At 40.5% G+C, this 144,179-nt stretch overlaps 2 protein-coding genes across 11 annotated transcripts; one reads left to right on the top strand and one right to left on the bottom strand.

The window, feature by feature from the left end:
* Positions 1-57,664: 57,664 nt before the first annotated feature.
* ANAPC13 (anaphase promoting complex subunit 13) lies at positions 57,665-64,194 on the bottom strand. Of its 3 annotated transcripts, none has more exons than XM_029214198.1 (3): positions 64,109-64,194; positions 62,663-62,788; positions 57,665-58,680 (listed from the first exon to the last, which is right to left on the bottom strand). In XM_029214198.1, the coding sequence occupies exons 2-3, from the start codon at positions 62,759-62,761 to the stop codon at positions 58,555-58,557; spliced, it is 225 nt and encodes a 74-aa protein (XP_029070031.1). In that variant the 5' UTR covers positions 62,762-62,788; positions 64,109-64,194; the 3' UTR covers positions 57,665-58,554. The 3 variants fall into 3 exon arrangements, with proteins under 3 accessions (XP_029070031.1, XP_029070032.1, XP_029070033.1); XM_029214199.1 differs by lacking the exon at positions 64,109-64,194 and adding an exon at positions 63,289-63,412; XM_029214200.1 differs by lacking the exon at positions 64,109-64,194 and adding an exon at positions 62,997-63,016.
* On the top strand, positions 64,146-140,264 carry CEP63 (centrosomal protein 63). 8 transcript variants are annotated; one of them, XM_029214190.1, is made up of 15 exons: positions 64,146-64,201; positions 72,552-72,620; positions 73,557-73,734; positions 90,413-90,508; positions 91,356-91,478; positions 96,852-96,965; positions 125,628-125,861; positions 126,139-126,278; positions 127,073-127,210; positions 129,825-129,939; positions 130,816-131,013; positions 132,717-132,803; positions 136,711-136,916; positions 137,695-137,974; positions 139,761-140,154. In XM_029214190.1, the coding sequence occupies exons 2-15, from the start codon at positions 72,577-72,579 to the stop codon at positions 139,917-139,919; spliced, it is 2,112 nt and encodes a 703-aa protein (XP_029070023.1). In that variant the 5' UTR covers positions 64,146-64,201; positions 72,552-72,576; the 3' UTR covers positions 139,920-140,154. The 8 variants fall into 8 exon arrangements, with proteins under 8 accessions (XP_029070023.1, XP_029070030.1, XP_029070025.1 ...); XM_029214192.1 differs by lacking the exon at positions 64,146-64,201 and adding an exon at positions 64,275-64,346; XM_029214194.1 differs by lacking the exon at positions 64,146-64,201 and adding an exon at positions 64,461-64,789.
* The last annotated feature ends 3,915 nt before the right edge of the window (positions 140,265-144,179 follow it).

Below are 144,179 nucleotides of genomic sequence, written 5' to 3'. Positions count from 1 at the left end.
CTATGGACTTTGGTGACAATGATGTGTCAATGTAGGTGCATCAGTTGTAGCAATAGTAGCAAAGGCAGCACTCTGGTACCAGTTGTTGATAGTAGGGAGGCTGTGTGTAGGGGCCCTGGGGGAATATGGAAACTCTCTGTACTTTCCACTCAGATTTGCTGTGAACCTAAAACTGCTCTAAAAAATAACTATCCATCTATCTTGGCTTAAAAAGATCAAAGTTATATAACAAACTGTCTAAAAAGCAATGGAAAACTGAAAAATAAAGAAACTGGGTATTCATCTTACAAATGAGAAAAGCAAATAAACCAGAAAAAGTCAGATACTAGATTATAGTTTAAAAAATAAAAGAAAGGAATCAAGAAAAGGGAATCTAAAAAAGATAAAAACTGAAATTAATGATATAGAAACAACCACAAATATGTCAAAGGAAAAATAAACCTCAGAATAGTTTTTTTGAAAAGATGAATGAAATAGATAAACTCTCCACCCACTTGATCTTAATCCTTAGTCCAAAGGGAGAGAAAGGGCAAAAAAAAACATGATTAAGAATGAGAAAGGAGACATAATTACAGATGAGATTAAAAATAATTATAAAGAATACTACATGCAAGTCTTTTAACAACAAATTTGAAAACTTACAGAAAATGGCTGTTTCTCTGGAAACATAAATTTCCCAAATTGGCCCTATAGAAGAAGTAGAAAATATGAAAAGGCCAATTACCATACATGATGGGAAATGTGATAAAAGACTTACTACTGAAAAGCACTCTAGTAGCAGATAGGTTGATGGCTGAAGTTTTTCTTACCTTTAGGGAAAACCAGGCCATAGAAAAAGTTGGAATGTTTCTAATTCATTTAATAAAGTAAGTTGTATTAGTCAGGTTCTGCTGCAATAATGCTGCATAACAATTTTTTAAAAATCTCAGTGGCTTCCAACACAGGCTAAAGTCTGTGGGTCAGCTATGGGTTGGCTGGGCTTGGTTAGGCTTGGCTTCAGGCTACAGTCTGGGTTTAGTTCTGGTCCATATGTTTTCTGATTCTGGGATGAATGATTCCCAGGGAAACGTTTTTCTCAAGGAGGAGGATAGCATGGGAAGGAGGCAAGTCAAAGCAGGGATGAATGTGGCATATGCTGTGTTTGCTCACATTTCACTTGTCAAAGCCACTCACATGGGTAACGGCAATGGGGTGACCATGACTACTCCATCCTCACTGAAGCCTTGGCAAAGGTGGTGGGGGAGGTGGAAGGGGAGAACTGTGTACAAATAGTACTATTTACTTGCCAGTATAAGTTGAATACCAAACTTTACTATTTCATTTTATTTTATTTTGGCCATGCAGCGTGGCATGTGGTTCCAAGACGAGGGATCTAACCCACGGTCCCTGCAGTGGAAGCGCGGTGTCTTAACCACTAGACCTCCAGGGAAGTCCCCCAAGCTTTACTTTTTAATATAAATGCAAAAGCTCTAATAAAATATTAGCAAATAATAGAAATATCTCTACCTTGACCTGAGTGGTGGGTATGTAATTATTTGAGCTATTCACTTAGGATTTGTGCTCTTTTTTTTTTTTTTTTTTTTTTTTTGCAGTACGCGGACCTCTCACTGCTGTGGCCTCTCCCGTTGCGGAGCACAGGGTCCGGACACGCAGGCCCAGCGGCCATGGCCCACAGGCCCAGCCGCTCCGCGGCATGTGGGATCTTCCCGGACCGGGACACGAACCCGTGTCCCCTGCATCGGCAGGCGGACTCTCAACCACTGTGCCACCAGGGAAGCCCTGTGCTCTTTTTTGTAAGTGTGATATTCTTCAATAAAAAACCTGAGTGTGTACTAGAAAATTAAACAGAAGACCAGGCAACCGACAGACCTATGAGCAAAGAATAAATGGTTTGTTATTGAAGGTCACTGAATTTTTTAAACAGCTTCCTAAAAGGTAAAGCTTCATGAGGTCAGAGATTTTGTGTTTTGTTTGTTGCCGTGGATCTAAAAAATGCCCTTGACATGGTAAGCTATCCATAAGTATTTGCTACGGATAATGAAATAAAGTAACAAATAGATTCCACCAAAATATCAAAAGAAGAATGTATTTTGACCAAGTAGATTTTTTTTCTAGGAATAAATATCAGGAATTCCATTCAACATAATTTATTATATCAGCAGGTTAAAGGGGAAAAATTGTAGGCTCATATTAATAGATTAAAGGTCTGGTAAAATTCAACAACCGTTCTAAAAAATTTTCATAATAAACTTGAAATAGAAAGAAACTGCTTACATATTTTAACAGACTATTCACCAAAATCCAATAGGAAATGCTATTCTAAGTAGTGAAACACTGAGATAGTTTCAATTAAAATGAGAAACTTGGCAGGGGTGCCTACTATCATCATTGCTATCCAACATTGCTTTGGAGATTCTAACAAATGCAATAATACAAGAATATGAAATAATTGCTATAAACAATTAGAAAAGGAGAATTAAAACTATCTTTTTTTCTTTCTGTTTATGTTATAGTTCACCCAGAAAATCCAAAGACTAGGAAAAAACCTGCTGGAATTAATAGGATAATTTGGAAAGTGTTTTAGTAGGTGATATATATGTAAGAATAGCCTTTCTTTATTTTGGCAATAAACACATAGATATAGAAGTAGAAAAAAAATTTCAGTACAAGGGTGGCAAAAGATATATGGTGCCTAGAATAAATTTAGCATGACAAGCACAAGGTCTATTTATAGGAAAATCTGAAATCTTATTTAAAGACATTCTTAGTTGAGAAGGCAATATTATAAACTATCAATTCTTCCAAAATTAATATATAAATTAAAAACTTTAAATTTCCATAGTAATTTTTGAATTGGATAAAATTATTGTAATGATTATGAAGAATAGTATAATGCCTGAGAATTGGCCAAAAGGTTAATATCTATAATATTATAACAGCTCTTACAAATTGATAAGTAAAAGATGACCTAATTGTTTTAAACAAGGGCAAAGGTTATGAAAAGGAAGTTTAGAATGTCCAAGAAGCAAAAAGAACATACTCAAAATACCAGCCATCAAGGGACTGCAAATTAAACTAAAAATGAAATAATACTTTTCGTTTATTTGACAAGAAAAATTTTAAAGGTACAGCATTGAGATTGCTGGAGGAGATTCAGGAAAGAGGTACTATCATACAGCCCTGGTGGAAATGTGAGTTTTGGGGAATACAACATCTACTAAAATAAAAATATAGCTCCTCTTTGACCCGCAACCTCACTCCTGAGGGTCTTCTCCTTAGTTATTAAACCATGGATGTATAAAGACACATATACAAGGATGTTTATAGCAGCGTTGTTTACGAAGGGCAAGAATCAGAATCAGTGTGAATGTTCATCAGTGCGCGAATGGTTGAAAGAATTGGGACACATCCATGCCATAGAATATACATGGTACATACAGCTTCTAAAAGAATGGATTAGGGCTATAGCAGTGGACTTGGAGGAATTTCCAAGAGGTAGTGTTCTTTGTTTTTATTTTTGCGGTACGCGGGCCTCTCACTGTTGTGGCCTCTCGCGTTGCAGAGCACAGGCTCAGGACGCGCAGGCTCAGCGGCCATGGTTCACGGGCCCAGCAGCTCCGTGGCATGTGGGGTCTTCCCGGACCGGGGCACGAACCCGTGTCCCCTGCATCGGCAGGCGGACTCTCAACCACTGCGCCACCAGGGAAGCCCCTAAGAGGTAGTTTTAAATAAGTAAAGCAAAATGCAGGACAGCATATACAACATGATTACATTTTTGTGGAGCAAACAGTGCCAAAGTCCTTTTATGAATGAAATAAATAAAGAAAGAAAGAAAACTAGCATGATTTTTCAAATAAAAAAGTAAAACGGGAAAGAAAGAAAAAGGCTTTTGTCCCTGCTAATAGTCAGATGTGTTTATCTACACCTAGTTTATTTCTGCTGAGTATCTGGATAGATAACAAAGCAGTGTAAGTCAGAGTTGTCATTTGCAGGGTATATGCTTGAATTGATCATCATTAATTCAGTTTGCTAATGCCTTAGATTTTCCTTGGTCGATTCTAATATTTAGAAAGGTTAATCCCAACAGGTTTACTTAAAGCACACTCCCTAGCCCAACCCCTGCTTTCCTCCTTACAACGTAAAATGCAAAGCCCTTTTAAATGGAAAAAAAAAAAAAACTGAAAAGGAATCTATATTTTCACCATAAGTAGAAAACTAGATACAGTTAAAATAAATAGAAGGTAGCATAAAAAATTAAAATAGTAAAATCAAAATGAAGTTATATAACTCCAGCTGCTAATGCCAGCAGATGGCTTGGACCCAAGGCTCAAGCTCAACCTGTAATAAAGGAAGATTAAAGTCATTAGAGAGGTGTTAAAGGCCCACCAGCACCAAACTGAGACTTTCTATATTCTGGTATTAAAGAACCGAAAGATAACTGCAAAGAATTCTTTCAGTGCCTGCTTAAGTCTCATCTGATGCTCTGCTCTTGTGCCACCTAAATTCCCTCGTGTCACAGCTCCAGCACTTGGGCAAATGCTGATTTAGTCTAATCTTCATTTCTCCAACTGAAAAATCAACCCCAGGAAAGATGGGTGTCTCATGCAAGGTCAAACACCTGGACGGTAGCATGTCCTTCTGCCTACCAGGCTGGCTCTTCCTGAAGAAGCAAAAAAAGAGATGGCATTCAGTTCTATTCTTTGCTGGTTGTGGAAAATAACTCCTTACTCCTTTCCTTTCAGTCACTTAGAAAAATAATCTTATTGCCAATGAAAATGAAAACAGACGTTCAAAGGATAGCATGGAATATGTAAAGGTTCTCAGAGGAGAAAAGTGTTCATCAAGAAACCATTTAAAGTGCTTTGTCTTGTTTCTCAGGGCGGAGGAGGAATTTAAGAATAGAACTCAGGGAAGCAAGGGTTCCAAACGGAAGAGAGCAGGCAGGGTAATTACAATGTGATAGGTAATTACCAGCGGCTGGGTAATTACAATGTGATAGGTAATTACGGCTTTCCAGGAAGTGCCTAAATTACAGGGCAAGTGTCAGGTCCATGCTGCTTCCTCCTGAGAAGAATAATACAGGCCAGAAAAATCAGGTCTGGCTGGTAGGCATTTGAAACCTGGGCACATCTGGTTCAAGGCAAGACAGTTTTGTGTCGGGGGCTCACTACTGCCCCCTCCCTTCCTTCCACCCCTTGTCGGGGGGGTTGAAGGGGCGCTGTCACTGACACCCTGCTCCCTTCCCTGACCAATCTCCATAGTAGGGTGGTGCCCTTCACCAGTCTCCTCCCGGCCTTCTCCTTAGCTCCAAGAGAGATGAAATGGTGAGAGAGCCAACACTGATGAGGTCATGGAGAACAGGCGGCCATGGAATAGCAGATTCTCGTTTCCCTCTCCTCTGTACAATGGCAACCTTTCATTCCCTTGGAAAAGTCCACCACGGGCCCTGGTGAAGAAATGGTCTTCCCCAGGACTTCTGCTTACCCAGCTCTTGCCTGGGAGGCCAGGCCTGGCTGACACAAATGCCATCCTTTTAAGCCATACTGACCTTAAATTGGCAGGGTGGAAAAATGAGAGTTTGTGTGAGGGGATCCCACAGGGAAGGTCCATGGAATTTTCCTGCAGCCATTTTGACTGCAACTGCAGCAGCTGTTAAACACACAGCTGTTTTGATGCGGGGCTGTTTTGACTCAGCCTAAAACCCAACCATTAATCTTTAGGCTTAAAAAAAATAGGCCAAGTACACAGACGTCCCTATCCAGCTCTTGAGCCTCACCCCTTGGGTGGGGTGAGTCAGGAATGGAGTAAGAGTTATAAGAGTCTGTTTTACACATTGATTAATGATTTTAAGAAAGTGTTTTACACTTGTACATAACCTATCAAAGTGTCAAGAAAGTAGCATCAGAATGGCCACATCAAAACATCTTGCTTCTCATCCAGCCTCACTCTTGCCCTTCCACAGGGCACCCCCTTTCTCATAGAGCCTCCTCTGTTGGTTTGTGTCCCCGCCCCAGCATAAGCTCCTCAGGGGCAGGCACTGTTTCTCCTGAACAGCAAACAGTAACAGCTGCTCAGTGCACGCTCATCTGACTAACAGAATAAAATATACTTACATTCAGCTAGGACTTTACCCACGTCTCCAGAAGAAAAGATAATAAGTGAAGATCTCTAGACCAGCGGTTTGTTCAAACTCTTTGATCACTATCTAAAACAAAAAAAATTTAAGCATTCTATACTATAACCCAGTGTAGTATAACCTCTCTCTCTCACACACACACTCACACTTGATACAAAAGTTTGGTAAAATAAAACTTACATTTACTATGTGCAGTGCACTTTGCTATTTTCTATTCTATGCTATTTTGTTCTCCTTGATTTCATTTTCAAAAATGCTTGAACATTCTGCGTTCAGTTGATTTACCCGATGGATGTTGACCCACGATATGAAAACACCACTCTTGACTTTTGCTGGACCCATTCCTGACCGTGCTCAGCAGGGCATCCGCCTTGTGGGTCATTGCTCAGGGCTCACTCACCTCCCTGAAGGTACATAAGCAGGAGCTGCACTGTGTGCTTCTGAGCTTGGGCCCATGATGGGTCCCATCCTCACTGGCCAGGTAGCTGGCACTCAGTTGACTTTATGGGATAGGTGGATAGGCTGAGTGTTTTGTATCAATGTAGAGCTCAGGCCTGGTATGCCAGTATGCCTGGTATGCCAGTCAGGGTGCAGTTGGGAAAAGGGAAACCACACTGGTATTTCAACAGAGGGGAATTAATATAGGGAATTGCTAACACAGCTGTTGAAGGGCTGACAAAGAAAAAGGCATCATGAGGTAACTCAGAGGTAAAGTCAAGCAGTTAAGTGGTTCCTAATCTCGCTGATTTGCTGCACATCCATAGATTTGCCTGGTAAAGGGACAATGAGATTTAGACAAGTGGATTTAGACAGTTTATTTCTCACAGCACAACAGGTCTCATGAGCTTCCTGTTTGCATCCATTTCCCTTGTCCTGTATTCCACATTCTGTCCAGTGCAGTGGAGCGATAAAGAGAGAGTGACAGAAAAAGAGGAAGGGGAGAGCTCCCTGCAGGGACATAGAGAGGGCCTGAGAGAGGGCAGGAGGCCACGCTTGGCCACCCAGGGCCCCGTCTGTGGCCTCTTCCTTCCTGCTACAATCCCTACCTGCCCTCACCTCAGGGCTCATCCTTGCCCTCTCTGTGCTCCCACTTCTCAGTCCCTGATTTATTTTTAAACCACTCTATTGAGGTATGATTGACATGGAAAAGGCTGTACATATTTCATGTATATACCTCAATGAGTGGTAAGTATACACCCATGAAACCATCACCACCATCAGGCAATAGACATATCCATCACCTCCCAAAATTTCCTCCTGACACCTTTATTATTATTGCTATTGTTATTATTATTGTTACTGTTATGTGTGTGGTGAGAACACTTAGCATATACTGCATTGTATACTTACAAAATTCTAAGTATACAATGCAGTATTGTTAGCTATGGGCACTGTGCTGTCTAGTAGATCTCCAGAACTTATTTATCTTGCATACTTGAAACTTTATACCCTTTGACCATCACCTCCCCATTACTCCCTCCCCCACAACCCCTGGCAACTACCATTTTACTCTCTGCTTCTCTAAATTTGACTATTTAGATCCTACCTATAAGTGAGATCATATAGTATTTATCTTTCTGTATTCAGCTTATTTCACTTAATTTGATGACTTCAAGGTCCATTGTATTAGTCAGGGTTCTCCAGAGAAACAGAACCAACAGGAAATATATAGATACATATAAGAGGACATTTATTATGGGAATTGGCTCATGTAGTTATGGAGGCTGAGAAGTCCCACAATCTGCCATCTGCAAGGTAGAGAACTAGGAAAGCCGGTGGCGTAATTCAGTCTAAGTCTGAAAGGCTGAGAACCCAGGGCCCACTGGTGTAAGTTCTAGAGTCCAAAGGCCCAAGAACCAGGAGCTCTGATGTGCGAGGGCAGGAAAAGCTGAATGATGTCTCAGCTCAAGAAGAGAGCATATTAGCCCTTCCTTCACCTTTTTGTTCCAATTGGACCTTCAAGGATTGGATGCCCACATTGCTGAGGGTGGATCTCTTTACTCAGTCTACTCAATCAAGTGCTGATTCCTTCTGGAAACACCCTCACAGATACATCCAGAAATAATGTTTTACTAGATATCTGGACATCCCTTAGCCTAGTCAAGTTGACATATAAAATTAACCATCACATCCACCTACGTTGTTGTGAGTGGCAGGGTTTCCTTCATTTTTAAGGCTAAATAATATTCCATTGTATGGATATACCACATTTTCTCTATCCATTCATCTGTCAGTTGATATTTAGGTTGTTTCCATATCTTGCCTATGGGGAATCTCAGCCTACCCACCATGATGTTCCCAGGACCTGGACTTTGGCCACTACCTGTGGACAACGGAGGAAGAGAGAATTTGGTACCCAAGACTCTGGATAAGGTCCAAGGGTCACAAAGGAGACATTGTTTAGCACCTCAGAGCTAGAAACGATTTTAATCACCACCTAATTGAAGCCTTCATTTCACAGAGAAGAAGGCTGGGCTCAGGGGCTCAGGGACACCCACAGGTCTTCAGGTTCCTCTGGCATGGTCTTGCCCACCATTGCAGAGCTCTCCCACCCAATCTGGGCTGGCCAGGCCTCTAGTACCAGGCCCTGTCTAGAGCAATTTTACCACTGGATGTCATCTGTCCTTGCTTCTTTCAGTGTGTCCTTGTACTATGTTCTCTCTCCTTGAGGAAAAGGATGGGAACAAGTCCTGGGTTCAAATCTGGACTCTGACAGTTACTTGCTGAGCACCTTTGCACATCATTTCACTTCTCTGAGACCAAGCCTCCTCTCTCTGAGAATGAGGATCTATTTTTTTAAAGGTATGGTACAGACTAGATGAAATAATGTTTACGCATAAGGCAGCTATGGCATCATGGAAAGAAATCAGAAGAATTAGGTTCAGTTTCCTGACTTGCTAGTTGTCTGAACTTGGGCAAAGTTGTAGCTTCCCTGACCTCAGCATACTGATCTGAAAAATGGGGATAATAATCCCTCTCAAAAACGGTTGTTATGATGATGATTTTATTCATCCATTCATTGAACAAATATTTATTAAACCATAAACTACTATGTGTCAGGCTCCATTCTAGATGTTAGGAAAGCAGCAGTGAATAAGACCTACAGAATCTGTCATCATGGAATTTATATTCTATTGGGAGAGACAATTAATAAGCAAATGAATAGATGCACATACAATCTAATATTCTGAAGTGAAAAGGACTATGAAAAATGAGAGAGAGAGAGAGAGGCAGAGAGAGAGGGAAAAGAGAGAGAAAGAGAGAGGGAGAGAGAGAGAGAAAGAAGAGAGATTGATTGTAGGAAGGCACTTGGTAAATTACAGAGCACTAAATAATTGCCTGGCATTTAGTAGGTGCTCAACAAATGCTAATTTCCTTCTTGTCTACATTTCTTATTTCCACTTTCCTCAGGCAATTCCATGCCCACTGTTATTCTCAGGATGCCCATAACACGACTTTGAGCATCCTCACCATTTCCATCCACCATCCACCCAGTCATGATGTGTTCCTTCCCACACCCCATCTCTTGCAGCCCCTGGGCCAGGCACTGGGCGTTCAGCGATAGCAGGGCATCAACGACAGTAGGAAGTTTTGTGCAAAGCAGTGGAAAGGCAAGGAAACAGAGGCACATAATATAGCCGGGAGCATTCCCCTTGGTGCTGTGCAGGTGCTTATGCACTGGGGCCTTGCCCTTTTAGGACTGGGGGCTCATCCTGGCCAGAACTTTCAATTTAGTAATGAAGAGATTTTTCTGAAAATATCACACTGATTATCAAGGATCAAGCCTCTCTCTCCCAAACTTATTCGTATTAATGAAGTTTAACATCATTGATTTATCTTATTCACCAAAGAGTATAAAAAGCAATTCCAAAATATAGGGCAAAAACAAGGAAAAAAATTTTTAATGAGAAAAGGCAAGGAAAGGAAATTTAAGAAGTCCATCATACTTTTTTTCCATTTGTAAATACATACCTTGTTCCCTTGTACTCTCTCCCTTAGTTATGAATGACTCCAGGTGTGAGGTGCTTGTCTATTCCGCTGAGAGTTCAAGGTCAGGAGTACCCTTGATTAGTTCTGTTTGGGGGTGTCAGAGGGACAGCTTACCTCTTTTGGGAGAGAAAGAGTCTAAAACAACCTTCCTTCCATTGCAAAGCCTCCTTTTCGCTCTTTTCTTTCTTCTAGGGCCCCCATCTCATGCTCCCTCTCTGGAGCAGGCACCTACAATTCATCTCTGAGCGAGGCTGGATGCTGGTCCTGGGGGGCATGCAAGGGTGAGGACACAGAGGCCCCCTTTCAGGGAGAAGTTACTTTCAGTTCCAACTCAAGCTTTCACCATCCAGGACTGTTTCCCCACGTGTAAAACGAGCGGGCAGGCATAGATCAGTTATCCACGTACAGCAGTCCCATGAGATGCTCTGGGGAAAGCGACACTTTGGACAGTAAGCTGTGAGCCACTCCCTCCTCCAGGAGCACCTGGGAAGGCCTGCAGGTGAAAGGTCAGCTGCTGCATTGCACCCACCCCAGCCGCCCACCCTGGTGGGACACACAGCCCTTTCCTGCCAGATGCCTGCAGGCAGGTTTCTGGGAAGAGCCCGCTGTGGGTTTCTGGAGGCCTTTCCTAGTCAGAGCACAGGGCTGTGAGGCTCTGGGCACCCTCTATGACGTATGGCCTGTGGTCACATCCCGCCTCCGTGGAGCTGCCCCAGCTGCAGTGGGGCCTGATGCCCTTCAGGCTGGTGGTTAAGGGGGCAGGACCCAGCCAGATGCACAGCAGCAGCCGTGAGCAAGCGGGGCTTCGCTGCCTGCAGCCCCAGACAGCCTGCCTCATCCTGTCCCTCCTCACACTCTCCCCCAACCCCCTCCATCTTTTCAGAGATTCCCTGGGGCAAGAGAGACTGAAGCTGAAGCTCAGAATATACTGTGGAGGGGCAGGTCGGCCTTGCCTGGCGGGGACCCCTGTCAGAGTCACCAGCAGGGACATTGCCCAGCTTCTAGAAGTGGAAGAGGGGCAGTACCATCAGAGCAGCCGAGTTAGTCTGATTCCAGAAAGAGGTGACAAATGAACCACCCTTGGTGAAGGGAAGGAAGGACGGTGCACAAAGCCCCCGGTTACTGAGACCGTGGTGACAAAGGTCAGTGAGAGGGAGATGGTGACCTCAGCCTCTGTGAGGTCGGCCAGGAGCCCACCTGGCACAGCTGCAGGAGCCAGCAGGAGGTCTGGCTTGAGTGTAGACTGAGGCATCCCGGGACGGCGGAGTCCAGGGTAGTCACCCCTGTGAGTGATGAGCGCCTTGAGGGAGGTCAACGTCACGGACATGTCTGGAAGGTGAGTCAGGGACCGACAGAACAGAGGTCTCAGCAATCCTGGGAACGGCTTCCTCTACTGCTTTTTTCTCATGTGTTTTCTCCCCTGAGTGACCTCAAAGGAATGAGAGCCTCACAAATGACATTTCTACAGCAAAATGAGCCAGTGTGCATCAGCGCTCCAAAGGTTGGAAACTGTGGGGATTCGGAGGCTGATAACTCTTCTCTTCTTCCCTCCCTCCCTCCCTCCCTCCTTACTTCCATCATGTCTATATGCATCTTTCAAATATTTACTAAACAACTACTGAGTGCAGGCAGTGTGGCTGGGGACAGAGAGATGAGCGAGACACGGATGGTCCCTGCTCCCACCCGCCCTGTGGTCTACTGCAGGAGAAGGACACTAAACAACCACAAATAATCAAGTGCAATTTGAACCTAGTCCTGGGGGCTCTGAATGCCTCTAAGTGGACTTGGCAGGACCTGGAGGGCCAGGGAGGACTTCCTCAAGGGCAGTACACTTAGGATGAGACAGGCAGGGCGGAAAGTTCACAGGGAAGAGTGTTCCAAGCAGAGGAGACAGAGGAAGTGGAGGCTTTGAGAAACAGTGTGGTCAGTGTGGCCTGAGAGAGGGGAGTGACGGGGAGGGACAGGAGTCAGGCCAGGCAGGGCCTTGTGGGGGCTGTGCTGAGGATGCTGGGATTTATCTTAAGAGCAATTCTCAGGCAGGGGAGGGTGGAGGACAGGGTCTCCGGTGGTGCTGCAGTTGTGAATCCTGCTGGTGAAGTTCTGATCCCCCATCATCAGTCACACCTGTGTAAGGGTGCAAGCCCACGCCAGGGAGAGAGGGGCTCCGGACCAGATGTTCTGCCCCAGGAGGCTGGCTTCCAGGTGTCGTGCTGCCCAGACCCACAGTGGCTGACTGGGCAGATGCTTCAGTCCCCCTTACTGTAAAATGAGTTGAGTAAGACTTGGATCAGCATGTCGAATTTCTAAGGGGAAACGATTGCAGTGGCTGGAGGGGAGCCCTGTGCTCTTCTAATGGACAGTCTAGGCCTAGATAGAGGCTGCTGATTGCCCCGCTCCAAGCCAGCAAACCCTGGGGTCATGGACCATAGCAGTCTCTTCATCGTGAGGTGGTACCTTACTCTAGGAATTGGGGAAATCCCAAGGAAGAACCAAGTAGTTCACAGATACTTTGATATAGTAGAAGGAGTCCAGGCTTTGGAGCCAGAAAGACTTGGACTTGCATTCTGTATCTGCCACTAGCTGTGTGGCCTTGAGCAGTTCACTTAACCTCTCTGAGCCGCATGTCCTCATCTGTGACTCAGGAGCAGTTGCAACAAACTACCCTTATCCAGTTGTTTCAAGGATTACAGATGGTGTTTGTGAGTAGTGGAGGCAGGGAAATGTTCACACCATCTGAGAGAGGTGGCTTTTCACCTGTGTTCTGAGAAAGGAGAAACTTCCTCTGCCATTAGGGCCCTGTGACAGTCCTTTATCCGTCAACCATCACTGCCAGGAAGTCCTGCCCTACGTCTCTCTGCGCGGCAGCTGGAGCCCATCTTCCTTGATCTGTCCCAAGTCGAGACTGGCAGCGTCTGGGCACCATCACCAGTGAGAGGTGCCTGGACCCCTGGCCACTTACAGGACTCCTCCCCTAGTTCCCACCTCAGAGCTTACAGATGCAGGGAACACTGGTCCCCCTGAAATAGCAGGAAGGCTGCCTGGATTAAACCCTGTCAACACAGGCACAGACACCCCCTCCCCATCACTGTCTTTGAGCCACATACCAACACCTATCACCGCAGCACTAAACCTTCCCAGGACCAAAGCAGGAGAGGCCCACCCTGAAGTGAGCAGGGGGCCAGGATGAGGATACAGGGTTCTGGGGCTGCAAACACACACATACATACACAGAAAAGGACACACATGGGAACACATAATTATGTAACACACACAGGGAGAGACGTGTCAGGGGACCCAAAACCTAGAGACCCCCGGACACTTCAGTCCATTAAAATGTTATTTAACTTTTCCAGACCTCAGGTCTCCTGTCTGTGAACAGGGAGGATAATAAGAGGGTAATGTGGTTAAGGTTACACAGAAGGTACGTGCAACACTGCAGAGCCCAGAGTGGACGCTCAGTTTTCATTAGCTGTGATTCATTACAGTTGGAAACGTCATAGGACACAGGCAGACATGGGAACACCAGTACACCAGGCCCTCAGGATCAGATCACAGGCACACGTACCCCAGGTCTGGCCACAGATGCAGGCGCAGGGGCCCGTCTGAGAGAAGCCTGCTGGTGGCCAGTGTGGTAGGGCCCACATGGTTTGGCCTTGGCCCAATTAGGCCTGGTCTGTTTCAGCCAGACTGCAGAAAAAAAAAAGAATGAAAAAAGAAATTGCCTGGCAAATTCTGATGAGCAGAATTTTGAGGAGTGTGGAGGGAGACCAGGGAGAGAAGGAGGGTGTGAGGAGAGTAGGGGGGCTAGGCCTGAGAGTCAGAGCTTCTCTCCAGAGTTCAGATAGTCTGTTTTTAGCTGTCTAATGGCTGGGCCTGTAGAGTTGCCCCCTCCCCAGCCCCTGCCTCTTCAGTGGAAGGTGTATTGCTAGCAGCACCTGACATAACAGGTGTTTGGAGATGACACAAGAAAGGGGGTTGTGTCCCCATCTGAGTTACTGCAGCACTGGCCACACTTAGAGGCAATGCCTAAGAGATGATGGATTCAGTGGGAGCAGGAAATTAGAGTCTGCTGACCAGGACAAAGGGAAGGGGCCTGAGACCACTCGAAGACAGGGATTGGAGCCATTTCTATGGCTGGACGGCCATCTGGGTAGCCAACTTCTGAATTATAAACAGAGCTGAAATATGAGCACATCTGTCCAGCTCTCGCTAAAACAATATCCCCACCTGCTAAGGGAGGCTGGAGGGAGGGTGTGGGAATTGTGTGGGTTTCGTAAGAGGAAGCTCTGTGGAAGGTGAGCGTGGAACCGAGGAGACGCTACATTGCGGTTGACCTGAAAGCAGTGCGCGTTAGATGGTGAGGGGCTCCTCCAGGAACTTTCTCTCCATTCACTAAGAGATTTCCCCTGCTCCCACACTGCGTAGATTTAAGATGAGTCTGTGAGTGGTCCTCGGATAATTAGTCCCTATCATCTTTCTTTCAAGGATGAAGCCCCCCCCCCCCCCCCACCCCCACCAAATCTGTGATTAACACACACCGGCTCTGGATGTCACCGGGGATTAAAGGAGGGGGTGAGGCGCTTTTGAAGAAAAGGTGGCCATCTGGAAGGTGCAGGTGCAAGGGCTGGGCTGGAAGGTGGCAGATGGTTTGGTTTTCTGAAGACAAATTAGGGAACACGGAAGATGACAGACAGGCAGGTGTTGTGAAAGGGTTTTGCCCAGGTGAAACAAAGATTTTCTTCTATTTAAATTTGGGATGAGCACAAAGATTTCAGCACTATTTATTAACTGCCTTTCAAACTTTGCCCACAAACACAGCAGGAATCTCTTTATGGCAAATTAATTTGGGAAATAACTCAAGCAACATAAAGAAGAGAAAGGAGAAGACAGGCAGTCCTAGCATCCCTTACCCACAATTCCAACAGGTCAAGACAGCTCTGAAAACTGCAAGTTGTAAAAAAACTCATTTGGCAGCACGACCTGACCTGAATTGACCTGCAGCTCTTTGCCATCTTTATCCCACATAGTGCAGACGTTTGGCTCAGAAATACTGATGCATTTGACTATTGAGTCCTGCCCCAGGCCCCACTGGGGTTTTACATAATCCAAGTAATATGCACTATAGTAACTTTCCAAAATCCCAAAAGTTCTGGATTCTGAAACACATTTGGCCCCTGGGGTTTGTGGACGGGCCCCGCCCACCTTCAGGGACAGCTGAGTATGAATGCTGGGTGGGCTGCCTGGTGGTGGGTCTCAGTGTGGGATGCTCAGGTGAAAGAGAGTGGAAGAGGCTCCAAGGAAAGGCTGCAGCTCTTTGTATGGGTACATTTGGGGAGGGGGTGGGGTACACTTGGGAAGGGGATGCAGGTACCCTTGGGGAGAGGGGATCAGGGGTACACTTGGGTTAGGAGGACCAGGGATATGGTACATGCCCAGGCTGGTTCTACTGACTCCAGGTTGTGAAATAAAGAAAAAGAAGAAGCCCTTAGGAAGCCATCCTCCTGGATGAAATGATAATTCACTTTGACATAGTGCTAACGATTAAAATATTTTTGATGGTAGTTTTCTTTTTAACAGACTCGTTTGGTTAAGTCCACCTGCCAAGCCACTCCCACTCCTTTTACAACACACTTCAGAAGTCTGGGGTGTGATTTTGCTGTCCCCTGACTTGCCTTTTTGTCTCCATCAGGTGGGTCCCTGTTCTTGGCCCCTCAGTGTCCCTTCCTTGGCAGTGAGGAGGAAGGCGGAGGTGGGAGGGATCGGGGCCAGCGGATCATAGATTTCACCTTCCCCGCGCTTCTCACTGAGGCCTCCTGAGCTTCCCCAAACAGCTGCAGCACCTGCAGCCGTGGCCACAGGAGTGTTGGTATCACCCAGGACACAGCATCAGGTAAGAGGGGTCCTGCTGGCTGGGAGCTCCAGAGCATCTGATGAGAAAGGCTTAACAAGTAAACAAACAAACACCCAGAGAGCTCTCATAATAAAGCAGGAAACTTACCCATTTCGTGGACAATTTTTAAAACCTAGAGCGTAATTCAAGAAGAAATATCCTGTGTGGTGTTTCTGCAGAGAACCTTGAGTGACCTGCCTCTGTAAGAGCGGTTTTGCCATTGACACAAATGTAAATTTTTAATGATTTTTTTGTTGATGTGACCAACGATGGAAGACTTCAAAAGAGGCTCCAGACCAGTGATTCTTTGGGGGCCACCTCGAGCATTCAGCACAAGCACTCCTGTTACAAAGGATGTGGTGCAGGCTGTGCTAGGTCCCCTGCACAGGGTGCAGGAAGAGATGCTCTCGGGCAGAGCTTATTAGGCAGGAGAGGCTAAGGCTCTTGGTGGGAAACCAGAGTCCTCTTCACAAATTAAAGGACTTACAAAAGAAGGAGAAATCAGGGAACCAAGACCAAGCGGAGGAGTCTCTATAGTCACCTTCTGTCTGACTCCATCGAAAGAATGCTTCCCAAATGACGGAATGGGCTGTAGGGGGAAGCAAGGAGCTTCTCATCACTGGAGGTGTTGAAGCAGAGGCTGGCAACTCATTGACAGATGGGTTGCAGAGGGGATTCATGTATCAGGTGGGAGATTAAAATAGACAAGTTATTCTAGCAGGAAAGACATTGGAGAGAGGGTTTCTGAATCCATGGGTGGAGGGGGTTAGAGTTTACAGTTGTCTTTGGAGCCACTGATCTGCTGCTCCCCAAATCTCACATCATGTAGTGCTGAAGCCGGTGGGCAGGTATCGCGTCCTTTAAGCTGTTGGGGAGGAGAAGTTGAGGACCTCTGGACTGATGCTCTCGCCTGAGGTGCTTGGAGAAAGAAATACCTGGGTAGCTAATGGACAACACTGAGTAAGAGTTCCTAGGAGTATTTCAGCCCAGGAAGGGAAGCTGAGCTCACGTTTGACAAAAAGCAGACTTCCCAGGGGTTGACTTCTTCCCCAGGTAAGCAGGACCCCGAAACCCCACTGCATTCCCTGGCCTGGCTAGGGGCTGCTTCTGGTCTGTAAGCGATTGAACATAAAAGACTGTGGTGTTGGCAAGTATTTAAAACCAGGAGAAATGTGGATCTATCTAATTTATGTCTCTCCCCCACTGCCTATGCCCAGGCCAAGCGCTATCCAGTAGAATTCTCCGCGATGTGAAAATATCCTCTGAGCCAGTATGACAGCCACTAGCCACAGGTGGCTTCTGAGCACTTGCAATGTGGCTAGTGACAACGAGGAACTGAAATTTTTAGTTTCATTTAATTTTCATTGATGCAATTTAAATAGCCACATGCTGCTTAAGTCTACTATATCAGATGGCACAGGACTAGACTATTTTGTTCGTGGGTTCTGCATCCATGGATTCAACTAAGCTCAGATCGAAAATATTCAGAAAAAAAAATTCCAGAAAGTTTCAAAAAGCAAAACTTGAATTTACAGCTATTTACATAGCGTTTACATTGTATTAGGCATTAAGATGATTTAAAATATACGGGAGGATGCGCATAGGTTACAAGCAAATAGTATGCCATTTTATATAAGGGACTTGAGCATCCTTGGATTTTGGTATCCCAGGGGGTCCTGGAAAAAATGCCCCATGGATACTGAGGGACAACTGTATTTATTCTTTGAGAGCAGACATTGTCTTTTAAAAAATCTTTGTAGGACTTTCCTGGTGGTCCAGTGGTTAAGACTCCGGGCTTCTACTGCAGGGGCTGTGGGTTTGATCCCTGGTCGGGGAACTAAGATCCCGCATGCTGTGCAGCGTGGCCAAAAATAAAAAAATCCTTTTTGTCTCCAACTCCTTGGATAATGCCAGTAAGTAGATATGCGATAAACAGATAATAAATGAAAATGAGGACTTTCTGGGAGGTTCCTGGAGAGAGCATGGCTGAAATCTGAAGGCTAAAAGATTGCTTTTAATAGATTAATGTAGAAAGCAAGTCACTGGAGATTGTTGGCTGGTTTGTCTGCAGTTTTGCTCCCAGTGGTTTTGGTAATTTCTGCCATTTGCATTTTGACAAATGTACACAAACATGTCACCACCACCAAAATCAAATATAGAGCATTTCACCCCTACTAAAAGTCCCCTTGTACCCAGGGTCAGTTTCATGGGTGTGCGACCTGTGCCCTCACACGGGGTCGGGGAGTCAGGCTCAGAAGGGCCCCTCGCTTGGTTTAATGCTCTGCTGTCCCTGCCTTGAAATTCTTAACTTCTGAACAGGGTGCCCCGCATTCTCATTTTACACTGGGCCCCACAGATTATGTAGCCAGTACCGTTAGTACCTCTTCACAGCTTATCCCCTCCGACAACCCCAGTCTCGAGCAACCACTGATCTGCTTCTGTCAATATAGGTCAAATTTGTCTTTTTTTGGAATTTTGCTACTGAACCAAACTTGGGTTCGCTCGCCTGGTTTGCAGCAAAGGCAATGTACTGACACCAGGTTGCGGTGAAGGAAAATACAGGGTTTATTGTAGGGCCAGGTAAGGAGAATGGGCAGCTCATGCTCAAAAGACCAGAACTCCCCAATGGCTTTTAAGGAAGGGTTTTTAAAGACAGTGTGAGGGAGAGTGTCACAGGGTGCACAATCAGCTTGTGTGTAATTTTCTGATTGGTGGGTGGTGAGGTAACAGGGAAGGTCACAGGGGTCAGCATTATCAGTCCTCAGGCTCCAGCCCGTCTGGGGGCTCATGGTCACCATGCAGTTAACTTCTTCCACCTGGTGGGGGTTTTAGTATCTGCAGAACAGCTCAAGGATATGGCTCAGGATATTATCTAGCCCTTGAGGAAGAACTAAATGTCCTTGATTTTGTTTTATGGCTAAACTATTTTTATTTTGTCTCACTTGACTCTTTTTCTGTGTCTCTGCATTTTCTCACTTCTCTAATTAAATTTGCTCTTTGGAACTCAGGGAAGACCTAGGAGGCTAAAGCTTTTACATAAACAAGAGGCATGGGACATGCAGGTGTGTACCTGGGAAGACCCCAGGGTCCCACTCAGTTTCAGTTTCATATAAATGGTCTCATAAATATGCACTTCTTTGTGTCTGGTTACTTTTACTCAAAACAATGCTTTTGAGATTCATCCTGTCTATGTGATTAGCAGTAGTTTGTTCCCTTTTTATTGTTGACTAGTGTCCATTGTGTGGATATGCCACAATGAGTCTATCCATTCATTTGTTGATGAACATTTAGGTTGTTTACAGTATTTGTATATTATGAATAAAGCCTTTGTGTGGACATAGGTTTTCATTTCTCCTGGGCAAAAACCTGGGGATGAGATTGCTGACTTGTAGCTTAAGTGTATGGCTAACTTTTCAGAAACTGCTAAACTGTCAAATCGCCAAAGTGTTTGTAGCATTTAGTATGCTCACCAGCAATGTGTGAGAGTTCCAGTTGCTCCACATTTTCGCCAGTTCTCTGTATGTCCATCTTTTAAATTTAGCCATTCTCCATCATCGAAAAATCTAGAAACAATAAATGCTGGAGAGGGTGTGGAGAAAAGGGGACACTCTTGCACTGCTGGTGGGAATGTGAATTGGTACAGCCACTATGGAGAACAGTATGGAGGTTCCTTAAAAAACTACAAATAGAACTACCATATGACCCAGCAATCCCACTACTGGGCATATACCCTGAGAAAACCATAAGTCAAAAAGAGTCATGTACCAAACTGTTCATTGCAGCTCTATTTACAATAGCCCGGAGATGGAAACAACCTAAGTGCCCATCATCGGATGAATGGATAAAGAAGACGTGACACATATATACAATGGAATATTACTCAGCCATAAAAAGAAATGAAATTGAGCTATTTGTAATGAGGTGGATAGACCTAGAGTCTGTCATACAGAGTGAAGTAAGTCAGAAAGAGAAAGACAAATACCGTATGCTAACACATATATATGGAATTTAAGAAAAAAAATGTCATGAAGAACCTAGGGGTAAGACAGGAATAAAGACACAGACGTACTGGAGAACGGACTTGAGGATATGGGGAGGGGGAAGGGTGAGTTGTGACAAAGCGAGAGAGAGGCATGGAAATATATACACTAACAAATGTAAAATAGCTAGCTAGTGGGAAGCAGCCGCATAGCACAGGGATATCAGCTCAGTGCTTTGTGACCGCCTGGAGGGGTGGGATAGGGAGGGTGGGAGGGAGGAAGATGCAAGAGGGAAGAGATAAGGGAACATATGTATATGTATAACTGATTCACTTTGTTATAAAGCAGAAACTAACACACCATTGTAAAGCAATTATACTCCAATAAAGATGTTAAAAAAACATTTTAGCCATTCTAATGGATGGGTCATATCTCTTATTGTGATTTTACTTTGTATCTGCTTGGTAATTAATGATGTTGAGCATCATTTCACATGCTTTTAATTATTTGTGTATCTCCTTTTGTGGTTCCTTTCCAAATCTTCTGCCCATATTTGTTTGTTTGTTTTCTGATTATTGAGCTCTTTATATATTTTAGATATACATTCTTTGTCAGATGTGTGTGTATTTATCAGATATATTTTCTGCCATTTTGTGGATTGCCTTGTCATTTTCTTAGTAGTGTCTTTTAAAAGTAGAAGTATTTAGGACTTGCCTGGTGGTCCAGTGGTTGACTCTGCACTTCCACTTCAGGGGACACAGTTTCAATCCCTGGTCAGGGAATCCCCATGCCCTGTGGTGCAGCCAAAAGAGAAAAGGAGTAGTTTTAACTTTGAGGAAGTCCTTTCTATTTAATAATCTTATCTTTTATGGTTTGTGCTTTTTGGTATCCTAAGAAATTTTGCCTACCCTAAGATTACAAAAATCTGCTCTTAAGTTTTCTTTTAGAAGTTTTATAGTTTATTCTTATCTTTAGGTCTATGATGCCTTTTGAGTACATTTTTATGTATGGTATGAGATAAGAGAAAAGATTCTTGTCCTTTTTTCTTTTTAAACATACTACATCCAGTTGTTCCGGCACCACTTTTCCAAAAACTTCTCTCCGACATTAAATTACCTTTGCACTTGTGTCAAAAAACAATGGCCACATATGTGTGGGTCCATTTCTGGATTCTCTGTTTTGTCGCATTGATTGATATGTGTATCCTTATGCTAATGCCACATTATCTTCTTTTTTTTAGCATCTTTATTGGAGTATAATTGCTTTACAATGGTGTGTTAGTTTCTGCTTTATAACAAAGTGAATCAGCTATATATATACATATATCCCCATATCTCCTCTCTTTTGCGTCTCCCTCCCACCCTCCCTATTCCACCCCTCTAGGTGGTCACAAAGCACCGAGCCGCTCTCCCTGTGCTATGCTGTTGCTTCCCACTAGCTCTCTACCTTACATTTGGTAGTATATATAAGTCCATACCACTCACTTCGTCCCAGCTTACCCTTCCCCCTCCCTGTGTCCTCAAGTCCATTCTCTACGTCTGCGTCTTTATTCCTGTCCTGCCCCTAGGTTCAGAACCATTTTTTTTTTTTAGATTCCATATATATATGTGTTAGCATACGGTGTTTGTTTTTCTCTTTCTGACTTATTTCACTCTGTATGACAGACTCTAGGTCCATCCACCTCACTACAAATAACTCAATTTCGTTTCTTTTTATGGCTGAGTAATATTCCATTGTATGTATGTGCCACATCTTCTTTATCCATTCATCTGTCGATGGACCTTTAGGTTGCTTCCATCTCCTGGCTATTGTAAATAGAGCTGCAATGAACATTTTGCTACATGACTCTTTTTGAATTATGGTTTTCTCAGGGTATATGCCCAGTAGTGGGATTGCTGTGTTGTATGGTAGTTCTATTTTTAGTTTTTTAAGGAACCTCCATACTGTTCACCATAGTAGCTGTATCAATTTACATTCCCACCAACAGTACAAGAGGGTTCCCTTTTCTCCACACCCTCTCCAGCATTTACTGTTTCTAGATGTCTTGATGATGGCCATTCTGACTGGTGTGAGGTGATACCTCACTGTAGTTTTGATTTGCATTTCTCTAATGATTAGTGATGTTGAGCATCCTTTCATGTGTTTGTTGGCAATCTGTATATCTTCTTTGGAGAAATGTCTACTTAAGTCTTCTGCCCATTTTTGGATTGGGTTGTTTGTTTATTTGATATTGAGCTGCATGAGCTGCTTGTAACTTTTGGAGATTAATCTTTTGTCAGTTGCTTCATTTGCAAATATTTTCTCCCATTCTGAGGGTTGTCTATTCGTCTTGTTTATGAATTCCTTTGCTGTGCAAAAGCTTTTAAGTTTCATTAGGTTCCATTTTTTAATTTTTGTTTCTATTTCCATTTCTCTAGGAGGTGGGTCAAAAAGGATCTTGCTGTGATTTATGTCATAAAGTGTTCTGCCTATGCTTTCCTCTAAGAGTTTTATAGTGTCTGGCCTTACATTTAGGTCTTTAATCCATTTTGAGTTTATTTTTGTGTATGGTGCTAGGTTGTGTTCTAATTTCATTCTTTTACAGGTAGCTGTCCAGTTTTCCCAGCACCACTTATTGAAGAGGTTGTCTTTTCTCCATTGTATATTCTTTTATTTTTTAAATAAATTTATTTATTTATTTATTTTTGGCTGTGTTGGATCTTTGTTGCTGTGCGAGGGCTCTCTCTAGTTGCGGCAAGAAGGGGCCATTCTTTAGTCATGGTGTGCAGGCTTCTCATTGGGTGGCTTCTCCTGTTGCAGAGCTCAGGCTTAGGCATGAGGGCCTCAGCAGTTGCAGCTCGTGGGCTCCAGAGCACAAGCTCAGCAGCTGTGGCACACAGGATTAGCTGCTCGCAGCGTGTGGGTTCCTCCCAGACCAGGGCTCGAACCCATGTCTCCTGCATTGGCAGGCAGATTCCCAACCACTGTGCCACCAGGGAAGCCCTCCATTGTATATTCTTGACTCCTTTATCAAAAACAAGGTGACCATATGTGCGTGGGTTTATCTCTGGGCTTTCTATCCTCTTCCATTGATCTATATTTCTGTTTTTGTGCCAGTACCATACTGCCTTGATTACTGTAGCTTTGTAGTATAGTCTGAAGCCAGGGAACCTGATTCCTCCAGCTCCATTTTTCTTTCTCAAGATTGCTTTGGCTATTCAGCGTCTTTTGTGTTTCCATACAACTTGTGAAATTTTTTGTTCTAGTTCTGTGAAAAATACCATTGGTAGTTTGATAGGGATTGGATTGAATCTGTAGATTGCTTTGGGTAGTAGAGTCATTTTCACAATGTTGATTCTTCCAATGCAAGAACATGGTATATCTTTCCATCTGTTTGTATCATCTTTAGTTTCTTTCATCAGTGTCTTATAGTTTTCTGCATACAGGTCTTTTGTCTCCTTAGGTAGGTTTATTCCTAGGTATTTTATTCTTTTTGTTGCAGTGGTAAATGGGAGTGTTTCCTTAATTTCTCTTTCAGATTGTTCATCATTAGTGTATAGGAATGCAAGAGATTTCTGTGCATTAATTTTGTGTCCTGCTACTTTACCGAGTTCATTGATTAGCTCTAGTAGTTTTCTGGTAGCATCTTTAGGATTCTCTATGTATGTAGTATCATGTCATCTGCAAACCGTGACAGCTTTACTTCTTCTTTTCCGACTAGGATTCCTTTTATTTCTTTTTCTTCTCTGATTGCTGTGGCTAAAACTTCCAAAACTGTGTTGACTAATAGTGTTGAGAGTGGGCAACCTTGTCTTGTTCCTGATCTTAGTGGAAATGGTTTCAGTTTTCACCACTGAGAACGATGTTGGCTGGGGGTTTGTCATATATGGTCTTTATTATGTTGAGGTAAGTTCCCTCTATGCCTACTTTCTGGAGGGTGTTTTTCATAAATGGGTGTTGAATTTTGTCAAAAGCTTTCTCTGAATCTATTGAGATGATCATATGGTTTTTCTCCTTCAATTTGTTAATATGGTTTATCACATTGATTGATTTGCATATATTGAAGAATGCTTGCATTCCTGGGATAAACTCCACCTGATCACGGTGTATGATCCTTTTAATGTGCTGCTGGATTCTGTTTGCTAGTATTTTGTTGAGGATTTTTGCATCTATGTTCGTCAGTGATATTGGCCTGTAGTCTTCTTTCTTTGTGACATCTTTGGTCTGGTTTTGGTATCAGGGTGATGGTGGCCTCTTAAAATGCATTTGGGAGTGTTCCTCCCTCTGCTATATTTTGGAAGAGTTTGAGAAGGATAGGTGTTAGCTCTTCTCTAAATGTTTGATAGAATTCGCCTGTAAGGCCAGCTGGTCCTGGCCTTTTGCTTGTTGGAAGATTTTTAATCACAGTTTCAATTTCAGTGCTTGTGATTGGTCTGTTTATATTTTCTATTTCTTCCTGATTCAGTCTCAGAAGGTTGTGCTTTTCTAAGAATTTGTCCATTTCTTCTAGGTTGTCCATTTGATTGGCATATTTTTGCTTGTAGTAATCTCTCATGATCCTTTGTATTTCTGCAGTGTCAGTTGTTACATCTCCTTTTTCATTTCTAATTCTATTGATTTGAGTCTTCTCCCTTGTTTTCTTGATGAGTCTGGTTAATGTTTTATCAATTTTGTTTATCTTCTCAAATCACCAGCTTTTAGTTTTATTGATCTTTGCTATTGTTTCCTTCATTTCTTATTCATTTATTTCAGATCTTATCTTTATGATTTCTTTCCTTCTGCTAACTTTGGTTTTTTTTTTTCTTCTTTCTCTAATTGCTTTAGGTGTAAGGTTAGGTTGTTTATTTGAGATGTTTCTTTTTTCTTGAGGTAGGATTGTATTGTCATAAACTTCCCTCTTAGAACTGCTTTTGCTGCATCCCATAGGTTTTGGGTCATCGTGTTTTCATTGTCATTTGTTTCTAGGTATTTTTTTATTTCCTCTTTGATTTCTGCAGCGATCTCTTGATTATTAAGTAGTGTATTGTTTAGCCTCTATGTGTTTGTATTTTTTACAGATTTTTTCGTGTAATTGATGTCTAGTCTCATAGCGTTGTAGTAGAAAAAGATACTTGATACGATTTCAATTTTCTTAAATTTACTGAGGCTTGATTTGTGACCTAAGATATGATCCATCCTGGAGAATATTCCATGAGAACCTGAGAAGAAAGTATATTCTGTTTTTTTGGATGGAATGTCCTATAAACATCAATTTAGTCCATCTTGTTTAATGTGTCATTTAAATCTTGTGTTTCCTTATTTATTTTCATTTTGGATGATCTGTCCATTGGTGAAAGTGGGATGTTAAAGTCCTCTACTAGTTTTGTGTTACGTTGATTTCCCCTTTTATGTCTGTTAGCATTTGCCTTATGTATTGAGGTGCTCCTCTGTTTGGTGCATAAATATTTACAATTGTTATATCTTCTTCTTGGATTGATCCCTTGAGCATTATGTAGTGTCCTTCTTTGTCTCTTGTAATAGTGTTTATTTTAAAGTCTATTTTGTCTGATATGAGAATTGCTACTCCAGCTTTCTTCCGATTTCCATTTGCATGGAATATCTTTTTCCATCCCCTCACTTTCAGTCTGTATGTGTCCATAGGTCTGAAGTGGATCTCTTGTAGACAGCATATATATGGGTCTTGTTTTTGTATCCATTCAGCCAGTCTATGTCTTTTGGTGGGAGCATTTAATCCATTTATATTTAAGGTAATTATTGATATGTATTTTCCTATTCCCATTTTCTGAATTGTTTTGGGTTTGTTATTGTAGGTCTTTTCCTTCTCTTGTGTTTCCTGCCTAGTGAAGTTCCTTTAGCAGTTGTTGTAAAGCTGGTTTGGTGGTGCTGAATTCTCTCAGCTTTTGCTTGTCTGTAAAGGTTTTAATTTCTCTATCGACCCTGCATGAGATCCTCACTAGGTAGAGTAATCTTGGTTGTAGGTTTTTCCATTTCATCACTTTAAATATGTCCTGCCACTCCCTTCTGGTTTGCAGAGTTTCTGCTGAAAGATCAACTTTTAACCTTATGTCGATTCTCTTGTATGTTATTTGTTGTTTTTCCCTTGCTGCTTTTAATATGTTTTCTTTGTATTTAATTTTTGATATTTTGATTAATATGTGTCTTAGCATGTTCCTCCTTGGATTTACCCTGTATAGGACTCTCTGTGTTTCCTGGACTTGATTAACTATTTCCTTTCCCATATTAGGGAAGTTTTCAACTATAATCTCTTCAAATATTTTCTCAGTCCCTTTCTTTTTCTATTCTTCTGTGACCCATATAATTCAAATGTTGGTGCGTTTAATGTTGTCCCAGAAGTCTCTGAGACTGTCCTCAATTCTTTTCATTCTTTTTTCTTTATTCTGCTCTGCAGTAGTTATTTCCACTATTTTATCTTCCAGGTCACTTATCCATTCTTCTGCCTCAGTTATTCTGCTATTGATTCCTTCTAGAGAATTTTTAATTTCATTTATTGTGTTGTTCATGATGGTTTGTTTGCTCTTTAGTTCTTCTAGGTCCTTGTTAAACGTTTCTTGCATTTTCTCCATTCTATTTCCAAGATTTTGGATCATCTTTACTATCATTTACTCTGAATTCTTTTTCAGGTAGACTGCTTATTTCCTCTTCATTTGTTTGGTTTGGTGGGTTTTTACTTTGCTTCTTCATCTGCTGTGTATTCCTCTGTCTTCTCATTTTGCTTAGCTTACTGTCTTTGGGGTCTCCTTTTGGCAGGCTGCAGGTTCATAGTTCCCATTGTTTTTGGTGTGTGCCCCCAGTGGGTAAGGTTGGTTCAGTGGGCTGTATGTATAGACTTCCTGGTGGAGGGGACTAGTGTCTGTGTTCTGGTGGATGAGGCTGGATCTTGTCTTTCTGGTGGGCAGGACTGCATCCAGTGGTGTATTTTGGGGTGTCTGTGACCTTATTATGATTTTAGGCAGCCTCTCTGCTAATGGGTGGGGTTGTGTTCTTGTCTTGCTAGTTGTTTGGCATAGGGTGTCAAGCACTGTAGCTTGCTGCTCATTGAGTGGAGCTGGGTCTTAGTGTTAAGATGGAGATCTCTTGGAGAGCTTTTGCCATTTGATATTACATGGAGCCAGGAGGTCTCTGATGGACAAATGTCCTGAACTTGTCTCTCCCACCTCCGAGGCACAGGCCTGACACCTGGATGGAGCACCAAGACACTGTCAGCCACACAGTCAGAAGAAAAGGGAGAAAATAAATAAATAAAATAAAATAAAATAAAAAATAATTATTAAAAATTAAAAAGTAATAAAAAAAGAAAGAAGAGAGCAACCAAATCAAAAAACAAATCCACCAATGATAACAAGCACTAAAAACTATACTAAAAAGAAAAACAACAAAATGGACAGACAGAACCCTAGAACAAATGGTAAAAGCAAAGCTATACAGACAAAATCACACAAAGAAGCATACACATACATACTCTCAAAAATAGAAAAGGACATACACACTCTCAAAAGGAGAAAAAGGAAAAAAAATATATATATATTTTTTTTTAAAAAAAGGAGGAAGAGATCAACCAAATCAATAAACAAATCTACCAATGATAATAAACTCTAAATACTAAACTAAGATAAACATAAAACCAGAAACAAATTCAACGCAGAAAGCAAACCCCAAGTCTACAGTTGCTCTCAAAGTCCACCATCTCAATTTTGGGATGATTTGTTGTCTATTCAGGTATTCCACAGATGCAGGGTACATCAAGTTGATTGTGGAGATTTAATCCGTTGCTCCTGAGGCTGCTGGGAGGAATTTCCCTTTCTCTCCTTTGTTCTCACAGCTCCTGGGGTTCAGCTTTGGATTTGGCCCCGCCTCTGCGTGTAGGTTGCCTGAGGACATCTGTTCCCCGCCCAGACAGGATGGGGTTAAATTAGCAGCTGATGAGGGGGCTCTGGCTCACTCAGGCCGGGAGGAGGGCAGGGTACAGAATGCGTGGCAGGCCTGTGGAGGCAGAGGCATGACGTTACAACAGCCTGAGGCTCTCTGTCATTCTCCCGGGGAAGTTGTCTCTGGATCACAGGAACCTGGCAGTGGCGGGCTGCACAGGCTCCTGGGAGGGGAAGTGTGCGTAGTGACCTGTGCTTTCACACAGGCTTCTTGGTGGCTGCAGCAGCAGCATTAGCGTTTCACTCCTGTCTCTGGTGTCCGTGCTGATAGCTGTGGCTCGCACCTGCCTCTTGAGCTCCTTTAGGTGGTGCTCTGAATCCCCTCTCCTCATGCACCCCAGGTACGTGGAGAGTTTCTTGCCTTTTGGGAAGTCTGAGGTCTTCTGCAAGCATTCAGTAGGTGTCTTGTAGGAGTTGTTCCACATGTAGATGTATTTCTGATGTATTTGTGGGGAGGAAGGTGATCTCCATGTCTTACTTCTCCACCATCTTGAAGGTCCCCTGCCACATTGTCTTGATAGTTATAGTACTTAGTAAGTCTTGAAATCAGGTAGGTAAGAACTCCAAATTTGTTGTTTATAAAAATATTCTTAACTATTCTAGATCCTTTGTACTCCTTTATAAATTTTAGATTCAACTCATGAACATCACATTGAATCTATAGATCAATTTGGGGGGATTTGATTTCTTAATGATATTGAGTCTTCCAATTCACGTACTCTGTCTCCATTTATTTAGTTCATCTTTAACTTCCTTTAGTGATGTTTTGTAGTTTTGAGTACATGTCTGCATATTTTTTGTTAAATTTATTCTTAAATATATCATGTTTTTTCAATGGTATTATAAATGGAATTATAAAATTTCTGTTCGAATTGTTCATTGCTACTATATAGAAATACTTCTGTTTGATTTTTGTATATTGACTTTGTATTCTGAGATCTAGAACTTATTACTTCTAGTAACATTTTGTAGCCTCATTAGATTTTCTATGTATACAATTGTGTTATCTGAAAATACAATTTTACTTTTTAAAGTTTTATTAATTTGTATTGTGGTAAAATATATATAACATAAGATTTATCATTTTAACCATTTTAAAATGTAAAGTTCTGTGACATTAAGTACATTCACAATGTTGTGCAACAATTATCACCATCCATCTCCAGAACTTTTTCATCTTCTTCAGCTGAAACTCTGTACACAGTAAACAGCGTAGTTTTACTTCTTACTTTCCAATATGAATGCCCTTTATTTCCTGTGCTTGTCTCTTACACTGACTAAGACCTCCTGTACAGTGTTGGATAGAAATGATGATCGCAAACATTCTTTCCTTCTCCCTGATCTCAGGGAGAAAGCATTCCATCTTTTACTATTAGGTATGAAGTTAGCTGTAGGGTTTTCATTGATTCTGTTTATAGGTTGAGGAAATTCCCCTCTGTTTCTGATTGGTTACCATGAATAGATGTGGAATTACGTCAAATGTCTTTTCTTTTTGTTTTCTTGAGACAATCATGTTGTTTTTCTCTTTTATTCTGTCAATATGGTGGATTATGTTGATTGATTTTCAAATGTTGTCAACTTTGCATTCCTGGGATAAACACTACTTGTTCATAATACTTTACCCCTTTTAAATATTGCTAAACTTTCTGTGCTAATATCTTGTTAGATATTTTTGTGTTTGTATTCTTGAGGGATATTGGTCTATAGTTTTCTTTTCTTGTAACATCTTTGCTTGATTTTAGTAACAAGGTAATGCTGCCCTCATAAGCCAAGTTGGGAAATGTTCCTTCTTCTCTTTTATAAAGAATTTATGTAGTACTAGTATTAGTTCTTTCTGAAATGTTCAAAAGAATCCATCAGTGATACCATCTAGGAGTGCAGTTTTCCTTATGGAAAGAAATTTATTTACAAATTCAATTTCTTTAGTAAGCATATGATTATCCAGACTTTTTATTTCTCCTTTTCCAGTTTTGTTATTGTATTTTTCAAATGATTTGTTCATTTAAGTTGTCAAATTTATTGGCATAGAATTGTTCCTAATATTCTCTTGCATCGTTTTAATGTCTATAGCATCTGTAATGATGTGCCCTCTTTCATTCCTGATATTAGCAATTTGTGTCTTCTCTGTTTTCTTCTTGTCAATCTACCTAACAGTTTATCAATTTTACTAATCTTTTAAAAAAAAACTAGAGGTTAAAAATTGATGTTCTTATCATTTGTCCATTTTCATTGATTTTCACTCTCTCTACTTTGGGTTTAATTTGATCTTCATTTTTTAGCTTCTTAAAGTGGAAGCTTATATACTTGATTTTAGACCTTTTCAAATATAAACATATAAAGCTATTAATTTTTATCCAAGTACTGCTCTAGCTACATTTTTCTAATTTTGATATGTTGTATATTCATTTTCATCCACTTCAAAGTATTTTCATGATTTCTTCTTTGGCCCATAGGTTATTAGGAAGCTTGTTTTTTAATTTCCAAATATTTGGGGAATTTTTCCCCTAGATATATTTGTTACCAATTTCTAATTTAATTCTGAGTGGGCAGAGAACATATACTTCAGTATTTTTATATTTATTGAGACTTTTTTTATGGCCCAGAATATGGTCTATACTGGTGAATGTTCCATGTGTACTAAAAAAGAATGTATGTTCTGCTGTTTTTGGTGGAGTGTTCCATAAACGTTATGAAATCAAGTTGGCTAATTACTGTTCAAATCTCCTATATAGGGCTTCCCTGGTGGCGCAGTGGTTGAGAGTCTGCCTGCCAATGCAGGGGGCACGGGTTCGTGTCCTGGTCCGGGAAGATCCCACATGCCGCAGAGCAGCTGGGCCCGTGAGCCATGGCCACTGAGCCTGCGCGTCCGGAGCTTGTGCTCCGTGACGGGAGAGGCCACAACAGTGAGAGGCCCGCATACCGCAAAAAAAAAAAAAAAAATCTCCTATATACTAGCCAGTTTTTCTGTCTACTTGTTCTATAAATTAATAGAGAAATGTTGAAATATCTAACTGTAATTATGGATAAAGTCTATTTCTCTTTTCAGTTCTGTTAGCTTTTGCTTCGTGTGGTGTGAAGTTTTACTTTTGGGTACATAAATGTCTAGGATTGTTATGTCCTCTTGGGGGAATTGACACTTTTATCATTATGAAATGTCCATCTTTACCTTTGATAATATTCTTTGAACTAAAGCCTGCTTAATTAATATTAATATAGCATTCTTAGCTTTCTTTTTTTTTTTTTTGCGTTATGCGGGCCTCTCACTGCTGTGGCCTCTCCCGTTGCGGAGCACAGGCTCCGGACGTGCAGGCTCAGCGGCCATGGCTCACAGGCCCAGCAGCTCCGCGGCACGTGGGATCCTCCCGGACCGGGGCACGAACCCGCGTCCCCTGCAACGGCAGGCGGACTCTCAACCACTGCGCCACCAGGGAAGCCCTGTTAGCTTTCTTATAGTTAGTATTTGCATTTTATATCCTTTTCTACAAAAGATATTTTTACCTTTAACTTTTATGAGTCTTTATGATTAAAGTAGGATTCTTACAGACAGCATATAGTTGGGGCTGTTTTCTTTTTTTTTAATACAGTTGGTATTTCACTTCATCTCTACTTTTAGTTTTTAGCTATATGTCTTGTTTTATTTTTTAATGGTTGCAATAAGATTTACAATGTATATATTTAACTTACCACAGTCTACATTTAAATAATATTGTATCACTTCATGTATAATATAGAAATTTACAACAATATATTTAAGCCCCTAATCCTTTGTCCTATTGTTATCATACATATTACTTCTGTTATAAATCCTACAATATATTGTTATTATTTTATTCTTTGAACAGCAAGTTATCTCCTAAATAAATTTTTAAATGAGGAAAAGGTATTTTATATTTACCCACTTATTTACTATTTCTGACACATTTCATTCCTTTGTGTAGGTACAAGATTCCATCAGAGTCATTTTTCTTCAGCCTGAAAAATTTCTATTTATATTTATAAAAATTTTCTATTTATATTTATAAAAAATATTATTTTGTAAAGTAGGTCTGTTGACAATGAATTCTCTCAACTTTTGTTTGTCTGAAAATATCTTTATTTCACTTTTAGTTTTGAAGCATATTTGCACTTCTTATAGAATTCTGGATTGATTTGTTTTTTCTTTCAGCATTTTAAAAATGCCACTTCATTGTCTGCTGGCTTGCATTTTTTCTGATGATAAATTTATGGGAATTCTCATTTTGTTTTCTTTATGTTGTATGTCTTTTTTTTTCTGTCTGCCTTTAAGATTTTCTCCTTATCCTTAGTTTTAGCAATATGCCTTCATGTTGTTTTATTTGTGTATGCCCTTCTTGGAGGTTAGTAGAGCTAATTAGATCTGTGATTCAAAGAAAAATTTACCAAATTTGGAAATATTTCAGACATCATTTCTATATGAACACATGTTTAACCTTTTGACTTATTTTCATGGTTCACAGATTCTATTAATTTTTTCCTCTCCATGTGTCAGTTTGAGAATTTCTATTGTTCCATCTTCAAATTCACTTGCATTTTCTTCTGCAGTATTTTATCTGATGGTAATTCCATTCACTAAACTTTTCATTTCAGATATTGTATTTTTTATCCCCAGAATTTTTATTTGTTCTTTCTTAACCCTTCTACTTCTTCCCTCATTATGCCAATTTATGTTAACATATATGTAATAGCTGTTTTAATATAATTGTTTGCTTATTCCAAAATCTGTTATTTCTAGGTATGCTTCTGTTGCTGATTTTTTTCCTAGTTATGGGTCACATTTTCCTGCATCTTTGTATGTTTAGCAAATTTTTGTTGGGTGCTAGGCATTGTCACAGTAGCCTTTTTGAGTAGATTTCTTTTGTTTTTCTCTTTAAAGAATATTGAATTTTGTTTCAGCATACACTTGGGGAATTTAGGATCAATTCAATTTTTTGAAGGTTTGCTTTTAAATTTGTTAAGGCAGGTCTAGAGTAGCCTTTACTTTAAGTCTATTTTAGCTCTACTATTAAGATATAACCCTCTAGGGTCTCTACTAAGTGCCCTTGGTGTCCGGTGAACTCTCTTCCTTGGCTGGATCTATACTATCTCATATCCCTGAGTAAGCTCTGGGATTGTTCATCACAGATTCCCAGTACTTCTTTGCATAGCCTCTTGGAGTTTCACCCTAAGCATTCACAGCTTGGTCTTCAGCAATAAACTCAAGGAGATCACTATGTAGATCCAGGAACTCCTTCTTCCCATAGTTCTTTCCTCTCTAGTACTCAGCCCCATAAATTCCAGCCATTTCTGCCTCTCTGAACTCTGATCTCTGTCTGCTTAACTTGACAAGACTGTAATGCTACTCTGCACCACTGTCTGGAAAAGTGGCTCCTGACAGAAAGCCAGGGCAATTGTAGGGCTCACTGTGTTTCCTAACTCTCCTCGACCAGTGTCCTGCACTGCCTGTTGTCCTGTACTTGGAAACAGCAGTTTCATACATTTTGTCCAATTTTATCATTTTTTTAATAGTGGGAGGACAAGACTGGTACCAGTTACTCTACCATGCCTAGAAAGGAAAGACGGATTTTTAAAAAGATCACATTCATAGCAGTGGTGATTCTAAACATTTTTTATAGAGCCACATACCATGGAAACTGGAAAGGACTTTGGAGAATCTGAGGTATGGAGATTTGACAATTGTAGCAGAGGCCCAGGATGCCAGGAAAAGGATCTCAGCAGAAAATCTGACAGTTTAATCTAGAACAATTGTAATTCCTGGTGTGCAGGCTGAGAGCAGGATAGGAAAAGGATTTGAGTATTTTCTATCTAAACATTATTTGCTTCTTCTTGAAGCAGAGAACCCAATATAAGATGGACCAGGGGCTTTTCTTCTAAGAACTGCATCTCAACCCCGGGTACATATTAAAATAATCAAGGGAGTTTTTACAAATCCTGATGCTCAGAAGTATTGAAAAAAAAATGTCAGTCTCTGGGTGGGTCCAGGCATCTGTATTTTTTAAAGCCATTTAGGTAATTCCATTGTGTTGCCAAGGTTGAGGCAACTGACCTAAGAAGCTCCACAGTCAGCATGAGGGCTGTAGTTCTTTCTCCTTGGGGAGCTGTATCAAATGCTCTCTCTGTATCAGATGTGTATCTCACCTACTTAACACCCTCTTCCTTTACTTTCCTGAGCATCTTCTCACCTTACTGTTGTTCTGCTCAGAAGGAGGCACAGGTGATGAGACAGTGGGGAAGGCCAGGCAGGATGCGTTGCAGTGGGAAGGAGGGGTGTGGATCCAGGAACGGTGAGGGGGGTGGGGGAAGAAAGCAGAGGATGCAGAGACAGAGGGGGTCCCCACTGCCCCTTCTCCTTCTCCTGCTCTCACACCTTCTTCTTATGCTCCAGGCCCATATGAGTTTGGAGCTGGGCAGCTCGGTTGGCGACTGCCCAAGGACTTCTGCCCACAGTTCCTGGCCACAATTCTCCTTTCGGGGTGGTGAAAGGGCCCTGGAAGTCCCTTCCTATTTACCAAAGAAGTGTGGGCTTGTTTCTTGGGAACAGAATCCACAGCCTTTCTGTGATGAGAAGCACCCTGGGTCAGAGCTCCTGCCCTACAGCTGACTCCAGAGTGACCTGGCCCAGTTGCTTCTCCTCCGTGCCCCTCCGTTTCCCCACCTGTAAAATTAGGGGACCACGCTGCATGGCTTTCCTGGTCTTCCATCTCTGACAGTTCGGACACATGAAGGAGGCCTTTTGTTCCACTGGGAAGGCTCCAGAACTAGACTCCAGAACTTCTCCTGAGATTTGTGGTGTCTGGTGGGTGTTGTCTCTGATCTCCCCTCCTGAGTGTGCCTAGCTCTGAGAAACAGTTGGAAATGGAAATCTTCGGCAGCTGAGAAGCTGTCAGTGGATCATTTGATGTGTAACAAAGAATGCAGTGGAACTGGATTGTAGCATGGCCTTTTCTTTCTTTTTCTTTAAAACTGAGAAAAATGACTACTTTGAAAGGGTCATGCTGGGGACAGACTAAATGTCTATTTTTATTTTTTTATTATTTTTAAAAATATTTATTTATTTACTTTATTTATTTGACTGCACCGGGTCTTAGTTGTGGCACGCGAGATCTTCAGTCTTCGTTGTGGCATGTGGGACCTTTAGCTGCAGCATGTGGAGACTTTAGTTGCGGCATGTGGGATCTAGTTCCCTGACAGGGGATCGAACCCGAGCCCCTGGCATTGGGAGCGCGAAGTCTTAGCCTCTGGACCACCAGAGAAGTCCCTAAGTGTCTATTTTTAAAGGAACCATGCAGTACTACCACATGGTCTGGGGAGGGAGAGACCTGCTCTCTCAGGGCTGAGCGAGTGCCATGGAGTTACCTGGGGATTAGGTGGGGTGAGGGTGGAGAGTCATATGGCAGGTGCCACAAGAGGTCCTCAGAGGACGTCTGGGAGCTGAGAGAAGCCAGACAGACAGACAAGGGACTCGGCAGAAGGAGCCAGGCACTGTCTGAGAAGATGCGTGGAGCAGCAGTGGAGGAGGGATTTCCGTTCATGGGTGAGGGGCGGGAGAGTTAGGTCTCTAGGTCGGGTCCCGCAGCAAGGCTCTGGTGGGGCTCAGCCCAGCCACCCACAGAGACATGCCTTCACGTGGACCTTAGGCAGAGGGGCAGCAGTGCTGGGGCAGAGGATGAGTGAGGAGGCTATCTGGAAGCATGTCTCCAGAGCCCACCAGGGAGCAGATTTCAGAGAGCCCGGATTCCCTGACTGGGAGGACGAGGGCTGAGGTAGGACAAGAAGTGGTCCTTCCTTTACAAGCTGGGGTGTGAGGGATGCTCCTTACAGCAGTACACAGAGATACCACACAGAACAGGGCAAAGAGCTGATTACGAGAGCAGAATGTGTAAGACCCAGTGCCTTTGGGTGTGTTTATAGAACCGCTGCTGTGATTATCACCATTTCTAACGATCCATAATGGGAATATTTTCATGAAGTGTGGCCCAATTTTATGGATCCTTTTGTTGACTTCTTCTGGGTAACAGGGATACCACAGTCCAGGCCTGATCCTCAGATTTGAGGGGCCCAGGCCAAGAGTGCAAAGGGAGGCTTATGTACTGAAACATTACAGATTCAGCTGACAACCAAATTTAATAGCAATGGGAATGATGTAATAAAATTGCAAAAGGTTCCTTAGCCACCATATATACACAACTGCCATGAATGTAGCACTAATTGAGAACATCTAGAAGCACACACTGGAACAGGAAGAGAACAGGAAAGTAGATGCTCAGTACGACTGGGAAATTATATTCCATTATGTAAGAATCTATTGCATTCATACTTTCTGAGAGGAAGGATCAGGCAGGTTAATTTGTCTTTCTTGATCTGAGCACCCCCTGTCCACCTAAGCACACTGCACTTCTCTGAGGCCGCCCCTTCACAGCAATCAATAGTCACTTTGTTTTGAGGATTCGGGACAAAAGCTCTGGGGATAGGTTTTCCCAGGCTCTCAGTGGTGCTCATCACGAGGGTGGATGTTTGGATTTTGTGTTTGTAACATGTGGGGTGCTCAAAAGTATGGGGCCCTTCTCGCTGGGTTAGCATTGCTTTATTTCATTTTATTTTCTCTTTGGACCTTAGCTACAGAGATGTTAGTTCAGTGTCCTCCTCATTTCACGATACAATATAATCCTTGGTGTGTCCAGGGGCCTCTTAACATTGGATGTAATATTCAGGATGAGTTTTTCAAAGAACTATTAAATTAGATTAAATGTATTGCTAAGATGTTCTATTCTATTTTGAGAAATATGACTTAAAATTAGTTTAAGATAGATTCAGCTTAATTCTTGAATTTTTTATCAAAACAATTTTCAGGTGTTTTCTTTGATACCAGTTGCTAAGCTCCTGAGGATAAGAAGGATTGACACCATTGGATGTAGACGGGTGTTTATAGAGGCGGGTGTCTACATTTGCCCCAAGGAGAATATAGGGAACCAAGGAAGAGTAACTAAACTTGCGGGCTGGGCTGCCTGCCTGTGAGGGTCGTGTCGTCACTGGCCTGTCCACGTGGTGACTCCTGGCGGTCAGCCACTTCCGGTCACCCTGGTCAGCACTGGCAGGACTTCCCACTACTGAGTCCCCCCCAGTTGTCATTCAGCCATCACAGCTGGCACTTCTTGAGCCTTGGCAAAGTTTCTGGTGTTTCCTCAAACCCCAGGGGCCCGCCTGTGCCCTCTGTGCCCACCGCCCCCATCTCATCCCTACTGTCTTCCCCAGAGGCCAAAGGCTCTGCTTACGGAAAGCCTCCCTTGGTGTCCATCACGGCAGTGGAGACTGGAACCGTGAGCGAGGCCACCAGCATGGCTGACCCTGTGGGCAGCCACTGGAGTGAGCCACGCAGCTCTCTCTTCAAGAGGGAACCTGTCCAGAGGAGCTAATAGGCTCCGGCTGCACCGCCCCCAGGATCCGTTGCTGTGTTACAGCCGAGGCCACACTCTTCTGGGCAGCAACAGGCAATGACCACGTACATGACGGTCTCTGTCCAGCGCAGGGCTCCTCTCATGGGCAATCATTGTTCTGGAGCTCCCAGGGGGGGCTGGCTGAGATTTTCTGGGGCTTGTACTGCTCTGAGGCTCTTGCTGCTTATTTCTCCTTCCTTCCTTCTGTCTTTCATGGGGTCAGAACGGCACTGTGGTCTGAAGGCTCTCCCTGCCTCCCCGCCTTCTTCTCAGTCATCTCCAGGAAATCCCTTGCCCTCCTAACTCCAACTTGGTGTCTGCTTCCTGGAGAACATGAACTGATCTAACATGTGAGGAAGTCTGTGTGAGAAATACCACATGTGGCTTTTCAGCTGTCAGCAGAGAGGGCAAAAACGGTTTGAGGGCGGGTCGGGTCAGCAGTGGCCTGCCCAGAGCCGCTTGCCCCTGAGAGCATGGCTTGAGCAGAAAGTGAAATGGGGAAAGCTTTGCGCCTCTGGTTTCTGTGCCTCCCGAGATCGCCCCTTTTCTGGGCGGAGTGCAGGGACCCTGGGATCCAGGGCTGCTGCTCACCTTCTGCCTCTGGCTATTATTGGCCCCCATCCCACCCCCAACTCCTTGCAGGGTTTTTTAACAGGTGGAGTGTGAAAGGGAAGAAACTGGCCTCATGACCTTTTTTCCTTTGGCCAACTTACCTACAAATAACGTCATATCTGTATTAATTCCTGGTGCAAATATCTCTTAAATGTCCATCTTCACCTCTACAATGTCATCTCCGTGTGCAAAGGGGCCCTGTCTGTACTGTTCAGAGCTGATTCCTTGGAACCAAAAATGGTGTCTGAAACATAACAGCAACTCAGTAATGTTGGCTGATGAATAAATGAGTGAGTAAATGCAGGATGGACCATATTCTTATACTTCCAGCAGCTATAAAAGTGAGTGAAGAAATAAAAGCCTTCCCAATAGTTCAGTATTCTAGCCAAAAAATACACCCCTCCCGTGGCTACCTTTCTAATGGGCATGGTCCCTGTGTTGGGTCTGGTTACCCTCTCACGCCATCACTGAGCAATCCTTCCCTCCTGAATATCCGTCCCTGCCCTAGAGATGCCATTCCTGTATTTAAGATGTTGTTTAAAAAAAATTCCTTGTAGGAAGCCTCTCCCCCCACCCTCTGTACCCAGACTTCCCTGAGAAGCTAAAGCCAGCTCCACATTGGCCAGCGTGTTTAGAGTGCCTGGAGATTACTCCTAACTCAGGAAAGCCTGTGAGATGACATTCCAAAGAGTACTCCTCCCATCTTCTTTCATTTAAATAATTACAGGTCTCTTCCTCCCCAGGTCCTGAAAGAAGTTTCCCATAGGGCAAAGTCCTTGGAAGGTGATCCAAGCCTGGCTTTGTTGATGTGCATGCATACTTTACAAACCATCCTCTATCAATCATCTCAGGCACTGGGCATGCTAGCAAGCAATTATTTGTATATACAAAGAGGAAAAACGATAGTCACACTTGAGAGTTGAATGGAGCTCGAGGCTCTGGGCTTTCACAGTGGAGGAGGGAGGTCTCTGTCTATGCTTCTCTTCACAGAGGACCAGAGGAGAGCTAATGGGTTGAAAAGGCAGTAAGCATCCCATGGGCTGGGTGTTGCTGAGCCGTGGCTCCTTTAACAAATAAGGTCAGCTTGCTCTTGCAGAGTACGTTAGATGTGCTCACAGAGAGAGCTGGGCTCTGGATAAAGTCTTGTGTTCCCTTCCTCCTTGGTCACCTCAGGACACTAAACCAATTAAAGGGCAAGTTGCCATACCAGGGACGAGTCCTTTCAACACAAGAGTCTTTATAGTTGAGTCTCAGTCACTCACTTGCTCTGTTTTCCAGAAAACATTATGTTACATAGGAGGAAATTTCTCCAAGAGCAAGGTGGGAAAGAGTAGGTTCAATCAATCATTTATTCATTCAACAAATGTTCATGACATGTGTACCATGTGCCAGGAATTGTTCTAAGAGCTGAGGATGTGGTAGTGAACAAAGCAGACAGGGTTCCTGCTCTCACAGAGCTTATGCTTTCAAGGAGAGGAAAGACTAAAACAGGCAGAAAATAAATGAGCAAGACAATTTCCAATAGTAATGAGTTCTTGGGAGACAATAAAATGGATAATGTGACGCAGAGAATGGGAGCTCTTCGGGCACATGTTGAGGACAAAGTTGCTAATTTGCGTTGGTGGTCAGGAAAGAACTCACCAAGGAGGTGCCATTTGAGCTAATACCTGAACAACCCCAAGAAGCCAGCTATACAAAGACTTAGAAGTAGGGCTTTCTGGGTAAATGGAAGAGCGAGGGCCAAGGCTATAAGATGGGAATGAGCCAGATGTATGTGAGGAATCAAAAGAAAGTCCAAGTGATTCAAGTGCAATGAGCTTGGGGGAGAAGAAGAGGTCAGAGATGTAGAGCATGTGGTGAAAACTGCCAACCTGCCACACTGAGGAAAACATTAACTGTTCTATGCCCATCTCGATCTCTAGGCCCCTAACACTAGGTGCCAGTGGGGCAGGGAGCTGACTCTGGTCACTTCCATAGTCACACATATATGCAGGTGTATGTAGAATCCTTTGTTCCCGCCAGGCTTCTGGCTGGTCTCTTCCATATTTTACTCTCATCCTGGCCAAGTCAACAGAAGTGACTTTGCAGACGAGCATTCCAAACCAACTACAGAATTCCCATTTAAAGAATTGGTGTTCTATGAGAAGGAAGTGGTTAGCCCGCTATGCTTTCCAGTGAGGCCTCTGACTTCCACGTTAGCTCTCTTATTATGCAGCATCAGGCTGTAGACCAAAGCTGATTCAGAGAGTTGACGCCAAAGCTTCTCAATGATCAAGCCAGGACCTTGCAGAGTTTTGCAGTACCTTCATTCATTTTCCCTAGTTATTGTATCTTCTCCGACTTTCTGTTGACTGCTAGGGTCAGAAGAGTCATTTGAGATTCATGTTTCCTACCCAGTGAAGGGATCTCAGTGCCAACAGCCTTGTCAGGAAGCCATCCATCCTTGACTGGATTGCTCCTCTGATAAGGAGGTCGCCTCCATCTGAAGGAGTTGGTCCCTTTGTTGCACAACTTTAATTATTAGAAAACTCATCTACCTGCTGAATGGACACTAACACCCATCGACATGGTATTTGAAGACTTATTGTGTAGTGTTAGAATCTTCTCTTCTCCGGATTACATCACCAGTTCCTCAGCTGCTCTCCTTGGTGAAATTTCCAGATCCTTCCAAGCACTCAGATGCACTTGTATCAGTTAGGATACAAGTTTGTTACCCTTTTGGTAACAAATGACTGAAAATCCAAATCAAATGGATTTAAGCCCCAAAGAGAAATTATTGGCTCAACTAACTGAAAAGTCCAGGAAATGCTCCAGGACTGCCATGGTCCAGGGGCTGGTTTCTCCCTGTCTAGCAGACAGGTTCAGCCTTCCTTTGTGTTTGGTTCATTCTAGCACCCCATGTGATGGCCTTCAGAGCTCCAGGCTCCAGAGTTTACAAGTGATGCTCTGACTGGCTGGTCCTGATCACAGTCTGGCAGGTAGAGAAGGGGTAGGAATCCACGGCACTAGGAACAGGTGCACTGACCATGGAGGAGAGGTGGTCCCCCAGAAGAGAAGTGATGTACAGCTACCTGGTAAAAAGAGTGAATAGATGCTTTGGGGGCAAAACAATAGCTCTCCAACTAAACCACAGATTTAAAAGTAACCAGGAGGGGCTATGGGGATATATATATGCATATGGCTGATTCACTCTGGTGTACAACAGAAACTAACACAGCACTGTGAAGTAATTATACTCCAATAAAGATCTATTAAAAAAAAAGTGACCAATATGTTCCACTTCATCTGCTTGGGGTACAATTGAGGTCATATCTCTCTTTGCAGTATTCCAATTAAACATCTTGTGCCCCCAATCTCAACTCATGTTTTCTCTCTTCCTGGAGTCTACCCTGCCAGGGTAAACTGAGAAGTGTCCAAGTTGTTAACTTGTGTTTGTTGCATCCTGCCTCACGGTGGAGAAGAACTCAGACCTGTCCCAGAAGCCAGGAATCAGGCATCACAGCCGATGCCTCTGATGTCCCTGGAGACCTCTGCTGCTGTTGGGACCCTCACCACAGAAGGATGTCACACCACTGGTCACAGGTGAAAATCAGTGGCCAGTTGGGACTGAGTCTCCTATTTGGGTGCAGCCTCTGGCAGAGGCGGAGGGTCTGCAGGTGGGGATGGAGGCTGACTTCCCTTTCCTCCCCCTTCCCACACCCTCATCTGAGGCTCATACTTTGGTGTCCTCAACAAAGTATGGCCTGAACTCTAAGCATGTACATAAACAATTCTTTAATGGTTGAGGGCTTTTGAGGATGGAGAATTACTACTCCTGCACTTTGTTTAATGGTTCATTCATCAATCTTCCAAATTTATCAAATGATTAACATTCCATTAATTTTAAATGTTCCATATTTCTCTACATATTCACACAGCACTTACACAATTATAAGTCAAAACTCATTGACTTATAAATTAAATTTTCCCAGTCATTTTTTCCCACTGATGGAAAGTTATTTAATTTTCTAAACACTTATCATATTCTAAATCATATTCTAAAATTACAAATTCATTATATTAGACTTTCTTAAATACTTTAAGAAATAATAATGCTCCAAATATCAGTCATCATAAAACTGATTATTAGATTTCTATTAAAATCATTTACAAAAGTGCTAGTACCTAGATTTAATTATTATTTGTTCTTATCCTAATTCTTACTCTTATTCTAATATCTCATTGAAGTTCTCTTCCTAGGGTTTACAATGGTTTTAAAGGTTTTATTTTAAAATAGAAACCATCTATGTTTCTAACTTTCTCATTGTAAATAGACTGCTTGTACCAAAGGACGCTTCTAGCAAATTCAGCTTCAAACTTGGTAAAGTCCAATTTACTTCACAATGTTAATATAGCTTACATCTGGGGAGTGGCAGTGGGAGGAAAAAGGAGAAACTTTAAATTTTACTGTATATACTTGTGTATCGTTGGAATTTTTAATCAAGCATTTACAATTTGTAATAATAAATGCAATTCTAAGCGCTCTGAATAATAAAAACTAAACAACCCATGGTAAACACTGTTAATACTTTTTGTGGTTTCTTCTAGTCTTTTATTTCTCTGAGGCATCTATTCCATTTTGCACAATTAGAATCATAATCCATATTTGATTTTTTTCATCCTACTTTTAATTTTAACTTAACATCATGTCAAAAGCACTTTCTCACCTTAGATATTTTTGGGAAACAAAGGGATTGTAACAGCTGCATGATACTCTATCATGAGGACGCACCATAATTCATTGAGTCATCCTCCTATTGTTGGCAAAAAATTGCTTCAAATCTGGGACGTACAGGAAAGAGCATCCCATTTTTCTTATTTTCCAGATGAGAACACTGCATTCCCCGAAGCTAGTAACTTGTCCAAGCACAGCCAGCTGGCCAGAGGCTCTGCTGGGACCTGGCACTCCTAGGCCCAGCCCTCTTCCCTGGCTGTCACCACACGCTGCCACCTGGGCCTCTGCAAGGCACTTTCTGGAACCTAACTGTAGGGCACTGCCTACATTCTTTCTAAATTACATTTTCTCATTTGGGGCCCGTTATTCCTGCCTGTCAAGCTCATTTTTTATCTTCTGTCATATAACCATTAGGTAATGAGGGACACCATAGCCAACATTGGAAATTATGGCTTTTCCCTCTATCAGGATGTGCTTCCTGAATCATCTCTGTGCCAACGAAGGGGGACTATTGTCATCACTTTTATCAGATAATTCCAATAGTCACCAGCAATTATGGGGAAGGGTGCTAATGAGCTTACCTCTGTCCATGTTTCTCAGGGATCTCCTGGGTTCTCACCTTCTGTGATCAACACACCAGCAGATGCCTGAGCTCTGCCTAAGGGCCGATGCTCACAAGGTGGAAGAGGAGTAATAACTGGGCGGGAAAAGAGGGGAGGAGGGAACTAACTTCCGTGGCCGACTCCTTGTCCAGCTCTGGGTACCAGGGTGTGGATGCCACAAGCATCACAGGAGGGGGACCGTGGAGGACGGGACTGGTGTGCCTGGGGGGAAGCAGGTGGACCAGGGTAGCTCCCTTTTACTCAGTCTCATTTTGAGGCTGTATTATTCAGTTCTACGTGGAGGAACTCAGCATGGTACAGGAGACTGCTCTAGGAGGGCTGAGCCTTATTCTGCTTCTTCCTTCACATGGCATGAAACACATTTTATCCAAGATTTACAAACGAGTCTTTGACATCAGTGTCTGTCATCACTAGAACCACTTTTTGAGTCACCTAATGTTGTATTTTTCCAGGATTCCATGCTCCCTCCCACCTAATTTCTTGGAGATACAGCCCCGTTAAAAATCTGTCTTTGGAAATGTAGTGGCTTGGGCTTATCCTGAATTAATATTTTTTGTGTGTATTGCTTTTCAGAAAATGCTTAATTCATGTGAATGTGATTGGCAGGCGCCACAGAATGTGATGGTTTCTATTTATGGTTGATGTTAATCCCTTGACCTTATGGTAGTTTAAATTTCTGGTACAGATTCCTTTTCCACGATGTTATAGCTCCTTCCTGGACTGCTGTAAGTGTGTCGTTTATCAATGTGAAAAATGGACTTTGAAATGTAATAGTCCAGAGCTAATATGGGGAGCAGCAAGGGAATTTAGTATGCTTAGAGAAGAGCTGTTTCCATGGAAACTAATTCCTTTGAGCAAGGTCCCTGGGTCCCCTGGCTGCAGGGTGATTTGTGTGTCCAGGTGATACGACCTGGATTCCAGGCTTAGCTCTGACATGAATCACCAAGTGAGGTAGGCAAGTCCCTTAACCTCTCTGGGACTTAATGTGCTTATCTGTGACTTGAAGAAGGCAGACAAGTTCAGTGTTTACTAGACTTTGGAGTATTAGGGACTGGTAATATATCTTTTAAAAGTTTTTATTTTGGAATCATTTTAGATTCATAGAGAATTTGCAATGATAATACAGAGAGTTCCCACACCTTTCACCCAGCTTCCCCTAATGTTAACGCATTACTAACCACAGCATATTTAAGAAATTAACACAGGTACAATATTATGGACTAATCTACAGACTTTATTTGGATTTTCCTAGTTTTTTCACTAATATCTTTCTCTCGCCCAGGATCTGATCCAGAATTCCACTTTGCATTTGGTTTTCATGTCTCCTTAGTCTCCTCTGATCTGAGACCATTTCTCAGTCTTTGTTTATCACACCTCGTCAGTTTTAATGAGTACCGGCCAGCTATATTATAGGACGTCCCAACCAGTAATGCTTTTAGAAAGCAAAACAAAATTGGAGGACCAGTTCAGGGCTGGAAAGGTTAGACAAGAGAGGTGTATGAGTGAGGTCTCTATGTTGCAAGTGACAGAAAACCAACCTTGAACTGTCCTGTCAAACAAGGAATTTATTGACTCAGGTAGCTAAAATGCCAAAAGGCGTATGTGGCTTCAGAATGGCATTCGTATCCAGTTCTGCTCTGTCTCTTTGCTTGATTCTTCTCTTCTCTGAACAGTCAGATCATTCTCAGGTATGCACTCACCACATAGTTACGAGACAGCTGCCAGCAGCCCACATGGCTATATCCATCCAGTGTATGCATGTGTGTTACTCACCTCTGTTCCACTTTCCCAGCTAGGCTCTCATTGGCTCTGATTCTGCCATCAGGCCATCCTCGAACCAGAGGGAGAAGATAAATGGTTTTCTGCTTCAGATGTGAGGATGTGTTGCCCAGAGTTGTGGCCACCATCTTGTGACCAGAGCAGAGCAAGCTGACAGCTGGGGAGGACACAAGAACCTTAACAATGGACAGGAACCTGGGTTCTGGATGATGTCATTTAGCTGTGGAATTAACCAACCTTGGATCTGGGTTGGCTATATGAAATAATAAATCCCCTTGATTTAGCTTCTGTTAGTTGAGTCTCGTATTACTTCCAGCCAAAAGCATACTAAATAACACACAGATATTGCAGGTTTCCTTGTTGGATATAGGATATTACCTTGATACAGGCTTGTCTGTGGACATGCATTTGACAGCACAATACAAACCTGAGTTCAATATATTCTGATTCATAGTTTTTTAAATCAGAGTTATTGTTGAAAAATCCAGCTTCACGTAGGCATTTTGGCAAAAACAGAAGTGATGCTCTTCAATTTTACATAACATAGAACATCTAAGTAATAGCCCTAATGTTTCTGGTGGTTTGTCCCCATGAAGGCTGGAAGCAAGCCATTGGTGACAGGCCAGGGAGGGGACAGGAAAGGGTCTGCAGGGTGTTCCTCACTCAGAACACGCCCAATACTTAAGCTTCTGCTCATCCAATGGGTACAATCTGGAGTCGGTCAGAAAGGGACACCTTGCCTGGAGAACACTTTCTCATGACAAATCATTGGGCACCCTGGGCTGAGATGATCTCGTCTAAGGCCCTTTCAAATCAGTCAGGCTAGTACTGCGTGCTGTAATGGTGTGGAGGCCACCATGCCAACAGCAGTGGGGACCTTTCAGTGCAATTATCAGTGAGATAATGAAAAGCTGAGTGATAAAGGGTTGTTTTTAGTACCATTTTTATAAAAGGATAAAAAGTTTTTTATAAAAGGATAAAAAGTGATTTTTAAAATCCTATTTAAACCCCCTTTTTAGAATCGCTGGGATTAAAAAGCAACAGTAACAGTGTAATTATCACTGAGAAAACAAACACCAGCCCATGATTTCCCATTAAGGAGTCATCATTTCAAGAGCTAAAGGAATGACAATTTGGAAATGCATTGGCTTCTCCCATCTTTATGTCCTATACACTCACTTTTGTAATGATGTATATAAATAGTTTTTGCTTGCCCTCTAAGCTTTTAAAAATTAAAACAGTTTCTACTCCTTCCCTCCGTCCCGCACACACTTTCTCACGAGCAGACACATACTTATGTGAATACACTCAGACCTCTTGTGGATCCACATATTTTGGGCATGTACATGAAACCATTTATGGGGGTTTAATCCATGAATCATAAACAGAAGATTCTCATTAAGAACGGGCAGTGGCTTCTTTAAGCTTGCACAGTACTTACGGTATTATGTACTCTCAACACTTTATGGGAGTCTCAGAGATTCACAGCAGACTCTGCATTGTAATATTAACTCAGATACGGTATTAAGCCCAAGAGGCAATAATCTGATACAGTAGCAGCCCTTTATTCAGGGCCTGGCATAGAGTACGTTGTTAAAAATATTTGCTGAGAAAATGAATGATATTCCCCCCCCTGCCATTTTTCACAACTAAATAAGGGAAATAGGGGTGTCAGGATAGAAAGTTATAAGGCAGAGCTTTAGGGAAAAACCAGTGACTTCAGGATAAATAGCAGCTATTCCTGGATTACTCACTGAAACAATTTTTAAGTTTCTATGTAAATTTCAACATGGCTGTGGACAGTTGGGCAGATTCGTCACTTTCCTGTGAATGAGATTTCATCTTTAGTGTAAAACTGGCTCTGTTTCTTGAGCCCATGTTTTGGGGGTAGCTGCTGCTCTCTGCAGCCCACACAAAGCCATCAGGGCCTGGCTCTCAAACTGCTGAGAGGCCAACACTTTCCTTCTTGGTCTCAAATTAGTTTCACTGAAACCCTATCTTTATGTGGGTCAGGGCTTCCTTTTTCCTTAAAAACTTTTTTTTCCCGTTTTGAAAACAAACAAAAAAACACTCTCCTATTTCCAGAAATTCCTTGCAATTCTTTATTTCCTGTTGGCTTCTTCAGGGGCATTTTTTGCTAATGAAGTTTCAAGATGATTTCTTGAAACTGTTATAAAGTTATGTAACTTTGCTCATTTAAAACTATCTTCTTTGCTAAATTCTCAACTGTTGAGTCTCTCTCTCTCTTTTCAGAACGGAGACTCGTTCTTAACTATTGATGGTCACGATGGTGAAACTAGGGAGGATTTTACACCATATTGATCTCAGTTGCGAAGAATATGAAGTTAAGCATTTTTTCCCCTTTTCTGCAACTGTCCTCTGCTCTGTAACAGTTGTATTACCTACTATTTTAACCCTGCTGATTCATACTATTTCACCAAAACCCACTTTTGGACTCCAGGGTCAACCATGGGATTGTTTCTGGGGTCCTGGGACATGCTGTCCAGAAGACAACCTTGTACCAGGAAGCAGGACATGGGGCCCAGCCCCGGATTCTGCCTTGGTTTCCCTGTCTGCAAAGCACAGAGCCCGCAGTGAGTGTCTTTACGGTTCCTTCAGTCTCAGGCGTGCTTCTGTCTAGGTATTCTGCCAGGCATTCTCTTTCTAAAGGTCTCAGAGAAGAAAATTCTAGAGTCCATGGGTTCTTTTTTTAATTTTATTTTTAATTGAAGTACAGTTGATTTACAATGTTTCAGGTGTACAGCAGTGATACTTATGTATATATATGTATATTCTTTTTCAGATTCTTTCCATTGTAGGTTATTACAAGATATTGAATATAGTTCCCTGTGCTATACAGTAGGACCTTGTTGTTTATCTATATCATGAGTTCTTTTCTTTAATTTTTTCTGCCTGTTAGCTCTAAAAATTTCTTCCTTCCATCATAGAGATCTTTTCCCATTCAGTCAAGATCCACATCTTCAGCCACAGGGATAGCTGGCATTTGTGTGCCGATGGATGTAGAACAGTTGACTTTTCTTAATAAATGTTGACTACCGTAATTATTCATTTGTTTCAGAATAACGATTACAGGTGGGATGGCCTGGCGCAAGGAGGATGGGCTGGGTTGGGAAGACCGCCCTCCGACCTTGGCTCTCTGAATTTCCTGACCCCCTGTGTAAAGTGGGGACCTGGCCACCCTGGCCGCAGTGCTGTTGTGAGGCTGAATTGAGACGATGCGGAGGGGGCCGTCCTCAGGCTCTGCGATTTTGGGGCCGCCCGTCTCCCGCTGAGGCAAGGATCGGCTGTGCACCGCCACCCCTCAGGAGCGGCTTTAGACCCGGTGCAATGCTTGGTGGAATGCGGGGGGCTATAAATAATAAAAGGAATAAGGTGAAGACAGAGACTCCGAGAGAATCTGGCTCCCTGTGATTCCGTTGGGGTGCCGGGCAGGGAGCGTTTATTCGGAGCACCGCTGCTCCCTCCTGTGCTTCCCCCGCAACCCCGGGTAAAAAACAAACAGAAAAACTTTCCCGAACTTTCCCATTCCTCCGTGGCCTGGCTGCGAACGCTGAAATTCCAACCCGTGTTTGTTGTCACCCGCTGGCCCGTTTCCATGGTTACCTAGATTCCAGGCGCTGGCCCAGGGCCCACCACAACGCATCCCCCAAAGTCTCCTTGACAGAGGAGAACCAGAGCGAAGAAGGGCCCTCTCCTTCTCCCCGCAGCCCTGCCTCACCCCCGGTCATGTGTGATGTGCGTGTTATGGGTGGTTCTGTTCAGCATCAGTTTTGGGGGGTAAGCACGATATAACAATTTCCTTCTCTTCTCGTTTCCTCTTTGAAGCTGTGGAATTACTTTCTTATACCAAACATTACACCCTTGGCAAACACTCCAGATGGTTCTCATTAAAATTCCAATTCCTTTTTTTGCAATTCCTTTTCCCCCCATTCTTCTCACACTGCTATCTCAAAAATAAACACCAGGTGGAAGACTGATGAAGGGTCCTGTGGCCATGAAGGAGCCCCCACGTCCTCTCCTTACCAATGGCCACCTCTACCCTTCATGGGGTTGGCTGGCATAAATACACACCTGGGGTGGGGCATATTTCATGTTAAAGGTGCCCTTGGCTTTGGTCTCTGTAGGAAGAGGGGCAGAGAGACAGCTAGGTCCCTGCTCCCCACTAGGCCCTGGCCCAGACTCTGCCTGCAGAGGGACTGGGGAGGGGGCTGCTGACCACCCCAGTTAGTGTACACTGAGACCTCTGCAGCCTACTCAAGACACAGGAGTGAGACACACTTGCTTTAAGAAGCCAGAGGGAAGGATTGCCAATGCTTTTTGGCCATAATTGCCGCCGAGCAAGCCACAGGCTTTGCTCACACATCTGGAAAGATTTGCTTGCGCAGGAAAAGTGTGTATGTGTCCAAGGATGTGTATTTGATGTGTTTTTATTTCCAACTTTATGAGAAAAATTTTAAAATAGTTGAAAAAATAATACAATGAATACCCATATCCCTCCACCTAGATAAGTATTACATTTTGTCATATTTGCTTTCTCTCTCTCTCTCTCTCACTGCGTCTTTCTAGATAGACGGAGAGATGATAGATAGATCAATCTCTATGTCAAATGTCTAGGTATTTGGAAGTTGGAATCTTGCCCCTGTAGTGTTTTATAATATCTTATGTATTATAATTATGTAATATATGAGTACATTCTTATTGTAAAATATTCATATGTTCAAATAATACAGAAGATTAGAGAGTAGAAGCAAAAGCCCTGTGCTGGTCCCTCCTCACCCTTCAGGGTAGTTTGGTTTGTGTCCTTCTTGACCTTTGTCTGATTTTTGCAGACATATGCATGTTTAAATAGAAACATATACTTTTGTTATATGTGTTTTTTTTTTTTTTTGCGGTACGCGGGCCTCTCACTGTTGTGACCTCTCCCGTTGCGGAGCACAGGCTCCGGACGCGCAGGCTCAGCGGCCATGGCTCACGGGCCCAGCCGCTCCGCGGCATGTGGGATCTTCCCGGACCGGGGCACGAACCCGTGTCCCCTGCATCGGCAGGCGGACCCTCAACCACTGCGCCACCAGGGAAGCCCAGCACTTTCTTCATGACATTGTAATAATCGTTTATGATGCTTCTCTCACCAACTGGTATTTCTCAATGTGGTCACCATCAATATTTTAGAATAATTCTTTACTGCAGTATATTTAACAGCTCTGCCCAAAATACCACTAAATACAGCAGTAGCCTTTGACACCTCCCTTCCCCACCACCCCAGTCACTGTAACACCAAAATTTCTCACGTTTCCAAATATACCAGCTCTGCCTCTTAGTTGGAAGGAAGTGAGAGAGGGAAGGAAAAACCGGGATTGAATCAGGAATGAAAGGATATCATCACTAAGGGACTTTCCCAATTCCCCTTTTCATCTCTAGATGTCCAAAACCAGCCTGTCTTTCAAAGGCTATCTTTTCTACAAAGCTTTTCTAAATTCCCTCAGCTCTAGACCTATTCCTCTTCTGCCTTCCTTCTTTCATGGCATTATCTTTATATCTCCATCCATCCATCCACCCCTCCCTGTGTCTATCTATCCAGAAAGTATTTACTGAGCACTTATAGTACACCAAGCACACCGACCACTTTCTTCCTAGATTATGACTCTTTGCCTAAGTGTCTTATCTGATCTGTTGTAATCTCAGGTAAAATTCCACATCTGATTTACTTCTGCATCTCCCAGAGTGCTTCACACAGAGCTGGTGCTCCTGCTGAACGTCAGTAGAACGAGTTACTGAATTCTGACACAAGTGTTAATGTACGTTCCAAATCCTTATTCAAAGGCAGTGGAAATACTTTTTTTAAAAGCAATGCCATTCTGATTTTCACAATATCTACATTATGATTTTCAAAAGTTACCCATAACTCCAACACTATCCTTTTCCAGAAGAAGATAGAGTAAGATGTGACAATTTCCTTCTTGGCCAGTCTAATCTTGTTCCAAGAGGCAACCACTGCCAATAATTTGCTGTCTTTCCATCCAGACTTATAAAAACATGTTTATGTACATTCACATACAGATATACCTACATGTACATTTATTATGTTTAAATTAGCACGTATGTTAAGAGCTCTATGAAACATGAATTTTAGAATAAATTGTGAATTTATGAAGTAAAAAAGATGTCTAATGTAAGTGTATACAGTTCTTTATAACTACAAAACAGTTTTGAATTTATTGTACTCATTTTATTCCCTAACCCTGTGATGTAGGCTCAGAGAGGTTGACAGGCAGGCTCCTGGTCACACAGCTGGTAAGTAATAGAGCTAGAACTTGAACCCAGGTGTTTTGCCTTCTAATTCATTGCTGGTTCTATTATATAAAATAATCCCCAAGGATTTGGGGGGAATAATTATCTACATAATAAAATGGATTATTCTTTGCTTTACTTCTGAGTATCAGTGTAGAATTATTTTGGAAACGCTTATTTTATTATATTGAAAACAAATAAAAGCTAATGTTTATCAAGTGCTTCCCACGTGCCAGAAACTGTTCTAAGCACTTTACTTGCATTGTCTCATTTAGTCCTCCAATAAGCCATCACGTAAGCAATATTGTCAACCCAATTTCCAATATGGAAACTCAGGTTCAGAAAGGTAAATAACTTATTTGAGGATGGGCACCAGATGTGCTACGCTGGATTTTTTTTTTTTTTTCTACGCCGGGTTTGCAACCTAGGTCTTTCTGCCTCCAAAGTCTGTACTTCTAGCCCCTATACTTTGCAGCAGCCTATATATGCTTTACTTATATGTAATTTCATATAAGTAACTATTATGTAAAATAAAACAAGATGCAAATGTGATGTGAGTTCTACTTTAAAGGAATTTGCAACATGAAAGAAGAAAGATAAGTCTAATGTATAGAGGAAGATATTTAGATAAATGCTTGAATAAGAGAAAGGGAGAAAAATAGCAAGAAAGAGAAATAGGAACATACACAGAGAAAGACTGATTCCCTGATTGATTTTAGAGAAAGACTGAAACCTGGTGAAAGAGGCAGGAAGCAGTCAACGGGAGGAGGGGGGACCAGAGCCACAGCCCTTCCACTCCTGTCTTGAGTCCAGTCCATCAGGAACCCTCCAGTCCGGCCTGGGGCTCATTTTTCTTGTACTCCTGAAGGCTCTGCTGCCTGTACTCCCTGGCTAAGAGCTTGGATTTGTCAGCACTGAATCTCTTAGAGGGCAGCCCTGGCTGAACAGCAGCTGGAAGTGGGGCAGAAGGAGTATCTCCCAACATCTGCATAGCCCTGGGAGTTGAGAGCCTGAGCGGGGAGGAGAGTGGCTGGGAAGGCGAAAGCCAGGAAGATGAGCCTGAAGAGAAGGGCCTCACCAGGCAGGCCTGTTCCCATCTGTCTGGGCTGAGCTGGGGTAGGCTGCGGAGGGTCTTATTGGATGACAGATGTAAGGGTGTCCCCACTGGCAAAGAGGCAGGGAAGCTGCCACCTCACTCTTCCTCAAGAAGACCTCACAGTTAGACTGCCTGCCAGTTAAAGTGAGTACCAATCTGTGAGCACGGTGGTGGGGGCAACGGGTAGTACTTGAGACTGAGCTGCATGGGCAGAGGTGTCAGGAGAATGGAGGCAGGACCATGGCAAGGGCGGAGGAAAACTTCTTTGGCCTTGGGTGGTGGCGCGACGATAAAGGGGAGCTGAGTCACTAGGGGAGGCGTGGAATCACTGGGATGGGTTTATGCATCAACCTCCCTCACTTCCTTTCCAGTCATTTGGCTGTTTTCACATTCTCCACCCTTTGCCAACTCCTCACCTCCCCCATCAAATCTGGTTTGTGTGCGCTGTGTGTGTATGTGTCTTTGGGTGTATTCATGCACAGTTGGCTCTAGGTAAGAATATTAGCTAAAGACAGAGGAAATTGTGACTGATGACTTTGACCTATAAAAGCAGCTTTTTCATATGGCTCAACACAGAAGGGTAAACTAAATAAAAACCTAGGTAGAACTCGTCATGAAGGAATGTGTTGACGGTGTTTCCCAGCTCTGTAGTTGTGCTTCTCCTCTTACTTGGTCAGAGGCTATATTGTGAGCCAGCTGCATTGCTGTACCCAGGGCGACAGAGTGCACATCCATATAGTAGTTGGCTGAGCTCCAGGTGAAACTTGGGCAAGAACACGCCTGGGATTGGGTGATCATCTCCCTTCAGGTTCTCTTAGCCATCCACAAAAATCTGTCTTGCTGCACTTCTAGCATTTCTATACATACCCCTCACCCCAGGGTCAGCTATCAGGCAGCAAGAATGACAGAGGAGCTCAGGAAACAATTTCAGCAACTGCACTTGTAGGATTTGCTGAGGAGCCAGAATACATTTCAGGACTCCGCAGCAAGCCTGGAGGTCTGCACCAGCTTTTCTCTTCCTTTTCCCGGACCTGCCTGCTTTTCTATCACCCCAAAGGCCGATACTCATGGTGTCTTGAATTCTCACTAACAAGGTGGAACCCCTACAGATGACTGCCAAGGACCAGCTACAGAATTTATAGAGCCCAGTACAAAATGAAAATGTGGGCTACTTGTTCAAAAATGATTACTGGTTTCAACAGAGCCACAGCAGGGCCTTCTGCGTGCAGGGCCTGTATGTCTGCACAGGTTGTGTGCTCACGAAGCCAGTCCTGGTTGGCTCAGGTGCAGAGGCCAAGGCCAGGAAGGCCACAGACGTGAAGTCCTCTCAAGAGATGGCACAGCTGCTTTTCCCCGCCAGCCCCTAACCTCCCCCAGTACTTCCCAGAGGAGCCCATGGATGAGGTGCAGCGTGGCAATGGACTGGGGGATGAATTTAACCGTGGCAGGGCCACATCATGGAGGAAGATTTGGGAAACAAACAGTCTTTCTAGAGTCTAATAGATCATTCCAGGATGGTACCTAACATCTCCAAATAACTTAACACAAAGAGCTGGGAAACGGCATAGTAAAGAGTCCCCAGGCCAGACTATGTCTATAAGCTTGGGTCACAGGTGGGCAAAACCCCTGATTCTGGCTACCTTTTTCTGTAACCCAAATTCTGAACTCCCCGCACCTTCCATGTGCCCTCTTGGCCCCCCACAGAGTGGGAGTGAGAAGCCCACTAGGTGAGCTGTCCAGTCCATGTGTGGCCAGCCAAAATTCCGGGGACTCACACAAACCCTTACCCAACACACTGGGAATCCAGATATGCAGAATCGCTCCCAAGCAAAAACCACATTTATTCAGGACCTTGAGTTAGAGTTTACTTAAAGTTCCGCCAGCAATTCTGACTTTCTTAAAGGAATTGAGCGCCTCCTGCTGGGTACTAAGTAGCATTGACATCAAACTGTCAAAGCACCAAAATCTGAAAACACATCTTAGGGATTTGACCTCGTACACAAACCAGTGACAACAACATGACTCATGGTGGTAAAATTATGAGTTACATGAATTATATATAGGTTTGGTAATAGGTTGAATTTTTAAATGTTTCATGACTCCTAGGTTCCTAGCAAAAATTTTTCAGTTTTTTTAATCTCAATTGTAAAAGAAGGTAAACATTTGGAAGTTCTAAATGATCCAATAGGATTTTCTTCCCATTTCAGAATGCAGTGGTCACAGAAGGTTTTTCAGGGGACATCACGTGGTCCAGGAAGAGGACACAGATTTTAGGATCAGACAGCCTAGGATGGAACCCATTTACTATTTGAGTGACTTTAACTTGGAATGAATTATTCAATTTTAAGCTGCCATCACTTGATCAATGAGGACAATAATATCCACCTTAAAAAGTGGACATGAGGGCTGGAGGTCACGTGTCTAAAACACAAAGAAGCACTCAGTTAACTGTATTATTGTTACTATATTATTAAGAAGTGGGTTTAAGTTGGACTTCAAAGGATGGGCAGCTTCTGGACCAGATTCTCCATTTGCTAGAGGACAGAGGCTGCACCCAGAGTCGTGTGTCTGGCTCAGAGAATTTCCCCCTTGGTCACAGGTTAGCACTCACACTGGGCACCCGAGTCTCTTTTGAACCACACAACCACCATCCGGGGTGCTGGCTTCATGACACACACCTCTCACCTGGCACTTGTGGGCAATGACCTCTAAGGTACTCCAAGTCCCTCTACTGCCACCCCCATATTGCTGGTTCAAGCCATCATCATCCCTCACTTGAGCCAAGGCAAAGGTCTTCTGTCTTTCCACTTCTGTTCTTACCTGCTCAAACCCAGAGTGACTTAGGTTAAAAAAAAAAAGGTTAAAAAAAATAAAACCTGATTAGACCACTCCTCTACCTCCTCCTGCCTCCCCACCCACCTTGTTCGGGATGCCAGCTCCACCTCTGAGCTTTATGCAATTTGCTCTTGGCCATCAATCCTCACCCCCTAATTCTTCCCCTGGCTACTCCTACCCATCCATCAGGTGTTGGCCCACAAACTCAAGGAGGGTACAGGAAATATCATGTTTTCTTATTTTCTTCAGAGCAAATTAAATCTTTTCGGCTCCATTCTGCTGTGCTGCAGGAGAAATTAGATCTGTGGTCCCTGAGGCATCCTTTCCTCTTTCAGGGTCTCACAAGCATTTAGGATGTTCATAAATGAGCTTGAAATTGGGCGAGGAGCTCTACTCTCCACTCCATCTGCGTCCCTGCTGCTATCCTCACTGTCAACTCTGAGGGGCCCTTGAAGGAGGTGGTTCCAGTGCTAGGGTGTCTTTGCCCAAGCTGGGAGACTCAGGTTGACTTCAGGTATCCTTTGGGGCACCCCCAAACCACGAGCTTCTGAAGTTCACCATCTCCCTGGGTATCACCAGCCACTGGGGCACAGACTTCCACTACTCCTAAGAGGATCCTCCTCTTCCTCCCTCCCCTGCTCCCCTAAAGGGGGTAGGGTTGGTTTTGAGCACATGCTCTCTGCTGTGAACAGGAAGCAGTAAGGACCTGGCCGCTTCCTTGGACAATGGAAAAAATTCAAATACAATATATTTGAAATTATGTGCTATAAAAGCTACTTATCACAAAGTTTTGCTGTGATTATCTAATCTAAATCAGGTCCCCAGTCATACTCCCTATACCCTGCAATAGTCACTGCTGGGGCCCAGATCCCCTTTGCCCCATCTGTCTGTGCACCCATTCCCTGACTGTGTTGGCTGCCAGGAGATACACTGTTCCCTGGAGAGCCCTGGCCCCTGGCAATGCCTGGTTATGCCCTCCCTGGGGGACGGAGGGAGGGCAGAGCCAATGGCTGACCACCGCATACTCAACGCGAAGGCCTAGGATCTTGCTTCAAGGTGGGAAGACTCTTGGTAACATCGTGCTCTGTAGCTCCTGTGGGATCAGGCAGAGGCCAGACTCCAGCTGAAGCCACATCTTTGCTCAGGTTCTCCCCCTGCCCTACCCTGCTTCCCTCACAGATTTCTCCTGAGCGCACAATCTCAATAAATTCCTTGCACAAGAAACTGCTTCAGATTTTGCTTCCAGGAACCTAAGGGGCATCTTCTATTTTTTCTTCCTAGCATGTGTCACAATTTAAAATCAGAGATTTGTATGCCTATTGGTTTAATGCTTGTTTCCCTCACTAAATGAAGGCAGAAGCCATTCTTATTTTGTTCACTGCCATATTCTCAGCACCAAGTGAGGCGCCTCCCATAGAGGAGAGCAACACACATGCTTTGAACTCGAAAGTTACAGGAACAAAGGCACAGGAACCAACTGGAAAGCTACAGGGACACAGCCTCTGAGCCTCCCTCTGCAGACACTTTCCTCCTTGGGTATTCTGGCACATAAGGTTGAAAAGGCACCCTACAATGGCAGCCTAGCATCTCTTGTGCCCATGATCCTCAAGCCAGTCCTAGATGGGCAGATTCCAAAGCTGCAGTTGACAATTTGGCCCAGAATTTGTCACCTAATTCCTCACATGAGCTATGGCTGTCACCACATCACAGGTCACAAACTTGGCGTGGGGGCAGTTCTCAGATAAGGGTCACAAGCCAAGCAGATAAACCAACAGCTGCCTGTCTTACAAGCCTAATTCTGATTCAGCTGAAATCCAGACAGCTTTAATATTTACTGTTCCACCAATACCCCTGGGAAAGGCTGGGTCCACAAGCATGGATGGATTCATATGAACATCTCCTAATATCCAGATGTCAGTGTTTTAGGTATTATACACCACAAATAAAGTTGTAGTAAAGCCCTCATTTAACTAGAACATGGAAGAACTGTGGAATTTTAGGTACTTTAATTTTTTGAAAAGCTTTGTTCTCTTTCGGTATAAAATGTTTTTTTTGAACATCGTAATTCTCTTTTCTACTGGGTTGTCTGTCTTCAGTTATTGAGGGGCTGCTGACTTGGGGTCTTTATTCTGAGATAAATGACTTCTAGGCAAGTCACTGATCCACAGGGAGATCAGCCTGGGTGTGTCTGGATGTCAGGTGAGTTGTTACAACCATGTTTCTGATCGAAACCCTAAAATCGGCTCATTTGTTTTGTGGTACACTTCCTACTCCTAAAAGGTATGTAAATAAAATGACCCAGTTAAAAAAACGATGAGAAGAGAAATTTCAATTATTCAGTGTTTCCAGTTTTTCAGTGAGGGATACAGATGTAAAAGCCAGGGCCTCTTCCCACAGAATTTACAATCTGGGGAGAGAATAAAAGAGATACCACATAAAACAGGCAAAGAATTCTAGGAGATAATGTCCATCAAGGCGTTTTCCAAAATACAAGTTATTTCACAAATGTGCAACTAAATATTGATTCCATGGTGCTTCAGTTATATCTGAAAGGGCTTTGAGAAAATAAGAAATCCTGTTACTGGATAAAACTAATGGTCTATCTCGCCTTTCTAGCGGCACCAAAGGAAGCTGTAGGGAGAGCAGGGGTTAACGGTCAAGATAGCTTTTAATTTGTAAATTTATCCAAAGTTTGAAAATATCATGGGGAATCTTAGGAATCCCAGTAGTCAGTGAATGGGCCATCTATACGTCCATTACATCTACAGACTCCACACACACCCACTCAGATGATTCTCAGAATGGGGGTACATGAGAAGTTAATTCTCATGTCTGGCTTCGTTGTTCTTCGCCTTTCCCTCTCATATCTTCAATCACCTGTGTCACAGGACATATATAAGTAGTTGGGAAGTGTTAAACTCTGACAGTAAAGCAAAATCAGAGTTAAAGGCAAATGTTTAATCAATCATGCTCAAATACTAGCTAGTCAATGAAGAACTTTAGGTTCAAAGGGCCAGATATTCTGCAATCCCAAGAAATCGCAATCAGCTTCTGGTTCGGGTTGAGTATTTTCACACTGCATTTTGTGGCCACAAAATTAGTTGAACATTTTTGAGCGTTGATCTAACACTAAAAGACTCAAATTAGGAGGCTGAAAGAAAACATTTTGTATCTGTGTATTTTTAAAAAATCTGTGGATGAACAAGGAGCCAGGCGTCAGTTTCCAATGGGGGGAACGTTCTCATGGAGGTACTGTAAGGCCAAGTCAGTCCACTTCATTTCTTGTTCTTTAACAGATTCTGTGGTGCCGCCATTGTCCTGTTCAGGTTCAGGAAGCTCATTCTGAAAAGGTACAATGGACATTCAGGACGATGTCACACTCTATGTTAACAAACCCCTTAAAACTCAAAAGCACTTGGAATTAAAACCTGTGAGTTCCTAGAAACAGGCAGCATAGAAGCATATCCTATGGAAATAGCTAGAAAATAAAAAATGTGAGGAAACATCACAAGCCTCGCTCAAACGTGCCTCATCCGTCTCCAGCCGGGAGTGATGGCATTATGACTCTGGTACTTGTGTGGCAGGCAGCGTGGCAGAAGGCTCAGGACACAGGCTTCTGGGAGCCACTGGGATCCAAGGCCATGACTCCACCATTTGTTGGGTTACTCAGGCAAGGTATTCAGACCCTTGCAGCCTTTGCTTCCTCTTAGGCAACGAGAGAAAAAAGTAGTCACCATCTCACAGGACTGCTGTGAGGGCTAAATGAGGAAATGCAGGTCAGGTGCCCAGCACTGCATGGGGTATCCAGTGCAAGGACTAACTGTCATCCTTACTAGTGGCTAGGAACACTAAAAAGAGCCAGTACTAAATCTTTTTTTGGGAAGGCTGCTTTATAGAATACCACATTTGCTGGCATGTTCCTTAAGCACAAGAAAGGTATTCAACAACGATCCTGTATCCAATGTGCCTATATTATAATGGAGGTAGGAGCACTGAAAATGTAACACAATAGATGAGGCTTCCCCCTAGTGGTGGAGCAGGGCAACATAAAACAACATAGCCTACCCGCAACTTTCTTAAAATGGTAAGCCATGGGCCACACTTAGTGTAGAATCTGGGGAATTTTTTTATACATTTCGAGCTTTACTGAGATTTAATTTACATATAACATTGTGTAAGTTTAAAATGTACAATGTGATGATTTGATACACATATATATTGTGAAATGATTACTGCAATAAGGTTAACACATCCATCACCTTGCACAGTTCACCATTTTTTGGCGTGTGGTGAGAAGTTTTTGATAGTTTCCTTGCATTTTAAATTTAAATTTATTACTACTGGAACTCTGTTTCGTACTAGAATTCACTGATACCAATATATTTCTTTTCAGTTATCTGAATTTAGACTTTTTTTGCTGTACATGGGCCTCTCACTGCTGTGGCCTCTCCCGTTGCGGAGCACAGGCCCCGGACGCACAGGCTCACCGGCCATGGCTCACGGGCCCAGCTGCTCCGCGGCATGTGGGATCCTCCTGGATCGGGGCACGAACCCGCTTCCCCTGCAGCGGCAGGCGGACTCTCAACCACTGCGCCACCATGGAAGTCCGACTTTTTTTTAAGGGTAGCAAACTATTATTCAATATCTAGACTTATGATTTCCCACTGGACTCCAATGTGCAGTATATGAATATAATAACTTTTTTCCTTCAAAGTGATGTTCAATATGAACAAAATGACTTAATTACAATATGTACAAGTATGTTTGAATCACATCTTGCTCTACAAATACTCAGATTCAAACATACTTGTACAAATTGAAAGGAACTACCATTTTCTCTAAAGCAATATCGCAAAGAGAAAGTTTTGTTTCAGTAACTACTTACAGCTGACAAAGCATAAACAAGTCCTTGGTTAATCAATTATTTAATTCAGATATTATTTAATTTCATCTTGTTCTAAAATAACACGTTTTTCATTTGGTCACTATTGTCTCTTGCAATGAATGCCAACATATAAAATTGCATATATGCCTGGAAAACAAACACAAAGTATCATAAAGTATCGTGAACATAACAATCATCTATTGTGGGGTACTGCAAAAATGGCCACAATTCTTTGTAGCCACTCCTATGAACAGGCACTGTCTATTTCCCCAATCTTGCATTGGGACTGATCATGTGACTTCTTGGCCTAGGCTCCATGAAGCCTTGCAGTTTCCTCTCATGCTGCTCTTAGAACCCTAAAATGATTGTGAAGTCCGGGCTAATCTGCAGGATCATGAGACTGTGGCCTAGTCAGCTCATCATCCCAGCCTCCAGCCAGCCTGCTGGCCGACTGCAAAACACCACCAAGTCCAGCAGAGATCAACCGAGCTGGCAAAGATCACAAGACTCTCTCAGCTGAATGACAAAATCATGACATAAATAACGGCTGTTTTAAGCCACTATGTTTTGGGGTTATTTGTTAGGCAGCAACAAAAGCTAATGACACAAACATTGCCTGAGAATCACAAGTCCTGGGAAAAAACACAGATTAGCAACAGGGCCAGGCTACAACTTGGAAGTCAGCATGGAAATCTTCCTCTCCCTCAACCCCTTCCATACAAATGGTCCCCAAATCCTGCTATTAGTATGTCCAGAATTCAGCAATTCCCCTCCACTTTCTTGCTTTTGTTTAGGTCCTCCTCCCTTGTCTAGACACTGCATTAGCTTTCTAATTGGTCTCTTTGCTCTGTCACTGGCCCCTTTCTCCTTGATGCACATTCTCTAACAATGCTGCTAAACTGATTTTCTAATATATTTGAGCGTGGCAGATCTCTACTTTGAAGACCACTCACTCCTGGATATCCTCAGGATGAGGGCTAAGCATGGCATCAAATGCTCCTCTCAAAATTGGGTCTAAGACCAACTTTTCTCCCTACCTTTTATGAGAAGTATATCCTCCATCCACACTGAATTGCCTCACCATCTCCCAGTTTAAAACTCTGAGCCTTTGCACATCTGTCCCCTCTGCTGGTTGGCCCCTGTCTACCCTCACTAAACCTCTTTTCCTCCCTATGACCAGCTCAAATGTGATTTATCTCTCTGAAGTCCTTCCTGATGCCCACCAGGCAATCAGCCACTTCTTACACTACATAGCTGTTCACAACCCTCACTTAGAACACTTACTATTACAATTATTTATTGATATATGTTGCCTCTCTAGACTCCGAGGGGCAGAAACTGTACTTACGTTTACCAAGTCTTAAGGCACATAGTAGGCTTCAAGAATTGCTTGCGGAATGAAAGAACCACCACCGGACAGGATCTGGAGCCTCACAGACTTCGGTGTGAAGTCCAACTTATTGGCTACCAACCTTTGGGCAAGTTCCCCTCTTTGATTCTGTTTCCTTCCTATACAGTGGGCAGAACACAACCACCCTTGAAGGGTGTCTTAAGGATACAGATAATGTATGTCAGATTTCAACCTTGGTCTATGACACAAAACAGGTATTCAATAAATGGAACTATAATTCTCATTATGCTCTTTTGACTATTTTTCTAAACTTGAACTAAGCTGTTACTTGTTATTTGCTATGTTTATTATTCACTGAACATATTACCTCTTATTCTTAGATGAAAATGTAAATGGCAGCAGCACATGGTCTGCCTGCAAGCTCTATTTTATTAATGGCTCTTTGCAATTGGCAGGCTCTAAAGAAAAACAGTCTCTGTTCTCCTTGCTAGTCCTCTGTGACATAAATAGGATTTTTAATAACTATTTATTCAAGCAAAATGTTTAGGTCACTTATTACGTTAGGTTTAACAAACTCATTGCAGGAGAATTTTCCAGAGGTCAGGAAAGAAAAGAGCGTGATGGTCTAAATGCAAAAGAAGAAAAGCCAGTTCTCTTCCAAATATTTTCCAGGGAACCTAGAATAGGTATGTGTTCCAAAAATGTGAGTTTCTAAAAATGTCAACTGACAAACCACAGGTAAAGAAGAAATGAAGTGCATATGCCACTGCTTCTTATTCCTCCTCATTGTGTGCATTAAACTTTCATCATCCAGTTTACTAGCTTTGGTGTGGTAGACAGAACATGGCTCAGAAGACCTGGGTTCTAGTTCTGGAATGATCCCCTAACTGAGCTGGTCACGTCAGCCCTCTGGACCACATTTCTCTTCAAAGTCAAGCTAAGTGTTCTCCAGAAGCTTCTAGAGTTAGAGGACTCCACAGCTTTGATTTCTTTGCCTTACTAGTTTATTTGTCTTGATATCCTACCCCTACTAGGGTCTACCAGATCATACCTTTAACCTATCACCCTCAGCACAAATTACAGCCTACCAGTGGTATTGCAACATCCTCATAAGGCAGCTTGTCTTCTCGCCAAGCATCGTCAATCAAATCCAAGATCCTTCCATCTCTCTGTACCTCACTGTCCATTCTCCTGCAGCTTTGATCTTGCCAGATCTGTAAGCCAAAAAGATTATTTCTTAAACATGAAGACTGAGGAGGTGATGTAATCTAGCAGTAGGGTTCTCCAGGCTTTTTAGCCTGGATGTGAATTGTGGCATGATATCACCCTGGGAAAGACTCATCTCATCTGGGTCAGGTTGCAGTTTATTTATAAGACCATAGTCCCTCCCAGCTGATTTTCCCAGTCACACACAGATTCCACCTTTCTGTAAAGTTTTCTCAGATCACTCCAGCTTCAGCACACATTCTGCCCTTGACCGGTTCCTTCTTGTCCTTATGATCCACTAAACAAGTTAGGTCGGCTTTATGACTGATTGCTCAGGCATTACTGTTTCCAAATGCTGTGTGTAAAATTTGTATCAATGACTCAGCATAGCCTTCCCCAATCTGGCCTCAATCTTTTCCCACCTGTCCCTCTTCCAAACACCTCTAACCCTGTCACACTTTCCAACCTTTGCACTTAAAGGTCTCTTTGCCCCATCACTAATACCTACTCTTCCTTCCAAACTCAAAGTTGGGCGTCAGCTCATCGGGGTCAATATCCCATTTCCAGAATTAGGCGCTAAGGTGCCTTCACTCTTCAGGAGCTGGAAGGGTGGATAGCATAAGGCGTGCAGTGACCAGGACACGGCCACCATCCCAAGCACTTTGCCACACTTGCCAGAACAAGCCATTACCACTTTCCTGAACAAAATTTTTTTTTACACGTGTGACTATCCCAATGCTTGGAATGCACGATCTTGTTCCTTTTTTCCCTAGCTAACCCTCAGTCAGTCTAAAAACTTAGCTCCCAGGTCGCCTCCTGCAGGAACTTTCTCTAAGCGCCAAGGAGAACGCGGTCCCCGCCCCTCCGCGGGCCCCATAGTTCCCTGGGCACAGAGAATGGTCCCCATCGGGAGCTTGTTACATTGCCCGTCACAGGGTCTTCCCAGACAGGCGGTGCGTACGTTCCCCGGGGCAGGGCAGTTTTATCCATCTCTGTTTTAGAGCTCTGCAAACGTGTAGTTACAGCAGCAAAGCTAGAACTCCTTTTCCCGCGCTAAAAATGACCCTCGCAGGCCACCGCCATCCGTACAGGTGTGGGAGGCGGCCCCACAGCCGCGGCTTCCGGCCCGAGGCAGGATATACCAAATGCGGCAGCGGGGGAGGCCCAGGACCGCCGCGCAAGTCCCTTTCCACCCCTCCCAAGGTGCGGTGAGGGGAGTGGTTATGAGGATGAGGTTAAGAGAACGGCCTCGGCCAAGAGAAGCAGCATAAGTCCGAACGCGCTCCCGCTTCTCCAAGACCTAGGCTAGGGGCGCGGGAAACCCTTACCAGCACCCGGCCCAGCGCGGCGCCCGCCTCCAGCGGACCACCCTCTCAGTGTCACGTGATCGCCACGGTCTTCTCTCCGATCCCCAGATATGGGTGAGCCCATTTGCAGGCGCGGAGGGGGAGTCAGGGAGGATGTTGCTTCAATTAAAAGTGAGGGGGCAGTGGGCGGAACGAACGTGCAGACACTGTGGCTGGACGTTAGGTTGGCGGTGACGCGCGTGCGCGCCCCCGGCCGGAGGTAACGGCGGGAAGCTTCGGGGGCGCGCTCGCGGCATCCCCATAACCGCATGTGGGAACGTCGGACGAGAGAGGCGCGGCAGTGTCCACAGGCAGCTCTGGCTGCGGTGGGGCCGCGGCCAGTGCGGTCGTATGGCCTGGGGCCGGCTTCCTCAGCGGCCCGCTGGCCTCCTGGCTCGCCCCCGCCGGCCCGGGCCCGCCCCGGCGCCCCACCCATCGGCCTCGCAGCGGACGCTCTGCGGACCCGCGAAGCCAGATATGGCCTCCCCAGCGCACTGTTCGGCCCAGCCACGTGGTCAGCCCTTCCCCGGAGGCCGGGCCGGCGGGAGGGCTGCGGGGTGGGCGAGCTGCTCATCTTCCCCGAGCGGAGTCGGCCGCGGGCCAGTCTTCCACTTCAGGGGAGAGACCCCCGGCCCAGTCCTCCCGCCTGGGCCGCCTCATCTGGTTAGCTTCCTAACATTGTTGAGACTTAGGTCTTTGATGGCAGGTGATAGCGGTTCATTTGTGGGTGGGAAGTTTAGCAAGTTGTAAAAAGTGAGTTGACTTAAAAACCTTAATGTTAGTACATTAGGTACTGAAATGTGGCAGAAATCATGAAGGACTGAAGTTGGGGGACCCTGAACTTTTGGATTGCTCCATTCAAATCAGGGATGGAAAATAGATAATGAAGTAAGGGAATAAAAGGAACGGGTTCTTAGAATACTTTAATCATGAAGGTATTTGAAGGCAGTAAATCTCGGCTCATAATGTGTTGTTTTGTTTTTTTAATGACTTACAACATCAGGGTAAAGATGAGCTTGCTCTCAGCGACTAGTCATCGTTTACAGTTAACAGCACTCTTACTTGCAGAGTAGTTTTCCTTGAGCCTTACAGACGATTCCTAAGCCAGTCTTAAATTTTTTTTCTTCCTTTAATAAAAGCAGTATTGTAGGATTTGTGCCCTGTACTTATGCAGTTCCCCACCTGCTTGCATTTAATTTTATTTTCTAGATACGAAGAGGAAATCATAAGGATCGTTAACTACATGTTACCTTCAAATTTTTATTTATATTGATCATAGCTGTAGCTTAATGATATAACAAAGGGTATGTAATTTCTTATTTGGAATGCAGTATCATCTTTAGGTTGATTTTTATCCTGAGCTTCTTGCCTTTTGACTATATCATTACCAGTGATCAGTATGGTAAGAATGACTGAAATTAAAGTGGGTTAGATATTTATAAACATTCAGTTACACTGCTCTTTAAAATGTATTCAGGTTTTAACAATTATTTGTAGTTATTGTATATGTTAATTGTACTGATGCCACTTGTCTCCCATTAAAAGGTAGAACACCTTTGCTTGTTCCTTCCTGTTCTCACTTATGTAGTAGTGGTGTCAGATGGTGACAGCGTCAGTGGTCCACTTTATCAGAGCTTCCTACTTTTAAACATATGTCAACTTGATTTGAAATTCAGCTAAAGCCAACATTGACCTGGGCTTCAGGAATTGAATTTTCGGTTTTTATGTTACTTTGGGTTTTTGTTCTTCAAGAACTAAGTTTGTGTTTTCAGTTTTACAAAACCACAGTATTGTCATCACATCTATGAAAATTAATAAAAATCCCATAATGTTAATATTCAGTCTGGGTTCAGGTTTCCCCACCTGTCCCATACATGTATTTTTATAAGTAGCTTGTTTGGATCAAAATCTCGTAGAGATCCACGTGTTGCATTGAGTTGATAACACCTTTTCAGTCTTTTTTAATATAGCAGTTTCATTGCCTCTCTTTTTTCCCTTAACATTCTAGATTTAGTTGATTGCATCCACATGGTATCCTTTAACTTGTACATCTATTCCCTTTATTCCCTCTAAACTGGTAGTAAGGTCTAGAAATGCACTGTCCGATATAGTAGCTATCAGCCATTGGTGGCTATTTAAATGAATTAAAATGAAATAAAGCTAAAAATTTCAGTTCCCTAGTTGCATTGGCAACATTTCAAGGGCCCAATAGTTTGGTGTATATGTAAAATATTTCCATAGTTGCATAAAGTTCTGTTGAACAGCACTGGTCTAGAAGATTGATCAGATTCAACCTTGACTTTTTTTGTGGGGGTGAGGGCAGGGCAAAATTTCATCGGTGGTGCAAAACACTCCAGAGAGGCACATGATGTCTGAGTTTTCTCTCTGTGATTTTAAAATTGAGCATCATAGTGGGTTCAGGTGTTGTCAGCCCAGTCCATCCATCATGAAATTCTCCTTGAGCCTTTCACTTAATGGTGAGATCCTTTCATGGATTTAGGTTGCCTGTATCCACTATTGCATCGGTGGTTGCAATACGGTGATTTTCTGATTCTGTCATTCCTCAGCATTTATTAGCTGGAAATTTTTTATGAATAAGAACTTTTTACTTCACCAGCTATTTGACTACCCCACCAGCTATTTGAAATACAGTTTGTATAGGAAAGGCAAGAAAAATGCTTAATTCTTTCCCTCTATTTTCAGAGCACAGTAATAAGTTGGTGGCCTGGCAACCTCAAAGGTAACCATGAGGGTTTTGCCTTTTTTTTTTTTATCATCATGAAATTATAGACTTAAATATATTTAAACTGTTTCAACCTACTGCAGTCTTTTTGTTGGGGGGGTACTCAAGTTGTCCTGTTGTTGGCGAGTGGCAGCCTATTTAAGTTGGCTTCTGTCCACTTCGATATGACCAGTAATCTTTGAGAGTTTCCTTATTTTCTGGTAAAACATGTTCCTGGCTCATTTAAACATTTCTGGCCACCAAGAAGCCCTGGTTCCTTTCAGTGGGAGATGGTGTTTAGAGACCAGTCTGGGTGCTGAAGGTACTCTTGCTACTAGATTGGTCACTGGTTTTAGGATTTACAGTGGCCAAAATTAGGAAATATGTACATTTTTTATAAAGAGAAATATCCAGAATTCACAGTGATATTTCCAATTTAATTTCATAGTTTTTTTTAAACACTTGATTTTATATTTGTATCTTTTTCTCATTTGCCTATTAACATACTTTTTCTGTATTATATATAATGCTTTCAAATTAATGATACCAATTTTACTATTAACAATATGATTCCTGAGTGATGTTTAGGGTTTCTCTATAGTATGTTTTTGTCCTTAGTATATATCCCAGTTGGAATATGTACAGTAAAATTGTTGCATTTTAAAACCAATGAAACAATTTGTTATATGGTAAGGGTGCCAACTTGATATCTAATTGATAGTTGATTTATTTCATTTTGTTTCCAATATTTTTGTTTGTTTGTTTGTTTTTGCGGTATGCGGGCCTCTCACTGTTGTGGCCTCTCCCATTGCAGAGCACAGGCTCCGGACGCGCAGGCTCAGCGGCCATGGCTCACGGGCCCAGCCGCTCCGCGGCATGTGGGATCTTCCCGGACCGGGGCAGGAACCCATGTCCGCTGCATCGGCAGGCGGACTCTCAACCACTGCGCCACCAGGGAAGCCCCTGTTTCCAATATTTTTCAATACTGCTTTTTTTTTTCCAACTGGATTTCTTTCATTATATTATAAAACATTAGCATAGTGCCTATAAAACAAATAGCTGTTAAGGTATACATCCAGACAAGTTTAGCTTCCTGTTTTCTCTACCCTGACTATTTCCCATCCTTACAGGTATCATATTTACCAGCTTTGAGCTTGTCCTTCCAGAAGAACAAATACACTATATATATTATATATTTATATATAATTATATATCCTTAATATATTCTGACATTTATATTATACATAACATGTATAATATATAATTTATATTTATGCAATATATATAATATATATCTATAATTTTCTCCCTTTCGTAGGTAAAAAGTAGGGTTTGCATATACTGTTTTCTATCTTGCTTTTTTCATCTAATATTATATGCCCTGTAGATCCCACCATAGAAGTATGTAGAGATCATTTTCCCTTTTCACAGCTTCATAGTATTATTCCATTGGTGGATCAATATTCAACTAGTTCCCTGTCAATAGGCATTTGTGTTGTTTCCTACTCTTGCAAATAGTCCTGCAGTGTATATCCTTCTGCATGTATGGTTTTGTATTCTTGCCAACATATGTTTGGGATAGATTCCTAGAAGTGGCATTGTTGGATCAAAGGGTAAATGCATATATTTCAGTTGCTAAGTATTGCCAAAATTTCCTCTATAGTAGTTGTACCGTTTTGCATTCCTACCTACAGTGTATGTGAATGCCTGTTCCCATAGCCTTGTCATCAGAGTGCATTTTCAAACTTAATTTTTCATTAATCTAATACAGAAGAAAGGGTAACTCAGTGTAGTTTAAATTTGTTTCTCTTATTGTAAACAAGGTTGAGCATGTTTTCATATGTTTAAGGTCATTTGCATTTCTTTTTATGAGAGAACTCTTTGTTCATACCTTCTGCACATTTTTCTATAGATTTTTATTTTTCCTTCAGTTCTTAGAAGCTCTTTATATATTTGGTTAATTAACCCCTTGTGATAAAACTTCCAAGTAATGTTGTCATCTATCTTTCAGCTTTGCTTACAGCATTTTTCCCATGTAAAAGTGTAGCTTTGTCTACTAAGATTTCTTAGTCTTAGCCCCTTATTCTTTCTGGATTTTGAGTCATAGTTTGGACAGTGTTTTAAAATTTCATTTTTATTTTGGAAAATTTCTTTGATACTTTATCTGATAATTTTTTCCCTTAAATTTAAGCAGGAACCTTTCTGGGCAGTCATAAATGATATTGATTATTTATTGGAGCAGGCACAGTTTATCAGTCATAGTATATCTGTCATAGCCATAAATCTTTGTAATCACAGTAACACCAAGGCAGGTAAGGGACAAAGCATTGTTATCTTCCTTTAAATGAGACTTGATGAGTAGGCATATTCCTTCTCTTAGTACACATATCTAACCAGAGTTTTTATTTTCTTCCTGTGTCCCATTTTGTGAGTAATTTGATCTTGGGTGCATACTCTGGATATTTTTCCTGATCTGTAAAATAAAGAGGTTAAATTGGAGTCCTTTGGGTTCTTTCTAGCTCTTAAATTCCAATATGTTAATGAATATCAAAGATTTGCCCATTACTAGATACCCTCTTTGTTTTTTTTATTTTGGTTGTGCTGGGTCTTCGCTGCAGCACGAGGGCTTCTCTAGTTGTGGTGTGCAGGCTTTAGTTGCCCTGCAGCTTGTGGGATCTTAGTTTTCCAACCAGGGATTGAACCCGCGTCCCCTGCATTGGAAGGCGGATTCTTAACCACTGGACCACCAGGGAAGTCCCTAGGTAACCTCTTTGGATTCTTTTTTCCTAAGATTTAAAGTATGTTTTCCCTGCTTCCCAGACTTGGTGAAAAAGCCTGTATTTCCTTTAACCATTTTATTCTAGATTTCACTGATTTAAAGTAGCCTTCATTCGAAATGAGAGTTTTAAATATAACTTCTGTTCGTTGATATCTTGGTCTAACTGCAGAAATGACTAAGAGCGTCCTGTACCAATTGTAGAGCTACACAGTTTCCATTTAACTACATTAACATTTCATGTTAGTGGCAAGGAGTAGCAGATTATCAAACAGTAATTGCTTAAATTTGTATTTATTTGGATAAAGAATAAATTTTATATACTTACCACATGGCACAGGCAAAAAAGAAAGCAAGTGGTGTAGTGCATGGAGCTGAATGAGGGTCAGGTTGGTTAGGAAAGGAGTCAGTGATACAGCTATGAGAAACTCGGATGAGAAAAGTCCACAGAAGATCTGAGTCCTTGATATTTACCTGATCCTCAGGAATGAGAAATGATGGTGTTTGTCAGCTGCTCGAGGAGATGGTGAAAGTATTGTTAAAAGATCATTATATATTAGTAAGATTATTTTCCACAGAGAATGTTACTGGTTCCTCCCCACCCCATCCCCACCTTTTTTTTTTTTTTTTTTTGCGTTACGTGGGCCTCGGACCGGGGCACGAACCCGTGTCCCCTGCATTGTCAGGCGGACTCTCAACCACTGCGCCACCAGGGAAGCCCCTCCCACCTTTTTTTTTAAAAAACAGAGATCTCCTTAACTAAGTCTTAGACCATCATTTTAATTTCTGAAATGGCTATTTTCCCCTATGTGGACTATTTTCACTGTTGTGCTACTGCCACCTGGTGGCCATGGTGGTGACATCATAGATAAGTTTGTATATTTTTTCCTGTGTCCAGACTTTTCAATTTGGTTTGATTTTGTTTATGCCAAGAACACATTATTAAATAAAAAGAAGATATGCTGATGTATTTTAAGATCTGGAATACTGTAAAATATATAAAAATTGCACATTGGCTGGAACTTAGGAGTCACATTGCCTAGGTTTGAATCCTAGGACTGTGGTTTGTAGTTTACCATAATCAAGTTATTTAACCCTCTGAGCCTCAGTTTCCTCAAAGTAATAGTAGTTATGTTTTAAAATTGTTATGAAGATTGAATTTGACAATATAGACAGGCAGAACAGTTGAGCATTCAATGACTTAGCTTCTATTATAAATATTCCTAATTACTAAATAATATCATCCAGAAAATATATTAATGTATGTTACTAAATCTGTTTCTAATATATATTACTAAATGTATTTTTTTAAGAATAACATGACCTAAAGGAGTATAATTTTACTGATGATAGTTTTGAATAACTGTAGTAGCTCTGTCCTTAGGAAGAGCACTTTCCTATGTATTTAATAAATATCCACGTAGAGTTGTCAGGAGCATGGTGCAGAATATATGTAATTGGCTATTAGAATCCCATTAAAAAGCTGGAAGAAACCTTGGAGATTATATAGATCATGCTTCTTACTTTATAGAGGCAAAAACTGAAGTCCAAGGACACAAAGCTACTTAGTTGCAGAGCAGGACTCTATCCTGGGTTTCCATATACATGGTACTGTGTGAACTGTGTACTGCCTCTCAGTTCCCTAGAGTGGATCAAAACACAGAATCTGCGTCCTCTTGTAATTGACTGTATCATTGTTTGAAAGAAAGTGGAAGAGACCATGAAAACATTTTTCTTTAGGTTTTTATTTTGTCTAATGTTGGTGTAATACAAAGGATAAACCAGCTGGAAAGAAATCCTCTCTGCCATATGTGTGCGTGAACAGTTATTTAGTACTCCTGTTAGTAACTTTAGAAATAGATGCAAATAACGTGTAGTGGTTGTATTTTGCAGTCTTCTCATTCTCCTGTGTCTTTATCTCCCTTCCCTTCTTTCTCTGCTAGACTGTTCTCTGTAGTTTTCCAGCTATGACCAGTTTGCATAGGGGAATAGGTGAAAAGGGAGGGGAATTGAGATACATTAAGCCAAAAGCATTCAGCACAGGCCAGGCTGAAATGCTACTCTAAGCCCTGGAGCTGCAGGTGTGAAAAAAACTGGTTTTCTACCCTTGACGGTTGAATAGTAGGGGAAAAAGGTGTGCAAAAGGACATTTCCAGGGTGGTGTAACTCCTATGAAAGAACCTGTTAAGGACTGGGAGCAATGAAGTGCAGAGGAGGGAGGGCCCACGTAGCTGCCTCTTAGGTGAGGGAGGGTGTTCTAGGAGCTTCATGGGCCTGTCATCTAGCCGGTGAGTAGGATCTCCCATGATGGGCCAAGAAGTTGAAGCGCAGGGCATTTAACCTTTTTACAATATCTCTTTAAAAGAAGCTACACGTTTCCTCTGACCTCTCAATTTGTTAGTGTCACTGTTCCTCTGTTGCTAGCACCCCATCTCCACCCAGGCCCACTCTTACATGAGGAAGTAGGGACGTGACAGTGAGGTATTTGATTTCAATCGTGCAGGGGGAGTGTCAGTGGCAATTCAGATCATTTTAAATTGTTTTGTTTTAGTCTGAAATGTATTTGGTTCTAGTATTTCTTTTTTTTTTTTTTTTTTTTTGCGGTACGCGGGCCTCTCACTGTTGCGGAGCACAGGCTCCGGACGCGCAGGCTCAGCCGCTCCGCGGCATGTGGGATCTTCCCAGACCGGGGCACGAACCCATGTCCCCTGCATCGGCAGGCAGACTCTCAACCACTGCGCCACCAGGGAAGCCCCTCTAGTATTTCTTGAAGAGATATTCCTTGACTGCTTCTACAGTCATCTTAAGAAGTGCTGCATTTTCTCATTGTTATTTGTATGCTTTCATTCACATTCTTAAGTTTGTAAGTTGGAATGTTAGAACATAAAAAATGAATTTTCTCCTGACAGAGTTCTTTGCTTTCCCAGTTGCCAAAACAAAGGGGATTTGGCGATGGAGGCTTTGTTGGAAGGAATACAAAATCGGGGACATGATGGGTAAGTTTGCTTTGACCTTAAGCTTCTCACTGAGTTGAAAAAGCATGTCTGTTATGCCTCTGACCATTTTGTGCTTTGCGTACAGAAGCAGAAGTGTGACCAAAATCTAAGCTGATCCATGTCGTGTTTGTGGACAGTCTCTCTCCTTGGGGTGTTTCCCTCATCTCAGCAGTGTGAAGCTGGATGCTTACTGTCATCCCAGTTAAATTTTCTGCTTTTAAAAAGCAAAAGGCTATAGAGGTTTTGTGACACTAAGAACAAATGCTTTTTTTTTTTAAAGTATTTAAGCCTTAGGAGTTATCTCTCTGTGGCCATTCCCGGAAATCTCTGAATCCAATACATCTGTGTCCACTTCTGTTTCTACCTTTGTAACATTTGGCATCTCCAGAAACATTGAAGGACATCAGTAAGTTTACAACAATAAGATAGGATGCGGTAAGTTTCTAATAATAAGTTGGAAAGAAATAGTTGGAATAAATTTGGCTCAAGGATGGAGGTTCTTAAAACAGCTCTTAAAATTGTATTGTCATTTTCCCAATAGCCTACTTGTTTCCAAAGCTTTTTATTTTGTTTGACTAGCTGAGAATGTGACATATGCTTGCCTGGATTCTTCCTGAAAGCTTCCCTAAAATGTTACAGAAGAGGTAGTTGTTGGTTGTGGAAGTCTCACTTCACAAACCAGACTTCAAACATAAACCTTGCGTTTGACTAGTTGACTTAGGCTTTAGGTTGGCTACTGGAGGAAGACAAACTTCCGTGGAATAAGTGATCATCTTATGTGAGCATTAAAAGGAAAAGCTCAGAGATCCTGTTCTCTGCTTCTGATTATTTGTTCCACGTCAGGTAGCTTTACATCTGCTATATTTTTACATGTGAAAGATGAAAAGCCACTTGGAGATATGTTCTATGTTCTTAAGGGTCTGTCCTTATTTATAGGGGATTTTTGACATCCTGTGAAGCAGAACTACAGGAGCTCATGAAACAGATTGACATAATGGTAGCTCATAAAAAATCTGAGTGGGAAGGACAGACACATGTTCTAGAAACTTGCTTGGACAACCGTGAACGGGAACTGAAGGCTCTCAGGAGTCAGGTGGATATGAAACACAAAGAGGTAAAGCAGATGATTTGCTACTCTTTTTGATATTTTCACCTCACCTTTTATAATAAATATGTTTCTTAAATATTTGTTGAAGAAAGCATTTTAAAAATTTTGAATTCAATTTATTTAAAACAAAACAAAACACAGTTCACCCATTTCTCCCATCCCCTGATCCAAGCCTTGTCTCTTGCAGCCACCAATCTGTTCTCTATATCTATGAGCTTATTTTTTGTTTGTTTCTGTGGATTCTACATGTAAGGGAGATCATACAATATTTGTCTTTCTTTGTCTGAATTATTTCAGTTAGCATAATGCCTTCAAGGTCTATCCATGCTGTGGCATATGGCAACTTTTTTTTTATGGCTGAATAATATTCTTTATATATGTGTATGTGTACCACAGTTTCTTTTTTTTTTTAAATAAATTTATTTATTTATTTTATTTTTGGCTGTGTTGGGTCTTTGTTTCTGTGCGAGGGCTTTCTCTAGTTGCGGCAAGCGGGAGCCACTCTTCATCACGGTGCGCGGGCCTCTCACTGTCGCGGCCTCTCTTGTTGCGGAGCACAGGCTCCAGACGCGCAGGCTCAGTAGTTGTGGCTCACGGGCCCAGTTGCTCCATGGCATGTGGGATCTTCCCAGACCAGGGCTCAAACCCGTGTCCCCTGCACTGGCAGGCAGACTCTCAACCACTGCGCCACCAGGGAAGCCCCCCACAGTTTCCTTATCCATTCATTCATCAATAGATACTTAGGTTGTTTCTAAGTATCTTTGTTATTGTAAATGAAGCTGCAGTGAACAGGGGGGTGCATATATCTTTTTGAATTAATTTTTTTTTTGTTTTCTTCAGATAAATACCCAGAGTGGAATTACTGGATCATATGGTAGTTCTATTTTTAATTTTTTGAGGCATCTCCATACTATTTTCCATAATGGTTGCACCAACTTAACATTCTCAACCAAGTGTACAAGGGTTCCCTTTTGTCCACACCCTTGCCAACACTTGTTATTTGTTGTCTTTTTGATACTAGCCATTCTGCAAGGTGTGAATTGATATCTCTGTGGTTTTGATATGCATTTCCCTGATGATTAGTGATGTTGACCATCTTTTTCATGTACCTGTTAGTCATCTGTATGTCTTCTTTGGAAAAATGTCTGTTTGGATCTTCTGTCCATTTTTTCAGTGGATAGTTTGTTTTTTTGCTATTGAATTGTAAAAGTTCTCTGTATATTTTGGATATCAACCCCTTGTCAGATACATGATGTGCAGTTATTTTCTCCCATTCAATAAGTTGCCTTTTCATGTTGTTGATGATTTACTTTGCTGTGTAGAAGCTTTTTAGCTTGATGTAGTCCCACTTATGTAGTTTTGCTTTTGCTGCTTTTACTTTTTTTGCTTTTGCTTTTGGTGCAGATTCAAAATATCATCACTAAGACCTATATCAAGGAGCTTACTGCCTATGTTTTCTTCTAGGAGTTTTATGGTTTCAGGTCTTATGTTCAAGTCTTTAATCCATTTTGAGTTAATTTTTGTGAATGGTGTAAGATAGTAGTCCAGCTTCATTCACTTGCATGTGGCTGTCCAATTTTCCCAACATCATTTATTGAAGAAACTGTCCTTTCCCCATCGTATATTCTTGGTTTATTTGTCATAAATTAATTGACCATATATGTGTGGGTTTATTTCTGCGATCTCTATTCTCTGTTCTGTTCTATCGATCTAAGTCTCTGTTTTTATGCCAATACAGTACCATTTGTATGTAATAATAGCCTTATAATATACTTTGAAGTTAGAGAGTGTGGTGCCTCCAGCTTTGTTCTTCTTTCTCAAGATTGCTTTGGTTATTCAGTTCCATGCAAGTTTTAGGATTTTTTGTTTTATTTGTATGAGAAATGCCATTGGAATTTTGATAGGGATTGCATTGAATCTGTAGATTGCTTTGGATAGTATGGCAGTTTTAACAATATTGATTCTCTCAATCCATGAGCATAGAATATCTTTCCACTTATTTGTGTCTTTTTCAGTTTCTTTCATTAATGTCTCGTAGTTTTCAGTATACAGATCTTTCACCTCCTTGGTTAAATTTATTCCTAGGTATTTTATTCTTTTTGATGCAGTTGTATATGGGATTGTTTTCTTAATTTCTCTTTTTGATAGTTATTATTTAAAAAATAGATTTTTGTGTATTTATATCATATCCAGTAACTTTATTGAATTCATTTATTAGTTCTGTTAGTTTGTGATAGAGTCTTTAGGGTTTCCTAGCTATTTTCATGTGATCTGCAAACAGTGAGTTTTACTTCTGCCTTTTCAATTTGGATGCCTTTTATTTCTTTTTCTTGCCTAACTATTCTGGCTGGTATTTCCAATACTATGTTGAATAAAAGTGGTAAGAGTGGACATCCTTGTCCTGTTCCTGACCTTAGAGGAAAAGCTTTGAGCTTTTCAACATTGAGTATGATTTAGCTGTAGGCTTGTCATATATGACCTTAACTATGTTGAGGTATGTTTCCTCTATACCTGCTTTTTTGAGAGATTTGAGATTTTATTATAAATGGATTTAAATTTTGTCAAATGCTTTTTATGCATCTGTTGAGATGATCATATGATTTTTGTCTTCATTTTGTTAATGAGGTGTATCACACTGACTGATTTACAGATATTGGACCATCCCTGTATCCTTAGAATAAATTTCACTTCATGATTGTATATGATCCTTTCAATGTGTTGCTGAATTCAGTTTGATAATATTTTGTTGAGAATTTTTGCATCTATGTTCATCAGGGATATTAGCCTGTAAAAACAAATTTTTTTTGTTTGGTGGCACTCTTGTCTGGTTTTGGTATCAGGCTAATACTGGCCTCATAAAATGTGTTTTGAAAAGATTCCCCCTCTTATATTTTTTGGAAGAATTTGAAAAAGCTTGATATTAATTCTTCTTTGAATGTTTGGTGGAATTCACCAGTGAAGCCATTTGGTCCTGGACTTTTGTTTGTTGAGAGTTTTTGTTTAATGAATTGATCTGCTTGCTGGTAAGTGGTCTGTTCAGATTTTCTATTTCGTCATGATTCAGTCTTAGTAACTTATACGTTTGTCAGAGTTTATCCACTTCTTCTAGTTTGTCCAATTTGTTGGCATGTAATTTTTCATAGTAGTCTGTATGATCCTTTGTATTTCTGTGGTGTCGCTTGTAATATCTCCTCTTTCATTTCTGACTTACTTGAGTCTTTTCTCTTTATTTTCTTGGTGAGTCTAGCTGAGGTTTTGTCAATTTTATTTCTCTTTTCACAGAACTAACTCTTAGTTTCATTGATCTTTTCTGTTGTCTTTTTAGTCTCTATTTCATTTATTTCTGCCCTAATTTACTAACTTTGGGCTTTTTTTGTTCTTTTTCTAGTTCCTTAAGGTGTAGTTAGGTTGTTTGTCTGAGGCTTTTCTTGTTTCTAGAGGTAGGTGTTTATCACTATGCACTTCCCTCATAGAACTGTTTTTGCTGCATTCTGTAAATTTTGGCATGTTACCTTTCCATTTTGTTTTTCTCAAGGTATTTTTTAATTTCTCTTTTGATTTCTTCTTTGCCCATTGGTTATTCAGTAGCATGTTGTTTAATCTCCACATATTTGTATATTTCCCATTTTTCTTCGTGTAATTTCTCATTTCATGCCATTGTGGTTGGAAAAGATGCTTGATATGATTGCAGTCTTCTTAAATTTATTAAGACTTGATCTGTGGCCTAACATATGATCTATCTTGGAAGATGTTCCATATACACTTGAGAAGAATATGTATTCTGTTGCTTTTGGATAGAATAGTCTATAAATATGTGTTAAGTCCATCTGGTTTAACATGTTATTTGAGGCTGATGTCTCCTTATTGATTTTCTGTCTGGATGATCTTTCCATTGATGTAAGTGGGATATTAAAGTTCCCTACTGTTATTGTATTGCTGTCTATGTCTCCCTTTAGGTCTGTTAATAATTGTGCTACATGTTTAGGTGCTCCTATGTTGGCTGCATGAAGATTTACAAATGTTATATCCTCTAATTGGATTAACTCCTTTATCATTATGTAATGTCTTCTTTGTCTCTTATTAAAGCATTTGTATTAAAGTCTTTTTTGTGTGTGTGTGATATAAGTATAGCTACTCCATCTTTCTTTTCCGTTTCCATTTGCGTGGAATCTCTTTTACCATCCCTTCACTTTCGGTCTGTGTCCTTATATCGAAATTGTATCTATTACAGGCAGCATATATAGGTGTGTCTTGCTTTTTATTCCTTCAGCCACTCTATGTCTTTTTGTTGGAGAATTTAGTCCATTTACATTTAAAGTTATTATTAATGGGTATGTGCTTATTGCCATTTTGTTAATTGTTTTCTAGCAGTTTTTGCAGTTTCTCTCTGTTCCTTTTTTCTTCTCTTGCTCTCTTCCTTTGTGGTTTGATGACTTTCTTTAGTGGTATGCTTATGTTCCTTTCTTTTTCTCTTTTGTGTATTTATTCTAGGTTTTTGCTTTGTGGTTGACGTGAGTCTTACACTTAACTTATATCTATAACAGTCTGTTTTAAGCTGATAGCATCTTAAGTTTGATCCCATTCTAAAGCTCAACACTTACTCTCATGTTTTATGTTTTTGATGTCACATTTTATGTATTTTTACCTTGTGTATCTTTTAGCTAATTATTGTAATCATAGTTCTTTTAACCTTTATACTAGCTTTATTAGTGATTAATCCACTACCTTCACTATATATTTATTTTTCCGGTGAGATTTATCCTTTCATATGTGTTCTTGTTACTAATTAGCATCCGTTCTTTCAGCTTAAAGAAGTTCCTTTAAAATTTGTTGTCAGGCCAGTTTAGTTTAGTGGTGGTGAACTCCTTTAACTTTTGCTTCTCTGGAAAACTTGTTATCTCTTCTTCAATTCTGAATGAAAACTTTGCTCGGTAGAGTATTCTTGGTTGGAAGTTTTCTTCTTTCAGCACTTTGAATGTATCGTGCTTTCTGGCCTGCAGAGTTTGTGCTGAAAAATCTGCTGATAGTTTTATGAGGGTTCCCTTGTATAGAGCTAGTTGTTTTTCTTCTGCTTCTTTTAAGATTCTCTCCTTGTCTTTAACTTTTGACATTTTAATTATAATGTGTCTTGGTGTGGGTCTCTTTGGTAGCATCTTTTTTGGGACTCTCAGGGCTTCCTGGATCTGGACGTCTGTTTCCTTCCCCAAGTTAGGGAAGTTTTCAGCCATTATATTTTCAAATAAGTTTTCTGCCCCTTTCTCTCTTCTTCTGGGAGCCCTATGAAGTAAATGTTAGTCTGTTTGATGTTGTTCCATAAATTCCTTTTTTCATTCTTTTTTCTTTCTGCTGCTCTGGTTGGGTAAGTTCCACTGCCTTGTCCTTGAGTTGACTGATATTTTCTTCTGCTTCATCTAGTCTGCTGTTGAACCCCTCTAGCGTATGTTTTTCAGTTCAGTTAACACATTCTTTGGCTCTGTGACTTCTATTTGGTACTTTCTTATATTTTTTCATCTCTTTGTTGAAGTTCTCACTGTGTTCATCCATTCTTCTCCCCATCTTTATGACCATTACTTTGAACTCTTTATCAGGTAAATTACTGATCTCCATTTCGTTAAGATTTTTTCTGAGGTTTATCTTGTTCTTTCATTTGGAACATATTCCTCTGTTTCTTCAGTGTGCTCGACTCTCTGTTGGTTTCTGTACAGTAGATTAAACAACCACTTCTTCCAGTCTTGATTGAGTGACCTTGTGTAGGAGATGAACCTTGTTATTCAACCCTGCCTCAGCTCCTGGTTGTCTCTCAAACCTCTATGCTTGTCCAGGTAGCCTATTATATTTTTAGTAGCTCCCAGTAGTTGAGGATGTGCCAAAACCTGTCACTGTCCCAGAGTGGAGGATCTCAGCACCTAGATTCAGGTTGACTGGAATCTGGACCCTCAGGCAGCAGCTTTTAAAGTATGCAAATATATACAGTTCTGAGGGGCTGTGAGGGTAGGCCACATTGGTCCTCAGAGCCAGGTGATCTGGAGGTGTCCACTATGTGGGGTCCAGATGAACTATTTTCTGGGTGATACTGATGGGTTGGAGCAAGGCAGAGGGAGAGTGCCTAGATGGCGTCCCACAGCCTGTGTTTCTTGATAGCAACTCTGTAGGCCACTGAATGTGAGCCAAACCTGAAGCCTGCTCCTCAGGCCGAAGGTCCAAGACAAGTAAAGAGGACTCTTTCACAGAAACCCTAGGGAGTGTGCCTCATTCTGCTTTCTGTGCAGTGCCTTGGGGTTGGTAGCCTGCCAAGAACTATCCCTCTGATTGCCATAGTCTTGTGGGATCCAGGAATGCAAATCCCTCCAGTCACCTAGAGCTAGGTAATTGAGGGGAGGCCCCTGGGCACCAGCCACGTGTATAGCTACCCTCCAGGAGACACTGGTGCACTAGAGGCAGCAGAGTGTGAGAGCAAAGGTAGCACCTGCCTCCAAGGTCTCTGGAAAGGATTACAGTCAACCCCAAGATGCATGCCTAATCAGAAGCTTGCCCCTCAGTTAGCAGTCAGGATGATCAGTTAATAGTCTCCCTTCACACAAAGATTGAGCTCCTGGGCCTGTTGCCTTTGCTGTGCCCTTGGGGTTGTAACTGTTTAAGAACTCTTTCTCCTTGGGCCACAGCCCTGTAGGACCCATGAGTATAAGCCCCACTGACTACCAGAGCCAGTTGATGTAGAGGTGTTCCCTAGCATCAGTCACAAAAATCCAGGCACCAGACAGGGGCATGAGCTCCTTTCTGGATGACACCAATTATTACAGTTCCTTGGGACCCAGAACACAAGCTCCCCTGGCCTCCAGAGCTAGGTAACCAAGAATCATATCCTGGGTAGCAGCTGTAAAAGTCAGGACACCTGATGTGTGTAAAAGCTCCCTGCTGAGAGATACTGGTGCTCTGGAGCACAGCAAAGGTAGTGCCTGCCAGTCTTTGTTCCCAGAGCGTTCCAGCAGGCTCCTAGATGTGTGTGTTGAACTAGATTCCTGACCCTCTGATGGAGGTTTTAATATAAGCAGGTGAGCCTTATTCACTTTAAGTCTAGGCATGATTGGCTGCCTCTGAGCTGGACTCTGGGCTGGGTGAGTCCAAGCACATGAGCCCTCTAAGAGGTGTTTCTCATCACTATCATTTTGTGGGTCTTGGGACACAAGACCCATTGGTTTTCAAAAATTAGATGTTTTGGGGGCTTATCTGTCAAGTGCATGTATTAAAAGCTGGGGTGCCCAATGTGGGGTTTGAATCCTTTGCTCCTCAGGGAGTTTTGAGTTCCCTTCTGGTTGTTGGTTGCTAAATCAGGGGTGAAGTTTATGGTGAGATTGTGTCCCCATGTCCCCTACAGGCTTTTGTATGGTTTTCTTCTCTTTTACCCAATGTGTAGTCATCACGCAGCCAGCCTTTAGTTTCTTTTTTCGAGAAGAAATTGTTCCATATTTAGCTGTAGATCCAGTGAGTCTGTCGGAGGAGGTGAGTTCAGTATCTTCCTACACTGCCATCTTGAACTGGTGATACTGTCTTTTTCATAATGCAAAGAAAGCATTTGTGTGTCAAATTCTGATGGTTTCTTTCAGAAGAAGAATCGTTGGTGAAAATGCATAAGAGTATTAATATTTATTTCAAGGATCATGTTACCTTGGTCACATGTAATACATACAATAACTTCTTTAAGAAAATGTGAAGGGTGTCACATGATCTTTGTAAAAACCTTCATTCTATTACATGCCTATGTTAATAATCACCGAGTTTAGCGAACATTGTTTTTGGCCTCATTGTATGACTAGTGTAAAAAGTTAAGCCCCAAATTCAATAATTGGCTTCTTTTGGTTAGGTTTAAAATAAAATTCAGAAAACTCTTCTTAAAAAATTTATATTTGTGGGCTTCCCTGGTGGCACAGTGGTTGAGAGTCCGCCTGCTGATGCAGGGGACACGGGTTTGTGCCCTGGTCTGGGAGGATACCACATGCCGCAGAGCGGCTGGGCCCGTGGGCCGTGGCCGCTGGGCCTGCGCGTCTGGAGCCTGTGCTCCGCAACGGGAGAGGTGAGAGGCCCGCGTACCAGCAAAAAAATAAAATTTATATTTGCACTTGTTAACAATTAGGGAAAAAGAAAGAAAAGAGGAAAATAAATATTATTTGTGATCTCATCACCCAATGTTATTGGTGATTTGGGGGAAAAGTTTAATAACATTTGCTAATTGATTTCTCTCTTTTTTTTTTTTTCTGGTATGCGGGCCTCTCACTGTTGTGGCCTCTCCCGTTGCGGAGCACAGGCTCCGGATGCGCAGGCTCAGCGGCCATGGCTCATGGGCCCAGCTGCTCCAAGGGATGTGGGATCTTCCCGGACCAGGGCACGAACCCGCGTCCCCTGCATCGGCAGGCAGACTCTCAACCACTGCGCCACCAGGGAAGCCCTGATGATTTCTCTTAATTTAGCTGGTACAGTGAAAAGAACATTGAATATTGGAAGGGAAGCAGAAAGCATATATAAGTGCAAGAATTGCCCCTAAATTTCTGGCATCAATGTTGATCTCAGAAGGATTGGAAGAGTTGTAGGGAAACACTGGTCCCAAGCCCCACTTGGATGGGCTTTCCTACCAGTAGGATCACCAGTGCTGTCATTCAGCTTCTTCAGGGGTGCTTCTGTGAGTGGTAGATTCTGTTGATGATACTCACTTATCAAGAATATTTTAGAAATGTTTCATGTCACAAGGAAAGAGTTAGGCTTCATAAAGTGTTTTTTTCCTTGTCAAGAGAATCTCTCAATTGGCCATGCGCACATTGGGTCAAAGCAGTACAGTTGACCCTTGAACAGCGTGGGGGTTGGGGGCATCAACCCCTAATGCACTCGAAAATCCACATATAACTTTACAGTCAATCTTCCTTATCTGAGATTCCACATCCATGAATTCATGTAGTACTATAGTATTTATTGAAAAAAAAATCCATATATAAGTGGACTCATGCAGTTCAACCATGTTGTTCAAGGGTCAACCATACATAGTAACATTGGCCGTGTTAGATTTAGATTCAGTGTTCTGAGAATGCCACTTGCTAAACTGGAATTTATTTTAAGATTTGGGTAGACTTTTGAGAATGTATTTTAAAATTACACCTCATGGGACTTCCCTGGTGGTGCAGTGGTTAAGAATATGCCTGCCAATGCAGGGGACATGGATTTGAGCCCTGGTCCGGGAAGATCCCACATGCCGCGGAGCAACTAAGCCCGTGCGCTACAACTGCTAAAGCCCGCGTGCCTAGAGCCCGTGCTCCGCAACAAGAGAAGCCACCGCAATGAGAAGCCTACACACCACACGAAGATTAGCCCCCGCTCGCTGCAACTAGAGAAAGCCCACGTGCAGCAGTGAAGACCCAATGCAGCCAAAAATAAATAAATAAATTTTTAAAAATTAAAAAAAATAAAATTAGACCTCATGAAAAGTTATAGAAGGTGGGTAAAAAAGTGCATGGAATGATAATCATATTTGATTTTTTAAAAATCGTAATTTAGGTAGGGTCAGTGCTCCTTGGTAAGTTTCTTTAGTTACTACTTCTTTATTTCTCCTGGGGCAAAACAAAAGTAGTTCTGTTTAGAAAGTTAAGGTGATAGTGCTTTCCTAGTTAAAAAACACTGTACAGTTGACCCTTGAACAACCTGTGAATTAGGGGCACTGATCCCCGATGCAGTTGAAAATCTACATATAACTTTACAGTTGGCCCTTGTATCTGTATCTCTTCTGAATCTGCAGATTCAACCAACTTTGGGTGGTGTAGTACAGTAGTACATATTTATCGAAAAAAATCCATGTATAAGTGGACCTGCACAGTTCAAACCGTCAACTATATATGTGGATATCTAAGTTGTTTACTTCGTTAGAAACCCATTAAAGAAATTCCTGTGTGTGTGATCATGAGAATATTCATGCTGAGGCTGTTGAAACTTATTCCTGCAGCTTAGTTTTGATGTCAAGGGCATTACTGCACTACATGCAGTAATAAAACTACTCATTTTATTGCACTTCACTCTATAATGCTTTGCCGATATTGTATTTTTTTACAAATTGAAGTTTTGTGGCAACCTTGTGTTGAACAAGTCTGTTGGCACCTTTTTTCTAATAGCATTTGCTCACTTCATGTCTCTGAGTCACATTTTGGTGATTCTTGCAATATTTCAAATCCTCTACCAACATACAGATTATGACTCACTGAAGGCTCTGATGATGGTTAGCATTTTTGCTTTAGCAATAAAGTGTTTTTAAATTAAGATATATACATTGTTTTTTAGACATAATACTCTTGCACACTTAGTTGACTACAGCACAGTGTAAACATAACATTTATATGCACTGCGAAACCAAAAAAATTCATGTGACTCATTTTATCACAGTATTTGCTTTATTGTGATCTGGAAGGAACCTGCAGTATCTTTGAAGTATGCCTGTACTTAATACCTTAAAGAGGAATTAAAGAGATTGAGTAGATAGGTTCCTTGGTAAAGATTTGAAGATTACAGGTTTGGCCTGGGGACATAAAAGATGTTTAGAAATGTAGCTGTCAATGATTTGCTGCTTCATTGATTGGGTTGCTGGAAGTTGATTAAATTTCTAGAGGTAAAGTGTTTTTACCAAATACTAATTATAGGAATCTGTTCCATAGAGTTTGTCTGTGAAATTGTAATTTCACTGTGTTATTGGTAATAATATGTTTGTAATCTACTTTGAAAAGCACATGATAGAAGAACTAGAATATAGAGCTTTAAGTTTTTGTCAGTTCTATTTGTTTGAAAGTTTCAGGCCTAGAAGCAGTTAGTCCTATGGTATAAACCAATGCTACTGAAATGACAGGTCCATGGTGAGATGAAAGGATTGCACCAGAATGTAAAGTAGTACATTGCATCCTTCACTTCACAGAAAGTTTTGCTGTATAAAAATGTCAGTTGCACTAAACAGTGTGTTTTGTAACATAGTTGATTACATTCTGCTTCAAGGTTCTTATCTCACACTGGATTGCTGTTGTGACCAGCTCCAACCCATCTCCAGATCATACTTGGAGGAGTACTAGTATAAACAACTTGTTTCATAAGTGAATGATCTGTTTTCTGATTACATTGTTGGGATTGGATTGGTTTTAATGGACGTTTCTGCTGCTGTTACCTTCTAATGCCCTACAGAGCAGGTAGAGCTAATGAAACAAGTAAGGAATTTGGAGTCCTGGCTGTGCCTTTTCTCAGCTGAATGGCCTTGGACACATAATTTAACCTCTCTGAGTCCATTTCATCATGTGTAAAATTAGGATATAATCCGTATGTTCCCGTGTTGTTGTGAAGATTGAGTTACTGTTTTAAGAAACCACTTTGAAAACTCTAAATTGTAGTTAAAACGATATCATCCATACTGACAGTTTTCAAATCTCTCTTCCATTTCTCTAATGCCATCTCTTGCTCTCAGCAATTAAGCTCTTTCTTCCTCCTCTTTTTCTTTAAGAAATTTAGATATTGTTGCGTGCCCACTAAGAACCAGACTCTGGTAAATAAATGAAATTAAACAATCTTTTTCTCACATTTTATATTTATGCTTGCCTTACATAGTAAATGAAAAGAAAAATGGTTCTACAAAGCTCGTAAGAAAAAACAGTGATCATCTGCCCTAGTCCTCTGAACCTAGGATTCTTGCTTCTCTGAGGCAGTCATTTCAGTGTCTTTTACTCTTTTTTTGTTATTCTCTTCATATTTCTATATAACATTTTATGGCAATCTTCTTAATTTTCAGTTTTAACTATTTATCTAATAACTTGCTGCTATGAAAATTAAGGGCTTTGCTCTCATATACAATTTCCATCCCCTCATCCCGCCAGAATTGTATATCTTAATTTTTCGTTAGGTCAGTGTTTAGTGTTTATATCATTAAGATGGTAATTATTATTTACAACTGAGTCAGATAGCATAATAATAATCAAGCTTATTTCTTGTGCAATGTTTTTGTTTTCTGGGGAATTAGTAACTGTCTCATTTTTATTTGCTTTTTTGAAAAGTACCTTCTCAATGATAGGAAGAATTGATAATGCCAATATCTAGATTTGCCATGGATCTCTTTCTTTTATTGCTTCTACTTTTTTTCACTTTTGTTGTCTTATCTCTTTGTATGTGTAGGGTTACTTTCTGAGTGGGTTATCAAGCACTGTATTTGTAAAATTATTTGAAGAAATAGTTTAAGACACAGAATAGTGTTTTTTTTTTTTTTCCTTTGGAGAAAGTTTAGGTTGTTTTTTCCAAGTTCCTGGAATCCCTAGCACTTTGGAGATGCCTGGGGACAGACGTTAGCACTCTCTTAAGATCATCTTAAACTGATTTCAGAGATTCAGATGTCTGCAGTTGATTGGCAATTTCAAGAAGGCCTGTTCTACATCTGGCCCATTCTTACTCCTAGGGTACAGCCTTTCAGGGTCCCAACTCAAAGCAAGGATGGGTTCAGAGCTGTCTTGGGCACAAAATCTTTTATTCTCTTAGCCCCTTGAAGTTATCAAAACTCCCATTCAGCCTCTTATCCTTTCAGCTGCCTTCTCTAGTTTCAGTTAATACTTGCCCCAAACTCTGGGCTCACCTCCCTCCACCTCTAGCCTAGCCCAGATGCTGACCTGGTAATTCTTCCCTATCATGTTAGCGCTTGACTTCAGGCACAGTTTTTAAGAAATCTTACTTATATAGTTGTCCTCAGTGTATGGGCTGGCCCAGAATACCTAGTCTGCCATTACCAAATGTTAAAGTCTGAAAGATTCACATTTAACTAAAAACATCCTGAGTGAAATTTACTACTAAATTCTACAGCCAATCAAACTTTCAACCAGATGTGAAAAGAGAATAAAGGTATTTTCAGACATGTAAAATCTCAAAAGAATGTTCTACCAAAATGAGAAGTAAACTTACGAAGAAGATGACAGAATTTTTTAAAAAAGCAAAAAGCAGAAAAGCACAGAAAGCCTCCAGAATAATGGTGAAGGGAGTTCCCAAGATGACAGCTATACAGGTAGCCTAGAGTAACTTACCAATATTTGAGAATGGCAAGCTCCAGGAAGGATGTTTTCACAGGAAGAAAGAAAGTGAAAGAAAGAAAAGGAAAGGAAATTGCAATAGCTATGTTTACTGTGTTCAAGGAGATAAAAGATAAGATTGAGCATTTCTTATCTTTTGAAAAAATTGGAAACTATTAAAAGATGGGTGGAAATCATAATGCTGAAAAATAGAATAAATGAAATTAAGGCCTTTAAGATTAAGAGATAATTGGTGAACTGGAAGATATGACAGAAGAAAATGTTTGGAATAAAGCACAGACAGAATGATAGAAAATATAGAAGAGAGGATAAGAGAAAAGAGGATACAGTGAGAAGGTCAAATATTAGTGTTTTGGGGATCCCTGAAGGAGAAAACAAAGTGAGAATGGGCTAAAGCAATATTTGAAGATAAATTGACCGAGATTTTGCCAAAAGTGAGGAAGGCCATGTACTTAAGAAATCTGAAAACCTCAAGCAAGATAAACAGAAAGAAATATTTACCTAGGTTGAAAACTAAAGACAAAGAGGACATCTGAAAAGTTATCAAAGAGAACAAAATAAAACAAAACCAGATATCTACCAAGAAAAAAAGGTGATCTACGAACGGCTTCTAACAGCTGACTTGTCAGCTAAAACAGTGAAAGCCAGAAGACAATAGAATGATGTCCACAAAGAAATGACTTTCTTCCCTGCCAAACCAGAAATAAATTCTATACCCAGAATAAAGGTGAAATCAAGACATTTTCAGATCAACAAAGATTGAGAGAATTTGTCACTAGGAGACCTGCACCAAGGAAATACTAAAAGAATGTTCTTCAGGCAGAAGGAAAGTGACCCCAGATGGAAGCTCAAGAGATAAAGGAAGAAATGAAAGGCGACAGTGAATATGTGGGTAAATCTAAACGAATATTTACTGTATATAACAATAAGAACCTTCAGTTGAACATATATGTGGAATTATGATGGCATTTCAGTCAAGTTGGTGGGGGGGGTAAATGGAATTAAAGTATTTCTGTAGTCCTTGGGTTGCCTGGGAATTGGTAAAACTAATGTTAATGTTAGCTAATGTTAATCTAATTAATGTTAGTTAAGTCTAGTGTTAATTAGTTAAGTTTTAATCTTGAGAGAACCATTAAAAGTATATAGTAATATGTTAATAGAGTATATGTCTTCTAAGGTAACAGAAGGAGAAAAATGAAGTAAGAAGTTATCAGCCCCAAAGAAGGCAAGAAAGGAGAGAAAAAGGAACATAGGAACGTAGAGCTTATTAAGTACAAATAGCACTTAGTAAGACAATAGATATAAATCGAAAGAGGTCCCGTAAATGTAAATGTACTAAATGGCTTAATTAAAAGATAAAAATTGTCCAACTGGGTAAAGATAATTGAACTCAATTATTTGATGTTTATAAAGATACAGCAAAGTTGAAAGTAAAATGTAAAAAATATATACCATACAAACACTTTGAATAGAGAGATGGTGTAGCTAAACTGTACTTGAAGCAGAAGCAGTGAACGTTACCAAAGGTGAAGAGAAACACTTCATAATGATAAAATATGAAACCTCCGTATATGTAACTGTAGCAGATATTCTTATTGGCCTGTATCACATCCTCCTTGCCCCCTCATTTCACCTGGATGTTACATACAGCTCACTGTATACTGCCAGCATCTCACTACACTGTGCTTCTCTTTCTGGAAACTTAAAAGCTGCTCAGGTGAAACCTGGGATTGTGGGGGCAGTTAACACTCCTGGGGCAAGCCTCAAGCAGTGGAGGGACTGGAATCGGTGGATAAACTCTCCAACTTCCCATCCCTTAGAGGGACAATTCTGAAACACATTCTGTTTGTTTCCTTGGTGAGTTCCCTGTGGGAGCGGCTCCAGCACTTACTGCAGAAATCAGCTCAGTAACACACTTTATTGGCTTTCCTTCCTTCTCTGGATCTCTCTCTTCATTTCCTTACTGTGTTTCCTGGGATCACCTCCATCACCTAACTGCCCTGAAATCTACACTTTTGGGAGAACTCAAACTAAGACAAAAAAAAATCTGAATTTGTAAGTTTCTAATTAATTTTAAATTTGTTTCTCTTACCCGTATGCAAAGAGTGGCAGAACTACAAGGAGGAATAGATGCAGCCACAATTGTAGTTGGGGATTTTAACCCAATTTTCTTAGTAACTGATGGAACAAGAGACAGATATCAGTAAGGATGTAGATTTGAGCACCATGATCAACAAACTTGACCTAATTTATATATACAGAACATTGCACAAGAGAACTGTGGTGTACGTTTTTTTCTAGCACAAGCAACTCTTTCCAAAATCTTGACACAACTCAGAGTCTTGAAATAATGGAGTATGTTCTTTGAACATAGTGGAAACAAGTTACAAAAAGATACCTAAATACTAAAAACCCTTTGACATACTTTTGTAAATGTTTTTCTCAGTTTATTGATTTTTAATTTTAATGGAATTTTTTCAAATATAGAAGTTTCATATTTTGCAGAGTCAAATCTGTCATTCTCAAATGACTCATTAGTTTTAAGCTCAGTTTCTCCCTATCCAGGGATTCAGTAAATACTCATTTAAATAAAAAAAATTAAGTAGTTTTTTCTATTTTATTGGCTATATTTAATCATTCCTCTGGTTTGAACTTCAGAATCACTTTTTTGTTCCAAAAAAGAATTCTACTAGAATTTTTAATTGCAATTGCATTAACTCCTTGTTCTTATAAGAATTTTATTTTTGCATTTTTTTAATTCAGGTATAATTGAGATATAACATTATATTAGTTTAGTTATAAAATGTAATGATTCGATATTTGTATATATTGTGAAATGATCACCACAGTAAGTCTAGTAACATCTGTCACCATACATAGTCACAAAATTTTTTTTTCTTGTGATGAGAACTTTTAAGATCTACAGTTTTTTTATTTTTAAATTACCATTCTGTATTGTGATTGAGATTACCACTTACTGTTCCCAGTTCTTCCTTTCCCTTCTAGCTATTAGTAGATGAAATGCTAACTGGTTATTGAGAGATGTAGAGAAATGCTGATGGATATTGATGGAAGTGAGGGCTGGGCATGAGCTAGCTGTGGCTGGCATCAAACCACTGAAAAATGGGTTAGGATAACATGCTCACTCTGGCTGGTGAAACTGGTTTTCTTTGAAGTCGGGTAAATGGTAAAGCAGGTACGAGTCTCCTGCTATCTTTCTGTCTGATGTTACTATTCTGTACTTTGATTTATAGAATTTATTCTTGAAGTCTTATAGATTTTTGTTCCATATTTTTAGATTCCAAGGTTCTTGTAACTTTATCTCTCTTAATTTTTTGTGAGGTTTTTTTTGATAGAAAGGGTTGGGGAGAATAAATGAGACAGAGGAAGTTTCCCTCTAAACCTAGCAATTCTAGAACAATTGCTCATTTTCCATTTTTTGGCATTGTTATGGATTATTAAATAATTAGATATTTGACTTCCTGAGAAATTGTACAGTTGAGAATGTGTATTCACAGATAAGTGCAAAGGTTATTTCCTATTTTTGTGTTTCAGGGTTATTGTTTCAATGCTAATAGTGAAAAATGCTACCACCTCTCTGCTTTTAGGTTGGAATGTTGCGTCAGCAGGTTGAAGAACATGAAAAAGTCAAGCAAGAGATGGCCATAGAGTATAAGCTGGAGTTAAAGAAACTACATGAAGAAGTAAGATTTTAATTCTGTTATGTGTTGTATAATTCTGTCTCTTCAACCCATGAGAATTTTGTTAACGAGCCAGTTTCTACTTCATAGAGTGGATGTATATATACTAAGGGAGGTGCAGGGGTGGAAATCTATTTCTCTGTTCTTAAACCCAGGTAAAGAATCTTGCCTATTTATATGTTTGATACTACCTACAACAGCGATTCTAAAATGTGTTTGTTGGTTGAGTACCTGAAAGAAATAGAGCTATTTTTGTATAATACCATGAAATACTGATACCAAAAGCTTATATTAAATGTTTTAATTTTTAAGTTGAATCAGTTACTAGATTTTAAATAATGGAGGATCCAAAGGTTTCAGAAGCATTTTGGAATAGATAAGAAAAGTAAGAAAATTCTATCAGTTAACTCAATTTTATTCTTCAGATTGGGAAAAAACTGCTTTTATTTTCATTTAATTCCACAGTACTCCTCTCTTGCTTACTTACTCAGTGTTCCGCAGGAGAATGGTTCAAGAACCACAGGCCTAGAGAAGAGAGACAGGGTTTTTATTTGCTGCTTTTATTGTGGGGGTGGGTTTAGGGGCCCCTAAGTGCAAGGTGATTGTACATTGTAAGAAAAATTAAGCTTCTGTTTATAAAATATTTTCCCTTTATTTTTCTTTGACTCAATATATTTCTTTTCTGGTGTTTATTTTTTATATGTAGTTTTGAGTTGTTATTTTATCTGACATGCTGTCTATTTTCAGGGATACTAGTTAGCTCTGTGCGTGCTTTCATAATGCCAATTTGTTGTATCAGCACTGTTTACACATTCTTAAATTTTAAGTCTAGAAATAACTGTGTCTACAGTTAGGCAGACTGAAGAGAAGCTATGAAAAGCTACAGAGAAAACATGTAAGAGACTTCAGAGGAAATGCCAGAAATCACAGGGAAGATCGGTCTGAAATTGAGAGATTAACTGGAAAAATAGAGGTATGTTCATAGTACTGATTTGCTCATAGTGATTGTCAGCCTTCATGTAGGAAAATGCTGTTTCTAATAGTGCTATTTCCTGAAACCAATTTTCTCTCATCTCCAGGACTACTACTGAGCTGTTTCAAAGGTGGGAGGGTGATCCACTGTGCATCCTGTCACCAGGATGGTTACTAGCTATCAGTAACTCTCAACAGGGCAGTACCCTCCTTTGAGGGCATTGGAAATGTATGGAGACATTGTTTCGGTTGTCAGAATGGCTGGGAGTGAAACTGGTGTGTAGGGCACAGGGACCAGGGACACTAAACATGGCTGGGACTTTTCCACACAGGAAGGAGTATTGAACCCAAAATGCCAATATTGAGGAACATTGACTACCAGTTACTAGCTGTCCTCCATGGGCAGTGTCCTTGTCTTATTTATCACCTAACAGAGTAGGGGCTTAGTAAGTGTTGAAGGTACTAAGTGTTGAAGCTTTTTTGTACAGAGTACTCTGCATATCAGATTGTTTATCGTCAGTTCCCATTTAGATATGGTAAGTCACTTACCTCCCCCTTTACTGACTTTGTTTTTATTGAGACTGAATAACTCCATTATTATTGTATATATTGATTCCCTAGAGGAGTTAAGGGAGTGGTGGGTTAACACCGCCAAGAGCAGATGAAAGAGCAGCACGAGGCTGTCACTTTTTTCCCCTTGGATCCCCTCTGTCTATGCTCTTGGTCTCAACGGTACCTAAGAGTCACCCAGGGCCCTCTTTAGGCTCTCAGAGATTTTGATCCAGTTGTATGGCATGCGAGCTAGGACTCTGCATTTTATCTAGCTTCCCTAGCCAATGCTAATTTGAGAAACATTGTTCAACATCTTTGTGTGATTACTTACAATTTTTCTACTCAGTGACCTGTCACCCACAAATGCCAGTATATTATTATTACCTAGAATTTTAATTTCTGCATTTAATATTTTTTTATATCTCAATATTTTTATACATTTGAAGAGCTTAGAATCAGATACTGCTTTCCCTCCAGCCCTCTTCAGTGAAATCTGGGTCTTTTTTGAAAAACCCCTCATGTTCTTGTTCCCCATTACCACTTCCTGACCATTGTCTTTTCTTTGTACCTCAGAAACTCCATCTTATTTTTTTTTTAACACCCTTATTAGAGTATAATTGCTTTACAATGGTGTGTTAGTTTCTGCTTTGTAACAAAGTGAATCAGTTATACATATACATATGTCCCCATATCTCTTGCCTCTTGCGTCTCCCTCCCTCCCACCCTCCGTATCCCACCCCTCTAGGTGGTCACAAAGCACCAAGCTGATCTCCCTGTGCTATGCGGCTGCTTCCCACTAGCTATTTTACGTTTGGTAGTGTATATATGTGCATGCCACTCTCTCACTTTGTCCCAGCTTACCCTTCCCCCTCCCCGTATCCTCAAGTTCATTCTCTAGTAGGTCTGCACCTTTATTCCTGTCTGGCCCCTAGGTTCTTCTGACCATTTTTTTTTTTTTTAGATTCCATATATATGTGTTAGCATACGGTATTTGTTTTTCTCTTTCTGACTTACTTCACTCTGTATGACAGACTCTAGGTCCATCCACCTCATTACAGATAACTCAATTTCGTTTCTTTTTATGGCTGAGTAATATTCCATTTTATATATGTGCCACATCTTCTTTATCCATTCATCCAGTGATGGACACTTAGGTTGTTTCCATGTCCTGGCTATTGTAAATAGAGCTGCAATGAACATTGTAGTACGTGACTCTTTTTGAATTATGGTTTTCTCAGGGTATGTGCCCAGTAGTGGGATTGCTGTGTCGTATGGTAGTTCTATTTTTAGTTTTTTAAGGAACCTCCATACTGTTCTCCATAGTGGCTGTATCAATTTACATTCCCACCAACAAGAAAATCCATCTTCGATTTTCATGTCATCAGCATATACCACCAAACAGTGTACATACAGCCAAAGTTAGTCATCTTCTGATCCCTGGTTACTCTCCTGTTCAAAGACTTCAGCTCCCACTTCACTGTCATTCTCTCCAACCTTGCTCTTATCATAATTCTTGAGGATTTCAGTATCCACAGAGATGATGCTTATAATACTGTGGTCTTTGAGTTCCTTGGTGTTCTTTCCTCCACAGATATTTTGATCTCCTATCTGTCTCTTCTCCCTTTTCCCATTGTCCTTCCTTAGGTGGTATCATTACCAATACTTGCAACCCTCCTAGAATCACATTTTTAAGCTCACATTCTCCAACTACCATCCCTGTCTTTTCAGCTCTCTCCCTCTGGCTCCTGATGCTCAATACTCACCTGACCCCCCATCCCTTAAAGTGCTTGGATCCTGCCACTTGTCACTGCTCTGTCTCTACCTTGTGTCCTCAGTTACAAGTCCTTACCCAGCTTCCATCCCATGGTTACACTCCTTATATTCCCCTTCAATTCTGTGCTCTCTCTTACTTCATCGCCTTTGCTTGGCAAAACTGTAACTCTCGTTAAATCCAGCTTTCTCCCCACTTTCTACCTGTCATGTGTGGCAGACCATGGCTGGAGAAAAATATAATCGTGCTGACTGGCCTCATTTTAAATTCACGGTCACTCGCCTCAAATGGGTCCTCATGCTGCCCAGAATCATATTATATTTCCCCTCACTCTCCTACTTTCCATAATGACTGTTTCATACTTTCTCTTTTTTTGAATTTTCAACACTTTTCCCCACATCCTCACTTTTGGATGATGATCTTTCTATTTCATTGAGAAAATAGAAGGTAATTTTCACAAACTTCCAACCTTGTGTCTACCTGCCTATTTGCAACTGCACTCATATACTCTGCCTTCCTGCTGGAGGGACCGTCCATGCTCTCCCTATTCCCTACCCACATCACTCTAGAAATGCTCCTCTCTTCTGCATCATCAGGTTTTTCCTCCCTACTGGATATTTTCCACCAACATGCAAACTTCCCCCCTCTTAAATATCCTTTCTTGACCTCTCTCTTCATCCTCTGGATACTGCCCCATTTTTCTTCTTCATTTTATAACTAAACTACTTTAAGTACCGATACTTGTCTCCAGTTCCTTTCCTTCCATTTTTCTTACACCCACTCAGTAAGGCTTTTGCCCCCTCTCTCTGCAGAAGCTGTTTGCATGGAGGTCACCAGTGACTTCCCCATTACTCAAGCCTGTGGCCAGCCCTCATCTTCCCCATCCTGTCTGCAGCACTGGACCCAGCTGGTCTCCATCCTCCTTACACCTCTTTCTGGATTTGGCTTGGAGAACGATTGCACTTTCCTAGGTTTTCTCCTAACTTGTTTGCCACTCTTTCTCAGTCTCTTTTGTTCCCCAACCTTTTAGCATTGGAACACCTTACGGTTGTGTCATTGTACTCTTCTTTTTTCTGTCTAGGCCCACTCCCTTGGTGATATCATTCAGTCTCATAGTTTTAAGCATTGTGTATATGTTGATAATTCCCACATTTGTATATCTAGTCCTGACCTCTCCTTTTTGCTACAGAATAATTTCCAACCTCCTGTTTCACATCTCCAATGTCTAAAGCTGTCTCAAACTTGACATGTCCAAAATAAAGGTCCTGATTTTTTTCTCTCCTATCTTCCAGCACCATTTCTGTTTCAGTTAATGGCAACTCCATTCCTGAGATTGCTTAAGCCTAAAAACCTTGGAGTCACCCTTGATTTCTCTTTTCCCAGCACAATAGCCAGAATGATTCTGTTTTAATGTAAGTCAAATCATGTCCTCTCCTATACATAAACCTTCCAGTAGCTTCTCTTAAAAGACAAAGTTATCATAATGACCTACGTAGTCTCACCACCTGTTAACTCTGACCTTTCCCTTCCTTTTTTCCCTTTTACTCACTCATTCCAGCCACACCAACCTCCTTGCTCATCCTTGAACATACCAGGATGCTTCCACTTCAAGGCCTTGTACTTGCTGTTCCCTCTTCCCAGAATAGTATAACTTCATCCCTGTCTCCCTTGGTGTTTACTTAAATGTTACTCAATGTGGCCACTCCTTTTGAAAATTGCAGCTCCCAACTCTGAGCACTTCATGCTCTATTTTCCCCAAAACAGGTACAGTTGGCTTTCTGTATCTGTGGGTTCCGCATCCATGGATTCAACCAACCATGGATCTAAAATATTCTGGGGAAAAAAAATACCAGAAAGTTCCAGAAAGCAAACCTTGAATCTGTCATGCACAAGCAACTATTTTCACAGCATTTACATTGTATTTACAACTATTTACATAGCATTTACATTGTATTAGGTATTATAAGTAATCTAGAAATGATTTCAAGTATATGGGAGGATGTGCAAATAATACACCATTTTATATAAGGGATGTGAGCATCTGTGGATTTTAGAATCTGCAGAGGCCTGGAACTAGTCCCCCACAGATACTGAGGGGTGACTGTATTACTATCTAATGTACTGTACAATGAATGTGTTGCCTATCTCCCTCCAATGGAGTGGGGCTAGAATTTTTGTTTTGTTAAATAGTGTATCCCCAGTACCTAGAACAGTACCTGGCATGTATATGGTAGAAATAATAAGTGAGTATCAGCTGGTGAACAGTAATTACCCTAAGCTAGCATGAGACTTCTGGAGTTGAGGCTCCTGGAGGACAGTGATGGAAAGACTGAGTTTCCTTTCTCTTTGGTTTGCCTCATTTTCAAATACTGGGCTCATTTTCTTGATCATGCAACTTGAAGTTACTATTGATCCATCATTGATTTTGAACTGTTTGGCTTTGGGTTACAGATATCTGTTAAAATTTAATACAGATATTTCTTGTTATTCATGTCTTTGCAGTTCTGTTGAGATAATAAAAATTTGGATATCAAAGGATACTGTGTTAACTGAATCTATTTGGTTCCTGAGTTTTAGACAGTGATAAGAATTGGGCTACCCAGGGATTTATCTGAAAATTTAATTGAATCTGTTCAGTTCCTGGGTTTGGATATCAAGAATTTGGGCAGTGAGGGGTATCTGTAATCATATTTTGAAATTTTCATTATCTTAGCATCAGTTTTCTGAAAAATCACTAAAAAAAATTATTAGCAACCCTTAGGTGGCAGCAGATCTTTGAAAATCATGAATCCAGTATTTAGCATCTGTATTTCATACTCTTCACCATTAGGGTGTTAAATTTAGAAAGACAGATCTCCAGAGGCACAGTATGTAAGGAATTTAGTATTACTCTATAGTTCTATCAGCTAAGTGAGTAATGGGGCTCCTGCTGTGGAGAAAGGTGCATGTGTACCCAGGGACCTGGGGAACAATTAAAGTAAAAGTGAATCTGGAAAGTAGTGACAGCAAGGGGAAGCACTTAGAAGTTAAGTACCTTAATTGCTTCTTCAGGAATTTCGTCAGAAATCACTGGACTGGGAGAAGCAGCGCTTGATTTATCAGCAACAGGTATCTTCTCTGGAGGCTCAAAGGAAGGCTCTGGCTGAACAATCAGAGATAATTCAGGTAAGTTTAAGACATTTTGGGATAATGAGAGGCAGAGAGGTTTTGATTACATTTGAGCTGGCTTAATGCTGTGCGCATGTGCTCACCATGTCCACCCACGTCCCCACGCCCTCTTGCTCCCTTGCTTGCTGCTTTTCTCAGCGGTTCCTAACTCCTCACTCGTGCTCTTTCTTGCTCTCTCACTCTGTCACTGTCTTGCATTCTCATGCTCACTCCACACTCACATTTGTTTCACTCTCCTAATCTTGGTCTCTCCCTCTCTCCTTTTCTCTTTCTACCTCTGCTCTCTCTGTCTCCTTTTCCATTTCTTTCTGGCTCTGGCTTACTTATTCTGGCTGTTTCTGGCTCTTGCCTTGGTTCCACTTCTGTCTGTGTCTTGTCCATCTCTGATAGTTCGGGGTGCCTTGGCTGAGGTCCCTCAGCCAGGGAGCTTCGGCCAGTCCACCTGTTTGGACACAAATATTGAAAGATTCACACTAACTAAAAGCAGTATCTTTGTGGCAACAGAAACACTTCTTAGAACACTACTAGAAACTTTTTTAATGAAAAAGTAATGGCTTAAACAAAACAAAAAATTAGCTACCTAATTTAGGAACTTTCTTCTTAGAACGTATTCAGTTTGTTTGCTTTTTCAATTAAAAACCAAGATCAAAAGGGAAATGAAAATAGAGGGTAGTGAATATTTGTGACCATCTTCTGTGTGCTAGACACTGTCTCAGTGCTTCTTCTAAATATAGTTGTCTAGAATATATAGTTATATGTTATCTGTTTAATACCATGATAATTTGTCAAGGTTGGTAGTTATCTCAGTTTTGTAGAAGAGAGAATTACTGGAGAAGTTAAGAGAGCTAGAGAGAAGCTCTAAAAAAAAATTGTTTTTAAGAAACAATCTGTATTATTTGCTGCTCTAAGTTTCAGTAATATATTGGCTTTTAATCATCCCCCCTGAATTATCAGCAGGCTAGTAAACTACCACAAATGGCTCTGCTGTTAGTGAATCTACTCAGAATGGCAAGAGGGGCCCACAGCAATCTCAAGGAACAAAATTATTTACTAGGCTGCAGCAAGCTATGCAGCCAGAGTGGGCCAGTAAAATCCTGGATGTCTAGACCAGCGTTTTTTGGCCTGAATGCTAAAGCACTGTATAAACATAAATAGCTGTAAGATATTGTAGGCCTCAGATTGGCAAAATAGAAAATTGAGTCCTGGTTTTTAAGTTCTCAATTATTCATCTATGTAGTATGCTTATTGTTGATTGTAGATCCTTTTTTCAAATTACTATTGTGATTACTCAGCATAATTAAAGCTTCATTGTTAGTAAAAATGAGATTTTTATTTACCCTAATTTAGCTGGGGCTAGAGTAAGATGCCTTTAAAAAACCAACGTTTGTTTTCCCTACTTAAAGGTATTTGAATTATTCTTCTGATAGTTTTCTTTAAACTAAAACTGCTCTGATTAAGTAAAAAATGTTACTTATATTTCTTTCTCCCTTGTGGTCCTCATTTAAAATTTTTTAAAAAAATGAATTTCTGTATACTCATTACCCAGCAATAATAGTTATCATTTTGCCAATCTTTTAAAAAATTGTGGTAAAATGCATTAAAACTTACCATCTTAACCATTTTAAAGAGTACAGTAGTGTTAACTATATGCCCCTTGTTGTGTAACAAATCTCTAGAACTTTTTCAGCTTGCAAGACTAAGACTCTTTGAGCAACAACTCATTTTGCCAATTTTGTTTCATCCTTCCCTACTTTTTACTTTTGGCTGGAATATTACAGAGCAAATCACAGACATTGTCTTATTTCCCAACAGATAGGACTTAAAAAAAATAGACATACCAGAGTCACATTAACAGACTAAATAACTTCTTAAATAATTTAATATCTAGTCTGTTCAAATTTCCTGAGTTGTGTGAAATAATGTCTTGGACTCCAGTTAAGGTTGAAACATTGCATTTTGTTGATATGTGAATCACCATTGAACAATAAAGGTAGAAAGTCTTGCAGATTGGATAAATGGATATCAACATCCACACTTCCCCTCAATTTAAAAAAAATTTTGATGTAAAGTTTTTTCTTCTGTATTTTTTAACATCTAAAAGTGGAGTTCAGGGAATTCCCTGGCGGTCCAGTGTTTAGGACTGAGTGATTTCACTGCTGTGGGCCCAGGTTCAATCCCTGGTCGGGGAACTAAGATCCCTCAAGCCACATAACCAAAAAAAAAAAAAAAGTGGAGTTCAGAATAACTTCTCACTCTTTGAGTCATATATTTGCTTGATTTTTTTCTTTTAGTCAGCTATTAAAATGACATAATACATGTTCATTTTAGAAAAATGAGAAAATGTAGATGAAATGAGAATTAAATAAAACTACTCATAATTCCATCCTTTAGAGATTTACCATGGTTAACATTTGCGTGTAAGTTTCTTCTGACTTTTTCTGTGCTTGTATGCTGTGTACATTGCATTCATGTACATTTGGTAGGAAAAACACTGTATGTGTGTGTATGGGAAGAGAGGAATAGTTGCAAACTTAAAAAATTACTAAGAATGGCAAAATGTTGATAATTGTTGAAGCTAGGTGATGAATATATAGGGGTTCATCATCTTACTCTTTCCATATTGTATACGTTTGAAATTTTCCATAAAACATAATGTGAAAATGTAAATTATATGCTTACAATGTGACAGGCAGTATGCTAAGCACTTTATAATGCAATATTTTATTTAATTTTCACAAGTTAAAAATTTTCCTTTTTAAATACGTGTCAACAAATGTGAGTCATAATGATTGTATAGAAGTTCAATCTACCATTAAATGTCTTCATTTATATAACCAGTCTTTTGTTGTGGAACATATAGTTTTTTTATTTTTTCACTCTTATAAGTAGTGCATGGGTGAACATCCTTATTTAAATATTTAGGAGTATATGTCCATTTATTTTCTCAGGAAATGACCCTAGAAGTGAGATTGTTGCATCAGAGTAGTCATACATTCTTAAAGATTTTAATATATATTGTCAAAGTACTCTTCAAAGGTGCATTGATACACACTTTCACCAGCAGTGTTTGGGAATGTCCATTTCCTCACACTTTCTCAATATCGTCCATTTCCTCCCACTCTCAGTATTGGGCACTATTATTTATTATTTTTTAAAATTTCTCCTACTTTTAGGCTTGTCTTTGTCAATCTGATAGGTGGAAAAAATGGTATCTGATTATTTGTTTTAATTTGTATTTCTTTAATTATGAATGAGATTGAGCATTTTTTTCATCTACTTATGGCTATTTCCATTCTTTTGTAAATTATGTTCTTTTCTTTGCTCTTTTTTTCTGGTTATTTTATTTATCAAAATCTGTTGTAATTTTAATCAGTAGAGATAATATTTTAAACTTTGTTAATTAGGAGAATACTTTCTATAAACTCAGTATATTTTTTCTTTCAGAACAATAAAATAAAAATGTCGAAATGTACAAAGCACTAATCACTCTGACATATTGTGTGGAAGAATGTATAGCAGTTCAAGTCACAATACACTGATTTTCAAAAACCAATATATTTTCTTCTATTTCAATCAAGCATTAGAGCCTGAGACCCAGAAGAGGTCATAATGAAACCTTATCCAACCAAATCAGAACTAAAAAAAAAAAAAATTTTAAACCAGTAATGCACTTTTGTAGCCTCTTAGCACAGTTACCAAATGCTGCTTACATACATTGAACATCTAGCTTATTGGCATGATTTTTTATAAAAATGAGAAAATTTTGCAGATATATGATTAGAAGGTACACAGATTACATTACATTAAACACAAAGGCAGTGTGGTCCTTGTAGGAGAAATCAAGTCGGTACCCCCTGGTAGAAATGTTCTATAAAAATGTGTCACATTGAAGCATCAGTGTTTTCAGCCAATTATCTGTCCCTGATGTATTTCCTTGGAGTATATGATCTGTCAGGACTTCAGGTTTCTTAATCCAAAATATCTGACTGAATTTAGGTACATCTGGAAAGCAGCTGAAAGGGTTTCTCCAATAGTCTGACATCACAGAAAGTGGGTTGAGAAATCCCTCTCTTTACCTGAAGACATGCTTGTTCTACTTCAGGCGTCAACAGCTCACAGAAGAAAAGAAAAAAAAACAATCAAAACTTCCCCTCCCACACAATCCCACACAAGCTAAACAAAAACTACCCCCTCCCCCCATAAAACCCCAGCACCAAAGTGTCAATCATTCCTGGGAAATAGAACATACCCCTTGGATTCTCTGATTTATTAACTGTTCAAACTTGAAGGACAGAAATGACCTTATGTCCTTGTCGGGAGGAAGGAAGACATGTTAATAATGACTGTAGAGCCATTGAGAAAGTGCATTATCTATTACACAATCAACTTAGAGCCCTGTCCTCCAACAGAGGTGGCCACAACTTCATTTAAATTCTTTGCTCATTTTTTTAAGGATATTTATATTTTACTATTTTGAAAGAGCTCTTCCTACATTAAATATATTAACTCTTTGCTGTTTCATTGCAATTGTGTGTGTTTTCCCAGTTTACCTTAATTCTGCTTAGTAATTTTTATGGAAATACAATTGTTTTATAAACAATTGTTTAGAGTGGCTTAATTCTATTAGTTTTTTCTTTAAGGTTTTTATCTTGGTTGTCATACTATAAATCCTTACTAAGCCAAGATTTCTTCTAATGCTTTATAATTTCTTCTTAATATATTTGATCTGAAAATTATTTTGGTATAAGGAATTTGGTAGGAATCTATATTTGTCTTTTTCCAAATGGTTATCGACATAATTTGTTGACTGTTACATTTTGAGAACTTTACAGAATGATTCTAAAATTCATATGGAAGGATAAATGAATGGTACTAGGCAACATTTTTAAAAAGAGTAAAGGTGATGTTTCTTTTATCAAATATTAAAATGTATTAAATTTAAAAGTACAGTTGTTAAACAGCATGACAATTATTAGATGCAAAGACAGAATGATGGTTATTATAAGCATAGGAAAAGATCAGTATAGTCACTAAAACATAAGGTCTTTTCTGTTTAGAGGTCAAAGAATCACTTGCTCCTTTCCCTCCTGCTCAAATAATATAAGAGTGAAAAGGAAACATTCAGGGAAATCTTAGAGAACATAAGAACATTTGAAAAAAAATTAAAAGTATTAAGCCAACACAGAGTGTAAAAAAAGTATTTAGCTTATTCATAGTATGTGAGAAAAGTAAAGGCTGCATTGTATATGTTTTCCTTTTGAAATATTTAGATGAGCTATGTGATATTGTTCAAGTTAGTTTTAGATCCTCTGTTCAATTATATATGTATATTTATAGGTTTGAATATATGTTATATTTTTAAAAGCACCATTTTCCTTATGAGGAAAAGATGATCCTAACTCAAATATTAATCTGTTGTCTTGGTAGAATTATCACAGAGTTAATTGAATTGGCTCAGACCTACTGTTTAAAAGTTTATGGTGACAGAGACACAACAGTGATAAGAAGGTCTTACTGGGAGCTGTACTGTTAATGGGCTGGCTCTTCAAGCTGCTACTTAGTGGAAATACCGCAGAGCTGTGGCCTGCACTGACACATTTGGAGTTGACTCTGATGGGGAGCTTTGTAAAAATTGATGCCTGCAGTGGCCATAACTTCATGTTGAGATCCTTTGGAAAATAAATAACCCTGTTGCTTTGTATCATATTCTTCTCAGTAATCTCACTATATGGAAAAGTTATTTTCTTGAAGTCCCAGGATTACATACCACAAAGCCAGGGTAGGATTTGTGTTCAACCCCCAATCCCCAGCGCTTCCAAACTATTTTCACACTCTTGCTGCCCACCCTCGGTTTTTGTTTTTATCTTCGTGACATAAATTTCTTTCTTAATTATTTCTTTACTTTTAATCACCTCTGTTGTGATTTATGTTGTTGAAATAATTCTACCCACTCCACTAGAATAGTTAGGATGCTATATATTATATTAATAAGAGGAAACTCTGGTTTCTGGTTCAAAAAATTAGTGGCAGTGGTTAGTGTGAAAAAAAGGTTTAAAAATATATTATCCTTAAGATACCTCTAACACCAGGTATTTAAGAGAAATAATCATTATTTTATAACGTTTATATTTTTATTTCTGACTCTCTTCATATTGGAAAGAGGTAGTCTTGAGATATTGTAGTGTAGCTTTGTCCAATAGAAATGAGTCACCTATGTATAAAATTTTCTAGCAGTCACATTAAAAAAGTAAAAAGAAACAAAATTAATATATTCTGTTTATCTGAGTTTGTCAAAAATATTATTACATTCTCGTTTTTAAAAAATTGAGTCTTTGAAATTCAGTGTGTACTTCACGCTTTGAGTACATCTCAATTTGGACTAACCACGATGCAGGTGCTCAGTGGCTACATGTGGCTAGTGACTGCTGTATTGGCCTAGTGTATTCATTCTAGTTAATGAAAATTTAGAATTTGTTCTTGCAATAATTATGTAATTTTCACTATGCTTAAAAATGGTGTATTTGTATGTGATTGAAATATTGAATAATTAAAGATAGGCTATGCCTGCCCACAACAGTCATGGCCAGGCTTTACAGTCAGCTGGCCTGGGGACCAATCGCACCTACCAGTATGCCTGCAGTAATTGTGGTCCAACCAAAACAGGAGGGCACACCCACACAGGGGATACCTCCGGAGCCCTTGGCTGAAGATGTAGCTGATATACCTCATACATAGAAACAAACATAGAGTTAGGCAAACACAGAGGAGACAAAGGAATATCTTCCAAATGAAAGCTAAGACCAAACCTCAGGGAAAGAAAACTATATGAAGCAGAGATAAGCAATTTAACAGATAAAGAGTTCAAAGTAATAGTCATAAAGAGTCTCCAAACTTGGGACAAGAGTGGATGAACTCAGTAAGAGCTCAAAGTGATAGAAAATATAAAGATCCAGTCAGAACTGAAGAATACAATAACTGAAATGAAAAATGCACTAGAGGGGATCAAAAGCAGATTAGAGAATGTAAAAGAATGGATCAGCAATCTGGAAGACAGGGTAGTAGAAATTATCCAGTCAAAACAGCAAAAAGAACAAAGGATTTTAAAAAATGAGGATAGTTTAAGGGATCCCTGAGATAACATCAAGCATACTATCATTGGCATTATAGGGGTCCTGGAAGGAGAAGAGAGAGAGAAAGGGTCAGAAAGCCTATTTGAAGAAATAATGACTGAAAACTTCCATAACCTGGTGAAGGAAACAGGCATGAAAGTCCAGGAAGCCCAGGAGTTCCAAACAAGATGAATCCAAAGAGGCTCACATAAAGACACAATATAATTAGATGTTAAAAGTTAAAAATAAAGAGAATGTTAAAAGCATCGACATGTGTGCTCATGCACACACACACAGGAGCTGGTTACGTAAGAAGGAATCTCCCATAGGTTGTCAGCTGATTTTTAAGCAGAAACTTTACGGGCCAGAAGGGACTGGCATGATATATTCAAAGTGCTGAAAGAAAAAAACTTAACAACCAAGAGTACTCTAACTGACAAGGTTAGAGCTTCGAAGGCTCAGAGGAGAGTACAGCAGCTGGCTTGTGGCAGGCAGAACAGAGAGAGAGCAACACAGACAATCCTGGCCACCTCACTACTCCCCAGCTGGAGACATGTATCTGATGGTGCACATGGGGGCTGGGTGCTGAAACTTGGGCTTCAGAGGACAGACCTGGGGAGAGGACTGGGGTTGGCTGCATGGAGATAGCCTGAAGGGGCTGGAGTGTTGGCCAGGCCACAACTGGGAGTGTATGCAGGACAACCCAGGTCCACTTTAGAAGCCCCATGGTTAACATGCATGCAAAGGGATACGTGGGACCCCACAGTGGGAGCCTCATTTTCAGTGTGCTTGCAGTGGGTATGGCTCTGCTTCTATGAGCTCTGGGAGTGTGCAGTTGCGGGAGGGTTGCCCACACATGGAAGCCCACATATGGAAGCGGGGCTGGAATTTGAGCAGATCCCCAGGGGCCACATGACTTTAGAAGCAGGGCTGAAATCTGAGCCATGTCTGGTGGCTTTGCAACTTAAGTGGATTTACGCTGAGGTGCCTTTGTAAGCTCATTGTTATCAGGACATCAGAGCAGATTACTGTGCTCCTGTGGTTGGGGTGGGTCTGGAGTTAGCAGCTGTGGGCTTTGTGGGCAGGCACTCGTGGAGCCAGGGCCAGGGTCTGCACTGATACTGTAGCTCCCATGGTGGGTCCAGGTGCACAACTACTCGTGACTATGGTGGGTCCCAGTGCCTGATATAAGTAGATCTGTGCCAGTGGATCTGTGCTGGTGACTTTGTGAGCACAGTGCCTGAGGACACCTGGTCCTACATTCCCACAGCTGAGGTGGGCCTGAAGGCAGTGTCAACAGCAGTGTACTTTGTGAGCATGCACAATGGGTGATGGACAACACCACAGAGCATACTTCCTGGTGGACAGCTCCTGTGGAGGAATACTCAGTGACTCCTCTCCCAGTGGAAGTTCTCCAGTCCCACCTACCCCACACTGAAGCTCACAAATAGATCTGGGGGCTTCTACTCCAACAACTGGGGAGAGACCCTGTTCCTGACAGGGCTTTGACAACCACAGAGCAAAGAGGAGGTGGCCCTGCTCAACATCCAGTGCAGGCTCTGGTCACTACAACAGCAATCACACCCTGTATCAAGGGGATAACAGCCAGCACACCCTGAGGAAAGACATGGCAGGCACCCATTCTAAAAAAAAACCCTTGCACCAAAAACATTAGACTCACGCAGGCCACACAGGGATGCTCTCATATAAAAACAGCCCTTCAAGACCACAGTAGATAACTATTTCTCCTAAATTTATAGAGTCAGAGAAATATAAGGATAATGGAGAAGCAGAGGAACCACTCCCAATTAAAAGAACAAGAGAAATCCCCTGAAAGAATAAACAATGAAACAGATCTCTCCAATCTACCAGACCCCAAGTTCAAAAAGGAGGTGATAAAAATACTGAAGGAATTAAGAAAGGCTATCAATAGAAATGTAGATCACTGTAACAAGGTACTAGAAACTATAAAGAGGAGCCAATTAAAATTAGAAAACTCATTTGCCAAGATGAGAGCTGAACTAAAGGCAATAAATAGCAAACTAAATAATGCAGAAAAATGAATAAGTGATCTGAAAGATAGAATAATGGAAATCACCCAATCAGAACAGCAGACAGAAAGACAAATGAAAAAAAAATGAAAGCAATGCATGAGACCTATGGGGTAATATAAAGCATCCCAACCAATGCATAATACAGATCCCAGAAGGAGAAGAAAGAGAAAAGGGTATCGAAAGTTTATTTGAAAAAATTATGGCTGAAAACTTTCCAAATAGAAAAGAAGCAAGAATCTATAGGGAAGAGAAAATCGCAATTGGAAAGCAAATCACTTAAATAAGCCAGTACATAGGCTAAAATTTTTTAGTGTGTGTGAAAGTGATGATAACTACAATGAACAGCAGAAGGATAAACATGAAGATATAAAAGAGGACATCAGAATCATAAGGTGTCGGGGAGGGGAGTAAGAAAATGTAGATTTTTTTTTCAAGAATGTGTTTAAGCCTATATGACTATCAGTCTAAAGCAAGTATATATAGTAGTGGGTTAATGTACTTGAAAAACGGGTAACAACAAATAAAAAGCATACAGTAGATTCATAAAAACCAAACAGAAGAGAACTCAAGTATAATACAAAAGAAAACCATCAAACCACAAAAGGAAAAACAAAAAGAGAGGAACAAAGAAGAAATACAAAATCAACTGGAAAATAAGTTTTAAGATGGCAGTAAATACATATCAATCAATAATTACTTTAAATGTTAGTGAACTAAATATTCTAGTCAAAAGACAGAGTGTCAGACTGGATAATAAAACAAAAGCCTACAGTATGCTGCCTACAAAAGACCCACTTTAGGGTGAAGGACGCACATAGATTGAAAGTGAGAGGATGGAAGAAGATATTTCATGCAAACAGAATGACAAGAAAGCAGAGGTAACAATACTCAGACAAAATTTAAAGGTCATAAAGATACTACATAATGATAAAAAGATAAATACAAGAAGAAGTTATTACACTCGTTAACATATATGCACCCAATATAGGAGCACCTAAATACATAAATACTAACGGACATAAAGGGAGAAATTGACAGGAATGTAATAATAGTAGGAGACTTTAACACCCCACTTATATCAATGGACAAGTCTTCCAGACAGAAAATCAATAAGGCAACAGAGACCCTAATTGACACAATAGAACAGTTAGACTTAATTGACATTTTCAGGACATTTCATCCAGAAAAAAAAAAAAAAAAGACTTAAAATACAAACTTTTCAACTGCACATGTAACATTCTCTAGGATAGACCACATACTAGGATGCAAAACAAGTCTCAGCAAATTTAAGAGAATAGAAGTTATTTCAAGCATCTTTTCTGATCACAATGGCATGAAACTAGAAATCAACCACAGAAAGAGAAACGAGAAAAAGAAAAAACGATTATGTGGAGACTAAACAACATGCTACTAAAAAAACACTGGGTCAGTGATGAAATCAAAGAGGAAATTTAAAAATACCTTGAGACAAATGAAAATGAAAACACAAACATGTGAAATCCTTGGGATGCAGCAAAAGCAGTTCTTAGAGGGAAGTTCATAGTGATACAGGCCTTCCTCAAAAAACGAGAAAAATCTCAAATAAACAACCTAACCTACCACCTAATAGAATTAGAAAAAGAAGAACAAACAAAACCTAAAGTCAAAAGGAAGGAAATAATAAAGATCAGAGAGGAAATAAATAAAATAGAGATTAAAAAAACAATAGAAAAATAATAAAACCAAGAGCTGGTTTTCTGAAAGGGTAAACAAAATCAATAGACCTCTTGCCAGGCTCACCAAGAAGAAAAGAGAGAGGACCCAAATAAATAATATAATGTAAGAAATGAAGGAGGAGAAGTAACCAATACTGCAGAAATACCAAAAAAAAACCCCTAAGGTAAATACTGTGAACAATTATATGCTAACATATTAGACCACCTAGAAGAAATGGACAAGTTTCTAGAAACATACAGCCCACCAAAACTGAATCAAGAAGAAATAGATAATTTGAAAACCCTGATCACTAGAAGTGAAATAGAATCTGTAATAAGCAAAAAAACAAAAACACCCTGCAAACAAATGTCCAGGACTGGATGCCTTCAATGGGGAATCTACCAGACATACAAAGAAGAACTTATATCGATTTTTCTCAAAACTATTCCAAAATAGAGGAGGCAACACTCCCAAAGTCATTCTGTGAAGCCATTATCACCCCAATACCAAAACCAAAGACAGTACCAAAAAGAAAATTACAGGCCAATATCTTTGATGAATATAGATGCAGATATCCTCAATAAAGTATTAGCAAGCCGAATCCACCAACACATAAAAAAGGTGATACACCACAGTCATGTTGGATTCATCCCAGGGTCACAAGGATGGTTCAGCATATGCAAATCAATCAATGTGATACACCACATCAGCAAAAGAGAAGACAAAAACCACAGAATCATCTCAATAGGTGCAGAAAAAGCATTTGATAAAATTCAATACCCATTCATGATAAGGACTCTTACCAAAGTGGGTATAGAAGGAACATATTTCTATATAATAAAAGCTATTTATGACAAACCCACAGCCAATATAATACTCAATGGTGAAAAGCTGAAAGCCTTCCTGCCAAAATCTGGAACAAGATAAGGATGCCCACTGTCACCACTCCTATTCAATATAGTACTGGAAGTCGTAGTCAAAGCAGTCAGACAAGAAAAAGAAATAAAAGATATTCAAATTGGGAGGGAAGAGGTAAAATTGTCATTATATGCAGATGACACAATACTATATATAGAAAGCCCTAAAGACTCCACACAAAAACTACTAGAACTGATAAACAAATTCAGCAAGGTAGCAGGGTACAAGATTAACATACAGAAACTTGCCACGTTTCTTTACACTAACAATGAAATATCAGAAAGGGGAAGTAAAAAAAAAAAACCCTTTAAAAATTGTATCCAAAAAAGTAAAATACTTACAGATAAACCTGACCAAGGAAATGAATGACTTATTTTCTGAGAACTATAAAACTTTGATAAAGGAAATTGAAGGTGATCAAAAAAATGGGAAGGTATCCCAGGCTCTTGGATTGGAAGAATTAATATTGTTAAAATGGCCATACTACCCAAAGCAGTCTACAGATTTAATGCTATCTCTATGAAATTACCCGTGACATTTTTCACAGAACTAGAACAAATAGTCCTAAAATATATGTGGAACCATAAAAGACCCAGAATTGCCAAAGCAGTGTTGAGGGAAAAGAGCAAAGCTGGAGCCATAACCCTCCCAGACTTCAGGCAATACGACAAAGCTACAGTAATCAAAACAGTGTGGGGCTTCCCTGGTGGCGCAGTTGGTTTTGAGTCCGCCTGCTGATGCAGGGGACGTGGGTTCGTGCCCCGGTCCAGGAGGGTCCCACGTGCTGCGGAGCGGCTGGGACCGTGAGCCATGGCCACTGAGCCTGCGCGTCCGGAGCGCTCCGCAACGGGAGAGGCCACAGCAGTGAGAGGCCCGCATACCGCCAAAAAACAAAAAAAAGTGTGGTATTGGCACAAAAAAGGACATATGGATCAATGGAACAGAATAGAGAACCCAGAAATAAACCTCACACACCCACAATCAGTTAATCTTTGTTAAAGGAGGCAAGAATATACAGTGGAGAAAAGACAGTCTCTTCAGCAGCTGGTGTTGGGAAAGTTGGGCAGCTGCAAGTAAATCAATGAAGTTAGAATACCCCCTCACACCATACACAAAAGTAAACTCACAGTGGCTTAAAGATTTAAATATAAGAAAATGACACCATAAAATGCCTAGAAGAGAACATAGGCAAAACATCTGACATAAATCGTAGCAGTGTTTGCTTAGGTCAGCCTCCCAAGGCAGTAGATAAAATAAAAAATAATCAAATGGGACCTAATCAAACTCAGAAGCTTTTGCACAGCTAAGGAAATGATAAACAAAATGAAAAGACAACCTATAGATGGGGAGAAAATATTTGCAAACAATGTAATCAGCAAGGCCTTAGTTTTAAATATATAGAAACAGCTCATAAAACTCAGTAACAAAAAGGCAACATAATCCAAAAATGGGCAGATGACATAAATAGACATTTCTCCAGAGGCCAATAAGCACATGAAAAGATGCTCAACATCGCTAATTATTAGAGAAATGCAAATAAAAACTACAGTGAGGTATTACCGCACACTGGTCAGAATGGCCATCATTAAAAGGTCTACAAATAATAAATGCTGGAGAGGATGTGGAGAAAAAGGGACCTTCCTACACTGTTGGCAGGAATGTAAATTGGTGCAGCCACTATGGAAAGCAGTATGGAGGTTTCCTTAAATACTAAAAATAGAGTTACCATATGACCCAGCTATCCCACTCCTGGGCATATATCAGGAGATAACTCTAATTCAAAAAGACACATACCCCAAATGTTCATAGCAGCACTGTTTACAACAGCCAAGACATGGAAGCAACGTAAGTGTCCATTGGCAGATGAACAGCTAAAGAAGATATGGTATATATATACAATGGAATGATATAATGCCATTTGCAGCAGCATGCCATTTGCAGCAACATGGATGGACCTAGAAATTATCATACTAAGTGAAGTCAGACAAAAGAAGACAAATATCACATGGTATCGCTTATATGTGGAATCTAAAATATGATGCAAGTGAACTTATTTACAAAACAGAAACACACAGACATAGAAAACAAACTTATGGTCACCAAATGGGAAAGCAGGGGTGAGGGGAGGGATAAATTAGGGTTTTGGGATTGGTAGCTGGAAGCTACTGTGTATAAAATAAACAGCAAGGACCTACTGTACATCACAGTGAACTCTATTCAATATTGTGTAATAAATTGTAATGGAAAAAAATATGAGAAACTACATATATATATATATACACACACACATATCTTATATATATATATGTATAACCGAATCACTTTGCTGTACACCAGAAGCTAAGACAACATTGTAAATTAACTATCTTCATTAAAAAAAATTGAAAAAGTAATAAAATAATAAAATTAGGTAAGTGATACACAAAATAAATGTAAAATATGCCATCAAAAACAAAATAGGGAGTAAAAATTTAGTGCTTTTAAATGCACTCAAATTTAAGCAACCATTAAGTTAAAATAGGTAAGTTGTTAAATATGAACCTCGTGGTAACCACAAACCAAAAACCTGTAACAGATACACAAAAAATAAAGACAAAGGAATCCAAACATAACACTAAAGAAAGTCATCAAATTCCAAGGGAAGAGACCATGAGAAGAAGAAAGGAATGGAGAAGAAGTACAAAACAACCAGGAATTAACAAAGTGGCAATTAGTACATACCTATCAATAGTTACTTTAAGTGTAAATGGACTAAGTGTTCCAAAAAACAAAGGGTGGCTGAATGGATGAAAAAGGAAGAGATTCACCTACAAGATCTCACTTCAAATCTAAAGTCTTGCACAGACTGAAAGTGAAGGGATGTAAAAATATATTCCACGCAAATGGAAACAAAAAACTGGAGCAGCAATACTAATATCATACAAAATAGACTTTTTTTAATAGGTTAATTTATTCATTAATGAAAAATTTAATGTTTATTAGGCATAATAAGAGAAAGTGTTATAGAGGTGGATATAACTCAATCCCATTAAAAAATTTGAATGTACATTTTATTATTTATTTATTTTATTACTCATCAGTTTTATGCACATCCTTGTGTACATGTCAATCCCAGTAGCCCAATTCATCACACCCTCACCCCCACCCCCCCGCGCCTTTCCGCCTTTCGTGACCATACGTTTGTTCTCTACATCTGTGTCTCAATTTCTGCGCTGCCAACTGGTTCATCTGTACCATTTTTCTAGGTTCCACATATATGTGTTAACATACGATATTTGTTTTTCTCTTTCTGACTTACTTCACTCTGTATGAGTCTCTAGATCCATCCACGTCTCAGCAGGTGACCCAATTTCGTTCCTTTTTATGGCTGAGTAATATTCGATTGATCTGTCGATGGGCGTTTAGGTTGCTACCATGACCTGGCTATTGTAAATACTGCTGCAGTGAACATTGAGGTGCACGTGTCTTTTTGAATTATGGTTTTCTCTGGGTATATGCCCAGTAGTGGGATTGCTGGATCATATGGTAATTCTACTTTTAGTTTTTTAAGGAACCTCCATACTGTTCTCCATAGTGGCTGTATCAATTTACATTCCCACCAACAGTGCAAGAGGGTTCCCTTTTCTCCACACCCTCTCCAGCATTTGTTGTTTCTAGATTTTCTGATGATGCCCATTCTAACTGGTGTGAGGTGATACCTCATTGTAGTTTGATTTGCATTTCTCTAATAATTAGTGATGTGGGGCAGCTTTTCATGTGCTTCTTGGCCATCTGTATGCCTTCTTTGGAGAAATGTCTAGGTCTTCTGTCTATTTTTGGATTGGGTTGTTTGTTTTTTTAATGTTGAGTTGCATGAGCTGTTTATATATTTTGGAGATTAATCCTTTGTCCGATGATTCGTTTGCAAATATTTCTCCCATTCTGAGGGTTGTTTTTTCATCTTGTTTATGGTTTCCTTTGCTGTGCAAAAGCTTTTAAGTTTCATTAGGTCCCATTTGTTTATTTTTGTTTTTATTTCCATTACTCTAGGAGGTGGATCAAAAAAGATCTTGCTGTGATTTATATCAAAGAGTGTTCTTCCTATGTTTTCGTCTTAAGAGTTTTATAGTGTCTGGTCTTACATTTAGGTCTCTAATCCATTTTGAGTTTATTTTTGTGTATGGTGTTGAGGAGTTTTCTAATTTCATTCTTTTACATGTAGCTGTCCAGTTTTCCCAGCACCACTTATTGAAGAGACTGTCTTTTCTCCATTGTATATCCTTGCCTCCTTTGTCATAGATTAGTTGACCATAGGTGCATGGGTTTATCTCTGAGCTTTCTATCTTGTTCCATTGATCTATGTTTCTGTTTTTGTGCCAGTACCATATTGTCTTGATTACTGTAGCTTTCTAGTATAGTCTGAAGTCAGAGAGTCTGATTCCTCCAGCTCTGTGTTTTTCCCTCAAGACTGCTTTGGCTATTCGGGGTCTTTTGTGACTCCATACAAATTTTAAGATATTTTGTTCTAGTTCCATAAAATATGCCATTGATAATTTGATAGGGATTGCATTGAATCTGTAGATTACTTTGGGTAGTATAGTAATTTTCACAATATTGATTCTTCCAATCCAAGAACATGGTATATCTCTCCATCTGTTGGTATCATCTTTAATTTCTTTCATCAGTGTCTTATAGTTTTCTGCATACAGGTCTTTTGTCTCCCTAGGTAGGTTTATTCCTAGGTATTTTATTCTTTTTGTTGCAGTGGTAAATGGGAGTGTTTCCTTAATTTCTTGTTCAGATTTTTCATCTTTAGTGTATAGGAATGCAAGAGATTTCTGTGCATTAATTTTGTGTCCTGCAACTTTACCAAATTCATTGATTAGCTCTAGTAGTTTTCTGGTGGCATCTTTAGGGTTCTCTATGTGTAGTGTCATGTCATCTGCAAACAGTGACAGTTTTACTTCTTCTTTTCCAATTTGTATTCCTTTTAGTTCTTTTTCTTCTCTTATTGCTGTGGCTAGGACTTCCAAAACTATGTTGAATAATAGTGGTGAGAGTGGACATCCTTGTCTCATTCCTGATCTCAGAGGAAATGCTTTCAGTTTTTTTCCATTGAGAATGATGTTTGCTGTGGGTTTGTAGTATATGGCCTTTATTATGTTGAGGTAGGTTCCCTCTATGCCCACTTTCTGGTGAGTTTTTATTATAAATGGGTGTTGATTTTGTCAAAAGCTTTTTCTGCATCTATTGAGATGATTAATATATGGTTTTTATTCTTCAGTTTGTTAATGTGGTGTATCACATTGATTGATTTGCGTGTATTGAAGAATCCTTGCATCCCTGGGATAAGTCCCACTTGATCATGGTGTATGATCCTTTTAATGTGTTGTTGGATTCTGTTTGCTAGTATTTTGTTGAGGATTTTTGCATCTATATTCATCAGTGATATTGGTCTGTAATTTTCTTGTTTTGTAGTATCTTTGGTTTTGGTATCAGGGTGATGGTGGCCTCATAGAATGAGTTTGGGAGTTTTCCTTCCTCCACAATTTTTTCGAAGAGTTTGAGAAGGACGGGTGTTAGCTCTTCTCTAAATGTTTGATAGAATTCACCTGTGAAGCCATCTGGTCCTGGACTTTTGTTTGTTGGAAGATTTTTAATCACAGTTTCAATTTCAGTACTTGTGATTGGTCTGTTCATATTTTCTATTTCTTCCTGGTTCAGTCTTGGAAGGCTATAACTTTCTAAGAATTTGTTCATTTCTTCCAGGTTGTACGTTTTATTGGCATAGAGTTTCTTATAGTAGTCTCTTAGGATGGTTTGTATTTCTGCGGTATCTGTTGTAGCTTCTCCTTTTTCATTTCTAATTTTAATGATTTGAGTCCTCTCCCTCTTTTTCTTGATGAGTCTGACTAATGGTTTATCAATTTCAGAATAGACTTTAAAACAAAGACTGTAACGAGACGAAGAAGGTCATTACATAATGATTAAGGAACCAATTCATCAAGAGGATGTAATACCTGTAAATATGCACCAAACATAGGAGCACCTAAATACATAAAGCAGACATAAAGGGAGATATTGACAGTAATGCAGTAATAGTAGGGGGCTGTAACACCTCATTTACATGAATAGATATGTCATCCATACAGAAAATCAATGACACAACATTGGCCTTAAATGATACATTAGACTAGATGGACTTAATAAATATATAAAGAATATTTCACCCCAAAACAGCAGAATGCAGATTCTTTTTAAGTCCATATGGAACATTCTCCAGAGTAGATCACATGTTAGGTCACAAAACAAGTCTCAATAACTTTAAGAAATTTGAAGTTGTATCAAGCATCATTTTAATACCACAGTGGTATGAAACTAGAAATCAAGCACAAGAAGAAAAGTGGAAAAAACCACAAACGTGGTGGCTAAAGAACATGCTTTTTGACAACCAGTAGATCAATGAAGAAATGAAAGAGGAAATTTAAAAAATACTTTGAGAGAAATGAAAATGTAAACACAACATTCCAAAATCTGTGGGACACAGGAAAAGCAGTTCTAAAAGGAAAATTCATCGTGATACAGGCCTACCTCATGAGACAAGGAAAATCTCAAATAAACAGTGTAACCTTGCACCTATAGTACTAGAAAAAGAAGAACAAATGTAGCCCAAAATTAGTAGAAAGAAGGGAATGATAAAGATCAGAGCAGAAATAAATGAAATAGAGACTACAAGGACAATAGAAAAGATTAATGATACTAAGAGAAGGTTCTGTGAGAAGATAACCAATTTGATAAACCTTTAGCCAGGTTTATCAAGAAAAGAAGAAAGGGCCCAAATAAATAAAATGAGAAACAAAAGAGGTTACAACAGACACCACAGAAATACAAAGGATCATAAGAGACTGCTATGAACAACTTTATGCCAACAGTTTGGAAAACCTAGGAGAAATGGATACATTCCTAGAAGATTTCAATTTTCTAAGGGTGAATCAGGAAGAAATAGGAATTCTGAACAGACTAATCACTAGTAATGAAACTGTAATCAAAAAACTTCAAAAAAAAAAAAAAAAAGAAGTCCAGGACCACAGCTTCACAAGTGAATTCTACCAAACATTTAAAGAAGAGTTAATACCTGTCCTTCTCAAACTGTTCCCAAAAAATTGAAGAGAAAGTCTTCCTACACTTCCAAACTCATTCTGCAAGGCCAGCATTACACTGATACAAAACCAGATGGAGATGCAACAAACAGAAAATTATAGGCCAATATCCCTGATGAACATACATGCAAAAGTCCTCAACAAAATATTATTAATCCGAATTCAATAATACAATAAAAGGCTCATATACTATGATTAAGTGGAACTTATTCCAGGGATAAAAGGATGGGTCAATTTCTGCAAATCAATTAGTATTATACACCACATTTAAAAATGATAAAAGATCATATGTTCATCTCAATAGATGCAGGAAAATCATTTGACAACATTCAACATTCATTTATGATAAGAACTCTCAAGAAAGCAGGTGTAGAGCGAACATACCTCAATATAATAAAGGCCATATTTGACAAACCCACAGCTAGCATAATACTCAACTGTGAAAAGCTGAAAGCTTTTCTTCTAAGATCAGGAACAAGACAAGGATGCCCATTCTCACTACTTTTATTCAGCATGATACTAGAAGTCCTAGGCATTGCAGTCAGACAAGGAAAAGAGATGAAAGGCATCCAATTGGAAAGGAAGAAGCAACTGTCACTATTTGCAGATGGCATGTTACTATATGTAGAAAACTAAAGCCTCCACCAAAAAACACTATTAAAACTAATTAATTCAGGGCTTCCCTGGTGGCGTAGTGGTTGAGAGTCCGCCTGCCGATGCAGGAGACACGGGTTCGTGCCCTGGTCCGGGAAGATCCCACATGCCGTGGAGCGGCTGGGCCCGTGAGCCATGACTGCTGAGCCTGCACGTCCGGAGCCTGTGCTCCGCAATGGGAGAGGCCACAACAGTGAGAGGCCCGCGTACTGCAAAAAAAAAAAAAACACAAAAAACTAATTAATTCAGTAAAGTTGGAGGCTACAAAATCAATATACAGAAATCTGTTGCTTTTTTATATACTAATGATGAACTATCAGAAAGATAAATTAAGACTTCAGTCCCATTTACAAGTGCATCAAAAAGTATAAAATACCTAGGAGTAAGTTTAACCAAAAAGGTGAAACACGTATACTTTGAAAACTATTAAGATGTTTATGAAAGAAATTGAAGATGAAGATGACACAAATAAATGGAAAGATGTACCATACTCATGGATTAGAAGAATAAATATTGTTAGAATGGCCATACTACCTAAAGCAATCTACACATTCAGTGCAGTCCCTATCAAAATTCCAATGACATTTTTCACAGAACTGGAACAGATAAATCTAAAGTTTGTATAGAACCACACACACACAAAACCAAACCCCAAATAGTTAAAGCAATCTTAAGAAAGAAGAGTAAAGCTGGAGGTGTCATATTCCCTGATTTCAAACTATACTATAAGTCTATAGTAATCAAAACTATATGGGGCTTCCCTGGTGGTGCAGTGGTTGATAGTCCGCCTGCCGATGCAGGGGACACGGGTTCGTGCCCTGGTCTGGGAGGATCCCACATGCTGTGGAGCAGCTGGGCCTGTGAGCCATGGCCACTGAGCCTGCGCGTCCGGAGCCTGTGCTCCACAACGGGAGAGGCTACAATAGTGAGAGGCCCGTGTACCGCAAAAACAAAAACAAAAACTATATGGTACTGGCAAAAAAACAGACACATAGATCAATGCACCAGAATAGAGAGTCCAGAAATAAACCCACGCTTATATGGTCAATTAATTTATGACAAGGGAGCCAAGAATATACAATGGGGAAAAGACAGTCTCTTCAGTAAAGGGTGTTGGGAGAACTATACATCTATAGACAAAAGAATGAAACTGGATCACTTTCTTATACCATGTACAAAAATAAACTCAAAATGGATTAAAGACTTAAATGTGAGACCTGAAAGCATAAAGCTCCTAGAAGAAAACATAAGCAATATGTTCTTTGACATCGTTCTTAGCAATAGTCTTTTGGATCTGTGTCCTCAGGCAAGGAAAACAACAGCAAAGATAAACAAGTGGGACTATATCAAACTAAAATGTCTTTGAAGAGCAAAGGAAACTATCAACAAAATGAAAAGGTAGACTACTGAATGGGAGAACATATTTGCAAATGATTTATTTGATAAGAAGTTAATATCCAAAATATACAAAGAACTTAAACAGCTCAACATCAAAAAACGAGTAAAAAATTGGCAGAGGACCTGAATAGACGTTTTTCCAGAGAAGACATACAGATGGCCAACAGACATGAGAAAAGATGCTCAGCATCACTAATCATCAGGGAAATGCAAATTAAAACCACACTGAGCTACCACCTCACACCTGTCAGACTGGCTGTTATCAAAAAGGTAACAAATAACAAGTGTTGGTGAGGATGTGGAGAAAAGGGAACCCTCAAGCACTGTTGGTGGGAATGTAAATTGGTGCAGCCACTACGGAGAGCAGCATGGAGATTCCTCAAAAATTAAAAATAGAACTACCATATGACCTAGCAATTACACTTCTGGGCATTCCCCTCCCCAAAAAATCAAAAAGATATATGCACCCCTCTATTCATTGCAGCATTATTCACAATAGCCAAGATATAGAAGCAACCTGAGTGCCCGGTGATAGATGAATGGATAAACAAGATGTGGTATATGTATACAGTGGAATATTAGTCAAGGAAAAGAATGAAATTTTTACCATTTGCAACAACATGGATGAACCTAGAGAGTACTACTCTAAGTGAAAGACAAAGACAAATTCCATATGACCTCAGTTACATGTGGAATCTAAAAGACGAAACAAACAACAAAACAGAGACAGACTCATAGATACAGAGAACAACTGTAGTTGCCGTGGGTTTGGGGTTGAGGAGTTGGGCAAAATAGGCTAAGGGAATTAAGAGGTACAGACTTCCAGTTATAAAATAATTAAGTAATGGGGGTGAAATGTGCAGCATAGGGAATATAGTCTATAATATTGTAATAACTTTGTATAGTGATATATGGCTACTAGACTTATCATGGAGATCAATATGTAATGTATATGTGTAGAATCACTATGTTGTAAGCCTGAAACTAACATAATATTGTATGTCAACTATACTTCAGTTTAAAAACATAAAGAAAAAAGTAAACCTATGTTCTTCTAGAACAAAAAATTTCACAATTTGCATGGAAACACTAAAGACCCCGAATAGCCAAAGCAATCTTGAGAAAGAAAAACAGAGCTGGAGGAATCAGGCTCCCAGACTTCAGACTATACTACAAAGCTACAGTAATCAAGACAGTATGGTACTGGCACAAAAACAGAAATATAGATCAATAGAACAGGAGAGAAAGCCCAGAGATAAACCCACTCACGTGTGGTCACCTTATCTTTGATAAAGGAAGCAAGAATATACAATGGAGAAAAGACAGCCTCTACAATAAGTGGTGCTGGGAAAACTGGACAGCTACATGTAAAAGAATGAAATTAGAACATTCCCTAACACCATACACAAAAATAAACTCAAAATGGATTAAAGACCTAAATGTAAGGCCAGACACTATAAAACTCTTAGAGTAAAACATAGGCATAACACTCTGTGACATAAATCACAGCAAGATCCTTTTTGACCCACCTCCTAGAGAAAGGGAAATAAAACCAAAAATAAACAAATGAAACCTAATGAAACTTAAAAGCTTTTGCACAGCAAAGGAAACCATAAACAAGACGAAAAGGCTACCCTCAGAATGGGAGAAAATATTTGCAAACGAAGCAACTGACAAAGGATTAATCTCCAAAATATACAAGCAGCTCAATAACAAAAAAACAAACAACCCAATCCAAAAATGGGCAGAAGACCTAAATAGACATTTCTCCAAAGAAGATATACAGATTGCCCACAAACACATGAAAGGATGCTGAACATCACTAATCATTAGAGAAATGCAAATCCAAACTACGAGGTATCATGTCACACTGGTCAGAATGGCCATCATCAAAAAGTCTACAAACAATAAATGCTAGAGAGGATGTGGAGAAAAGGGAACCCTCTTGCACTGCTGGTGGGAATGTAAATTGATACAGCCACTATGGAGAACAGTATGGAGGTTCCTTAAAAAACTAAAAATAGAACTACTGTATGACCCAGCAATCCCACTACTGGGCATATGCCCTGAAAAAAACATAATTCAAAAAGAGTCATGTACCACAATGTTCATTGCAGCTCTATTTACAGTAGCCAGGACATGGAAGCATCCCCAGTGTCCATCGACAGATGAATGGATAAAGAAGATGTGGCACATATACACAATGCAATATTACTCAGCCATAAAAAGAAACGAAATTGAGTTATTAGTAGTGAGGTGGTTGGACCTAGAGTCTGTCACACAGACTGAAGTAAGTCAGAAAGAGAAATGCTAACACATATATGTGGAATCTAAAAAAAAAAAAAAAAAAGGTTCTGAAGAACATAGGGGCAGATCAGGATTAAAGACAGACATAGAGAATGGACTTGACATAGGGAGGGGGAACGGTAAGCTGTGACGCACTGAGAGTGGCATTGACATCTATACACTACCAAATGTAAAATAGATAGCTAGTGGAAAGCAGCCGCATAGCACAGGGAGATCAGCTAGGTGCTTTGAGACCACTTAGAGGGAGGGTGGGAGGGAGATGCAAGAGGGAGGGTATATGTGGATATAGCAGATTCACTTTATACAGCAGAAACTAACACACCATTGTAAAGCAATTATACTCCAATAAAGATGTTAAAAAAAAAAAAGCTATGTTCTTGATGCCACAAAACTAGTTGTTTAGTTTTTAAGTATCAAATCTTGGCCAGCTGGTTAAACTATAGCTTAGTTAAACTATAACTTCAATACCAGTTTACTTTAAGGTCACAGATCTGAACTGAATAATGTTAAATAGCTGTTAACAGTGTTAAAAAGACAATGCTAGTGTTTTGCAGTTATGTATTGTTTTTCATCCGGAGCATCCAGTTGAACCACTGTTCAACTATGTGGCAGTTTCTAGCTATGTTCTGTCAAGCCCCAGGGCTGCTGTGCAGTTTAAAGTAGGGTTGGGGAGGTTCAGCATGTTGGGCTCTTTCTTATCATCCTCATCCAATGTCTTCAGTTACATATTCTGTACAGAATTCTATGTAAGATTTCCCCTTGTTGGGGGTGGGTAGTTTATATTGTATTTTAAAAGTTTGGAGACAGCTGCATCCTGGCAGTTATTCTTGTGCATTTAAACCTATTTGATTTCTTTTTTCACACTGTTGCAGGAATCTGGTAAAATTTTTTTGAATCTTTGTGCTGGAATCTTTGATCTGTAGTTTATATAAACACTATTTATCTGCCTCTTTGCCTTTCTCCTCCCACCCTTTTTCTGGCTTAGGGGCATTGTTGAGCGTCTACTTTATGCGCCCACAATATAGGATTTTGGCCCTGTACTGTTCACAATAAAATCCTTAAATCCACAGCAGATAGATTTCCCAGAGACATTTCCACTTAAATTTCTAAAAATAAAATTGTGTGCTTTACCTTTTTTTTTTTTTGCGGTACGCGGGCCTCTCACTGTTGTGGCCTCTCCCGTTGCAGAGCACAGGCTCCGGACGCGCAGGCTCAGCGGCCATGGCTCACGGGCCCAGCCGCTCCGCGGCATGTGGGATCCTCCCGGACCGGGGCACGAACTCGTGTCCCCTGCATTGGCAGGCGGACTCTCAACCACTGCACCACCAGGGAAGCCCTGCTTTACCTTTTAAAAATATTTAGAATAAGGGAAGTTTTACTTACACAAATGATTTATGCTTATCTTCAGTGTGAAGATGAAGTACTTTTCAGGATGCTGGATTAAAATTTCTGAAAACTAGAAAGTTGGGAGCTAAAAAACAGTATAGCTGGGATACATAGCCTAAAAAATCATCCAAGTTCTAGGAACTGTGTACTGCAGGTCCATGAGACAGTTGCTAAAGTGGTCTTATTGGTATGTAACTCAGTAGATAAAGCATAGAAGGAAACTTTGAGATTCACTATATTTAGTTGAGTCTTTTAGCTCAGGGAGTGTCCAAAAGTTGATGACAGAACAAATCCTTCCTCCCCTCCACGCACCTTTTTCCTGAAGGAACAAAATTCTACAATTCTTTTCTCCCCACTCCTTTCCTCCCACAGGTAAACATTTTTGTGGTCAATTTGAATCATTGGAATGTGTGTGATTTTCATGAAAAGAATGTTAAAACACAATAATTAACTACATGAAACATGTTTGGGGGTGGGGAGAGAGGAAAATTTGACCTGGAAATTTAAGTGGTTTAGTGACTTTTAAAAAATTTTAATTTCTGCACTTCTGTAAGAAATAAAATAAGGCACTATAGTTCCTTTTTCCTATGTTTTAAATAAGAGATAAATCCAGTTTTCCTATATGATGAGTCATGGATATAGTTAAACTTCTGTACAAGTAGGTAGAATAATGCAGCTGTCTTTTCAGTAGGTAGGCAGCGTCTCTTCTCCATCCATCCATAAACATACCCATCATTACAATATCATACAGATTATTTTCACTGCCATAAATTTCCTCTGTGCTCTGCCTATTCATCACTCCCCTGCCTACCCTCCCCATAATCACTGATCTTTTTATTTTCTCTATTGTTTTCCCTTTTCCAGAATGTTGTATAGTTGGAATCATACAGTATGTAGCCTTTTCAGACTGGTTTCTTTCACTTAGTAATATGAGTTTAAGACTCCTTCATGTGTTTTCATGGCTTGATAGCTTATTTCTTTTTAGCATTGAATAATATTCCATTGTCTGGATATAGCACAGTTTACTTATCCCCACACGTACTTGGTTGCTTCCAAGTTTTGGCAATTATGAATAAAACTGCTTTAAACATCCATATTCAGGTTTTTGTGTGGACATACATTTTCAAACTTCTTTGGGTAAATGCCAAGAAACACAATTGCTGGATTATATGGTAAGAATATGTTTTGTAAGAAAGCATCAGACCGTCTTCCAAAATGGCTGTAACATTTTGCATTCTCACCAGCAATGAATGAGAGTTCCTGTTGCTCCTTATCCTTGCCAGAATTTACTATTATCAGTGTTCCAGATTTTGGCCATTCTAATAGATATGTAATTGTTGTTTTAATTTGCGTTTCCTTGATGACATATGATATAGATCATCTTTTCATATATAATATTTGTTTGCCATCTGTATTCAAGTCTTTGGCCTATTTTTTAATGGAGTTGTTTGTTTTCTTGTTGAATTTTAAGAGTTCTTTTTATATGTTGTATAACAGTCCTTTTATCAGGTGTGTCTTTTGCAAATATTTTCTCCCAGACCTGGCTTGTCTTCTCAATCTCTTGACATTGTCTTTCACAGAGTAAAAGTTTTCAATTTTAATGAATTTCAGCTTATCAGTTATTTCTTTCAGGGATTGTGTCTTTGGTGTTGTGTCTACAAAGATATTGATCTCGGAGAGATAGTGGTGAGTGGTCCTGAAGAGAGATCTTAGTTTCCTGGCCAGGAATTGAACCTGGGTAGTCTGGATGAAAACCAGGAATCCTAGCTGCTAGACCACCAGGGACTAGAGGCTAGAAGCATTGTGGCCCTGGCTGTAACCCCCATTGAAGGCAAGAATGTTTCAAGGAGGCAAAAACTGTAAAAACAGGTACAAAGTTTATTATTAGAGAAACAGCATATCATGTAGGAGAGCACACAGAGAAGCAGTTTATTTAAGACAGAAGCAAGGCAGAAATACACACCAGGGAGAGGAGTGCGGTCGTGCTGAATGAGGAGTGCAGTAAGTCAGAAGCTAGGCATAAATACACACCCAGAGAGAAAGAGTATGTGCGTCCTGTCTAATGAGGAGGAGTGCAGTAAAGAGTTGATTTAAATCCTTTATGTAGGACAGTTCTTCCAGGTCTTTGTTTACCTTTGGCCAGTTATCTTGTTTCTTTTTTCACACCTGACTGGTCCTAGGACCCTCCCCAAGATGCGTGCGCAACTTTTTGCAAAGATGGATCCCACTGCAGAGGCCTGTGGGGATATGTCCACACTTATTATGGGGTGGCGCCCCCTCTCTTTTGGACCCCCAAGGAGCCTTCCTGCACATATGCAGACAGGGAAGTTTTCCTTGACCTCAGGACTGGTCATCTTTTTACTTCAGCAGAGCTCAGCTTCTGCCACTAGCTTTGTCCTTGGAGTGGCTGGGTGAGAACAAAGCTTCAATTTTACTTCACTTGCAGACACCAGCTGTCCAGCCCAGGGGTCCATCTATCTCCTACCTCAGTAGGTCCTCTATCTCCTACTGTCCCCAAAGTCATCTATGTTGTCTCCTATGCTATCTTCTAAGAGTTTTATAGTTTTCATTTTACATTTATGTCTATGATCCATTTTAGTTAATTTTTGTGGAGAGTGTAAGGCCTTTTTCTGGATTCATTTTTTTGCATGTGGATGTCCAGTTATTCCAGCACCATTTGTTGAAGAGACTATCTTTGCTCCATTGTATCACCTTTGCTCTTTTATCAAAGATCAGTTGACTATATTTATAAAGGTCTATTTCTGGGCTCTGTATTCTGTTACATTAATCTATTTGTCTGTTCTTTTTCCAGTACTACACTGTCTTGATTACTGTAGCTTTATAGTAAATCTTGAAGTTAGGTAACATCAGTCATCCAACTTTGTTCTTCTCTTTTGATATTGTATTGGCTATTCTTAGTCTTTGCCTCTGCATATAAACTGTAGTTTGTTGATATCCATAAAATAACTTGCTGATGTTTTGATTGGGATTGTGTTGAATTCATAGATAATATTGGGAAGAACTGACATCTTGACAGGATTGATTCTTTCCATGAACATGGAATATCTCATTTATTTAGTTTTTTAATTTCATTCATCAGAGTTTTGTAGTTTTTCTCATATAGATCTTGTACATATTTTTGTTAGATTTATACTTAAGTGATTTATTTAGGTGTTACTATAAATAGTATTGTGAGGTGTTTTTTGTTTTTTTTTTGGCAGTATGCGGGCCTCTCACTGTTGTGACCTCTCCGTTGCGGAGCACAGGCTCCGGACGCGCAGGCTCAGTGGCCATGGCTCATGGGCCCAGCCGCTCTGCGGCATGCGGGATCTTCCCAGACCGGGGCACGAACCCACGTCCCCTGCATCGGCAGGTGGACTCTCAACCACTGCGCCACCAGGGAAGCCCATAGTATTGTGTTTTTAATTTAAATTCCACATGTTAATTGTTGACATATAGGAAAGTGATTGACTTTTATATATTAACCTTATATCCTGCAACCTTGCTATAATTGCTTACTAACTCCAGGAGATTTGTTTTTTTTTTTTGGTTGATTCTTTCAGATTTTCTACATAGATGATCATGTTATCTGTTTTATCTGTTTTATGACTTCTTTCCTGATCTGTATACCTTTTATTTCCTTTTCTTGCCTTATTGCATTAACAAGGATATCCAGTGTGACATTGAAAAGGAGTAGTGTGAGGAGACATCCTTGCCTTGTACCTGATCTTAGTGGGAAAGTATCAAGTTTCCCCCCTTTAAGTATAATGTTGGCCGTAAGGTTTCTGTAGATCGTCTTTACCAAATTGAGAAAGTTCGCCTCTATTCCTAGTTTTTATTATGGAAATTGTTTTTATCATGAATGGATTATATATTTTTAATGAGCTAATGCTATATGTATTTATGGAAGTAAAACTCAGTTTCATTTTAGTTTTCCTTATTCATTGATTATTCTTTTACCTTTTCACTTTTACCAGTTGTCAATTTGTGTGTTTCTAGGCTCAGCTTGCCAATCGGAAACAAAAATTAGAGTCTGTGGAACTGTCCAGCCAGTCGGAAATTCAGCACCTGAGCAGTAAGCTGGAGCGGGCCAATGACACCATCTGTGCCAATGAGTTGGAAATAGAGCGCCTCACCATGAGGGTCAATGACTTGGTTGGAACCAATATGACTATTATGCAAGACCAGCAGCAAAGAGAAGAAAAATTGAGGGAATCTGAAAAACTGTTAGAGGTATGTTTTTAAATTGTAATATACTGTAACAGAGGAAATGTGTGTATGTGTGTTTTAAGAGAGACTAATGAACCTGGAACTAGGTTCCAAAATCTATGGTTTCTTCCCTACTCTGTAGCCAATATATATTGATATTAATAACAGGATCAGATATTAATAACAGGCCTTATTAATATGGTGCCTGTTATATAACTTACAGTTTGATTCCCTGGCTACGTTTTCTCATGAAATAGAAAAATTTAATAACATCTGACTTTTTTTCTGAGTATTTTTGCAGGTTCTGCAAGAAGAAAAGAGAGAATTGAAGGCAGCTCTTCAGACTCAAGAAAATTTCATGTGTGAGACAAGAATACAAAAGGAGAAGCTACAAGCAAAATTAAAGGCAACTGACACTCAACACACAGCAGAGACCATAAGGTATATTTAATCTTAAATATTACTAATCTTAGCCACGGCGTGGTTTAGCATTAAGCACCATTTTTAATATTGCATAGTCATAATTTTGTGTTTGATCATATTATGGGTTTTCTTATTCAGTTTTAATTTCTGAGTTAAATTTTTATATCTTTAGAAAAAATTGTATGATTAGTTTTTTCTGCCTACAGTTTGGGTCCCCTAACCAAGAGACTCTGATGTTTAGAAAGTTAGGAACCCTTTTGTCAATCCATACCCTTGCCAAAACTGCAAACGTGAAAGGAATTATAGTCTACGTCTCCTGGGAGGCCTCCCTTCCTTGGTAGAACAGGTCATGTTTAGTAGCTGCTTATCATCAATAAGCCAGCTATTGAGATAGCCCTTTAAAAAATTCCTAAAGTTAATTTTATTTCTATGTATGAATTGTTGCTCTGAAGTTTGTAATGTAAGTCTGGTGCACATTTCTGTTGTTGTCTATAACTTTTCAGTTTCTTTGACTCAAGGTATCAAGTGTCAACAAGGTGATTTTTGCCATTTTGTCTTTTTCCCTTGAAAAACAGCCCAAATCCCAGTTGAGAAAGGAGTAAACTGTTGCTGACTTTTTTAGAAGCATCATCTCTGCCTCTTTACTCGCCCAGTTTTTTGTTTTGTTTTGTTTTTTCGTAAATCAGGAAACAAACTGAAGAGTTCTGAAGAGTTTCATTACCAAAAAGAGTTGGGAAATATGAACTGGCTGTGTGTTGCTTTTGTTTGCAAAGATACAAGGTGTTTAACAGTCCTCCTGTGTCTTCCCATAGGTCACTGGAGGAGTCTCAGGCAGAAAGGAGGTATGCCTCTCAAGGGCAGGGAGACTTAGAGAATGTGCTCTCCCGACTGGATTTTACCCACACTAGTGAAGAACTTCTGCAGGCAGAAGTGACTCGTCTGGAAGGCAGGTAGGTAATTACATACATTTCAGAAACACTCAAATTGTTAGAAAATATTTTCAATCATCGTGTTGATAAAGTAAGCTAATATAACAAGTGAAAAAAATTTTTTTTCTCTATCATTCACAAATGACCTAACTTCTTATTTCATTGAAATTAAAGGAGAACTGTAAATCTCAGTTAAAGGAGAACTTCCTAATATTCTTACCACCAAACCTACCAGTCAGCCTGCAATCTGTCTGTGTCCTTAATCTGTTAGAGTGAATGAATCAATGGATGATGTCTGTGCTCCTAAGACTCCACTTACATACTGATTCTACAGCTTCTCCTTTTCTCTTTTACATCATCAAGTTTTTAATCTCTGCTAAATCATTTCCACTAGTATAAAATATGTTTTAATATTCCTCATCTTGGGAAAAAAATGAAAATCCTCCTTTAATTCTATACCCCTGTCAAGTTACTTCTGTATTTGTCTGCTGTCCTTTAAAACCAAATTCTTCAAAAGAGGTGTCTCTATTGACTGACTGTACGTCTTCACATTTCTCCTGTGCAGAAGGCCTTCAGTTAGGCAGCCTTTCCCCTCTACCAGCCACATCACTGGAGCTGCTCTTGGGAAGATCTCCCTGGACACACGGTGCTCCTTCCTTCTGTGCTGAAATGCTGTTGATATTTCCTAGTGTGTTGATTGAATCCTGACTTATGCTATACCATGCCCAGTTCACTTGTATCACCATACTGTGAACTTTTTTTATCATCCCGCTGAACTTGCTGATTGGGAAGAGTTTGATATTTTGTTTAAACGTAAATCATGGTCATTTGTACAGTAGTATTTTCTGCTGTGTAGAAGATAAAAATAAAATAAATAAACTGTTAGCCTTTAGGCAAACAGATAACCAAAAAATTGCTGTTTTACCCTTTTAAGTACAGTAATAAGTTTTTTGTCCTATCTTTAAGTAATATATCTTTTATTTCTGTTTTTGCAAACCACTAAATATTTTCTTTACATATTAAATATACATGCATACACACACAGAGTTTTTGCTTTATTTCTTTCTCACCTTGGAATACTTAAGATATTCTTAGTTGTCATTACTGAGGTATATTTGCATACTTTAGATTGAATAAAATAAAAGCTTAGTATTCTTATTGACATTAGAACTAATATTTACATTTTTTATCCTGATTTTCCATTGATAGACTTTTTAGTGATCTTTTACATGTTTTGCTGTGCTCTCAGCAGGCTCTGAAGGCTTGCCTCTTGTTACTGACACACTGCCTCTTGCATTGTGACCTGGTACACTTTAGTCTCTTTAGGCCTCGATTTTCCCATCTGTAGATAGGACAAGATTATCTGATTTTCTTCTCGCTCTACCTCAATGTTTGACACACTGTAGTCACATTCTAAGTACCAAATAAATAAGCATTCTAGGATTTTTAGAAATAGGTAAAGTTGGAATAAATGGATAGAAATACCAGTGTTCAGTAGTAAAACAAAGACTTTCAAAATTATTTTTCTGTATCAAAAGGCAAGTAGAAAAATGAACCCTTTTAGACAGCTTATTTGTGTTGTTCAGTTTGAACAGAATATTCCCTGAAACAGGAACTGTAGGAATTTAAGTGATTGTTTTTGTGTTGTTGTATTGTAGAGATGGATTTTTGAACGATAGCTTATCTGGTAAGTTGGCTGTGTGGGTGAAACAACCTAGATAGTTATTAAGCCTGTATTGAGCAGTCTGGAACCAAATGATGCAGGGCATAAGGGTATGGTGGGCAAGGTTAGAGGGAGGTAAGAAGTAAAAGACATTATTTTAATCATAGAATTTGTAGTTCGAGAAACATAATATGCACATTAAAGGACCTAAGAGCAATTTAAAGTGAAAATTCTAGAAAGTGTCTACATTCAAGCTCTAACAATTGAAAATAGACTGTTTTTAAGGTAATTAAGGAATGAGGGTCAGTGTGGCTCTATCCAGGTAAATGTTGATCTGACTCTTGAAAGGGTGTTGACTATCCATTGCCTGGTAGGAGGGGAAGGTGCTGTGTGGTCAAGGGGATGGTGTGTGAGGAGACAAGAAGTCAGGCTTAGCAAATGGCACATGGCAGACAGTAAAGGCTAGCAATTTAGCAGCAAAAAGACTTTATTAGTATGAGCTGTGAGATAAGAGAGGTATGGTGCCCCTGAGGTTCTTGTATCTGATGAGTGATTTTTTCTTAAGTAAGGGTAACAAGTTGGAAACTCTTTGAAGAAGATTCTTTTGGCAGCTGTGTGTAGGATGGGATTGTAATTAAGTTGGTGAAGACTGAGATTATGATGCAGCTCCTGTACAACTAGAGAGAAAAAAACTACCTAAGTTGCTATAATCTTTAGAATTTTATAACCAGTAATATTCTAAGCAGAGAGAAAGAATATAGGTAAACACAGAACTCAAAAATATCTCCAGAAGTGGGAATTGGATTTAGCTGCCTCCAGTGATAAGGAAATCGGAAATTAGTTTTATTTTGGGGTGGGAGGTGATGTTTAAGGGTATTTCTTGGACATCAAGAAGGTAGGTTAGATAACTCAACTTGTGGGTTCCAGGGTTTTGTTTTATTTTAAATATGTGACCTTAATTTTGTCATACAGCTTGGAATCTGTGAGTACAACATGTAAACAGCTGAGCCAAGAGCTAATGGAAAAATATGAAGAACTGAAGAAGATGGAAGTGCATAACAATGAGTACAGGGCCGAGATTAAGAAGGTAAAGGTCCACATGCCTGGGATCGCAAAGCCCTTTTTGTTTATGGACTGAGCTGTGGGTTGAGAGGTTACAGGAATTATTTTTAATGAGAGAAAAGTGTAACCCAGAGGCCATTTGATGCTCACAAGTAGAGAGTACCTGGAAGGTGCTTAGGAGAGTGTCTTTCTGTGTCATCCCCAGGGATGCCATGTAAGTAGTTTCAAGAGAGTTGAAGCCTGCCCCTTTGAACTGTACAACGTTATTTTAAATGTGCCTTGAGGAAAAGTTTTCTAGAAGCTACTCACCTTCTTGCTTGCACAAGCACATGAACATGTTATATGAGCTGGCATTTAATATTTTCTTACTGACCAAAGGTGGTGATGGATGTGTATTCTCTCCTGTGCTGTGGGTAGTTATATCCTCATTGGCATTTGAAGTGTGCAGAGTTTGTCTCTATGTTAGTGGGCCCTGGCTGTCCTGTTTGTTGACTCATATTTTTTATTACTTCTTTGAGATTACTTCTAGCCCCTTTCTTCCTCTTGCCTTTCTGTTGTCTTCTGTGGACCAGGAAACTATATAAGCAAAATTTTTAGATTTGCAACTAGAAAAAGAATGAAGGTGACAGGTGCTGTCCTCTAAACAATGTGGCTTTGACTTTGATACTGGTTCTCAGCATTTGAGTAGGGCATCTCTCCCTGTTTTGAAATCTAATAGGTAATTGTGGGTATAACCACCTGATCTTCAGTACAGATATGCAGCTTGGTAAATTGCTAATTTTCTGCAGATTTAATCAGGGAAAAATTCATGTCTTGAGGTAAGGTAAAAATTACTTTATTATTATATTTTTCTATCTAACATGTCTTCTCTTAATTTTTAATGCCTTCTATTTCTTTGTAGTTGAAAGAACAGATTTTGCAGGCTGAACAGAGTTACAGTTCTGTACTAGAGGGAATGAAGATGGAGATCTCCCAGCTAACTCGAGAGTTACATCAGCGAGATATCACTATTGCTTCCACCAAAAGTTCTTCCTCTGACATGGAGAGGCAACTCAAAGCAGAGATACAAAAGGCAGAAGAAAAAGCAGTAGAGCACAAGGTGAAACTAGAACAAAAATTCTCTTTATTTGAAGTTTGTTTTGTTTTTGTTTTTAAATTTTATTTATTTATTTTTGGCTGCATTGGGTCTTTGTTGCTGTGTGCAGGCTTTCTCTAGTTGTGGTGAGCGGGGGCTACTCTTCATTGCAGTGCACGGGCTTCTCATTGCAGTGGCTTCTCTTGTTGCGGAGCACAGGCTCTAGGCGTGCAGGCTTCAGTAGTTGTGGCACATGGGCTCAGTAGTTGTGGCTTGCGGGCTCTAGAGCTCAGGCTCAGTAGTTGTGGCGCATGAGCTTAGTTGCTCTGCGGCATGTGGGATCTTCCCGGACCAGGGCTCGAACCCATGTCCCCTGCATTGGCAGGTGGATTCCCAACAACTGTGCCACCAGGGAAGCCCCTGAAGTTTGTTTTTGAAGATTCAATTTATTAAAGGTATAATTTCCATAGTAGTTAATTTAGTAAATTTTTATTAGCCCTCCCCTTCAGGCTAAGGGTAGACTGGTTAACAAGCAGTCTAGTGGAGATTGGTGGGAGGTGAGAGTAGATGAGACAAGTGAAGAGACCCTCTCTGTGGTGTGTAGGGTGTGTATTAAGGCTGTGCCACGTTCGCTGTGACAGACCAGAGTTCAGACAGGGCGAGTGGTCAGGGATGAGACTGGAAAGCAGTGACCTGCTCCTGAAGGGCCTGCCCACCCTGTGCAGGAGTAAAAGGTCTCTGTGGTTGTCGTGTGGCGAATAAGTGAGGAGGCAAAGAGACCACTCGGATGCTGTCACAGCAGCGAGACTGTGGCCCGAGCACTGCGCCAGGGAGGCAGGGGGAAATGGATGCATTCTGGAGAAAATCGACTGGGCTTTGTATTTGATTGGACCAGGAGAATGAGTTAGACAGAGTTAGGAAAAGATGTCACTCAGGATTCTGGCTTGGGCAACTGAAAAGGAAGTGATGCTCTTTAGTGAAATACAGAAAAGATAGGGAGCAGGTTTGAGGAGGATAATGAGTTTGTATAAAGGGTACATAAAATAGGCAAGCTGGGACACTGGTTTGAGATAAAGGCTGGACTTCCATATGGAAATATCTAGTAGTCAATTCCACAGAAGGCCTGGAGTTCAAGATTAAAATCAAGGTAAGACATTTAGCTGTGGAAATCTTTGCATGAAGTTGGCATTTGAAACCCTGAGAGACTTTGATATTATAGCGAGAAGGCATAGAGTATGAAGAGGAGAGACTTGCACCAAACTTAGGAATCTACTCATTTAGGGTAAAAAGGTGTTGGAATGGAGCTAAAAAGAAAAGTAGCAATAAGGAAGGAAATCAGGTAGTTTTCACAAAGGAAGTAGGAAGGCAGGGAAGGAAGGAATCTTTTCATGTAGGAATGGCTAAGCAGAAAAGCTAAGGAGAATGAGGACTGAAAATAAGTTTTACTACCTTGTGAAAGGAGTGCAGTCCACATGATGCTGGAGGTGGAGGCCAGTAAGAGGAGTGCTGGGGGTTACCAGTGCCTGATTCATCTTCTTAGAATAGTATTCTAATTGCATGCATATGAATTCATGTTGAAACACCTTTTCAACAACCTTTCAGAAAGTATTTGTATATATGAATGAAGAATGTGACCTCGCCTAGTGAAAATTACATGTGGAAAAATTTTATAAGATGCGTTTGATTTATTTGTTACATTTATTTGTTTTTTGCTTTTCCCTTCTCAGGAGATTTTGGCTCAGTTGGAGTCACTCAAGTTAGAAAATCATCGTCTTTCTGAAATGGTGATGAAATTGGAATTGGGTTTACATGAGGTACATAAATAGAAACTTAAGTTTTTCTACTATCCAAGCCTTTAAAGAAATCACTTTGTAAATACTGATATTGTAAAGAGAAAGTTAAGATCAAACTATGAAACAATCCTTCTGCAAAAACTTTCTCAAATGAAAAGAAGTCAAGACAGTGATGGGAGTGAGCAAAATATGACTCTCCACTCCAGCAATTGGAAGATTTAAAAAAATATTATGTATGTGATAAAATACATAATGTGTTCTTAATAGGGAGAATGTATGTAAAGGGCTTAGCATAGTGTCTGGCATTTAGTAAATACACAATAAACGTTTGATACTGTTATTATTATTACTGAAATTATTGTGTTCACAATATCTTTTCATTATAAAGTATATGATCTTTTAAATAGTTTGGTTTTATATTTCTACAAGATATAGTTCATTTCATCAAGTATTCTAGGATCTTTTATGTTCAGAGTATTTTAGTAGACAGTGTAATGGACACAAAGATGAATTAAGATAAGATTCTTGCCTTTACAAGATTGAGGGTAATCTAGTAGGGAGGATAAGAAATGTAAACAAACTGCTGTGAAACCAGAGAACATGATCAGCTAACAGTGAGTTATAAACTGTATGGATGCTCTTTGAACTATTTTGTTATAAAATCTATATAATTTTCAAAATGACCCATCTGTTCTGACCCATCTTTTCTTGATGTATGTCAAATGCCCAGAGATTGTAGAAATTCTTTTCTGTATTTCCAGAGAGTGTGTGCCTCCAAAGATTCATGGTCACACAATGCCCCTATTTGCTCCTAAGTAGTTTTAGTTTCACACTCATGGATTATGGAGGCTGGGGTGGCAGAACATGCAAAAAACTACATGAATACGTTATTTCAGCTAAAAGAAAATACGGGGGACCATTTTTATAATATTTTGAGAGGGTGAGACTCTCTTAGCATCACAAAACCGTAAAGAATTTTACAACATAAGGAATTTTACAGCATAAAAATATAAAATTTCTGGATGACAAAAGACCCCATTAAAAAAGACTAATAAACTAGAGGAAAACAATCTATTAACAGATAAAAGGTTAATATAAAATATTAATATATAAGGATTTCCTGTAAAGATAATAAAAAGATTGGAATCCAGTAGAAAAATGGGTAAAGGACATAAATAGATAATTCATAGAAGTAATGCAAAAATCCAGTAATGAAGAAAAGCAGTTACACCCCTCTAATAATCAAAAGAAAAGAAATAAATATTCTTTTGTTTATTGGCTTGACAGTGATTTTTTAAATCCAGTATAGCCAGTGTTGGCAGGGATATAGAGGAACAGGCTCTTCAGTGCTCTGTTAATGAGAAAGTGAATTGACATAACAATTCTAGAGGGCAATTTAGCAATATCCATTAAACTGTATGTAAATACATGTAGCCTATAAAGTCCTGAGTCATGTGCTTTTCTGATTTTGATCATCATTGTTTTCCAGAAAGGTCATATCAGTTTGCATTCCCAAAGAACCCATCCTGTAGGAGCAAAGGCATAAAAATGGTCATTTTAGTGTTGTTTGCAATATCCAAAATTTTGAAAAAAACTCAGTGTTAATCTATAGAGGGATGGTTAATCATGACTTCCTACACTAGGAAATATGCCATCATTTAAGGTGGCAGATGAATGTGCACATCTAATCTTGCTCCCTCCGCAAATCCCTCTAAAACTATAATGAAAGGATTTTTTTTTTTTTTTTTAAACACAAACCTACAAGGATGGAAAAAGTGGGAGAGGAGACAATAGCTAAACATTTTGTAAGGGGGAAAAAGGAAGGAAGGAAGGAAGGGAGGGAGGGAGGGAGGGAGGGAGGGAGGGAAGGAGGGAAGGAGGGAGGAAAATGACTTTATATGCCCTGATTTAACCCAATACTAAGCTGGTGGTGGAGAAAACCTAGAACCAATTTGATTTGTACCACAGAATCTTCAGAAGTCTCAGGATTTGGCAATAGCTGATTGACAGAATCTTATCTTATGCAGAGATTACCTATTCATATTTAAGAGTTGGGAACTCTCAGGGGTGCGTAAGCCAGACTATGACCAGAGAATCTGTTCAGCTTAATTTCTCCTGAAACCTCTATCTCACAGTGGTGGTAATGTCCTTTCTTTACACAGCAAGGTGTGTGCTTGCTATGCACTTTTTATATTACCTTCCACATTCATTTATCTGTAATTGTTGATAATAAAATAATAAATTTGAGAAAAATTTAAAAGATGCCTGCCTGGCAAAAGCAAACATTATCTTCTTTTAAAAAGTATATTTAATGACATCAGACATCAAACTCTGGCTGGTGAGAATCCTGTTAGCAGTTTATACTTCCTCTGGTTTTGAAGTTACACACAGTGTAAACATGGTGTATGTATTAAGAACAATTATTAGAAAGTGCCGTTTTGCATTTTACCTTGGAGGAAGGTGATATTACTTTTACAAATGAATATTTTAGCTAAATAACTGTTTTAATAAAAGTATCTAATTATCTTAATAGTAAAAGCAATAGCTCTGATAAAGTATTTACCACAGTAAAAAAAAAATTGACAGTAGTTTATAGTTTAGCTCCTATGTCCTGCAAATTTTTTTTTGAGATTTTAGCATTTTGTAACTTACTGTCACTGCTAGAACAGATAGTTAAATGGTTTTAAGATTTATTTTTTTGTTAGGTAAATTCTGTTTGTCAAACCACTGTTTACCAGCTTATTTTTGGAAAGTTCTTTATAGAAAAGACCAAGCTAAACATCGAATTAAATTCCAAAGAAGATAACCATAATTTTTCAGAATGCTAATGAAAATATTTTGTCATTAGAAGAAAATGGTCCAGACCTCTGTTTTTTAAGGTACTGTATTACCAGGAAACACCTAGAATTGAAGAACAATAAATAATCACAGAATTCAGACCAGATCAGAGTAGTCATACTTACCTTATCCTTGAATACTGCCTTATCATGTCCAAATTTGTTCCACATACCAGAATAGGTGCCAACATTATGTAAAACTCTTTAAGACCAGAGAGTTGTTTATTTAAAAGTTGTCCCTGCCAGCCAGAATTCCTTTTTAGAGCCTTATGTCCAAATTTCTTTCTTTGAAATAGGTCTTTTGATTTTCTTCCACAGGTGTTCTGGGGCTATTCAACCTTCTCTTTCCTTTTTTTTTTTAATCAGTAGCTTTTTTTTTAAGTTAAAGCGTAGTTGTATAATTGTATAGTATAGCTACAATATTATGTTAAAGTGTACAACATGATTCAGTATTTTTATAGATTATAGCCCATTTAGAGTTATTGTAAAATAATCGCTTTATTCCCTGTGCTGTACAATATATCCTTGTGGCTTATTTATTTATACATATACATGCATTTGTACCTCTTAAACCCGTATCCCTATCTGGTCCTCCCCCTCCCCTCTCCCCATTGGTAAACCACTAGTTTGTTCTGTTTCTGTTTTGTAATATTCATTTGTTGGTTTTATTTTTTAGATTCCACATCTAAGTGATAACATACAGTATCTGGATTTCTCTTTCTGACTTATTTCACTGAGCTCAACGTTCTCTTTCTTGAGGAAGAATCCATGGCTGCTATTTTCTTTCTTTTTCCCTGTTTTTGATTCTCATCCATAGCTTTCTTCCATCCTAGTTCCAGCTTTCCTCCAGTTCCTTGGATATTCCTTGGCACATCAGGGAAGCCCATTGTGCTCCTCGTTTTCTGCCCCTATTTAATGTAAGAAACAGAACGTTGTTTCTCTTTTAGGGGACCAAAACCAAATCTTCACTTTTTCCTGAGTAAAGCCATAGATTAACTAGTCACAGCTGAAAGTAATTTTCCAACAGCAGCATCACAGATTACAAGTTATTCTTGTATAAAGTAAGTGACTCTAGTATTCTTTTTTATTAGGCAAAAGAGGTTTCACTAGCAGACCTCCAGGAGAATTATACTGAGGCATTAAATAAATTAGTGTCTGAAAATCAACAACTACAGAAAGATTTGATGGATACCAAAGCTCAGCTGGAGATTTCTACTCAGATTTGCAAAAAAAACCAGGACAGGATCTTTAAACCAACACACAGCAGAGTACCTGAGTTCAAGAACACGGAGTTCAAGTAAAATTTCTTCATAGTTTATTTAAAATATATATCTTTATAATATAATTCTCATTTCTTTGAGAATAATTTCCAATTTACAGAAATTAAACCTTTGTCAAAGGACTCTGTTTAATCCTGAAGTACACTGTGCACAAGTAAAGCTGTTAGGTTAAGAGGTGCAGGGGTTCTAAGCACTTTCATCGAGGCTTCTGGATGTAGGTGTAAATGGCAGCCTGTTCCACTGAGCCTCCTCATGCCGCCTCCTACCTCTCCAGCCCCACTTGCCCCGTAAGAAGTAGAAGACGGCTTTTTGTAAAAAGCTTCTTTTGTATTTTTGGTCAACTAATGATAGACTGTTACCTAAGAAGTCAGCATTCAGTGAAAAACCACCTGGCTTCAGCTCCTACGGTACGGTTTACATGTTTTCCTACCGGGAGCCTTTGCTGACACCCTCACCCCCACTCCCACCTCTTCCCCAGATGAAGATAAGGGCCTTCTCTCTGCACAGTGCTTCCCTCTTATCCTAAGCACCAACCACATGGGGTCACCCTGGCAGCTTGCTTATCTTCCTTGATGTATTGTAAGTGTGTGGGGGGCGGGGGCCTGGCGGTGGGGATCGGGGATTGGGGCCGGAGTGAGGGAAGGACCATCTGGTCGGAGCCGGCTGCTCATTTGGTAAATTACAGCCTTCTTAGCCTGGTCCTGTGAGTTTAAGTGAACTTCAACAAGAAGTATGTTTTAAAAGAGGAAAGTTGCTACAATGTTTATCTGTTTGATTTTCTAATCTGCTATCCAGGCCAACCAGTGGCCAGCGCAAGCATGATGGGATGGAGGCTGAGCACTACAAAGCAGGTCTTCATTCTACGCAAGGACAAGCGTTGGATAGCGTAGAGCCTGTGTCCTGGGGCCTCAGCCCCCCGAGTCATCAGATCAGCCCTTGCTGCTCCACCGTCTCTCTGCCTTCTAACTTTCTGTGCAAAACTCACTCTTTGCCTTCAGTGCTAGATACAAATGAAACCAATTTTTCTGACACTGTCTCTGAAAGTATAAATGGCCAAGAAGACTTTACATATCCGGTACGGAGACTTGCTGAGCTCACTAGTGCATTAAGTTGATTTGGTTTGATTTTATTTTTTATTTCAAGGTGGAGGAGTATTCCCCCTCCCACCCCCCTCACTGGTTCTCTCTCTTAAGCAGCCTTTGTTATCCTCAATTATTTCTGTCTTAAGGTTTTGCTTGTGAAGACACTGTTGTCCACGACTACTTTTCAAAATGCATCTTAAGAAATATAAGTTATAGGTATTCATTTCTTTTTAGCCTGAATGCGAAATTCCATTCCTGCCTTTTTCAGAGAGGGTCAATTTTGTGTTGGGATGATTGGTTCAAGGAATATCTCTACCTGCCAAGATAGTCCGGGGGCATAGACAGTGGGGAAGGAGAAAAGGAACGGTTGGAAAGGGAAAGAGGTGGGTAGAGGCGGGGGAAGGAGTCGCATCTGACGTGTCTAGAACATGGACTGGGTGCCACACAGTGGTGGCCCTGGTGTCAGAGGCTGCCTTTCCACGTGGACTGGCCCCTTGTTCTCGCAGCTGCTGTGAGGACTCCACTCCACCATCTTTTCTTTACCTTCTGTGCTGAAGCACTCGCCTCTGGCCATTCATTCCCATCAACCTCCTGTGGTCGTATACCTGAGAAAGTTCAGTATTTTTGACTTTTTAATGTGCCAACAAGTCCATGGGAAGGTTTTCTTTTAGTTGTCAAAATATATGTAATATATGTATTTCTGAAATCCAAAAAAGTCCTGACAACTAACTTTCTTCCTAAGTTTGTCAGCAAAACTTATTTGGCACCGAAACCTCACCTGGCCTGAACTGAACTGATGTGATAGTATGTATAGACTTTATTGATCCCACTTAGCATTTTACTTCAGAAATATCAATGTGTTTGATTATGGGAGTTACCTCTGACCCCTCATGAGTCTGTATTTGCGAATTCGTCTACTCACTAAACTGTAACCCCTGAGCAGTACTCATGAGCACTTCCACAGTCATTCGTGAACGTGTGCAGAGGTGCACAAAATTTGAGTCACTGGACTTGCATGTTTCCAGCTGAGGTCAGTCAGGGTGGCACTTTGCCCTCTTGTTTCAGCTCTTGTGCTGAGTTGAGATGCCCAGAGGATGGAGCCCCTGGGGGACAGCACAGTGCAGCGCAAGAAGCTCGGATGCTGGCGTTGAACAGGGTTTGAACCCCAGCTCTGGCACCCTTTAGTGGGGTGGCCTCGGGCAGGTCACTAAACACTCTCAACCATGTTTTCTCTTTTGTAAAATAAAGAAAATAGAATCTACTGGATGAGTTGTTTTTAGGAGTTAGGATTATAGTCTATGTGAAGTGTGTGTGTGTGTGTGTGTGTGTGTGTTTCCCATAAGAACAGTGTTTCAGTATTCATTAATTCAGTGTTTGAGATGACTTTCATAGAAAATAACTACTGCAAATGAGGATTGACTGAACTTGGTACATGTGACCTTTCTAAAATCTAAATTCTGAAACCAGTGGTTTCAGATAAGGCACTGTGGACTCAATTTGGAAGAAGGAAAGTATTGATTTTAACTGATATCTAATTTATTATAGGTAGCTTTTCTATGCTTTAAAACAAAAGTAACATTCAGATTTTAAAAGTGTGTTTGAAATAATAGGCATTAAGTATTTCTCTTCTGGGGTATAGAAGGATATACAAATGCTTTCAGAGGAAAGCATTTTTTAAAACATCACCTTTTAATATTGCTAGTTAGAAAATATTATGAATAATGTGTCTTAGAAATATACTATTCAACTTATGTATGTCAAAATGTGTTTCTCTTCTAGCGTCCCTTGCCTCTGTCTCCTCTTGGTTCAATAGCCACAAGATTTTTGGAAGAGGAGGAACTGAGGTCTCATCACATTCTAGAGCGCCTGGATGCGCATATTGAAGAACTAAAAAGAGAGAGTGAAAAGACAGTGAAACAATTCACAGCCCTAAAGTAGCCTCTTAAAAAATCACAAACTTGGAAATAAAAATAAACACCGAAGAGTTACTGTCATCATGAAGTAGCGGCTCTTTGAAAGGCTGAACATACAGACACCATAAAAATGAGATGTACTAATAAAGCTGCCATGAGGAGTCTGAGAAACTGATATTAGCTCTAAGGTGCTTTCACTGCACTGGTTTGTTCGAAGGACTTTTTCCAGCAATAACTTGTAAATAAACCACTTTGCTAGACTTTTTCTCATGTTAATATTTATTATCGTAAAGTGATACTTTCTCATGCTGACTTAAATGTGAATAGCTGTAGACTAACTAAAGATTTTATGATTCGTGTTGAAAATAAAGTAACTATAGGAACTTCCTCTGAGAGCAGTAGCGTTGTATGTAGTGGAAGCATGGATCTCAGACTCAGAGTGACCCAGGTTGGTGTACTGGTTTTGCTTCTCATTAGCCAGCTGGGCTGGTAATGTGTGAGGTTGGGCCGAAGTGTGTAAGGGGACTGAAGGACTTTGACAGGAAGCCTCCTCTTGCTCAAAACACAGGGGGAGGAGAGAGGTGGGGGTGGAGCCTGGGGCTGGGTTAGTGTGGGTGCCTGGGGACACACGGTGGAAATCTTGGTATCTGCATTTCTGAGGAGAGGTTTAAAGGGGAGACGGAGCTCTCAAGGTGCAGGGGCATTTGAAGCCACGGAGAGCTGAGGAGGAGGAGGGCAAGGAGAGAGAAGAGCAGAGCTTAGAACTTGGCCGCCCTGAAGGACACCAGCACAAGAGCATCATGTGATTAGATCCAGCAGAGGAGCTGGAATGTGCGACTAGAGACCAGAAGGTGGGGTGTAGGGCTCTTGCCACCAAGGATGGGGCTTCTGTGATCTGACCCTCTCGGTGGATCTTTCCCGTCAGCATGGAAACATCCTGTTATTCTTTCTTTAAAGCAAAACAAAACCTCGGTTCCATATCCTCCCTATCTACTGCTGCATACATTTGCTCCCCTTCACGCAGACACCTCTGGTGAGAATTGTCTGCAGTGACTGTTCCCATTGTCTTCCTAACCCTCTCCATCCCCACTTCCCTCCCTGAAACTGCTCTCCTGCTCTAGAGGTTGCCAGTGACCTCCTTAGTCCTGAGCATCATTTCACACACTTGGCCCCTCCCTCTTCCACTCCTGGCTTCTTTGACCTGACACTCCTGCCCACTGGCCACTCCATCTCATTCTACTCTTGTGGCTTTTCCTCTTCTAAAGCCCCCCCCGCCAGGACTTCCATGTGGGTTTTCTCACTCAACATGCTCTTCCTTAGACTGTTCTATTCAACTTCAAGCTTTTAGTACCATCTGTAGACCAGTGACCCCTGCATTCAGAACTGATCTTGACCTCTCCCCAGAGCTGCTGCCTTGCATATTGAACTGCTTATGGAATAGCTTCACTTGAATGTCTGATAAGCATCTCAGGTTGAACATTTCCAAGAGAGAACTCTCGATTCTCCCTCTTGCTTAGGTTCTGTGTCAGGACAGCGTCATGTGTGCCGATTGCTAGGAGTTATACTTAATTCCTTCCTACCCACACGTCTGTATCCAAGCCATCGGGAGGGCCTGTCCATGCTGCCGCCTATCTCAGGTCCAACCATTTCTCTCCTTCTCAAGGCTGCCGACCAGTCACTCACCTAGGTTCTGGCAGTAGCCCCCTAATTGGTACGACGACTCCTACTCTTGACCCCACTAATTCATTCTCCACAGCGCCTCCGGAGATATCCTTTAGAAATGTAAGTTAAACACCGTCAAGCCCTCAAAGGCTCCTTACTGCTCTCAGTTTAACTCTGAATTGCTTGTCATCGCCTACAAGGCCCTCAGTACCCCGTGCCCGCCTCCGTCACCCGCGGCATCATCGTCCTTCCCTCGTGCTCCAGCCACGCTGGCCTCCTTTCTGCCTCTCGAGGGCTGCCAGCTGTAACCTGTGAGGGTTGCTGCACTTGCCGTTTACCTAGTGTCCCTTTCTCTCACCGTGCCTGCCATAGGCGCTTTCTCCAAAGCCTCCCTGACTGCTGTCTCCAAAACCCGCTTCTCCCAGCTTCTCTCGCTCCCTGCCCTGAGTTATTTCCTTCATAGTACTCGCCACTGTGCAGTCATTTTGTTACTTGATTTACGTTTTTATTGTCCTTTCTGCCTTTAGAATTAAGCTCCTTGAGGGGAAGGACTTGGCAGTCTGGTGGGGCCCTCATCTCTCCACACAGGCCCAGCACTTGGAGGTGCTCAGTTCAAAGAGCCGTGAATAAATGTCCTTCCTCAGAGGCAACACATTTTCCCTGTGAGCCTTTGTGCATGCCGTCCCTTCAGCCAGCCCCTCTTCCCACACGCTCCCATCCCCACACCCCTACACCCCCCGTGCCCTTAGCACCTCGACTGGCAAGGCTTTCGTACATCCCAGGAGGAGCTCCTCGTTTCTCACAGCGACCTGTGTGTGCGTCTCTCAAAGCGCTGAGCACCCTGTGCTTCCTCTTACAATTTCTGTCTCTCCCACTGAACTGAAAACTCCTCAAAAGCAGGGGCCATCCTCAGTCAGCAGGCTGCCTAACACATAATAGATACTAAGCAAACACGAGGTGGATGAAAATCACCACCATTCTAGCTTTCATTGTACTGACCTCTAAAACGGGGATAATACTTCATGGGGTTGAGAGGATTTACTGAAAAGGTATTTCTTGGAGGGCTTTGCAGACTCTGAAAATACTGTACCATTGTGGACTGGTGTGAGGAGATTCTGAGTTTAAGACTGTCCCGAGCTTCCACTTAGAATATATAGGGTACAACCCCTGCTTCTGGAATGCTCATAGTACTTGTTGACTAGGAGGAACAATGGCAGACTCTGTAGTCACTGGAAGCACTTAAGGAATCATGAGGTGCTCTGTATTTCCTTAAATTTATACTGTGTTGTTTAAAGTTGAAGTAGTTAATGATTGTCTGAATTTGTCAGAACATTTGATTGTAATTTCATCTCTCAACTTCATTCTTCAGAAAGATATGCCAGGGGCTTCCCTGGTGGCGCAGTGGTTGAGAGTCCGCCTGCTGATGCAGGGGACGCGGGTTCATGCCCCGGTCCGGGAAGATCCCACATGCCGCGGAGCGGCTGGGCCCGTGAGCCATGGCCGCTGAGCCTGCGAGTCCGGAGCCTGTGCTCCGCAACGGGAGAGGCCGCAGCAGTGGGAGGCTGGCGTACCGCAAAAAAAAAATAAATAAAAATTAAAAAAAAGATATGCCAAATATTAAAATGTGTCAAAATTCAATTTGAGCTAGTTTCTTCATATACAATACATTTTACAAAACCTCTCGGTGATCAGGGTGCCCAAATTAGCTGAAAAGATAAGGGTGCTGTTGTCTACTTTTGGGTTTTCGGATGATGTTTTGTTGGGTGAGTTATTCTCCTTGGCCTGGATTCTAGTGAAGTTGTGTTTGGATTTCTACACAGATTTTAGCCGAAGAAGACACAGATGAGTTCCCACTATGGGATGGACATGACCTTCCCATGGAGCCTCATTTGATTTCAACAAGTCTAGGAGGCAGTGAGTGTCATTGTCCCATGTGACAGGGAGGATTTAAGTGGCTTGCCCAGGGTCCCAAAGCCCCAGCTCTTTCTAGCAGCTCCTGGGGATAGAGAGTGTGGACTCTGCAGGCACACAACCCTGTTCCTAATCCTAGCTCTGCCACTTATTAGCCCTGTGACCTTGAGCAAAATAATTAACCTCTCCATGACTTCATTTTCTCATCTGTAATGTGGGGGAAATAAAAATTGTACTTACCTCATAGGATTTGTGAAGATAAGTATTTGTAAAGCACTTAGAACAGTGCCTGGCCTAGTAAACATGGAAGTATCTTGTTGAAACAATACAGTGCTATGTGTTTCTATTATGTCTGCTTAGCTGCAAAAAATTCTACCTTCCTTTTCATACACAGACATGTAACACCTGGTAAACTATAGGTGATGGTTGTCTGTTTGCAAAATATCCTTGAGTCCAGAACCTAAACGTTACATGTGAGAAGAATAACTACAAGATAAGCTCTACCTGTCATTGAGAACGTACATTAAGCAAACAGCTGTCATGCGTGGCGTTTCATGAAGTGCACAGCGTGAGGTGCAGAATGGCAAGGTTAGAAAAAGAAATGTGTTGACTTGTTCTAGAAACAGCTTGAAATAGTATACAAAAATGCTTTAAAAAGGAACTAACAGTGGGGTTGGGCCAAAGGACAGGTGAGGGCTATAAACGCTGGTCC

This window comes from Monodon monoceros, unplaced genomic scaffold (genome assembly GCF_005190385.1).
Source record: "Monodon monoceros isolate NGI ecotype Baffin Bay Population unplaced genomic scaffold, NGI_Narwhal_1 Super_Scaffold_11, whole genome shotgun sequence".
In the NCBI taxonomy this organism is placed as follows: Eukaryota; Metazoa; Chordata; class Mammalia; order Artiodactyla; family Monodontidae; genus Monodon; species Monodon monoceros.
This window is presented reverse-complemented; position numbering and strand designations above follow the sequence as displayed.

What these genes read in the sequence shown, in the direction of transcription:
- ANAPC13 (XM_029214198.1), bottom strand. Translation starts at nt 62,761, where the DNA reads ATGGACAGTGAGGTACAGAGAGATGGAAGGATCTTGGATTTGATTGAC. An exon ending in AGGATGTTGCAATACCACTG is followed by an intron (nt 58,681 to 62,662) that starts GTAGGCTGTAAT and finishes GTACCTTTTCAG; the next exon opens with AATGAGCTTCCTGAACCTGA.
- CEP63 (XM_029214190.1), top strand. Translation starts at nt 72,577, where the DNA reads ATGGAGGCTTTGTTGGAAGGAATACAAAATCGGGGACATGATGG. An exon ending in ACAGGGCCGAGATTAAGAAG is followed by an intron (nt 129,940 to 130,815) that starts GTAAAGGTCCAC and finishes ATTTCTTTGTAG; the next exon opens with TTGAAAGAACAGATTTTGCA. An exon ending in TTCAAGAACACGGAGTTCAA is followed by an intron (nt 136,917 to 137,694) that starts GTAAAATTTCTT and finishes TCTGCTATCCAG; the next exon opens with GCCAACCAGTGGCCAGCGCA.